We start from the raw sequence: 143,628 nt of genomic DNA, 5'->3' as shown, positions 1-143,628 counted from the left end.
GAAGATTTTTATCCAAATGGTGGTTTTTTACTTCTTTTTGGGAAGCTGATTTTCCGATATTGGATTCTTGTTTGATTGAAAAAAAGGTATTTGAGACAAGTGGAAGCTGAGCTGAAGTGAGTAAAGGATAAGGATTAAAGTAGCAAAAAATGTATTTAAGGATTAAGTAGCAACTAATAATTTAAAAGCACGTTGTCTATCAGTGCTAGGGTATCCTCCAATGTTTTTCTAATACAAATCTGCGATAATGATACCTGCTCAATTCGTCTCCAGATGGAGACTGAAACAGACTGTTTGGACTGTGGATCAAACAAAGAGAATTTTCACTAGATGCATAATAGTATCCTTTAAATTTAATTTATGTCTCAAACTCATCCTGTTCTAACTCTGGCCTCTATGAATATTACATGCTATAATGACGATCTAGAGACGAGGTAATGGATTGGCGTATGAGGATGCACACGTGCGGTATGATTTCTGGAGCAGGCTAAGAACGCGAGGTGGCAATAGCTCATGATAGCTAAGGAAGGAAGCAAGTAGTATCATCCTGCCAGAATCTTGAGGTTTGAAAGGATCTCTGCATCCTTGGAACGATCGGTACAGCAGAACAAGTGACCCGGCACTGTGAACTCCGGAGGCACATCGTCATGAAAATTGGTGCCTGTTTTTCAGAAATTTTCAGGCACTGAATGGACGATTTTTCTACATTGATACCGTCGATAGTCCATTACAGAAAAGGGGTCTTGTACTATGCTGGGTCAGTGGCTTATGTTAGTACTCCAAGCTTTATCCAAAAACTGGCAGCATCATCTAGGCACGCGAAAGAACAAACAGATTGAACCTCATACTAGCTGAGCTATGCTTGTAACTAAGGAGAAGCCATCTTGACGAATGTAGGATGGAGGATCACACCGGGTTCAAGGATTGGACCAAGTGGAGTCGTATATGTCGATCGGTCGTGGGTTGTAAGCAAACTTGGCAACTGAGCTTGTATAAAAATTCGTCAAGAACTACTGTTCGGGCCAGGTTATAGCACGATGAATGTTTCAAGAGATAGTTTGACTTTACTAAGCTAGATGAGATGAGAGCTTACGATTACAGCTTTATACTTCGTCGTTGCCCTTACGACCTCTTAGATGATGCCTGCCATTTTTGGCCTACTAGACTTAATAACACCACGTAGTTGAATAGTCAGTCCTCACTGCGTGACGGTGACAGTCCGGATGGGATTTGAAGCTCGGTCTCGGATATGATGACCACCGTTGTCGCCAGTACCACCGTATTGCTCCATATTCTTTTTTTACTTGGCTTGACGACCTGCTGAATCATACCATCCATTTAAGAAACCAAACGATAAGAAACTGTGATAGATTATTCTGACTTACGAGTGCAGAGGCATCCATCAGAAAGACCAGCAGTAATGTGCACATATTTATAATTTGATTCATTGAGTATCTCACTCAGGGAAAGGATATTTCGTAGTGAAAATTCCCGATAAAACTATCATATTTTCTTTCACCAAATAAAAATTTGTCTCGGGCTATGAGGCCGAGGTGTTTGTGCCGGCAGTTTTGATACGAATCCAGTCTGGAACGCTTCCCCATACAAAGGACTGACTATCAGCATTTGGCTAAAATAAAGTCATAGAAAGCAAGTAAAGGTAGGCCAGGTCCTTTGGAGGCTCTAGGACCAAAGAAGATTAAGTTAGGATATTAACGTGCAGGTATGTATAAATGTTTAAATTTAATAAAAAAATGTTGTGTGTTGTGGACTCTACACATAGTTCTTAAAATTTTTATTGGTATAAGTTACTTGAAAAAGGTTTCGCCGAAGGAACAGCTAGGCCCCTAGTTACCTACAGTACATACACATTTTTTAAATCGTTACCATGTGACTTACAAAATGTAACGGAGGCGACTAAGGGCTAAGAGGCCCAAAGCGCCTACAACTAAAAGAAAAAAAAGGAATGACAAGCTTGACAGTCTAGCTTCAAACCACGCCTAATTAAGAAGGTTACGGATTATAACGCTACAGGCTAATCCCCATGAAAACCCAAACTTATCATTGTAAAATTACGAAACCCATCAACTCAGATCTGGCCCGGTCCCTTGTTCGATAAAGCGCTTATAAAGGCCGGGTCGATTTTTGCCGCGTAATGCAATTATGACAACCGGAAGTACAGCAATAATTAATTGATTCGCAACCGGCGACATCCGCTGTCTTTACGACTTCCTTCCACCGCACCGACCCGGTCCGGAGGTCCAATTTTCTCGGAAGCGATTTACGCTCCCATCCACACCGATCGTTACCCACGTACGTGCCATCGATCATTCTCTCGGCGTTACCGATCCGCCCAGTTTAAACGAGTTCCAAATTATCCATTCTCGTTGACAAGCTGAGAATGCTCAAGCGAAGGCAGGATCGGTCAAGTTGTAAAACTCAAATGACTACGACTAATTATTGGACGTGGTGGAAGGTGAAGGAAAAGCTTCCCGCTTCTCTTCACCGCCATTCGCCGGTCCGATGATCTTATGGACCGAGAAATCCGTCCTAAAAGTGTACGACAAGAAAATTCAATAATCGAAATTAATGTCGCAGAACGCAATCGGAGGGGATTTTCTGGCAGATCAATAAAAATCAATAAGTCCCAGTTGTCGAATCTATTTTTTTGTCTTCCACAGTGTGTTCTTCGTTGCTTCCTTCCTGATGTGGAGGTTGGTTGGATGCTGTCTATTCTCCTGCTAAGCCGTCTGTGCTGGTGGTTTTGTTCTACGAGATGGATTCAGGGCAGGCAGGATCGTGGTTTTTCGGTCCTCTTCAGTCTGAATCTTCCGTTGTCTTTGCTCGAGGAATTGTGGAGGTGGAGACGGGATTAAAGACGACAGTTTGGTTTTTGTCTCTCTTCAAGCTTTATCTTTAGACGGTAGGGCATAGTGGGATAGTCAAGCACAATTACTGGGTATATTTCCAGTTCAGAAACTATTTTTTAATAAGAATATGTACTAATAAAGTTTCCTTGTCATTGTAGCCTTGAATATCCCAAAATGTCCTAAACTATTACAAGAGCAATTCTTCATGTCCATTATTGACACTTTCCGCTCCACTGTTTGTACCTGGATTTTCTCGCTAGAAAAGCCCGTTCAACTGTTTCCGGTTTTTATCTTCCATTTTACCTCCTTCACCTGCCTAACCCCCCACTTGCCTTTCTTCTCTCTGGCCTTATCGATTATCGTTACGATGTCACCGTTTCGGTTGTCTTGGTTTGAAAGAAGAAACGCCCTCCCAAGGGCCAGGGCCAGGGATAGAAAAGCCGACAATGCGAGTAAAATTAATGAATTCTACATTAATCGGAAATCGGAAATCAGCGCAAGCCGAGGGTGCGAATTGGTGCAGAAAATATTTTGACAACGGCAACGACCGGTACGACTGGCTCGATAGATGTGCAACACGTTCCAGTGGCTTCAGTTTCAATTTCTGACATTCGGGCAGGTTCGAAGTACTGGTCGGGAACATCATGGGGAAGTTCCAGGTTCAAGGGCATCTCCAGCTCCCGACAACAACTCCACGCTTGTTGAGCGAAACAGAACGAGCAAGAAATTGGGAAGCTGTAACGTTGGAAATATTGAGCCAGCAGAGCCGAGACTGGTTCCCCTAATCTGTGAACGTTCCGAGTATTGTTTCCCGACGCTGCACGCAGACATTGGGGCTGGAATAATGGAACTTGAGATTTTCCTTTCCCTAAGATGATTTGAGTTGGGGTAGAATGCCTATGGCAAGAGCAAGAACTTGCGGTAAGCGTGGAAAATCCACTCCAAACCCAACTTTGAAGATTCGACTATCAGCCCGCCCTCATCCCCGTCTGAATCCCGTGCTGAATGTTCACAGTCTGTACTTCAACCTGGTTGCAAGAACTCTTCCGCGCCCAAGGTGGTCATAAAATCAGACAGCTTTGGGTGTGGGATGCCACAAGACGAAATCTCTCCCATACTCGCCCACCTCATCAATATTAGGCGGAAATAGAAGCTTTAATAAGAAAACTTTACCAATGCTGATGTCGCTGCGGGATGCGGGAACTAGGGGTGAAAATTCGAGCATATCTGCACCTGACACATGTGCCGACACGTCGGATAATTGCACGTACAAAATGTGTAATCGGAAGGCACAGAGAGAGTGAGAGAAAAACACACGCACGAAACGCCGTTTTCCGCAGTGGAAAATCGTTTAAATGTTTTTGTTCATTAGACTGTGGAATATGACTTCCGACCATTGGGAGGGGACAATTGCTAAGAGGAGTCTGAGATGGGATAATACACGCGGGGATGTAGAGTACCATTTTTATAGCAGTTTTCATTTTAATAAAGCTTTTACTTGCAGAGACCTCGGCGGATGTGATGACATGACTAACGACAGCCATAAATGTTGCTCATAAAAGTTTTTAATATAGTTAATTAAGATGACTATTAAAATGTCATTGCTTGTTCCGAGTTGAGTCTGTAGATTTGCAGATTCTTTAGGAGTCGTAATATTCTTATACGAATTAATGATTTAAATTTATTGTATTTGTATCTATCTTCGAAGTTTGTCCACTCACTATAACTCAGTATTCCAGTATGATTCCATCATAGTGGCTCTTGGTCATAATGCAGGAAAACTCGTGGGTACATTGATACTATATTTAGATCATGATATTTCGGGTTCTCTACACGATGGAAAAGTTTTCCATGGTGCAAGATGAAAACGCTGGCAAGATGTTCCACTCCACTATGCAAGATGATGACGCATGAAAACTCCTGTCGATAGAAGAGACACCCACCGGTTTCTTGACTGGTTCCTGGATAGTTGAGAAGCTTATACGCATGTTTCAATAGTTGATAGCTATTTTTAGGGTAGGCCATTTACAAAAAGGACAAGCATATTCTACGGATGAATAAAAAAAATTGGTTGTGCAGCAATGTGGTCGATTGAGTGAGCTTGGAGTGCTTAAGCAACTTGTATTGGGTCACAAAGTCTTCTCTCAGACAGCGGACCGGTGTGATAACGACACCGCTCTTAACACGGCAGGATCGTCTTCCCCTACCAAGGAAGGACTAGGAATAATATCAATGAGGTAGGTTGTTATCCCTTTGCTTCTAGAACCATTGTCACTCTAGGACACGTCGTGTGACGCCAGCCATGTTTCAGTAGACATTTTAACCCGAGATGCTGTTAATTCGAGCATTATTAAATATTATATTCCATTGACCACCGATCTTCCTGCAGTAGGCAATTCGACAAGCTTCAGCATGAGTAGAACGTATCTTTATGGCTCAATCTTCAATCCGTTGACAGGAAGTTTGTTCTCTGGCAGGTTGTTCTAGTTGATCTAGTCAACGATCTTCTTGGCTTGGTGTTGGACTGCCTAACGACGAGCAATTTGCTGGAAATCCAGGATTGTAGCATCCAAATTCCGTTCCCTAGCCAGCTCTCACGCTGTGGTTGCTATTCGGATATCTGCTTCAGTAAACAGCTCAGCTAGCTAGTGATGTATTCCCTTTTGTCACATGCATTGCTTATAGACACCGAAAAATCTAAGGTGGATCCTCTATTGAAGTTCCAGTAAAAGCTGCAGCAAGGTAGGAAAGTTCATCGATCCCTTCGAAATATTCCCCATCAACTGCTACACTATCTGGTAAAAGAATATGCTTGGAGTGATCTTCAGCTCCTATTAAAGTAAAGAGAAAATGGAATACAGATTTCAATCTTTTCAGCTTCAATTAGCATTGGTGGCTAACAAACACGGCAGGACCGAGGTTCAAATCGCATCCGGACCGTTCCCCCCGAGGTGAGGACTGACTATCCAACTATGCAGTATCAATAAGTCTAGTAAGCCAGAAATGGCAGGTATGACCTGCGAGATCGGTTAAGCCTACAAAGAAGAAGCTAGGAAAGAATAGAGCTAATCATGAATAAGGAAGTGAGCTCAGTCCTACGAATGAATTGATTGATTGAAACATTAAAAATAAATTATTTGTCGCCAAAGCGACTTAAATCCCAAGCAAAGATTCAAGTTAATCTTGTGCACGTGACCTGTATGTCCAGTGCAATGATGCCTAACTTCCTTCCCTTCAGATTCTGATTCAAATCTTCATATCTAGATAGTTTTCCCATCTCCATAACCACCACTTTTTCATGGAAGATCACACGTCAAACCTGCTTCTTCTGTCTGTTTGACCAAGCCATGTCCACCGTATAGCAATTTTATGCTTATTTCGACCTTCATGAAATATCTCTATCGTATGCTATTTTAAGGACACTTTAGAGAATAATTGATGTTTCGATGCGAACTGTAAAGAAGTGAAAATTCTCCCCTGTTTCCCTGAGAAGTGTATCATAGCAGTAGCAGTTCTCTAAATGCCTTGCAATAATACTAAATAGAATTTTAAATGACAAATGCTGCAGAACAGAATGGCCATAATTTTCCGTAAGCTTCGTAACCTCGTTTACCTTGACTTCTTCACAATCCATTGTATTCTTACAATTTCTCTTGAAAGCTTTTGAATGGCTCCCTGAAATTGGTTGGAACAAACCATTTAAAAAGCACAATGTGTGATTTACCTCAAGTGCTTTCTCATTAGCAAGCTTTCTTTTTGTTTCGTTATGCAACTCCATACAAAACACATATCCCCATCCCAGGAGATTCAATGTGTGTTTTAATGGGGGGATTTTTTTCTTCTTTTTGCCCCTGTAAAACATGGCCTCCATCGGAAACCACCTGAAGCAACTAAAGACGAAAAGAAACCTGCAAAGCTTGTCCCATTTTGATGTTCTACTTTTCTACTATCACAATGTACGTGGCAATGTGGCAATGGTGGTTAGAGGTGAATAATGAGGCAGGAATCCATGGGTGGAAGTTTTCCACCCGGTTTGTATTTACCGCTCGGAGTAGGTTTTCCCTTAGGCTTAGTAGAGACCACCGGTTATTGATCGTTTGGACCGGCCTGCTTCAGCGAATAAAGGCCGCCAAGCGATAAGCTTCAAAGGGAGATGGGTCTCTCTCTCTCTCTCTCTCTCTCTCGTGCACTCTGGTTAGGTTGGTGGAAAAAGCCCTCAACTGCTCATGGAAACCAGAGCTCGCGTAGGAAAAGCGTTAGGCTACTTTGATAGCATTGTTGTTATGTACAACGGCTCAACATGGTGACGGAAATCCGTCAGAACGTGGTTGGTGGTTGCAGTTTTTGTTTTTCTTTCCACCACCTTGCGTGGACATGCACATCAGGTAGTTTTATTTAAGTTGACAGCGAGTGTAATTTTCTCTAACCTAGAAGTGATGGATTTTGTAGCAGCTTTGACAGCCATGTCGTTTGCGTTTAAATAATCACCCAATGCGATATCGAAGGCCAGGTCGGTTTCATAGCCGCATGAGCATATAGCATCCTAAATAGCAAGACGAGTTTTGTTATCATCCTCATACGTAACGACAAAACTTTCATCGCTCTAACACACCATCTTCAGCCTTTCGGACCATCGGAACTTTCGAAAGTTGTAATCCGTAAGTGGTTAGCGCTGTTGCCATCGTTTTAGCCACTCTCTAATCAATAAACCACACGAAACCGTTTTTTTTTTCGTGCCGTTTCTTCGCTCGTGGCCAACGAGGCGCAACTTCATCGAAGCCTTGCTATATCTGAAGCTGCCGGAAAGTTTTGTTCTGCCTTTGGACATTGTTGGAGTTACTCAAAGAAAAACGTTTCGCTAGATTTCACTTAATTTAAAATATTCTAGTAATATGGCTATATAATCCTACTCAGAAACAGAAAGAATCAAACATAGCAACAGGAGTGAGTCAAATGCAAGCGAGAGGACAGTTTTTGCTAGAGGACGGAAATAGGACGCGCAGGTAAAAGAAAGAAAGCATTAGCGAAAGAAAACATCCAAATGGCAAATCTGCACAGAAGAAATAAGGGCGCAAAATGTAAGGAAAAATGTGCACCCATACACACACACACACACACACACCCAGCTACCAGAAGGGAGGGTTCGATCCCATTTGTGTGGAATGCAAGCCATTGATTTGCACACACCAACACGAGGAGGAAACATCAAAATGCATCCCTCGGGCGGTTTTGGACGAAATACGTTTCTGGTGTAAAGGCAAAAGGGGTTTCCTTTCTGGAGATGGTTAATGGTCCTGTGTGGCACTTTATATTAAAAGTTGTACCTTTAGCTTGTCGATAAATAAGCAACTAAATTATTATTTACCACTGTTTTGACCGGCGCATCAAATCTCCCCAAAACGGAACTGGCGTTCAATGCCGATTTTTGTTACCCCCTTTCAAAATTGCTAAATCACGGCGCAAAGCAATGGCAGACGGTGATGGGAATGGGGTTTTTTTTTTTTTTTGTTCGTTTTGTTTGTTTGGGAGAAAATAAAACATGCTTGTATTATAATTTGCTCACTACCGGCTTGGCAGCGAGCTGTGCGACGTTGTACAAAAATCCAGCGGACGACACAGCACCGTACAACACCAGCAGTGAAGCGGGCGCGTCAGGGTCAATCGAAACGGAAACCGGGCAAAGCGGGCGGGTGGCGCACGCAAACGGAAGCGCAGGGGTAGTGCAGGAAAAGACGCAAAGAACGGCGTACGAGCCAAGCGAGGCAAGCAAGCGAGCGAGCGCACAACAAAACCCGAGCGAAACGTGGCCCGAGAGCACCAGCAACAGCAGCGCTCCTATGTATAGTAAAACCCGAAACAAAACGTCAGCGTCAACGTCAGCATCGTCGAACCGTTTGCCCCGTTCGCTTGTGGGACCGTGCCCGCCGGGGGCGGCGCAAAGGGGGTAGCATGACGGAACGGGGCGATGCGGACAAGTATATAAGCGTCGCATACCGGAGCGTTGGTGCGTTGGCCGGTGAGAGGCGCGTGGTCGGGACGGTGCCGAACGGCGTTGTACATAAGGCGAACAGATACGCGGTGCTGTCGTCGTTGTTGTTTTGGTCGTGGCGTTGCTGCGCTTATGTAGTTGGTGCGCTGCTGATGTCGCTGGCAAAAACCAACCGGGGCCGGCCAGGCAGCAGGCTGGCTAAGCGCGTCATCATTTTGCCACCGTATCGCCCGTTCGAGACCATCGAGGCGTCCTCACAGTCTTTTTCGAAGACGCGGGCTATTTTTGTTTGATAGCTATAATACAAAGAGAGAGAAAAAAAACCCGAAATGTTAATGATTGTCTCTAATGATCTCGCTTACACTAAACACCAAAAGGGGGTTTCTGTATCAAAGCTGTATGTATTAATGTGTTTAATGTCCCTAATGTCATAATAAGTCACATTCTCGGTGCCAAATTGTATTTGCGTGGTAGAGAAACACAATTATCAAAATCTCACGATCACCGCTCACGCCGATCGCGTCGGTTTTGCAAAGTGTGTAGTGTGGCGTGCTACACGGCGTGGCGTATGTGTGCGTTGCATGCACAGCCGCACACCGGGGGACGCACACAGGCAACGCAATCCGGTTCTCGGTCGTTTTCTTTTTTGCCTTCATTCCAAGCTCCATCGGAGCGTCATTAATTTTCACGCTCTCCTCCGGAAGGAAAATCGGCTAGCACGGTACGTCGTGTCCAATTCCGCACTGGATTGCGCTGGAAAATGGAAAAGCGATAATGCGAGAGTTATCTCGCGGATTCTTACGTAGTCAAAACGCGATCCCCAAGACGATTGATCGAACGGAAATAAAAAAATCCTTCGATCGAAAATGCGAAACGTCTTCCACGCGATCGAAAACGGCGAGTGCGTGCTGTTTTTACTGTTTGTTTGTTCTGCAAACGTCAAAACGTCACTCAGGCTTGACGAGGGTAATAAATACTACAGGAAGTGGACGCTAGTTTTTTTGCCTGTTCTACTAATACGTTTTGTGTGACTTCTTGTAACTTCCCAAGCTTCGTTCGAAATCGTTATCGTGTCATCAAGGACAAACATCAGGGTACGGGGAATCGAGTTGCACGAGAAGTTGTTTACAAGATTCCAAACCGGGCGACAATCGTTGATGGGTAAGCAAAAAAGTTATAAATAAGATCATAATATTCACTCTTCGGAGCGGAAACGATGCGTAGACATGTAAGCGAACTGGCAGGAGAGAGAGAGCGAGCGAGAGGAAGACAGCGATACGGAACGGCTAGAGATCGGAAAGGGAAGCGAGATCGCGCTCGGAATGATAGGCTTCAAAATCTGCCGAACAGCGGAAGACGCATGAGCGGAGGGCTTGGGCTACGGTGGGAATGATGGAGCGGACGGAAACGCTTTTATACATACAGATAAGCAATTTACTACTCACGAAGAAATCAACGGTTGCTGTGCAGTGGCGTCCACTGACAAACTGCCCCTGTCACGGGATCATATCGTGATCGTCCCACGGGAAGGCTTTCCGAACAATGCGAGGCGCAATACTACGTTTAGCTTCATTAGTTTCATTTTACGTTCGTCATTTTTACATTTGTGTAAGAAAATTTTCAATTCTTGCTCAACACCCCGAGCAACGTTCGTATCGCAGCCCGCTTCTCTCGATTGCCTTTTCATGTAAGGGGGTTGAAAGATGGAACCCTGAAAGCTGGAAACTTGTTCTTTGGCATTTTCCTACATTCTCCTTATCGTTCTCCTTCTATGCTCTCTTCGCTAAACCGTCTTGCCGACGGTAGCAGCTTCTCGTGCCTCGATTTCTTCTCGCTCCGGGTTCGTGTTAGATGGCGATAGATCCCTTATGTTCAATGCTTGCCCACACACACACACACACACTCGCACATTGCCAGCCCTCAATTTATGCACTTGGCATTTTTCATGAGATCGACCCTTGTGCGCGAGCTATTTATCACACACGTTTGTCCCTCATCACGATCATCTTCCACTTCCTGGGGTCTCCGGTTTTTGGGCCGCCGAAGGGTCTCGCCTATGTATTGGAAGCTCGCTTTGCGTTCGATTTTCTTCGAACGGCCGTTCCGGGGCTGGGAATGCATTCACGATCACCTTCGCTTACATCGGGTGCAGCATGTGTGTGTGTGTTTGTGCACACGAGTTTGGTGCATCTCCACCGTAAAGCGCATTGTGAGAGCGTGTGAATGAGAAATTATGCTACTACAATCTGTGGCGGGAGCTAATGCGCTTCAATGCGTGTCTGTGTGTGTTATATGGAGGAGAATTTCCGGATCAGATGGGGAGTCGACCCCTTAGGGGTGATTTCGATTAAGCACTTGATAACGTTGATGGTTAACTAAACTAATGGGTGATGGAATGTATATAAAGGCAAGGTTTACATGGCAGTATGTAATACTTTCTATTTGGAATTGCAGTATTGGGCATCGGGATTTGGCTTATCTCGTATGTTAATCCTTTTTTATTTTAAGACACATGTCGTATGATACTTGAAGTCACGGTAATCGTGTTGTTCCGATTAGATTTAGTGTCCGGGTTACGTTGTTCGTGTGTAAAATAATAGATCCATTTCCTTTCGTTTTCAAGATTATCCTAGTCTCATGTATCCCTTGGTTTACATGGGTTTGTTTTTTCAATGATAGGGCTTAATATGATTCCATACTACAACCTGTAAACTTGTTATAGTTTTTAAAATTTTCTTCTTCTTTGTGTTAATTATTTTTTTCTATTTAAAAGAAGAGATATTGTTGTCGAATATCTTGCTTAATGTCATTCCTTAATTTTAATGCTGGACAATTTTTTTTCATATGAGTTATAGACGAAGGAAACATCAATTCATCCACCGGCCATTTGAAACCAATTAGCATCGATTTGAGTCCGATACCACGCCAACATCTCATTGCGATGATTTGACTGTATGATTCAGGGAAATGTTCAGATTGCCAGCAATGATTCGACCCTCGACGAATCCTCGGTCCCGCCTGACCGAACCATTGTACAAAGTGCACCGATAAACTGCCCTATCCCCATGTGTTCTGTGTGCGCAAGGTGAAAAAAGCGAAAACCCTACACAGTGTGCTCATTCATCGACGCTTTGTTGCATCCCTGCAGTGGCGCGAGCACCGAGCGAGACTCGAGAAAAAGAACCGCGATCTGGTGCTTCGCATTCGACACGGCGTGAACTGCAGCTGGCTGCAACAGCGAACGCCAAGATTTGCAACCATTGCACAAAGAAGAACAAATTGCGCAGTAAGCACGCGGCAAGCTCGCCAACACACACAGGGACAGTGTGCATACCGGTGGTGGTCATACACACAGCCGCAGAGTGATGGCCAAGTGTTGCACGGAGAAAACCGAGAAGCTGAGACCACGAGAAGACTGCGTCATGATGCGTTAGGGTGGCGTGGTTGTATGTGCTGTCGCTGCTTCGGGGAAACAGGATTTTGGGCTGACTTTGGATGTGTATGTGTGTGTGTGTGTGTGTGGGGTGGAATGGTTGATTTAGCTCTCCCCTTTTTTGTGCTGACCGACCGAGGGAAGCTTCTCGCGATGATGCGAAATTCGCGAACAGGCTCAACTGGGTTTGTTTGTTTCGCTAAGGAGTGAACCACGGCCGAATGGAATGATTTGCTATTCTGGCGGTTTCTTTGCTGATTGCTTGGCATTTAGCATTTGTTTTCCCTTCAATTGGCTGGGGTCTGATGAGTTAATCATGTTGATAGTAAGAAGGCTTTGGGCGCAATTCTAGGTGTTTCGGGCCTGATCTGTCTGATTCTGAGGCTGTGGCTTGTTTTCAGGATGAGTTGGTTTGAGGTATCCAAGCCTATCTGATGCCTGTAAGCTATCGGATTCAGCTATCTACTTCAGTTTGGTGCTCTATGGCAATCTAAGGGATTTTACTTTTTTTTTCGACGAGACACGACTTTTAATTCATGCTCTAGTTAGCCACGCGCTTTATAATGTTGGTCCTAGGATGGATTTAATTAGATAGGTTGGCTGAATTGTAATGTTCATGCTTCTGTTTTTACTATTCCTACCTACCATTTAAAGATTTACTGATTTTTCAGGTTTTACGCGGATAATCGCATAGAATCTTCATCTTATTCCTAATTGGACAAATATCGTCAGAAGGTCTTTCGAGATAATTCGCAGATACTTGGCAAACGTAACGATCAGATCTGAAAATTATTCTACAGTTTGTTACGCTGGCTCAAAGTACTAATTTAGAAATGTAAAGTTAATTTTTTGATGCAAAATTGTATACAATGCTTTTCGTATCTCAAAACTTTTGTCTGCTACGTTCGATCTAGAGAGGACGAGTTGGACGATCCGTGTCAGTTTATTGCTCAGAGGCTTGTTATGTCCGTCGAAGTGACTGATATTCCTCAGACTCAATAAGAAGCTGCTACATGCGGTCGGTCGCCAATCCGTCGAATGGTATTTATTAGCTCGAACGCCAAAAAGGTGCTGATCGTTAAAGGATTGCGTCAGACGTCTTAACCAGTTTGCTTCAGTTTATTGCCGTACGTTATTTGGACATATTTATCGCTGTTGGTTGTCTTTGAACTGGAAGGAAGACAAATTTTTCAGCTACATACAATTCGTGGAATTTATTTCGCATTTCATTTTTTGGGCACAGTACTGGGACAGTTTCTCGGTTTCTATTCATTTGGCTGGTGAATTTTCTCTTGATAGCGTTCGAGGATCGTTGCTACATATCCACGAAGAGATAGTTGAATCATTATATAACCTCTTTAACACTGCTTCGGTTAGTATCGCATTTTGTTAACGTGTCTATCTATTAAGCGCGAACGTTGCGACATGATCGGAATGCACCACTAGCAAAGTCCCTATTGCGCTAGGACCGCACGATGGAACGTGATCTATTAGAGATTTTTAAACTTCGTTGACTTTTTCTCCCATCCGAGAGGAAATACACTCCTCCGAAGCATTGGTGCATGAGGAAGGAATAGATGAAACTCTAATTAAAAAACATCTTTACCGCCATCTTGCCACTTGCCCACCGTAAGAGAGATACAAAGTTTCAACAGGTTCTCGGACATAGCGGCCGAGTGAACACATCCCGTCGGTCAATACTTTCACGTCTTCCCGCGAAATGGGACGAAGAAGTGGAAAATAAAAACAATTTGAAAACTTCAACTCTAGTGTCACCTTCGCCAACTTGTGCCCAGGCCTCAGTGCACACCCCAACCGGCCGGCCCCAAGCGTTGCCTGTCGTCGACTTAATTCACTTCCCGTTTCCGGTGGAAGATCTTACCGATCCGGCACGAGGAATCGCACCGGCAAACGAAGCAAATAATTAAAATTTCCTGACCTTACCCGGGAAAACTCAATTAAAAGTGCCACTGGTGGTAACGCAGCAGCCCTTTTTTGTGCGTGCTTCCGACGGCGAACGGTTAGCAGCGAAGGGTTAGAGCTACCGAAAGGGTTGACGATGGGTTGTTGGGGGATAATTTTTAACGTTGACTCGATACTTCCGGAGCTCGGACTGTGGGTGTTTCGGTTTTCGGGATGACTCTATTCGGGGGGGAGCAGTGTTTGGGGAATTGATTTGGACGATTTGGAGGATGCATTTTGTACCTTAAATCGATATTATTGGAATTGGTTGAAGTATTTTAATAAGAGAGCTTTAACTTAATTTTAGCCATACGCACTACATCTCAGCTTCATCGATCGTCGTTGCGTTCCTCGCTCGCAAAGGAAATCATTACGTCGAAATCAATTTCCGATCACGCAAAGCTCTCCACCATACGCAACCGGAACGTTTGAGTGTTTAACGAGCACAAATCCAAAGGGTCATCGGTAGGGCGCGATTTACCCAACCGTTTCGGTACGCTTCAGCCCCTCAGCGCAAGGTTAAAGAAGTCCCGGGGACTTACCGTCCATCTCGAAGGGCAATCGTCGTGGGTCATCGAGATAACCAAGACACAGGTGGATTCCCAAAAAAAAAAAAACCCTCGTCCAGCATGTGTCCGGTCCTAGACAAATACATTTGACTTTCACCGTACGTGCTCCACACATTTGGGTGAGATTTTCAGCCACGCAAATCACGTATAATGTGACCATTACAGTGACCATGTTTGGCTTGGCAAAAGGATGCCCATTACATCGCCAATCCGACACCTTTTTTTCGTTCGAAGCCACCTTCCGGTCGACCGGCGCTTATAAATCAGAACCAGAGTGTTTGCGTACTGGGCACCCAAATCAAGCCCCCCGAGTTGGCTGAGGCTGAGTGTTGGAGTTGAGATGACCACCGATGACCGTGTCCAAAGCGTGGTGGTGGCGTGCGTGGGGTGTGAAAAGCCCTAACCCTCATCCGGGCCCGGGAGAGTCGTAACAAGTGGCGAATGAATTTGAAAGTCAACCAAGCGGAGATAATTTATGTGGGTTTATGATAACTTTATTTAACTTTGGACGCAAAACAAAACGAAGCTATTACATGTCTTCGGCTGGGAGAGAAGGGGACGAAAAATGGGATGAAAAAAAAAACAAACACGCAAACCGTGGGCGCTGGTCATCCGTGACATTATTTTTGAGCTGGAAGGACTCGCTCGCCGGTGAGATGCTTGCCAAGAGATGAAATTTTATGAGGCCTTTTCTCCGGATAAGCTTACATTTGCTTACATTTGCATACGATCCACATATGATGGTTTATGGTAAGCGGGAAAAATAATAGCTTCTTTCCCGTCGTTCGCCTTCTTCCTTGGCTGGGTTTAGCTGGGTCTCCCATTTTGTCTCCCCGTGGCGGCACCTATCCTACTTTATTTTACCTTCCACCAACCCAATGATCGGCTGAGAAACGGATGAGGCGAACGAAAATAGTATTATGCATGTGTTTGTGGCCGTACCGCCATTGTTCCGGTTGAATATGTTTTCTCGGGATAATCTAGCGACGACGAGGATATTGGAGGACTTCGAGGTCTATCTTTTTCGGACCGGCCCGGCAGCCGGGACATGTCGGGACATTTTTCTATCTCCAGTGGGACGTTAAATAGGTTGCTGGCAGGTTGTGATGATCTATGCATAAGCAAGGTTACGGCCGGTAAGGTCAGATCCGTTGGCACCATTTGGAAACTGTGTTGCGCCGATGTTGGGATGTGGTTGGCAGAAGAGCTTGCCATGCTTGAAGGTAAAATATTACATTAACATTTTTGTAAATCCACATGAGGTGGCAGAGCGGAGCTGCGGATGAGGAGTGGAATGTATAAGACGGATTATTTTGTATCATTCTATGATATATGATGCTGGCGGTTAAGTACAACGATAAAGCATATCTATCACTGTAATGCTAGTTACATTTCAGATCTGTTGATGTTTTAGTGCTTTACTGCTTTAGAGTTCAGAGAGACCATGCATTGAAAAATGTTATACACTAGAAAGATTGTGTGGTCTTCTAGAGAGAACGAAATTCCATCTGGGATCTGCCACATGGGTTAGTGATTAGCGAAAAGCGATGTATTATAGCTAGTATGGGTTGAAACTCCTCTGTTGATAGTGATAGATCATGCCAACTTCAAATTGACTCACTGACTTTTTCTTAGTTGACTTCAATCCTTAGCTGATACCAGCCAAACGATGGGGATGATCAATCCAAGGATGGAGTCTAAGAGAGCACCAGTAGTATCGACAAAATGACATTGACTCCCGGCTCTTTAGCTGTTTCTTCTGACAGGCCTATTCTGGAACTGATTCCCACTTGCCCACCTGCCAGTCGAGTCGAGTCGAGCTCCATCACGACGCTTTCCCTCAATCAAATTCTTAGAATCTCCCGTTGCAATCGAATCTTCGTCTCGCATTATATGTTTATCCAAAAAATTGGATAACGTTGATTAATCAGCCAGTTGGATGATAGGGCCAAGTCTCTCCAGACTCATCGTAAACAGATCTGTCATGCATTCTATGTACCTGTACGAGTAAGGATCAATCTAAGAGCGAAAGGAGTGGTCGCTCGGGGTCTTGTCGGTTAGGGGGGCTTCTTCGGCGAGGAAAATCCTGTTGCTTCCCTCTAATATCACAATTACAGGGGCCTCAACTGCCATTCCGCTCGGGACCTCCAAATAATTGGTCAAGTTATTGATGAGAATTGATCATCATCAAGTTATTGATGAGATTTTAGAATTGATTATTTCTCGTCATTCAGTCGCCGGGCAGTCTTTGCTCCCGCCTGAATATTTTTATTGAATTCAAAACCGATCCAGTAAAAACATTATGAGACAGCCATAAAGTTGTGTGTCAAAGGGAGGTCTTGCATCTCATGAGTCCTTAATAAGTTGGGAACAAGCAAAATAGACAACCAAAAATAGCAGAAGCAATAGCATTACTGTCCCATTTTTCACCAAGGAAAAGTTTTTTTTTCTCTTAACTATCGATAAGCTTCAATTAGCAGTTAGGGAAAATTATCGTTCTATGATACTTGTCAAACAAAGTCTATGATGCTGAAGCGAGAAAATAATTATCCTGCGTAACTAACACACTATCATTAGGAAAAGTTTTCCACAGCACACCGGTGTCGTAAAATCATATGCCTTGAGAGACACCGGAAGCAAACACCTGACGGAAGAAATCCGAAAGACGTTAATAAAATTCAACCCATTTATCAAAAACACCGGCGACAACAGGCAAAGTGTACCTCGGACGCGCCTTTTTTATGGCCAGCCCTCGCAGTCCAACCACGCAGCGAGCATCTGTTTGGCTGGTGATGAAATGAATTCGTACCGACCTAAACCCGTCACGTCGGCCCACCCCTAAACGGGTGGAAAATGGGAGGCAGTTGCTGATTTCATCATGTTCTGAAATTTTAATGATTATTTCACCAACTCCTCCGCCACTCACTCTTGACGAACCAGTGCGTCAGATAAGGCGTCCGCCTCGGATCGGCACATTGTGTCTTAAGGATGGCTTAAGAGACCTTGTGCAGTGGGTGTTTACGAAGAAGTTGAAATGGTCGAAGAAGAAAAAAAACAGGAAAACTGGCACGTTGCCTGACGAACTTAAGAAATTTGCACGTGGTTTTTCTGGCACGGCAATGAAATTTCAGACGTCTTCGTCGCTCCACAGCGCACGACCGGTAACGATTGTTCTAATTAGTCGCTTTATTTAAATTAACTTTTCATTACTTAATCTCGGCTCCGGTTAAATCGCGCACACCGGTACGTTGCAAAGGAAATGGAACCGGCAAGGGAGGATTAGAAGGGTGAGAGAGGGCAACCCCCGTGACGCTTCACCGGTTACCGGAAACGTTGTTGCCAAACTTCAAATCGAGCGGCAAAGATGTACACAACCGCGTACACAGCCACCCGGAAAGATATGCGAATGTGGCGAATGTTTGCGTAAATATTTGTTCCCTTCCATGGCACCCACTCTCTCCCCTCCCCCCACCCCCAAAACCCCCTACAGGTGGGGAGAAATGGAGATTGTGATTTTGATGCCACCACCACGATGCTGATTGTACTTCCCCCCACGTGTGCTTCGGCGAAGAACGTTGGAAGCTGACGGTCGAACAGCAGGCACGTGCACAAATGACTGTATGCTGAAATATTTATAACAGTTAATTAAATTAATTTAAATTACACCCCAAAAGCGGGTGGGCGCGAAAGGAAGCGAAGAATAGAGCACGGACAGCCCGGTGCAAAAGTGGGGCTTTTCTTATTATTTTTCCGACCAGTTCCAAAAAGGGAGGGCAATTTACGGGCAGGCTTAAGCAAGTGAGAAACGAGTGAGTCTAGAAAGAAAAGGGAAAAAATGGCACACTCCTTCGGGGGTTGTCTTCGTACGGCTTACGGGGACTCCAGCTAAAGGAATGCCACCTAACGACGTGTACGTGCGCTTTGGGTGAGGAGTGTTTGTGTCTTCTGTGTGTGTTTCCTTCCTGCATTGCGGGTAATGTCTAGGTTTGTAGCAAATTCTTTTCTTTGTGGGAGTTTTTGCCTTGAAGTGTGTGGTAATGACTGGTGAATGTTAACGGTGACCGAACTGCTTCATTGGTTATTGGCAAAGACAGTGACTAGAGGGGCTAATTTGAGGGAGGGACTGTTTGATAAAGTATTATTTATATTTAATTTGTTCTTGCAAAAATCATGTTACAATTTTATTAATCATCACAAGTAATGTCTCTCTTTAACCAAAGGAAAGGAAAGACTAAGTCCTTTTAGCAAGAGCTAATGATGTGGCAAATGGATCATTCGTTGAACGCGTTCAATTGTTGCTGACTTTTGGAGCTTTTGGTATAAATTCTTCTAAAGAATTGCTGACCAATATATGAATGTAAAGTTTTAGTACTATTGAAACGCTACAACGACGAGGTCTACGAGCTCTACGATGCTCTTACCATGTGCAGTGTATAAGTCTCGCCAGGCTCCGATGGGCTGGTCACGTCATGAGAATGACACCGGACGACTCAGTCCGTAAAGTCCTTGAAGGCCGTCCAAATGGACAGAGGAGGCGTGGTAGGCTCAAACTGAGATGTGATGACGTTGATGCGTCCGCTAGAATATTTGGGATAATCGATTGGCAGACGAAGGTGCTGGACCGTGAGCGGTATCGAGGACTGTTGAAGCAGGCCAAGACCGCGAAGCAGTTGTAGCGCCGCATAAGTAAGTAAATAAGTGCTACCGAAGAGACTAGGCGCCCAATCTAATAACTGAAAAACTTCAAAAATTCAGAAAATCAAAGCGGATGATTCTTGTTAACTAATGTCTTCATCGATTCATTGCAAGTCTGTCAAAATGTCAACAATCTTTGAATGTTCCACGATATTCATATTCTTAAGAATATTTGCATTGATCTGGCATATGAAATCAACGTGATTGTTAAGTCTTTCTTCTCGGATAATTCCCGGTATCTCACCAGAAGTCCTTGGGTTATATAAGGTGATAATATCGTCAATACTAAACGGAAGAACAGCTAATGCATAAGTCTCTAGAGAAAATGGAAAAAGCAGTTTTCTGTAGTAACATATGATGATGACGATTGCAACTTGAAGCTATATGTAGTTCCTAATAGTACTAGAGACTTGTGATAAAAAATTATTAAGGTTGAATTGATCAAGATAAACTATAAATAATGGGATGCTGTTATTAGTTAAAGCTTATTGCGTCAATTCAACCCATTGTACTTAGAACACTAGAAACACTGTTCATGACAGTTGAATCTCACAGCGTCAGATGATCTGTCATATCTGATCATTCAGCATGTCATCAGATTAATGTCATACCAGTTGTCCTAGTTTACCTCATTCCTCTTTTTTCTTGGCCTAACGACCGCTTAGGTCATGCCAGCCATTTTTGGAGTATTAGACTTATTGAGACCGCATAGCTGGAAAGTCAGTCCTCATTGGGATTTGAACCCCTGTCCTGCCGTGTGAGGACTGGCGCTGCTGTCGCATCTAATACCGGGCCTAGTTTACCTACCTTTCTAACAAATCTAAATATTTAATAAAGTCTTTATATATCAATGGTTAGTTCTTTTTTTATCAATTAGTCTTCCAGAAATCATCACTTATCCTATCACATTAGTTTATGTTTGACTTATTTTTAATCAAACTTACTTTCTCTTCTTTAAAACTCACACTAACATTTTCTAGTTCACGATGCGCCTCCATCGCCCATGAAATAATCCATACATAAACGATTTTGGCCGATGTGAAGGAAACTACCAACACTCACCCAGTTGCGCTGGTCGTGAAATTGAGGGTTCCAAACATGTTGGCAACATTAGGTATTCAAGGAATGTCGCGAGAATTCGGGCGAACTTTGGCGGTCGTAGTCGTACGGGATTGTAGCGTAATTGAAGCTATCCATCTTATCCGGTAATGCAAGCCGGAGAGCAAGAGAACCAGCCTAACGACCATCGGCGAAATGTCTACAGCGCAACCGGAACGCAGGTCTAGTGATGTAAAATAAACTCCTGCCGGAAAGTTTTACCGAGGTGTAGTTCCGCCGATGCCGGCCTAGCAAGCAAGGAACCAATCTCATCTTCTACCGTCTTAAGCGACTGCGATGCAGAACGTTGATCCGTGGAAAAGTAAAGCGTGTGTGTGTGTGTGTTGGGGAACATGGATTAGGTACCGCTTTCCAGCACGTTCGAAACAACTGTATTTTCACACCCGTGCATCTAAGAAGCAGAAATTTGAAGCTCCCCTTGCGTATCTTCACACAGGCACATCAGCGCGCGAACGTCAATGTTTTTGCCGGTGGAGTATGAGTTCATAATTTCAATATTGGAAGTTAGCTCCGGATTCTTCACTTCACACGGTACTCGCTGGAGTGTTGTTCGCCCGTTGCTCCCAAAAAGCTATTTGTCTTTGAATTATGAAATGCAACATGTGGTATCGATCGATTGTGGGATGCTTTTATATGGATGAGAAGGCAGCAAGGTTCGAAAATTCATATTGTTACTAATCCACTATGTAAATAAACCTAAACGCAAGCTTGTTTGTCTTTGGGGGTAAGAACGATTATGATGGCTTTGGATACTTCGGGGGATGAGTGTCGAGAGGGTGAAAGATTACTCAAATAGTGCAGCAAATTGTCTTAAAGTATGATGCATGGTGGTGGAATATTAATCCCAGTTGATTTTGGAGATGAGAGTGTTAGAACTTTGGGGATATTTATTTTATTTTTACTTAAGTAATGTTTCGGCTCAATTGCCGAGTTTTTGAGGATATGAGTGACAATTTTAGGATATAATTGAGAAGCATTTTATCTCTATTTTAGCCTACCACGCCTCCTCTGCCCATGTGAACGGCCCTCAAGGACTTTACGACTGGGTCGTCCAGTACTATTCTCATTACATGATCAGTCCATCGGATCCTAGCAAGTCTAGTTTGCTGCACGATGGTGAGATCATCTGAAGAATACTCTCAGGATATTACGGCTAGTTGGACAGTCTAACTTGCTACCAATAGACATATCTGGTGGACTGAAGAGCTCTTGAAGCTATTTTGTAGATATAGAAGGTCTTGTAGACTTAATGATGCTTGCAGATTTGCTGCCAGAATTTGCCAAAGTTCTAGGCATAGAAGTCGTGACATTTCTGTATCTTGTCGAGCTAAGGAAAATCATTCAGAGTTACAGATTGTTCTACGTTTCCGACCACCTAATCCTGTAGATTTTTCGCAGTCCTTCAAAACACTATCTTGTTTCACATCTTATATTGACTAATCAATCATTAGAGAAAGGCTTTGTGATATTCAATTCGAATGACGACAAGACCGTTACAGCGAAAATCAATCACATTCTGTACGGCATGGAGAAAACATTGAAGCTTCCGATGGCTCACTTACCCAGCATTGTTCATGAATATCGTTTCTAGTGTAATAAAATCAATATCAGCAACAATCAGCACCAGCGCCTGAAGTGAAGAAGAAAAAACAAACTGCTCTCCCATAATGAAGCTAGTAGCAACAGCTTCCACCAAACAGATCGAATCATAAAATTCATCTCCAACAATAAGGCACCATAAAACACTTCACCGTTCGGGCACCGGGAAGTGGGGCAGCATCTTCGGAGACGAAGATGCCATCCATTTGTCTTGGTCAATTGAAGTCAATCGGTTGGTGAGCACCCTCCCTCCCTTCCGGCATCCAATTTGACCACGACGATCATCAGTCGGCGACAGCTGGCGGTGCCATTTTGGGGAGGGCTAAATTCGAACAAAAACCATTCTGCCAAGCTGCTGTCAGTCAATTCGGCCGGCGCTGCTGGAAAGCGCCCTGAAACAACAACAACAGTTCCGCCGTTTGGCGCTCGTATTGAAATTGAATGTGAATAGTTCGCGTTGCTGTTTCGAACGATATAAAACGAGCTCCATTAGGCAGATAATCAAGCGGCTATTTATTAAAGCACATTGGCTTTGCGGGGTGAACAAAGTTCAGTGTGAAAGCTTTCACGCTTCGGCTCGGATGTCCTGGGACAGGGTGGGGTTCGGTGGCACAATCCGTGGAACAATTATGCTGCTGTGTTGATCCGAAAACAGGCTGCATTTTTAATGAACGGTCGGTCGGACGGTCGGAGGATTACACGTGCGCTTCTGGCCGGGCTTGTAATGAACTTGTTAGTGAGACCTTTCTTCTGTTGGATCTTTTTAATGTAAACAGAATGCCCACGCTGGTGAGCAGTAGGAGATAAAACAAACATCGCAGCGCTTTTTTAATGCGTGTTTGGAGACAAAACAAGGTTCTTCGGGGTTGTTTTTGGAATCTGGTCTTCTGGTTTAAAAGCCTTCTGGTTAGAAAAAGTATTTGCTCGCTTGTGTCGCTCAATTAGTCTGCAGTGAGAGGAAAACTGGTTATTTTAGAGAGCTTAACGTTTCGCGCTTCAGCTTAACGAATCTGGGGACTTGGGACGTATGATCAATGCCTAGTATTATCACTAGCCACATTTTAAACCTCTGGAAATGTGAGTCTTTTTACTCTTCCAGAAGGTGTCAAGTATGATTCTGCTGCCTTTGTCTACTTGGCCTAGACTTCTTTCGTGAGAACTGCATATTGATTCTGACGACCTACTGAAAGTATTAGACTCCACTTAAAATACCTGTCGTGACGGACGAAGCTAGTTCGCCTCTGATATATGGTCCTTGTTCAAAACTGACAAAGCCCTCTTAGCTGCGTTCGAAAGGGAGATCCACTGAAGGATTTTTGGGCTCGTATGTATGGAAGGATAGTGAGGATCTTTACGAGCTCGTTTACGGTGATCTTACCATCGTGCTAGTGATGGCGTTCATGCTTCCGGCAGAATGGGTTGGCTGCTCTATATATGGTTAAACAAATGCTATATACTGGTCTGATAAATCCTTACCAGCGTTGCTTAAGGCATCCCCATCCTTTGAAAATAATCATTGGAAGTTTCCCAGTGGCAACGCTATTGGAGTAGTATTTCTCATTACCAAGATGTCCTGTTAGCAACTGCGTCCCTTGAGTTTTACAATCCTGTTTGAAGGGTTGAAGTATGGACGTCAAGACTCGTTGTCTTTCATGTTATCGATGTTCGCTTAGGAGTAGTTTTCAGTTCTTGTAATCCTTACTTTCAGCGATCCATTAATTACCAGTTTCCTCTTTTTATTCCTTTTATTTTATGCATTTATGCACACTTATGCTTAGGATGTATCTTAGATCCAATGCTAGTGTAGTAGTATTTCTCATTACCAAGATGTCCTGACCGCCACTGCTTAAAGTCTTTTTAGAGTTACTATTCTGTTTGAAGAGATGGACATCATAAATTGTTTTCTTTCATGTTATCGATGTTCTCATTGGAGAAGACCTTGTCCTTTCGAGGTTTTAGTGCCAAGAAGGTCAGTTTTTATATACTTTGATTTAATTTCATTATGTTGGATATGATTTCAAATAATATGAGTCTTTTCTACGGCAATCGGCAAGCTTACGATCAGCCCTTTTTCTCCAGGTATTTTCCGGAATATTTGCTGCTGAGTCCTCCATTCTACAATAGTGTATTTGCTCAGAGGCGATTTAGAATGATTAAAAACATTGAACTTTGAAGTCTAGTCTAACTGTTGTAATATCTTTTTGCAGGACATCGATCATTGCTCTCTCTTGAAGATTAATTTTTGATTAATGATGTAGCAGCAATTGAAATCGTAATAGTCATCATACTATGTGCATTTCACATTCCTTTCTGTCGCAAAATTCAATAATAAAACAATCGATTTAAAAAGTGCCAAACAAGTTCATCATTGTAATCACCATTCGCTTCATTTGATTGCCATTTGTTACGGCTAGTTATCGGTCCGGTCTGGACGGTCGGTTGGTTGGCTGTCACTGTCACCGCTAATTTCCGCTGATCATCAGCTTGACGCCACTTGAGCTACAATTTTTTTTCTATCCTCATCCAGCCCCCAAAAGTGGCGCTGGTGTTGGGAAAAAATTTATAATTACTGTACCAGATGAGCAATTAAGATTTGGTTTGCTTTATCTGTCGCTACCAGATTTCGTGTTGTCTCGCAACCGTAACGAGCCTGGCCTAGCCACCGCGCCATGCCGGACCCTTCGGTGTGGAAGGAAAAATATAAATTGACCGAAAAAAATGATCCAGGGCACAAAGCGACCGATACCGGGTACAAAAACTCAAGCATATTCCATATCTCTCACTCTCTCTCTCTCCCTCACGGGGTTTGTGAGTAGGGACACAGGACCGCACACTCGTTTTTTGACACCGTCCCAGACACGGCCAAGGACACTCGGGCTCGGGATCGCTTGGCAGATAACCGGATCCAAGCGTCTTCTTAAAGCATTTTTCTCCCCAATGTCCTTGAGCGTCTTCTGCCGGCGGATGCAAAGACGCTTTTCCATTTCCCCCGGCGCAACCTGTTTACCCCGTCGAGGGTCTAAGGTTTTTTTTTTCTTTTTGTTGTCTCCTGTTGGCGAAGACTTCTTTCTTCGTTTCGGCCGACAATTCTACGCAATTTGCATAATATTATCTCGAGGAGAGTTTTTTCTTTGCTGCTATACAGTCGGCAAGCATTTGGTGGGGGGTAGGTTTCTTGTTTTTCTTTCGCCAGCTCCACATTTTCCACTTTTAAACCCACGGCGCGATCCTTCCAGCTTGCCCCCCAGCTGACCATTAGTCCTACCGTCGGTTAGTCGGCAAATGGTACACTTCGATGCCTTCTACCTACGCCCTTCGCGATGCTTTCGTCAAAATTTATTTACATTTTTATGCTGCTTACACTCTGACAGTCGGACCACGGCCACCGCCGTCATTGTGATTCGCTTTTCAATTTCCATTTGCTAGATGACATTTCCGTCGGCGAATGGGCCAGCTTTATGGTCCCGCTGCAGCAGCAAACCTTGCTGGAGGGGGCGGAAGACTTAAGCTGCTACTGCCCAAAATCTATTCCAGTACAAATTCTTTACTTTCGTGAAGCGAAAGACATTTTAAATCGTTCCGCTTTGCCGATGTTCCCAAGCAGTGCTTCTTTGTAGCACTCGGGAGAGCAGCATATCGTTCGAATTGATTGTTTTTAATGGTGCCATCGGCTGCGAACGTGACTGGCGCTGGGAGACATATTTTTTGCGTGCTTCCGTCGCGCAGAATGAATTAGTGCTTCGCGGGAGCCGACAATGAGACAAGCTTTGCGGACTGATCTGGTGCAAATCGACGTGGAAGTCATGTCGAAAAGGGAAAAAATGGGGAAGCAATTTCAATTATCGTGTAAAATGGGTGACTGAGGAGTAAATTGTGTCTTCCAATAAGATGTTGTAGCGCCCATCGCTTCATTGGGTTTAAAGCAGCATGTGATGGTATAGTCAAGGTTATGAGCCCTATTCCAATCCTGACCCAGCTCACCAAGCTTGAAGAAATGATATAGCATGCGTCAGGTGAAGTTAGATGTAAATCTTTAAGGCCTCTTTACTGGTTGGGCTTAGGATGTCTCCAAAACAAAGCTTTAAACGTTCTGAAGAGTCATAGAGGAAGCTTGCTCAGGAACCATCCAATCAATTGCTGGTATATGCAGAGGACATAAACGTAGTTTAGAATAGAAATCCTAGAATTCACGATTGGCAAGAGGATTGTCTACTCAGCTACGAGAAAATTGAAAGTCTTCAGATGACCCCAGATATCAGGAATCTTGGACCAATATTCGTTAATTTTTAGAGACTTTGAGACTTTCGACTTCCTTGTCTCCTAATAGTCTCTCAGCCCAGCCAATAAAGCCAATAAATAATCTAATAAAGCCAATGCGTGCTTCTTTAGTTCTTTTAAAAGTATATTTAGCAATATCCAGATAAAATTTGATAAGATTTGCTCCAAAAAATCCTTACTCTATCGACTGAATCTCAAACTCAATCTTATCTGAAGCTAATTTGAGTAATCAAATTAAACAGATGAATGGTCGCGCAATCAACCGACAATATTTCCTTCACATTCATTTATTCTGCCCGCCAGATGCTTCTGTTAGTTCAAAATCAGTATGGCATAACTTTCGCCATACCGGATCATTGTGTCAACAACAACAATCCAGTTAATTTGTTGCTCTTGTAAAGCCAAACTTGTAGAGCCTCCCCAATGAAAGGGGATTGTAACCCGTTAGAATAGAGAGAGATAGAGAGGAAAATCAGATAGTACTTGCTTGCCGCGCTGGTAGAATTTTAATGACACGATTTGCATTCCATCAGCTCACTCACTGACCGATGTACCGAGCGTCCGGCAGTGAAAAATGCTAATAGTTGGTTTACTGGAGCACAAAGCGGTTCGTTTGGCTGGGTTCTATTTTTTGCTTGGAGCTACAATAGAGCCCTGGTAAGCTGTCGATGTTTAGTGGAAAGTTGTGAACGAGTAAGCATGTGTTCAATTTCCAAACTATTTTCCAAACTTTTTATTACATACGAGTCTCCCATATTCACTCCCACAGAGCCTAAGTTCCATTGAAAACATGAGCCTGACTCTGGTTGACATTCAACAGCACCCACCGCTACGGCCGATTGGCTCCTAATTGTGGTCTCAGCTAAAGACATAACTCATCGAAGCTTCCCAACAATTTGCATCTGGCGCTTTCAGGACGATCTATCTGCTGGAGACCGTAGAACGAAAAAATAAATATCTCATATCAAATCAACCACATCAGCCCCAGGCAAACAACCCTATGAACGCGCTAAACCTTCCGCAAACTTCTCTATTGCCTGATGCGGCCCCCATCGCAAGGCAGTATCTCCCGGAAGTTTGCCGAGAAATTAACATATTGTCATCGTTACCATTACAGGTTCACAGAAGTCATCTGAATCTGAAATGAAGACCCCAGCTACCCAGCGCCAAACCACAACCGTCCGCCGTGGTGCTGGCCAGGTCGAACTTCTACCACAACGCTCCGTGTGATATGATGTACATCAACGTTGGACCAACGGGTGTTTTTTTGTGATGGTGGCCCAAGTACCAAACCAACTCCCCCGTACTGTCGCTTGCGAGGTTCAGAACCGTGGCGATAAATCAACCACCCGGAATGCTTCTCCCGTTGGAAAGCGACATTTGTTTCCCCCGGTCGGTGGTACGCCAGAGTGAAAAGCGGAGAGAATATTTTATGGGTTCCTAACCATGCCAACCATGATGCTGGTCGTGTGTCCACAGGATCTTCTCCATCCAACAAGGTGGCGTGCTGTTGGCGTAATTGCAAGGATTTGGTTCGTGCGCTCTGCTGTCCCTGTCCATAAAAGACTGTTTACCTGATCGCGGAAGGAAGGAGTTGTCCACAGATACTAAGGAAAAAAAGCCAGCCAAGCTCTTGCGTATCTCGCGAATGTCCTTGGCACGCACATCAGGATTAGGGTACGCTGATAAACAGCGTGCTTTGTGTTTGAGTACGAAAGCTTCACCGGTTCACTTGCTCGGGGATTTTTGCCAGAGTTTATCAGTGTGCGTAGGGTAGGGACCCACGAGGTGAAGCAGGACCCAGAAAAGAAGTTAGTAGTTCGCATCTTTGTAGCACCATTTTGTAAACCTTTTTTATATCCATTCTACCTGTCTTTGAAGTTGCTTTTGGCCGGATGTTTTTTTATGCGGTGAAAGATATAGCTTTCCTTATATTTATTATTTGTCCGGCGTTAAGGCAGAGATTCTCAACCCCTGAAGAACGGGAAGAGACTGAAGAGATAAGTTCCTTTAAATCTTTATGGCAAACGTTTTCCTCAAAATCAGATAAAAATTTGTGAGGAATTCTTGTCTGAAATTAGCTACATTAGCTGAAATAATTATTTTTGATCTCATTTAAAATAGTTCTATTGGTCCGATTTTCGTAGTTCATTCCTCTAGTGGAGATTATTTACTTCTTCTTGGTCTAGATCTGCTGTAACATTCCTCGCTCACAGTCCAGCGCCTTTGTCTGGCAATCGATTATTAGCCAGCCGTTCTGGCGGACGCATCAACGCCATCACTCCCTCTCAGTATGGGACTCCCTTCTTCTTCTTCTTTCCTTGGCACTACAACCTCGAGAGGTCTCGGCCTGCCATTTCTGTCTTTCTGTGACTTAATTTTACCCGTAGTAAAGTAGTCAGCGGTTTGGATGGGATTTGAACCCCTGCCCTGCCGTGTGAAGACCGGAGGGGCTGTCGCCTCGGCCACTGGACCACCCCTGCGGACTACCACGCCTGCTAAAAGTCCACACGGACAGGACGGCCTAAAAGCACTTAACGGGTTGGATCGTCAGATATTATTCTCATGACGTGACCACCCCACTGGAGCCTGGCGAGTCTGATTCGCTGGAGGATGGTGAGATCTTCGAGCTCGTCATTTTAGCGGCCCCTCCATTGAAACATGCGACCCCAAACATCCTTCTGAGCATCTCCCTCTCGAGCGCGGCTAAGAGAGTTTCGTCAGTTTTGGACAAAGTCCATGTCAAGTGGAGATTATAGGGACACAAATATTGGGCTAGAACTTGCCCTTTTGATGGAACGATTGAACGATTTGATCAAAATTGATAGCTAAGATAGCGCTTCAATTTTACTAGTCTTCAGGAATTGACCAGCCTTAAGGACTTGATACCTCATTGCTAGCCACCATACCTTCTAAAACGGCTTCTTTCTTGGCCTTACGACCTCTTAGGTCATGCCTGCCATGTCTGGGTTACTAGAATTATTGTTACCGCATAATTGGTTAGTAAGTCCTCACCTATGGGTGAACGGCCCAGATGAGATTTGAACCCCCGGTCCTGTCGTTTGAAGACCGGCGTCGCTGTCGCATCTGCAACGTCTCTTAACTTTAAAAGGCTCTTAAAATGGAATTTTTAAATAGAAATATTTTAGACCTTTTCGATAAGCTTTTCCAACTGACTACCGACCTTAAGAAACACTGTAATACCGTCTACTACATACACCATTCTACATCACGTGCTACTTTCGGGTTTACTTCCAGCAGACACACTTACCCGAGCTAATAGAATGTAGACAGAACCTTTTGCAGGCAGAGGCATTTTGCTCTCCGGCCGGCTTTTCTCCCCAATTTTCCGGCGCACGTAGAAGGAGTGGTGGTGGTGTGCGTGTATGTTTTTTGGTTATTTTGAAGTTTTTTTTTTCCATCACCACATGACTTTGTTCCCCCAGGTTGTCCGGAGGGAGTAAATTTATACTCGACGGGGCAATAAATTTAAAGTGCGCGCGAAGGGTTTTTTTTTGTCGTTTCGTTTTGTTTAGAAGGTACGCCAAAGGTACACTACATCGCACATTTTTTCGTCTGCTTGGTTGTTGAAAGTGAAAGTGTTCCCCGTCCGGGAATGGAACACGTTGCCTGCCGATGCTAGAGCACGGATGATTCATGGGTGACTTATTCGATACATGGACCGGTGAGTGTTGCGATGTGGTCGGCGAAGCTGCGGAAATCGTTTGAATGGTAAATGTTTTCGTTTTGTAGCGTTGGCTTTACCATCGTTTGCGCTGTTAAGTAAGATGGACAGAATGGATTTGCAGACGTGAGGTAATTCTATTCGGCGACAATCGACTGATTTTGAAAGGTATTGGACTGGCTATTTTAGTGTTGTGGCCTTGGTAGTTTACGATCGAAGATAACTCCCTGCATAACATATTTTATTGGAAGTTGTCTAGCTATGTCCTCTGACTACTCTAAAACGCTTTAATTACTATAAGTATTCAGTCGAGTCATCCAGAGAACTCACTCACGCTTAAAGCTTCTTCCCAAAGCTTTCCTATCGTCGTTGAACAAATAGTATTATTTTACAATAAAAAAGCACCAATCAGTTGTTGTGATATCAATCTCTAGACTAGCACTTCATCTCTAATTTCTATTTGCTTGATTATCTAGCAACAGATTCTTTTGAAGTTCTTCCATCTTGCTAGACCAATTTCGCTCACTAGAGCATATTGCTACCAGCGAACCTAAAGACATCTTGTCACGACCGAACAGAAAAAACACATTCCAAACTCTCCAAGCTTCGAGGGTACGATGACAACGGAAAACCGGAACGAAAATAAACAGCCCTCCTGATAAGTCGGCAATCAATGTTTGCAGTTCGTATTATTGCGTGGAACAGACCGAGAGAGAGAGAGAGAGAGAGAAAGGGAGTTCCCAAACTTCCCATCTTGCCCCTCGATGAATGGTCTCTCGGTCGGTCGCGTCAGTATCAGCTCGTCGGGCCGTTGCATATTGCTTTGCAGCTTTTGCCAAAGCCAATGCCGGGCCCGGTCGTGTGTTTACCTTTTTCAAGTGATCCGATCAAAAACCGTCGAGAAAAGTAAATGTTGTCGTTTTGTTTCGTCCGGGTTGTTGTTTGCTCTCTTCGTTCGCATGCTGACGATCGAAATTTAGATCGAATCTTCGAGCAGGAAGATGAGCTCAATCAAAAGAAGCACAAAGAGAATAGGAACATACACACCCACACACCGGGGAAGGAAAGTTTCCCAATCGCTGAAGATGATTTCCCGAGATTCATCAAAAATCATATTAAACCGAACCCCCTTACTGGAAGAAATCTATCGCATACTTTCGGCTTTCCGTAGGACCATCTCATCGAGAAAAAGTTTTGCCCGAGTGTTTGTGGGTTTTGCACCGGGAAAAAGGGGGGGGGGATTGAGTGCTTCGCAGCAATAATATTGACGGTGCGTAGCAGCGTACCGAAAGGAAATGTTCAAATTCATTGACTTGTGTGATGGTAGGCAGGATGTTGAAGTGGGAAACAAAGCACAGATTTTGCGGATTAGTATCGTCTATGTTATTATTTCGAGAAACATACGCACCATCGTTAGAAATGGAGGACGCAGGTGGAAAAGCACGAGAGAAAATTTTGGGGAAAAAAACTTTTCCGAACTAGGGTTCTTTTCTTTTGCCTGTTGAGTTTTGGGAACGTGTTGGAGCAAAGGCAAAGCGTATGTTGGCTTGCTGCAATGCACTGGAATGATCAGCAAGTTTGATGTTACCTTTTTCTACTTCAGTTTTTGTCAGTCTCCTGTAGCATTATCGAATGCCTAAGATCTACTTAGAATATAGGATTTCTTCTCCCTCTTCCTTGGCACTACATCCTCGACCTGCCATTTCTGGCTTTCTGTGACTTGATATTACCCGTAGCAAAGTAATCAGCACTGCGTACGATGAGGCGGTCTTTATGGGATTTGAACTCCAGTCCTGCAGTGTGAAGACCGGCGCCGCTGTCGCCTCGGCCACCGGACCGCCGGAGAGGATTTAATAGGGACTCATTTAACGGTTCTTAAGATACATCGAAAGCAAGTCTAATATGGTACTTGCAAACCTTGATTTTTCTTAATCAACATATGGACAACTAGTCAAGCTACAGTATAAGCTTTATAAGTTCTCGAAGTTGAGTTCTATCCCTCTGGGATAAAGCTGCAGATATTGAGGAGCATCTGTCGATAGAAGTTGGTAGGGCTTTAGAACACTCTCCACCTTCTCAATGCCGAGCCGAGAATGTCAACGCGTCAATTAGGAAAACCTAGAACTTTGCGGTATTGGCATCCCACAAGCACAAAAGCAGTGAAGGAATTTCTAAGGAGAAGACAGGACGACAGACAGAAAAAAATATTGAAGGTGAAGGTGTAACGGCTCTTGACAACTAAGCTAATCTTCGTGATCATCATGGATCTTGGACCATGGATCGTGATGTACGGGGACGGCCCAGTGGTAGTGACGTAAGCAGGGCCGGTCTTCACACGGCAGTAACGGGGCTCAGATCCCATCTGGACCGTCCTCCAATATGGGGGAATGACTACCCATCTACGTGGTATCAATAAGACTTGGCAGGCTTATGACCTAAGTAAAGGGGTCGCTAAGCCAAGAAGAGAAGTACGTGATGCCTCCAAGTACTTAGATGTGAACAGAAATCAGGAGATACGGATTAGAAAGACGGGGATCGGAAGATGACTGAAAAAAGTATGAAGCCAAGCTATTTTGAAGGCCGCAAAACTTCACTAAGAATTATGGAGAGAGATCATCATTCCTTCGTTATTAGGTGAAAAAAAAAACCCAGTTACCTTGTAGGCTACATAATGATCTAGTCTATAGATCAGAACTGCTGACATCCTTTGACATCTGAATAGGGATATTTAATTGCAGAAAAACCTGACCATATCAGCAACGATACCAGCCCATCACTTGGGGCGGCTCGCTGATAGAGGAGATGACAATGGCTTCAACCTTCACACGGCAGGAACAGAGTTCAAATTCCATCTAGATCGTCCCCTCGTAGTGACGATTGACTATCCAATTGCGTGATTTGATTAAGTAAAGTAAGCCTGAAATGGCAAGCATGACCTAAGAGGTCGATAGACAAAGAAGAGAAGCACACGATTCCTCCCAGCAATAAGCTCTCAAAAAGGTTGCTATTGTGCCGTCATTTCCTTTTAGATTTAGATTAGTTGAGGATCTAGTTTGGATATGAATTGCAAAAAGACTGGCAATATCAGCAACGATATTAGTCCATAACAAGGCACGACTGGTATCAAATCCAATCAGAATCATTTCTCTGTAGCAAAGGCTGATAATCCGGATTTGTTTTAGAAATATGTTCTTATGCGGATGACATTACTAATTCCTGCTTCAATGTTCCACATGTAAACATTCTGAAATATAAATTGTTCATATTACTTAATCCCTCCTTAACACTTGGTATGCCTTAAATGCTACAGAACTCTATTAAAGCCGAAACGTAGCAAATAGAAATGTGAGGTCTTCTAAATAGTAAATGAATTGCAATTTAAGTTGATATTAATCTGCAGTTATGATTCGTTGCTAATCTTTCCAGTATTGATCACAGATGTTCCTCAGTGACAAGTCCCTCACCACGAATGACATTACTGACGCATCTAGAACTTCCTCAGTACATTTCTATTGATCGGATATAGAACATAGTCTAAAATAGCACAACCCAAGTAAACCCGGACCAGGAAATTGGTACACAAAGTTTTCCCTGCCCAAGACGACACATTGTGGCTTTGCTACAAAACCACCTAAACGCAGTGACCATCGTGTGTCGGTCAGGAAGGCAAAACAACTACACGAAGCTAGCTACCCCAAAACTTTCATTCGAAGAAAACCAATCCGAATAGTTTTAATTGCTTCTTGAAGAGCTTTCAAGAAGGTGTTGAGGTTTTCAGCCATTTAATTAGCTCGTATCGTAGTATCCATGCATCCGTGGGAGGAGAAGGTTAATTGATAGCTTAAATTGACTGTAGAATAAAAAGCCAAGTGCTTCAACCTAGGAAGTCTAATTTATTCATCACTGCTACATGTACAGCCTTATATTACACATTCCAATAAGAGGCACACGATAGAAAGCGTTCTCATAAATGTTCTTCGATACTCAAATTTTGCCTGCATGCTTCGAGTGCAACGCTTGAGAAACGGGCACGAAATTCAATCCATGCTATCTCCACTCGAACTGGAAAAGGCGCTTGGTGGCAGACGGACGACGCCCGATGACACCCTAGCATAAAATTTATCCCAATACATTATGGGGTGAGATCTTACAGCAGCCCACCCACCCTCGAAGCTGTGCGTTTGTGCGCCGAGCCAACCCAACGGAAAAGGGGTGCGAGAAATTCATCCCGTCCCGTCTAGCGTCGATCTAGCCTATGTACGGCGTCGTGGCTGCGTGATGCGTTGTGTGCCGTTTCACTTTACATAAGCGGCGGATAGGTTATGTTTTACGGTGTCCATTGGCAGACAGGGGCAGTTACAAATGACGCAGTTCGAAGCTGTGCCGAATCCCTTTTTACCGGTAAAGATGGATTTCGTAGGCCGTGCGAACGCGTTTTCCCCGTACGGAGACGCAATGCGCCTATGTACTACCTAGAAGCAACAAGAAAGCAATTAAAGGATATTGCGCCGTATAGCGGGGGAAGTAAGGGAAGACTTTCCAAATAATATAAAAGGGAACACAGGAACGGCGTTCGGTTTTCGGATGGGATAACAGCAGATAAATTATCCACTCGCTAGGTGGCAAGGGATGGGGTTTTGGGTGCAGGACTAGCGAACGGACCTTGTTGCGTCGTCATTGTCTTTTTTTTTTTGGTGTTTGCAATCGGTTTCCATGAAAACTTCGATTTTGGGCGATGAAAATGGAAAGTTTTTGGTGATGAATTTGATGGAAAACCGAAAATTTTGTTTATTTAATTTGGTTAAACTTCCAACCCAATTAATACGGGCAGGGTTGTCAAACATTCAAAACATGCTCGGGAGAAAAAAAGACATTTCGTGATTCAATTCGCGAGGCGAAAAAATGCTCGCTTCAAATAAAAAACTTTGTGACAGATGTGCGTTTATGGCCGTAAGAAACTATCGGTGAGAGTTAACTTCACTTTACGATCGTCGATAGGAATAAAATATGAAACTGTTTTATGGACGGAATGGTAGTTGTAAGCTCGTTTGGAGGAAATTCAGCGTCCATATTATGGGTGGGAAACATAAGTTATGAAAATAGTTGTTTTAGCTCCTCTTCAACACTTTTAAAGCACAGTTTTTGCTTGGAATCTAGCCTTTTTTGTGCTTTTACATAAAGTTTTTTTTAATTGGAGAATGGATTCAGAAGTATCCTACTGTAAAAATATTTAATTAAAGTTAAAGATTCTTCAGATATCTACTGCTTTGGTGGGAAGCAAACCGCAAATCTGGAAGATAACCCTGCTAACAAGTGCCAAAATAGAAAAGGTTATAAAGCGACGAACTTGATTTGATGTATTTGCATAGCTTACACAAGATGAAGAACGATCTAGAGGAGACCGTTCGTCACTTACATTAGCTCCAGCTCATAATGAAACATCTTTATTGGGCATTTTCCTTTAAACAAAATATTAAATCAGGATGAGAAAATGAGGAAAAATATTAAGGAAGATATTTTTCCATTTATTTAAAAAATAAAAGGTAAGCTCTTGGATTTCTTTTTCGTTGAGAGCGTTTTCATTAAGTAAAACTGTTATTCAACGATAAATGGAACTCAGTACATATTGAAGTTTTGATAATAAGGGTTAAAAAAAACATCAAATTGCACCTATGGTCTCCTTTGGGGAGTAATTGGGAACGATCCGGTGGTCGCGGCAATAGCGGTATCGGTCTTCACATGGAAGACCGGGTATCAAATCCTAATCCTCCCCGTACGTTGGGCTGACTACTCTGCTACGGGTGAAATCAAGTTACAAGAAAGCCATAAATGCCAGGCCGAGACTTTGAGAGGTTATAGTGCCAAGGAAGAAGAAGATTCCCGGATAGATAGAACTCGGAATGACGATAATTGTTGCCCTTCACCAATTTTTAAAGCAATAAAAAGCACCTACATTTGTACAGATCATATGTTAAGTTACGCTCTCCAAAAACGATGAGACTGGTGTTTGTGCTAAAATTATCGAATAAAAGCTCTTTTATAACATTTGCTTGATTTGGCTTTTGGGAATTGGCTTGGACTCGCCGGTGAATTCTTTTGTTTACAACGATATAAGTCGTTAGTCCCAGAATATATTCAGGACATATTGATATTGGATTTGGAAATTGGGGTTTCGTGCTTCATACAGCAGGACAGAGGTTTAAATCCTACCCGAACCGTTCCCCAGTAATGGAAGACTAACTAACATTTATGGCTCTAACGTTAAGCCTAGTAAGCCAGAAATGGCAGACATGACCTAAGAAAGACATTGGGCCAAGCAGAGAGAGCCTTGGGATACCTGACAGCAGAGTGTCTTTATACTTCAACAGCTAAAAAGGTGCTTCAAGCTGATTGTATAATGTTCATAGTTTTACTCTTTCTCAAAATGGCTGTATGAGTATTATAGCTCAACAGAATAAGTATTATCTGTTGAAATGTAGTAGCTAGGACCAAAACACTGGAGAATTCTTAAGCGAAGCAGTTGAAAATGATTTGAAACTTCCTGACGACTGACTTATTCATTGATTATAGCGAAAATAGCGTCTGGATGCCAATTTTGAACCAAGGCAATCTTAGAGCAAAATTCAGACTGGAGTTGTTCAAATGGCGAAAAAGATCCTGGAAAAAATCGTCATTGTTAAATAAAATTCTCCATCCATCCTTGTCTGAGCTTTGGATAATCAGCAGCTGATGAGACTCGAAAAGATATTAAGTTTAATAGAAGGCACATCCTCAGATAGCAACATTTTAACCTGTTTGAAGTGGTTTTACTATCTTCCCGGTTCAAAGTTTCAAAGTCAGACTCAGCCAGTCGTGAAGAACATGCCAGTGAGACTAAAATTGGCACGCACTGTTATTTAGTTTCCTCCATCAAAAAATCGCCCAAGAACGTCGTTTCAATTTTATTGCGAAAAATGAAGAGCACGATACTCTAATATAACTATATAAAATCGTCATTCTCCAAATGGCGCGTCGAAGGAATTTTTTTATTCAAACAAGCAGATGCGTATCGCTTTTCTTTTATTTAGTTTGTCCCCCCATTTTCCCTCCCGATGGCTACGGGGGCCTTCAGTTTGGAGTGGATACTTTTGCGTATCGCTTTCCGTGTTTGGTTAGCTGTGTTAGCTCCTACACAAAGAGGGATCGAGTTACCGAGCGTTGCATTGCAAGAAAAGTATTCATAAAACGCAATTGAGTGGCGCAGTCGTAAAAATGGGGTGTCTCATACTCACGAATGCTTTGTTGCGTCTCCATTTTTCTTTTTTGCCTTTGATGGTTAATTTGGTTTCAAAAAATAGGAATGCACGAAATAGTTATTTAATTTAATAGGTGAATTTGAATCAGATTTCAAAGAATCAGAAACCAGGTTTCTCGCTTATTCAACTCATGCTCTTAATTATGAAAAACCTCCTAATTCCTACGGTACACATTCACCATGAATCTAATCAAACTCCCATCATAGCTGTGCTGAGTCAGCATTATCGATCTGGCTGTTTGAACTTTTGATTGCGTCTTGGTAAATAGATCGCTCTGGGAATGTGAAACAACACCAGCTCCACACCACCACAACAGCAGCTATAAAGCTGTCCTATTTACTGATAAGCTGTACAATCAGCTCGCAAAGAGAAACTCATACCGTGGGATGCTTAATTAGATAAGCACAGTTCACAAACTCAACTGTTCGATTCTCCTCGCCATTAGTGACGTCCGTTGTGGAATCGACATCTGATTGGAGAGCTTGATGGAGCTCGCGCAACCTACGCAAGTCTATTGATTTCAATTACAGTCGACCTAATGCTTGCGTGTTCCATTAGAAGCTCCAGCACGTCCGGTTCCATGTCACCGATCCTCGTTTTTACTGATTAATGATGAAGATAATAAAATAACTGATACATAAAGGGATTTGCCCCGTGACAGCACGTACACCGGCGGCTCTTCCACCGTACTCCGGTGGTGGTGGATGAAGGACGGGTCCCGTCTCTGTCAGGACTGCCCGTTAGGTCTCGGGTGTGCAACGTACGACGATTTACGATAAAAATCGATACACCTCGTTGGCCTCGTCGGCAAATGGAGAACCACGACAGTGAAGCTTTCGCCACGTTTGCTGGCTCGTGTAAAGGGAAAGCCGTTTTCGACCAGCGTTTTGAAGCTTGCTGCTGCTGCTTTTGCTCCACGACTCGTACATTATGTACAGATATTTTGGGCCATACGACGTCCTTGAAATAGCCGCTGTGCTGGGAGGGTTTGATGGGTCTCCTTGGGATGTATAATGTGTCAGAAAAAATAGAAACGTCCGATATGCACTCCTATAGCGCTATTCACGAGCAAAAGCTTGGTGTTTGTTTTCTTTTTCCACTGGATGGAAAACTGTGCCGGCCATTTCCCGTAAGCTCGAAACACATGCTGTCTTATTGTGTACTTTTTGGAGGCAGACAGTACATAATGCTTTATCTGCTCGCTGCGGACTGCAATCCAGTTGTTTAGGAATGAAGACACAATGAGATAGAAAAATCGGGCCCATCGGGCTGATGGTGTGGAAAACTTTGTCCTAAACTTTCCGCGAAGAGCGTGCCGAGCTGGTGGAGAAAGAGTGGAGTGGAGTGCCTTTCACGGTCCATCGTTGTCGATTGAAACCTCGACAACCGCATGATAATGGTGCTGATGGTTAGCGTCAAATCTATTGGAAAGATAAACGGCTAACTGGCAAATGTTGTTGTACTTGTTGTAAATTTGCATGCCCTTGTTACGATAGTGAGTTCCATTGGGAGGGGAAAAGTGTAATCAAGGGATGAAAAAAGAAAAATGTTTTAACCAGAAATTGTTGTTTGAATAACAAATGCTTTTTAAATGGTTGGAAACCTAGTGGAGATCTAACACTTTACATATTTCTTCTTGAAGACAGAAGTCTAATTATTTTTTTACGTTAACTAAGCAGCAAAAAGAGTTGTTCTTAATTATTTTAGTTTTTTTTTTACAAGAAACAAAAATTATGTCCTCAAAAGCAAGTGAAAAAAGGGTAATTAATTAATTTATAACGGTCCTTCGCTATCCCGCCTATGTAACGGACACTTTGAACAGCTGTCATTGTGCGGTGAAAAAACGGCTTTGTTTATCTTCCGACACAAACACTTTGACAGCCATCGCCTGTCTTCGTCTTTCCGACACGATCAAAGCGGTTTGTTTTCGTACGTAATCATGGCGCTTCGCATGTTGTGCAGCAAAACATTGAACCTAAACCGAATTGTTTCATTTAATGCTGTAACCCAACTCCCAAAACAGCTACAGGTAAACGTGGAATTGTTAGATCAACTATTTGAATGCATAATTAATGTGTTTTCCTTGTGCAGAATGTGACAGCTGGCTCCGTACGATGGTCATCTTTTCGCTCCTCGGAACCGGTCGGTGATTTGGAGCAGTATCCCGAGGTAGAAGTGGTACGGAATCCACCGGAATGGAAGTACGTCGAACGATTGCTAGCACCCCGGACCGTACCGAACCCAACGCCAAAGGAAAGCTACCCATCCGGCTGGAAACCGGCCAGTCCACAGCCCGACCTTAAGTATGTGGTGCAACGTACGAAAAATCACATGCTACCGGTGTACTTACGCCGTGCGTTCCGTGGCCAGCGTCGCATAACGGCGATCCGGCATGTGGAGGGTGACATTTGGCAGCTGGAAGCGGAATTGCGGTACCTCATCGAGAAGCAGCTGAACCGTCCCATCATCACGCGCGTGAACGAAATGAGCGGCCAGATCGAGCTGAAGGGCGATCATGTAGCTTTCGTGGAGAAGTTCTTGCTAGAAAAAGGAATGTAAGTGCATTTAGTCAGTATGTTTAATAAAACCACGCATCTTAGAGAGCAAACGCGATACGGTTTTTGAAGCTATTCTTTTGGGAGTTTCGGGATTTTCGGGACAAAGCAAACTAATCGACCGATGGTTTAATTTTTCATCCTAGTTTTAGTATTTTATCTTATATGAATACGTTTAGCGCAAATCGCTACGAGAAACGGTATTTAAAAAAATGAATGTACACCCAAAATCCGTACACAAGTCTTGGCGATTTCCAAACGCGAGATGTACTCTGGAATCAAATCCGCGCGAGGGAAGATTTGACACGATCCGACAAACCTGGCGTAAAAACTGTACAGCTGAGTAAGTGGTTACTGTAACGAATATCAGGTAGCGGCAGCGGTCGACCGTTTCAGTGCTTTTCGAATCGATGTCCAATCCTCGAGAATTTCCTCCTCGCGCAGCATGTACACGATGTACGGTCCGGACACGGTAACGGCCTTTTTGCGTCCCGGTCCGCGTACCTTGGCCGTGCGCGTGTTCGTGCCCCAGTCGGCCCACGATATGTCCACGTTGTGGCGATCCTCCTCCAACCGGCGCACCTTCTCCATCAGTTCGTCACAAATGACATCGTTGGCGAGATTTTGTTCACTCTATGTGGGAAGAAGTGGATTTCAAATTTAGTCTTCCGAAACACTCGCTAGACGGATGCAATATTTAACTTACATCGAAATGTTGGTAGCAAGCTTGCAGTTCCGATTCAAACTTGTTCTTAATGTTATTGACACGGTACTTCTTCATCACCTCCGCAACCTCTTTGCGGCTGTCCATGTTGGTTTGTAGCTGTTGCAGTGGTATAAAATAATCTTGCAACCGACCTCCGCGGATTTGTTGCAGCTTATAGTCCACCTGCACCATACGCTCCTTGTACAGCTGTTCCTTCAGGATACCAAACTGTTTTTCCAGGCTCGCTGCAATAACGATACGATTAGACTACGAACGCTCTCGGAATCGCGGGTGCGAACATACTTAGATTATCTTGGCAATTTGTACGGCGCCGTTCGCACTCTCCTTCGGACATTTCCGAGGAATCGTCCGAATCCGGTTCGTCCGCTTCCTCCGCGCTGGAATCGTGGTCCTGCCCCTGGCTGGATCCGGAATGCTCCGACTCCGCTCCGGACAGATCACCATCCCCATCGCTATCTCCGTCGGTTTTTACTGGAGGCATTATGGAAATGGTGCTTCCAAACTACTTAAACTAGAGATTTGTTCACACGGAACGGGTTTTTCGCGGAGAAATTTAGCTTGATTTCCAAGAAGCAGCTTTGTTTACAGACGACTTGCGCACTTTGACAACAAGCCAGCCAAACAAGTCGATGACGTCACTTTGACAGTTCGTCGTTGACAGATGGTGAAAATGACACGACCGTTGTTTGGGACATTTGGGCCACGATTGGGCTGTTTGTTATTTAAAAAATAACCGAAGTGCGTGCGGTGAACAGCTAAGAGACGATAATAATGCTGATTTATTCATAAAAAAAATTAACTGAAGTTGTTTTTTGTGTGTGTTTGCAGCTTAATTATAGCTTTGATGACTTGTTGTCGTTATTAAAATAGGAAATGGACCAACATTCAGCCAGAGGCACTGACCACGTGAACCTGACCTGGACTGGAGTGTTTTAGATGATTAATACGTTTTTGATGTTGTGTTTGGCTTGGATGAAATGTATGGCTATAGAGATCACATGAGAAGGACCTTCTTTATCCTTCAGCTCACGCATAGGCTCATCTACTGGCCAGACTTTTTTGCCCAAACCCGGAAAATGTCATCTCACCACCAGATATGCTCGAAAATTGAAACCGACCGCTTAAGATGCACATGCTTGGTACTACACACGTTTTCATTGCATTTATTTGTTCTGTCTAGAAGAAGGATTTCCCACGAATAATGTTCTGAGGAATCGAGCCGTCTAGGAGCGCGCGCGTCCCGCTTCCGCCGTAATCGTCGCTTGGTTTTTATAATTACTTTTTGATTTGTTTTCGTGTAAATTTTTCAATCACTATCCATGTGTACCCGTCTCTACAATCGTCCACTGCAGTAACTGCACTACTGACACAAGGTGGTGGGCGGGTTGTTTGCTTGCTGATTATTTAAGTTTCCATCGGGGCTTCCACCGAAATAGCTGTTTGCTCTCTACGAACATGGTGTGTGGTTGGGGTTTTTGTTTTGTATTTTTATTTCCGTAACTACCTTACATTGGGTTTTTTCGAGTGTGTGTTTATTCCTCGTCTTCTCCTGTTGTTTCTTATATTATCCGGGGGGTTTTTACTCTTTTTTTCTCATTTCTATTCCTCAGTTTCCTAATTTTCCCCAATTTCCCTCCACTACACCGTTGGCTGATAGTAGTATTGTTACGACATTTAGAAATTGCTTTTTTATTGTGTACTTTATCGGGTATCCTTCGTGCACTTGATGCATTCCTGCTGCGGCACATCCATCCTCCTCCACCCTCCTCCACTCTTTTCCTAAACGCATAAACTCTACATGTTTGCTTTCCTCTGCCACACGCACACACACATCGCCATATAAAACTCTAGATAAATAAAACATTCATTATTCTAAAACAAAACGTACGCTACTGTTAAGTGTTAGGGAAGGGCTAGTAGTAGTACCCGCGCGTCGACAGGTACCAATATATCTTCCCTAGCAAAAAAAAAAAAAATCACTACATTATAACAAAACACCCGCGCCAAAAGCCAAACCTCCCGGGCTCTTCTCAAAACGCAGATTCTTGTGTGTGTGTGTGAGTGTGTGTTTTTTTACAAACTTCCCCCGACCGCTATTACTTTCTTCCCGATTGCACACAACACGTACACGTAATTGGTTCCTAGGTAATAAGTAAAAATGTACGTAAAGTAGTCGACCCTACTCTCGGCCCTCATCCCGTGTGTGTGTGAACGTGTTTTGGATGTGCATTTACGAGCGCACAGTGAAAAAAAATAACGTAACAAGTTCGATAAAGTATAGTATGTAGTGTTTATCCAATACATGTATAATGTATCTATATATGCATATGTATAATAAGAATCTATTGAGTTTTGGGAGGGGGTTACAGGTCACGGCTACTCGCCCTATATGGGGTTTGATTCGCTCCGTCTACGACACCGTTAAATGTTGAGTTTTGTCCCGACAAATCTTTCTAAGAATACTGCCATCCCCATCTACGGCGATTGGAGCAACGGTTAGCTACTGCTAGCTTCTTAGTTGTGCAGCCAGCTGCTCGGAACCCACTGTGGTTCCCGCTCGAGCGAATTGATTTCCGCCAGCAGCTGATGGTACGCCCGCTCGGTATCGTTATTGATGATGATCATGTCGAACAGATGACCCCAGCGAGCCTCCATATCGCGTGCGGTGGCAATGATCTCTTTGAGTTCCTCTTCCTAGGTACAGAAAAACAGACAAAGAATAAGAAAATGGCCATCTCACGCACATCATGTCAGCTACTGACTTTGTAAGGTTCTCCAGTTCGTATCCGCTTTTGGCGCAGTTTCTCCAAGCTGGGCGGTGCCACTAGTACGGTGTACGGCTTCAAATCAGACGAGCGCAGCAACTTCAGGCTCTGGGGATGCAGATTTAGCACACATATCTTGCCGCTAGCAACGACCGCTCGGATAGCTTCAAGGGATGTTCCTGATGAGTGAAGAGTTAGGTAGTTAGTGTTCGTTCGGGTTGATCTTCTTGCCCAGTAAGAGCTACCTACCGTAGTATGCCTTCTCGTATTCACCGTGCTCGACAAACTTGCGCGCCAGGATGTCCGATTCGAACTGTTGCCGTGAGATGAAATGGTAATCCTGCCCGGGTACTTCACCTTCTCGCTGAGCTCGTGACGTGTCTGTCGGGATTGCGAACATTAACTTATTACTACTCCCTGCTTTCGAATCAAGAATCCTATCGACTTACGAGGAATAGCAGCCGCAAATCGCTCCGAGTCCGCCATCAACCGTTGCCGCAGCTCGTGCCGCCCAATGTTCGGCGGTCCGATCAGCACAATCGGTCGCTTGTGCGATGCCCTCGGGTAGTACAGCGCGACCTCCTCGTACGTGAGAATTTCCTCCGGATCGGGATCGTCCGCCGTCGCGGTCGCGTACAGCGGATACCCATGCTCACTGCTTGCCTTCTTCTTCTTCTTCCGGCCCTTCCGTGCGCACAGTAGCGTCGAGCCGCCACCCGCCTTACCGTTGATATCTTTGCGCGTCCGCAAACCGACCTCCCCGGCAATGGCAAGCTTCATCGATTCGCGCTGATGCTGGAACGATTGGCTCGGTATCAGTCCGGCCAGCGTTTGATCCTCCTCGCCCTCCCGGTACGCCTGCCACCAGTTTGGATCATCGCGGGAAATTACGTGCAGCACATCGCCCTTCTGGAAGCTGATGCCCAACTCCCGGCACGGTATGTACAGATCATCCTCCGGGTCGTAGTCGAAGTGGGCCCGTACGTGCAGCACCGGTGGATCACGCATCCCCAGGCCGGGCAGAATCTGTGGCACACCGGCCGGCACTACCAGGAACGTCAGCGTACCGGTCATCGAACCGAGCAACGCGCACACATCGTTCACCGACTTGCCGCGCATCTCGATACCGTTCACTTCGAGGATTTCGTCCCCTTCGTGCAGGAGGCCAGACTTTTCGGCGGCGCCACCACGAACCACCCGTCCGATGACGACCGCTTCGCCCTCGTTCCGGATGGTGGCACCGAGCGGTTCGGACGATTTCTCGATCTGGATGATTTTGATGTGATCCTGGCTACCGTCACGCAGCACACCGAGAGGCACACTCATTGGTTCCCTCTGGAAGAACAATGGAATTCGGATTAGCTACTCGCTCTCTCCCTCTCTCCGAGGAGTTGGATCGTGCGCCTCACCTTAGCGATATTGTTATTGTTATTGTTCACTAAACTAGCGTTATTTGGAATTGATGGCATGACAGTGGCCGGTTTCACCGCACTGGTCAAGGTGTTATTGTTGATGCTGTTGTTGCTGAGCGATGGCATGGTGACGGTGACCGGGCTACCGCCGTACGAAGCGATCGGCGAACGATCCGTGGTCGAGGCAATCCGATCGTGCGCCAGCAGCAAACCCTCCATCTCGTACGTGGACAGCAGATCACACAGTTCTATTGCGGTTGGCGAGCCGGACTGTGCCAGCGATTCGACGCACTGTATAAGAAGGGATTCCTTATTAAAAATGTCTGCCAACAGAGGCTTCCAATTTCCGCTACTTACGTCCTTTGCTAACGCTTGAGCATTTGGGCAGATCGGGTTGGGAACTTTCGGACGCCGCCGTTCGAGGACCGCCGTCCGGACGGCTAGTGCACGGGCGATCCCGGGACCGAGCAGTAGACTTTGCGTTGCCGTCACTCTGCCAGCGAGTGCCGCCAGACCGTGCTTGTTCAGGTGTCCCTGCAGTCGCTGCAATGCCGCCACCAGCTCACTGTACCCTGTTGGTTCAAGATTGAAATGCTAGATTAGGTTCGGTGCGCAAAGTCATGCGCGTCCCCCATACACACCGATAATCTTCTCCACAACTTCATCATCCGCGTACGCCTCATTGTCGACACCGACCGGTGGTTTCTCGATCGGATTGTCCTGCAGCGCACGGAGCCGCTGCGAACCGCGCAGACTGTTGCGCAGGAAGTCATTCTGGGCTGCTATCCGTTCCTCGTCCTCTCTTCGCCGTCGTAGTTGCTCCTGGAACGAAAACCAAGTGCGAGGAAACTATGAGCCTAGAGTATGGAGCGGGGTTTGTTGAAAAGTCTTTAAGCTGTCACACCGATTGAGCACGTAATGCTAGTGTAATGTGCCGAGAACTTGCCTGTCGTTGGGCGTAAATCGAGGGTGAAGACGCTAGGGGAACCCCATTCGTCGCCTTGACCCCGACTGTCGACTGCTGTTGAGCGCGGGCAATCATCTTCGAGCGAAAGATGCAACAACTTCACCAGACTAGCACACAACCGAGCACGATCGGTATCTACGATCGGCTGGTGAGTAGATAGGAGAAACACTAAACGTCACGCTAAGGTCTCGCAACTAACAACACCCACTGTGGACAAGGTCAGAACGTGTGTTACAACCTTGTGTGGCCGTTGCACATTCGCAATAGATGCAACACACCGTGAAACGGTCCTCGCGGCTAGAGTTGAAGTCTCGGTCACATTCACCCAGGGCAGCAAGCATGAATTCGGGAAAACACGGGCGACCTTATCGGGGAATTTCTCCAGCAAACTGGTTTGACGGTTTTACGACGCCGCTCTGGCGTGCTGTGTGTGGGTCGAAAGTCGCAAAACCGATCGGTTGTCCGAACGGTGACGGGATCTACAACTGGTGGGAGATCAGTCCGCCGCCATATTGTGACGGTGTTGGTGCCGAAATAGAAAGTCAATTATCCGGCATATCAGAGCAGCTGTGGCCCCACCAGTTGGCAAAATTCGTTCAAAACACACACGCGGACATCTACCAGGAGGTTCTCCAGCTCAAATCCACTTGGCTGTTTTAGAAGATGGTTTCGCGACGGCAAGTTCGCGATCGGTTGTCTTCATCGGGCAACTCTCGCACACGGACTAAGCGAGCTACGGAGCGCGTTCGGCCTGGCGACATTGCGAATCATAGACCAACAACAAAAAACCGGTGTCCGGTAATAGAATTACATCATCAGCTCACCACCACCGCGTCACTGCTTTTGCCAACGCTGTACACAACGCGGGTCACATGCAAATTGGTCAGCCCAAGAATATGACTTCGTCCAAATTCCTGCCCCTCGCACACAAATCGTTGCGGTGCCAATTTGTCTTATCAAACTTTGCCCAAGGGTACCTGAGCAGCTGACTTGCCGCTTGTTGGTGGACACACACGTACGAACCTGGAGATGACGGTTGCCGATGGGGTAATTTAATTATCTATTCTTTCGATCGATAGTCGATAGGCGACGTGACCGAGTGGCGCGTGTAATTGAAGGACTTAAGCTTATCGGGACACGGGGAAAGGGTTCTGCGGGAATTCTACCGCACCAGCTCAAGGGTAAGTCTTGGGCGATCTAAGACAACGTCCACACCACACTGGCGAACTACACTGAGCACTGTCCACTGTCTGCTCCATTACGCTTATCGCGTTCCGCAATTGGAAAACCGATTACGATCGTAAACCGCCGATATCATCCCACCTATCTCTTTCGATTGTTTTGCGGGGGTCGTTTATAAAATTCAATGCATGAATCAGCACACCACCACACTACTGTATAGTTGCAGTCTTATCAACCTCAACTCTAGAGCACTTTCCACACCGAGCACACGCGATCCAGATGTGGGCGAATCGCCATCACACACACGCGGGGAACACACGGACATGGGAGTTGGTGGCTGGCGTTGGGGTTGGTGCGGGCAATTCGCTTCCGATTTGAGCTACTCGCATTTCCACCGTAAATACATTGCGCATTCCGTGACTATTACTTTGGCTCGTGTGTGTGTGGGTGTGTGCGCGTGTTTAAATGAAGCTTTTTTTTTGTTCAGTCATCCCACACCGATCCAGTTTCCGCAGCTACTCCATGTCTTTACGCAAGCACTGTTGTGGTGATACTGTCGCGCATTTCCATCGCGGGGTTGGCCCGTTGCGTTTATTTTCCTCCCCACTAGGTTCTTTCCCACCCTGCACATTGGCACACACATACACACCTGCGAAAGGCCCGGGGGTGGGCCCGCGAGGTTTGTTTTGATGCATACTTGTGCGTTGTGTCGTCTGAAAAACCCGGTGAACCCGAAAATGGAATTGACCAACCATTCCGGGGGCCGGGTGGAGAATTGAATTTGAATTTTCATCCCCCTTTTTCGAGGCCCAGACCGACCGACAGGGGGATGTTGCTTTACCGTAACAACGAAATGTAGTTTAATGAACAAGCCGGAAACGCGTGCCGTGTGACACAAAAAAGAAGCGAAAAAAAAAACATAACAGGGAAGGGAAAACAATGTTTCCAAACAAAAACCCATAAACAAAACCAGCAAAGCCAGCTCGGTCGTTTGTTGTCACATAATGAAAGTAACAATTTCAAACACAACATTGTAATGGAGCAGTGGAGAGTTGCTAATGCAACACAAAAAAAGGAAGAGAGAGAGATGCTTAAATCATGCGATTACAGAAATGTAAACATGGAAACACCGTCGTGCATCTGACAGTTCGGTGAGCGTGAGCTTGTGTGTGTGTGAGTGGGACGAAGTAGGCTGATGATTGCATTCTCAGTTTTACACGTTGCGAAGGTGAATTATGCAGGTGCCTATTTGTATGCATCGGTGACATGGGAACGCGCTGCCTGCTGGTAGAAGTCACACGCACACCACGATAATGCATCCCCCACACACACGCGGGCATAACAGACCGTCAACAATTTCACCTGTCCGAAAAGGGTGAAACGGACAGGTATGTGCGTGCGTGCAGTAGTGTGCGTGCTGGCGAGACTGTCCATTCTAGCGCGTTAAATGGGGTGCGTTTTAGTAGGGCACGATATTTCTCGATAATGTTCCGAATATTGGGAAAAGACCCACCATCCCGATCGGGATGCCATTAGCTGACGGGCACCAGTGCTAATGAAGTCTTAATGGTGGCCGACGTTGCTCGACACCAAGTTGGAAAGGTGCTAAAAACATTCCCCCGTGTCCCCGGCAACGATCCTCACTCACCTGGAACTTCTTGATGCTATCTAACTGATCCGGTGTCGGTTCCAGGACCTGGCCGATATGCTGGTGCTGTGATGCGTTCGGCACAATCTTACGATCTGGCACTTGTGGAGCTGGTACTGGTGCGCGATTGGTGAGCCGGCCGTCCTTCTCTATCCGCAGATGATCCCGTGGCGGTGGCACCGGTTTCGTCGTCGAGCCATTAAGCTACACCGGGGGAGGAGGGAAAAATGAAATGGAAGATTTTGACGAGATTAAAACTAACGCACATTCATGTGATTCATGAGACCATCCGCTACATATTACAAAGAAGATTTGTGCTGCACACGCCACCACACTAAGAGGGGATGGGGTTTGATAGAGTGATACAGTTCTCGAAACTCGATCATGGAAAACTCCCACTCACTACTTTACACACCACCCAAAATCACTTCTGCTCGAGAGATGAATCCCGGTCTCGAGAGCTAGGAAGCAAAGAACTACACACAGGATTCTTTCGCGGCGATGAAGTACGGGAGAGCGACATGACAGTCGGGGTGATCGCTAATCGCATTATCCACGTCGCAAGAAATCCGGGCGAAACTTTTTGGGGAGGGATAGTGAGAAGAACCAGACGTAAAACAACAAAACGGGGGACATTGTGCGGGGTGTAATAGTGTTGTGATTGTTTGAATGTTGTCTGAAAATCGAAATGGACGATCAAAATGGACACTCTAAAGCAAGATGAAAGTAAGCAACAAATTAGGAAGCCTTTCTTGTCTGTATCGATATTCTTTTCGACAAAATATTGTGTATGAAGCCATGTAGAACTATATAGAAATTTGAGGATATAAATTAGACTATTCAATTACAGTTCAAACAAACTATGTATATACTAGTATCAACTATCTATTTGTATCAAATGTACTAAAATAATTAAGTAAGGTGATTTTGAGTGGCACTAAGTGTCTAAGGATGCAACTAAACCCTACTGTGATCTTCAACTTCAATTCCAGTACAGTACGGTTTGGACATTGAATACAATCAAGTACGATTGATCAAAAACTAAACGTGGTTTTGGTGCATGCCTGTGTGAATATGTGTGTGTGTGTGTTTATGCGTGCGTAAAAAGTTGGATAAAACAACAGTAAACTCGGTAACCGGCAAAGGTTAAACTCAAAATCTACCGGAAGAAAAGTGTGAAGGGAAAATCGGGAACGGAAAAACCAAAAAACGAAAAAAACCAAAATTATACCTCGTTTCGCGCCGGCGACTGTGATTGCGGTTTGGGCTTATCAATGGATTCGCTGGATGAGCATGATTCTTTCTTTCTGATAGCGTCTTTAATGATCAGGGGCTTGGGCGGCGGGTAGCGCGGCGGCCCCTTAACGATCTCGACAAAGCTGTCCGGCACGTCGACGGGCAGCTCCCGGTGCGGCCCGACATCATCGTACTCGGGCGGTCCGAGATCGCCCGACGACGATGGCGACGTGCTGCGGTTGGTGCTGAGCGAACCACGCAGATCAACACCGCCGGCGGTGTTGATGGTGGTGTTCGTGGCGGTGGCGATATGCTTCCCGAGCGGACCACCGTACCCGTTCAGGGACGTTTCGAACTCGCTCGTTACCGAACCGAGCGACGAGGGGCCCTTGCTGGAACCGCCGCCACCGACGCCCCCCTTTTTTACGTACTCCTGGCTACTGTCCAGCGAGGAAAGATGCCGATCACTGTACGAATCGAGCGGTTCCAGCTCGAGGGACACCCCACCGACGCCACCACCGTTCGCCGGGTGATGAAGCCCCGAGGACGGTGGAGGAGGATGATGATGATGAAGATGATGGTGGTTGTGGTGGTGGTGGTGGTGGTTGTGATGTTGCTGCTGTTGATGATGCTGGTGGTGCTTCGCAACCTGAGGCATTGCGTTGGAAACGTGATTTACCTGGGCGGACGCGGGTGTGGCGGGTGTTGCGGGAGCGGTCACCGCCGTCGTGCTGCGTGGCGGTGGATAGCGCGGAGGCGTTTTGTTTCTGGCTATGAATGATTCAGGTACATCGACAGCCATTTCCCGGTGTGGTCCTAAAAGAGAGAGAGACAAAGAGAGATCGTTAGAAACTAGATCCTTGACGAGAATCTTGGTGAGTGATCGTTGCCATCTACATACCATTGTCCTGGTTTGCCGCTAACATATTGTACATTTCCAAGTCCTCCTGATAGTCATCAATAGGTATGGAGGGCTTCAGGGTGTCATCACCGCCCAGCACCACGATGCTGGAGCCACTGCGTCTGCGAGGCCTGCGAGAGATCGGGAAGACAAAGAAAGAGATGTTAGTTTTTTAGCGTCAAAAAGGATGAGGATCACAGCATTGCCTTGAACCCACTATCATCAAAAGTTGTATTGTCCCCATAAACATCTGTCTACTTTCTGGAAGTCACATAAACATAACAAAAACCCCGAAAATTGGAAAAGTTCTCCTCTGGCACAGCTCTTCCCAGAACGATAACGACTCGTTGGGCATTCCTGCAAGCATTATTCATTGTACAGAGAGCTTTATTCACTTGCTGGCCGGATATGTAGCTACACGAGTTCCTTCTTGCACGACAAAAAAAAATGGCCACGACAAGCGAAAGAAAACAAAACTTGGAGGGATGATCATGCGATCGTCGAAATTATGAATGAAAGTTCTGTTACTTTCGGCACAGCAAAGACCCTCAGACGGGAGTCGTCCTATCCTGTGCAAGGTATGCATGACTCCATTCCTTCCTTTTTCCCCCGATCTTCAGATCGCTTTTTTTGTGAGTCAACGGAAAAAAGGGACTTCAGCTGGCGTGTTTTTTGTTTATCTCCGTGCTGTCGTTCCATCATATGCTCCCGCTCGATCTACATTTGCTCAGCAACGGAACGAGTGAGTAAGAAAAACGTAAAAAAAATACACACGACGCTACAACTCCACATAACAACCGCATTCTTGGTCAATGAGGCAATCTACTGCGCCTCGCGTAGGGAGGATAGATGCGCAAAGCAGACGCAAGACGCGCACGTCTTAGAACTCTCGTTGTCTGTTCTTACGCTCGAGGGTAGTACCTGTGTAGATCTGTGTGCAACATACCGAAGGGAATCGCACCAATACACACCGACGGTCCGGAGATGGCCGGGACGGGAAACGTGTCCGAAGGCAACGGAAAGGAAAAAAAAAGGTATCGTGCGCGAACGAGCGCCTCCTTCTGTGGTATAGGTCTGTGGAATACAAAATGAACCTGTCTCCTGCATTACCTGTCCCGCACACGGGGTACGGTGTGGGAATTTTAAATTATTCCTTACTCGACTTGCTCTCGACCTTACCGGGGAGTGTGCGCTGTCTCGCTCTGGTGGGCTTTGCCTCTGTCCGACTACTTGATTCCCATTTGTGCGCTTCTTCCCAGTCCGAAAGGCCCGAACGCGCTGGTAGCGGAAAGATCCCAGAGTGACATTAGAACTTCTTTGGGTTCGTTCGTTTGGTTCCAATGGGAACACATCATCCACCCGCTACCAGGGACCGCACCAGGGAACGCAGCTCGCCAGCGCGATGATTGTTTATTGTTTTATGGCGGTTTGGGTTTTCTGCGTCGAAATATTTCCCAAAACCAAGTTCTGTACGGTGGAGGAGCTTCTTCCCACTACCTTAAGCTTGCAGCTCAGCTGGAACTGGTGATTTCGCTGCCAGCTTTCGGCCCAACCGAAGTACAAGCAGACGATCGTGCTCAAGTTATTCAACCTGCTAGCGGGCGGACGTCTTCCATAATAAAGAAATACCTCCATTGTCTTGTACCGTTCTGCTTGACATGCACGATCGGTAGCGAATGGACCGCAAGGTCCCACAAGGGTGAGGATTAAGATCCGAGTGGGTCGGAACCCACTTTGATGATTACACTACGCGTTATCTGCGCTCGTTGATCGTGCGCCATCCAAGAAGCCAACTAATTCCGAAATGCCACACACCATGCGCGTCAGGGAGCTAGGCAAGAAGGTGGTGGTAGTGGTGACTGCTGGACAAAATTAATTTCACGGTTCACAAATAATTTATCGACTTCCCGTAGCCGCCATGCGAACGAGATTTTTTTTCGGAGTCCACCGAGACAGGTTGTGTTGCGTCCAATATGGCTAACCGGAGCATCCGGTTGGTAGCTCTCGTGAAGAGGGCAAGAATCGCGGCTGTGGCCCACCCCTTCAACATGTGGAAAGTCGAATCGAGTGCACACACCCGTCCGGGGACCGGAAGTAAGTTAAACAACAACCAGATACGAAGCAAAAGAGAGCGATGTGGCGGCGGGGTGACGGGGCTTTGGTCGCGGATGAATGCGAACCAGAAATGGCGACGATCGGAGGAAGCACAACGGCGGCCAAACACGCTCGCGCACACATTGGCGTTATATTGGAGGGAAACGGCACCATCATCATCACCGAACACTTCCTCCTATCGTGCCTATCGGGGGGGGAGAATATCTATTTTTGCAGTCATCGGGCTTGAAGTGGCGAGATCACGCGGAAATTTTGAACACGAGCGCCGCATCCGTGCAATCCGCTCATGATATCGTCGCCATTCGACCCCGGGGAGTGGTGGATTGCATTCAATCGGCCACGGGGAGGGCGTCGTCTGAAAGGAGATTGCAAACAGAGGAGGAAGTGAAGTCACCACGCAATGGGGACTGTCATTGGAGGGAGAGCAAAGGCAGCAACATCCACAATGGTCGTCCGAGGGCGCGGACGATTGGGACGTACTTCCGGTCCCGAGATCAATCATCAATCGATCGACATAATGGGCGACCTGAGGTTTTGTGTGTGTGGTGCTGCGAGTAATAGGCTTAGATCATGGTGAGTGAGAGACTCGACAAATCGCTCCCAGTTGACTTCAACGATACGGTAGGAGGGCAACTTGCAATTGGACACGCACACGAACACTGTCACAATCCCCGGTCCAATTGCTGATGTAAGAAGAAATGGAATAAAAGAGATTTTGTCCAAAAATTCCACAACACGATCGATTTCTCGACTCGACCAAAAACTCCAAACAATCGGCATCGGCCTTGCTTGTGTGCGTTTTCTGTTTGTTTGTTCAACCGATGGCAGGATCTTTAATCCTAGTGCAGGAAGAAAGACCGAACGGTGGCCATCGTAGTATAGAGTTACCTGTGCTATTCGCCCCTTTTTTTTGGCAGACATTATAAGGGACGAAACACCATGGGAATAATATTTACCTCCCCCATTAAGAGGATCGGTACGGTGTGTCTGTGTCCTGACATTCCTTTCCTGTGTGGCGGTACGCTTCTCGGTAGGATTTACCCATGAAGGACGATTGTTGGGATTTGGTTCGTCTTTGTGCTTGTTCGATGCAAGTCGGTACAAAAGCTGGCAAGTGAGATTGCACGTAACTGGCGTGAGATTTGAAGTTTTTAAAGACCAGTTCCATCAATTAGGATTAAGAGTTCTTTTACGTTGCGTAAGGTATTGAAGATGAGGTGCTCTACAATGTTTGTTAGGACTTCCAAATTCTGATCGTTGCTTCACTTGATTCAATCGCCTGGGAACGACTGCTGTTGTCTATATTGAACATTCGAATGCTCCAATAATAGGCGAAAGGTCTACCAGGTATTTCTGCTTTGTATGGGAGAAGTAGTGCTAGGCTTTCACGTACAAACCCTAGCGGGCGAACTTCAAACAATCCTCAACAACAACAAAATCACTAGACGATGAGATAGAGACATGAGCAAATTTAGTTGTGTGTATTAATTATTTGAACTATAACAAACTTTCTTGGTCCCGAGTTGATCAATTTGGAACGATCGTTCTTGAGCGATCAGCGTACAGCGTATACATAATCCTAGAAAATTGTTCCCTTTTCCAACAAATATTTTAATCCTTTCCCTGGGTTGACACCTTTCCGATTGTTTCCACTGTTCACCGGTAAGCCTGGGAGAGGATAACGACACCCAAGAACAATTGGAAGACTCTAAGAAGCTAATTTACGACGCTTAGCGCGATGATTCCGGACGCTCCATAGACCGTTTTGCTATGCAGCACTCCAGAACCACTCACTTTGTAGCATATTCCGAGACGGCACAGCATTCTAGCTCCCGGTAGCATTCGAAGGTCTTTGTCGGGCCTTGATCGCTTCATACGACGAGTCACGTCATCTCCATAACAATGGAGCTGAAGAAGAAAGGGCACAAGATGGCTGTCAAGGTATGTACGACGCCAAGGGAAGGGATAATAGGTCGCCCTCGTCTATCGATCGATCGAGATGATCATAAAGTCATCTTGGCGCTTTGTATGGTGAGAAGCAAACCCTTACGGAATGCTCGCACTAGAGATTGACTAATGCATTGCGAGAGGACTCTCTGGCAATCGGTGTGGAGTTTTTGGAGTGAAAAATGACACCACATTCGCTAGGCTGTGTGGCAGACGTCAGTTAATTACCAATGCTTGAGGATCCTCATTTTGTGCTGCCTGTCGGGGACCCGTCACACGATGTCGAACATGCAGCAGACGGGCGGCTATAACACTTGTGCTGCACTTGCATGCGTTCCACCACGCTGTCGTTGTCGTCGTTACAGTCGCCAGTGACGTGCATTAAGCGATGCCTGGATGCACTTCTCCGATTCCGTTCCTGCCACCGCCGATGCCACCGCCGATGCCACCGCCGGATAATATGCCTGCTTGACTATTTTGTGTACTTTTTTGCCTTCTTTTCCTTTTCACTGCTTTTATCTACCTCTTCTGGCGTGCAGTTTCACCGCGCGTTGTGTTATAATTATAATTTTTGTTTTGCTACTCTTCCACAACCTGGTCTCTGGTTGCACTTAGCCGCATATGCAACACGAATATGATGATTGCACATTCGCTTTGCATGTACGGACGGACACACACACACTCGCACACGTTCGCTCACTCGGGTCGCTTTCTTCGCCGGGGTAGGTTTTGATTGCAATTCGTTGCACTTTTTGTTGCTGTTGCTGTTCCACCCCCTACCAATCGGACCGTTTAGCGTAATTTGCTTCTTCTTGGCCAATTTCCTTACGCATTCCACGCCGTAAATGGACACACTTGTACGTACACACAGACACTGCTTTTAAAGGAGATACATAGGGAGAGAGAGAGTGAGTGGTGGGGCTGGTTGAGCTAGAAATTCCAATTCACAAAGCCACAAGAAGAATGGAGCATGGCCGCTCAATTCGATGGTAACGGAAGAACTGCTGATGATCACACCGGAGACGTGCTTCATGCGATTGATTTCTTATTTTGACGGAAAACCTCGAACGTAACGCACAACACAATTGAACGACGATCCGTTCCGAAGAGTGTGGTAAACCTTCACGACACTTGCGACCGCGAACGGAACGGAAACGATCACAATGTCAAAAGGTTTTCACCGTGGCTGTCAAACGAAAATGGACCAATTTCGCGCCGAGTTCCTCATCAAAGGTCCACTTACGGTTCACATCCGTGCCGACAGACTTTCACCTAGGCATGAGGTTCTCGGCCACCAAAGTTTGCATCAACACACGCCTCTATTGCTCGATTGCTAACTAGTTCACAGTCACAGCCAAGGGCAGTGGAGAACGACTAGGTACAAAGCTTGGGTGTTGTTGTTTTGAAGGGACACGATTTGTTTATGTTTGTATCGAGCTCGATTGGACCTGGCCCTGGTAGTGTTTTGATTGATCCAACAACCCCGTTCACCACCGGTCCGGTTGCCGTAGGAACCGAAGCCGCACGCGAATACCGTTGGTTTCTGCTGCGCCGTGGACAGGTCAGGGATAGGCACACACCTGGAGCGGAAATGCAGCGAAATTCCAACGTTTCCACACATGGAAAAAGGGCCTGCACAAACCGGTCTCGCCGAAGGAGCAGGTCAACTACCGGTATTCGCAGCGGTTCGTAAGTACACCGTACGGGCCCGCAAGCTCGCGGTTATTTATTTGTTTCCCGCCTTTGGTCCGAATGGTCCTTCTCTTGGCCGCGAACGACACAGCTGAGAAGCGTGTCTCCTGCGAATGGGGCGATCTAGTGGAGATAGTTCACTTGCTGCTAGACACACTAACCGCAGGACACAATGCACGACACGATGGACGAGAGCGCAACTGGCACGTTTGTGCAATGACCCCTTGTCCTACGGTCGACTACCCAACAGCACTTCCGTGGAGCTAATCTTCACTTTCGAAGCGAGACTTCACTTTACACACACACGCCATCGTTTCGTGGTTTTGACACTTGACCACCGCCAGTCGCCACTGAAGTTGGCAATCACCACTGGCTAACAGACTTCAAATGCATGGACACGTTTGATGGGCTCCCGTAACACCGACACCAACCTATAGACATCAGAAATCCTGCACCGTTTTCCCTACGCCGAAGACACGCTCGCACTACACAAACGTACAAACATACACGACCGTTCACTTTCGTTCCAAGCCGAAGAATGAGTGCCTGGTGCTGTGCGGTGAAACGCTACACCCGCTCGGTCGGAAGGCATGCGAAACGAAGAAGACGACGAGAAAAAGTGTGTGTGTGTGTGTGTGTATGTGGCTGTGTTCCGGCGGCGGGCAATCGGGGCGTTTGCTGAGCCTGCTTTTCCACCTTTCCCACCTGTGTCTTCCCCGCGGACGCAGTCATAGCCGCTTGGCCATCTTCACCCCCACAGACCAGGTATGCGTGCGTCCCGTGGTCGACATCCGTGCTGCAGGTGCGAAAGAGATGGAGCGAGAGCCCGTAAATGACGACGGGTGTCGGGGCCCCTGCTCCTCGGAAGCGCAGACAAAGTGCAGTAGAGACAAGACGAAGACACCGTGACCTGACCGTAAAATCATCCGCTAGTTATATTAGTGGCATAAACTTTATACATGTTCTTGCAGTGCGAGCGTTAGAAAAGTTTGTCGCTAGCTTATTGGATACAAAACGATCATAACTTTACGGTTCCAAGAAACGTACTCTGCATCTGTATCTGGGAAACATTTCTTGCAGGAAACGATTACAATATTTAAAAGGAAGTCTAAAGATAGAAGACCGAGCAGCGAGGACAGCAAAAGTTGATGACTTCCTCATTACAGTGCCGCTTACTCCTGATTGCTTTCCTATGTCAACATCCTTCTCCTGGGAGCGGCTTCTAATCTGTGCGACTTCGGCTTGGAATTTATTGTATGAAAGCCAACAACGCGTACGGCGTACTGTTTACCAACATTCAGTACGTCGATTCACATTCAAACGTTTAAACTCAACGGCAATTTGTAGCGTAATTGTATATCCTCCTGACGGGCCGTCGCATAGGCGAGAAAGGGAAGCAAAAAGGCAACTTTCTTCCATTCTCTTTTTGCCCGGTTTGCTGGGGCCTGTGGTCTCCTCATCTAGCTACCATATCTCTAGCCGTACGTACCGTGGACCGTGGCAGGAAGCCCCACACACAAACACACCTGTACTGTGTGGCCGGCACACGGAGGTCTCGGGTGCCGTCTGTTATGTTCGGCTCACACACACACACACACACACACCCGTCAATCGGTGTGGCCAAGGAATGGAAGAATTAGCCATGGGTAGCGCACTGCTGTAAAAGTCAAGGTGTCTAAAGGATGCTGTGGAGTTCTCGCGGAGAAAAGGTTTTACCCTTTGTTAGGACAGTTGTTAGGACTACATTTTCGTGGAAAATAGACTTGCTTCCGACATTAGCTGATATTAAAATAAAGCAAGATATGTAATTCGGATCAACTGCTACTGTCATTCCATTCAAATGGGGCGCATCACATCCTCTGTCCGCCGTCTCCAGAGATGCCGGGAGATTGTGCAATGTATTTCTATTTGGATGCCAATCTCCGGGGTTTTCGGCCCGGCCGGCAAACGCACGGAAGGATAATGTTTACCTTAGCCTCGTTGCACGGTCGGTCCAGAGCTCACTCGTGAGGCCTCTTATCGTTATCCTTAGTCACCTAGGATCTGCCCCAGCGGCTATTAAACATTCAAACAAACGACATCATCATCATCGCACAAGCCCAGCTTGGTCCAACCACGTTGGCGGCTCCTCGGCGGATTTGTGACAACAGTACAGAGAGAGGGAGAGTGAGAGCTCGGAAGGAAAGACCATCTAATCCACCTTGAGACGAACACTCTGTGTGGGAGGGGGAGAAATGGTTTTGGGCGGCAATAAACACATGCTGTTTGGTGAACTGTTAGAAGTGTGTGGGTTTGTTGCAGGTTTTCTTTTTGGGGGTAGTTTCGTTGCAGAGCCCGCACAGTAATTACGAGCCGTTGTGACCACCACTAGATTCAGCGCTAGAGATGCTAGCACGAGTTCACAATTATATGCGAACATCCTTTTTCGGAAGCGTCGCTGCTGGAAAGGTGCATGCCAACGCCAAACACACTCCATTTGCCCGGCTTGTAAAATTGGGTCGTCAGAGATGGTAAACCAGCGGAATTAATAGGAGTCTGACAGCGGTGTATGCAGTAGCCGGCCAGAGAGTGATGTTCGAGTCCACCGCTGGAATGACGATATGAATAAGAGATAACCTCCGGTAAACATCGTTTCGAACGCATGAATGGTACGAGTCAGAAATATGTGCACACGTACAAACACACACACACGTACATCAGCAAGGCCTTTGATACGCTTGGTTAGATGGGAATTTGTTTGCGAATGGTTTCACCGTAAAAGCGAACCGCATTAAAAATGTCACCCGGGCCAAGATGCCGGCTTTTACGGTCGACGGGGCTGGGGTGGTGGTTCGCCCGGGAAGAAGAAGAAGCGGGTTGAACGAGAACACGAGTCGTCGAGGTGAGTGATTATTTCCCAGCAAATGATTGATGCGCCTCCGACCGAGTGCGGCGAGCCAGTACTGTTGGCTGCCGACGATCGAGTAGTGGTGGCACCTATATAGCCACGCACACGCTGATGATGTATGACGTGACGTGTTCGAGATGTTCCCAGGTCTCCCGGGTGAAGGAGCACTCGAGACGGACGCATGAATCGGTTCCGCACCGACGTCAAGTATGTGAAGTGATCCATCCTCGGTGAAGAGGTTTGTTTCCTTGTACGTTGCGCCCGGTTCGCCGTTGTTGACTGGCTTTCAAGCCCCTCCAACACTTGCCCTCCCGGCAAGCATCCAACGACACCTTTCTGGCGTGTCGTTTCCCTTTCTCAGAGCCAAACCGGCCCGGGAGAAAGACGATGAAGCGTCTTTGGCCGGAGGACGTTTAATAAGATGTTGTGGATCATTGCTTTTACAGGCTAAACAATTACCGGCAGCGGGTATTCCTTCGCAAGGCAGCGTTCCCCGTGGTGGATGCAAGACAAGAATTCGATTCCCACGCAAAATAATCCACCAAAAACCTCAAACAGACACCCAACACACAGCGGTTACCGCATCGACACAATGGGGCGAGTTAATTTGGGTGCCTAGCCCGAGAATACGTCGTCGTCGTCGATCGGAAATAGACAGCACCGGAGGAGGACGACTGAAAGGAAATAGTTTTCCTCGTACATCTTCGTCTCTGATTCCCTCTGTTTTTTGTTTTGTTCGTTTGATTCCACAATATGTGTAAAGTCACATCAGCCCGGGATGCTTCAGTGCGGTAATCGGTTTTATATCCTTTTCACCCCAAGGAAAAAGGGTCGGAAATCGGTCAATGGAATCTTCTTCGGCAACCGCCTACGACCGAACGACAATGGCCGTGTGCGTTGTTCGCATTTAAATTTCCATTTAAGACAACAACGACCCACGGCGACGACGATGCCGGCGTTCGGAGGGAAGAATCAGGCATCGTAACTGTCTGAGAAATGAAGTGTACAAATAACTCCGGCACATCGGTTAAGTGGGTTCGGCCAGCCCACGAGGTTGGATGCTTTGAGTTGCTTCGAAGCAGACGGAAAAGGATTTCGCCATTAAAATTCACGATTATTGGGGCATTGTTTTGCAAGGATTGATGCATCACAATAAAGATGGCATTTGTCCCCGGGGAGTGGATACTGTCGGTCTGAATAGAAATTGACACTAATGTGTGGAGGATTGATGAAGGAACGCCAAATAGGGATGAACCTTTCTTTAAATCTAGATCTTCATCGATATTTTCTTTAACTTATAAAGAACAATATTGTTGGGAGTCTTGACAATCGCTGGATTATCTCAAGTGCTAAACACAAACTGCTAAATTACTCTTAACAATTGTACTAACTTCATTTAATGGCGAACATCTCGACTCCAAGCCCGGCAATAGTTTAATCAAACGAAAGCGCTATCAATTCCAATACAGCTGTCCAAGTGCAACAGTCCCAACAAAACAATTCCTCCCCCAAAATAGCCTCTAAATATAGGCGCAAAGATAAACAACGTCCCAGGAGAGAGAGAGAAAGAGTACGCGAACAAACTTACCGATTTTCCTGGCGAAGATTTTGATCTCCCAGCAGAACTTCGGTACCACCGCGCGATATGTTTCCGCTCGACTCGTACTGCGGTTCGTCCTGCGGCTCGAGCTCTCCCTCGGACAGTGTAGCCAGCTGGGAAAATTGCAATTGGGATAAAAATTAGGTCAATTGGCAGTCTATTGGGATCATCTAATCTATATATTTTAGTTGCTTGCTGGCCTAGAGTACTACTCCCAGTTCCTTCCCGTACTAGTGGCGTTTACCTCTCGCTTGGAACCATGACCGTTCGCTAGGAAGGTGTTAGTTAGATTACTATAGTAACTGTTGGCGGTTGAGTCAAGCCCCTGCGGCTTGCCAATATTGCTGGTGAGGTTGTTGTTATTTACAAGACTATGGTGCAGGTGGTAAGCGGACGCGGACCCGGACGCGGTGGCCGCACTAAGTGCTAGGGTGTTATTGTTGTTAGTGCCCGGGCCCAGCGCTGACGGTTGGCCGTCGGACGACGCGGTCGAAGGCTGTGGTCCCTTGAACGCACCGGACGGCGTCCCCGTGGGGCCGAGCGATTGTCGTACGTTCGCGTACCCGCCGGCACTGCCGGAACTGACCATCCCACCGTCCGTGCTGACGTTCACCTGCATGCCAGGTCTGCCGGTAGTGCCGCTAGCGGTGGCCACGACGCCTCCGCTACCGTTGTTGTTGGTGGCATTCTGCTGCGTCTGCACGCCTCCCGTACTGCTGCTGTTGTTGTTGATGGTATTGTTGTTGATGTTGTTGTTGGCCCCAGCGGTAAAAGTAGTTTTCACACCTGCCGTCACCGTCGTGCTGGTGTTGGTACCCGTAACACTGTTACTCGAGAGCGACGTCACGTAGATTGGGGACGCTTCCTTCAGGAAGCTCAAGTCTTGTGTCGCACCCCCCTTCGCTTGACTTTGCTGATTGAGCTGTAGGAAGGGGTGGGGGGAAACGAAGATGTGGGGGAGCAAGCAAAAGAAGACAAAAGAAACACCAGATTACAACCGGACGGAGGAAGATGACCCACTCTTGCAGGGGTCTTCGCCGGGAGATACTTGCTTTGATCGAAAGCTGTGACATGTCGACCGGTGTAATCCGCTTGAGCGCGGACAACCGTTGGAGGCGCTCCCGGGCCTGCTGCTCGACCGCGATGACAAACGCATCCTGTACGGCATTTCCCAGCTCACCCGCTATTGACGGCGCCACACAGTGGGACAGTTGGAAGAGACCAAAGACCAAAGACACATACGCTACTGGTCAATCCATCATATCTTCTGGACACCGGTTTGTGTCCGCGGAATGCATGTGCGGACGGCTGTACACGGGGAATTGTTCTTCCCGTTTATCATCAGTGTCGTATGGTGCTGCCTCGTGCTATCTCTGGCCCATATGATACGTCGACGCCCCTCGCTCTGACGCGTGTGGATGTTAAAACGACCCGGTCCCGGTGTGTGTGTGTGTGCCAAGGGTAACTGATTTATATGTGACACATTCCACTCGACTGCTTCTGCCTTTGTTCTGGACATCGGTCGGTGCCGGTGCCCGAGCACAAGCAAATGGCAGATGTGGTGGCATGCTTCTCTCCGATCCGATCGGATTCTATTTTAATACCCTAACGGGGCTCCCCCCCCCCCCCCCCCTATTGCAATTGGTGGGCCATTTTATCTAGTTTACGGGAGAGGTTGTGCGGGCACAGTAATATGTCCATTCAACCACGATGCTACGGATGGTGATGAATGCCTTGCCTGTCTGTCCCGTTCTTCCCCCCAAAGTCACCCTCTGATTGGAGCCACATTTTATTTATGTTTCAAGGTAAACCGTTCATCGGTTGTAAAACAAGCCGAGAAATTACATCCATCCACACCACCGAGGCAGCCCTGCAACTCTATGCAACTATCGATCGCCGGGTAGCATCAGTGCTTTGATTCACACATTGGCTTTTGGGAACACGAAGAGATTATAGTGTAAGCTTGAACAGTAAAACGCGTGGCGGACGCATTTTCTCCTCAGTTGTTTTTTTTTTTGGGGTGGCATGTTGTACTACCCTCAGCCACGTGTGTATGGTCAGTGGATAGGGAAATCCAATTAACAACATCCGGCGAAAAGAAGGTGTCACCGTGGTGGACGGAGGCTTTTTTTCGGGACGATCAGCTTAACCGTCTGTCGGACAGTGACCATGGTATCGTTTGTATCGAATACTGTGAAGCGTTCAGCTAACCTCTTTCGCCCAACCACAACAGTTCGTTGCCATCTGTTGTAACGCTAGCTATTTCGGTTGTAGCAAATCTGTGCACCGACTCTTCGTTGGGTCGATCTAACCTACAATTCTTTTGCGCTACAATTTGTACTATTAATAGCGGCAAAAAGGTGTTCAGCTGGAGCGGATGTTTTGGGATGTGCAATCGAATTTTTCCGCCATTTTTGTAGCTACATAGGGCCGAGAATGGGCCAGAAAAGGGGAGATGTTGCGTGAGTCGGTGTAGTTGCAGAATAGGCTTTGTCTGGTACCTAGTCTTGGTAAAGCGTTGGAAGTCTATTGCATTGAAGCTGGAGCAATAGTGGTTCGTGCGGTGCTTCCAAGGTGCTAAATCGTTACGCGTTACTGCATAACGCTTCATGAGGATTCATCAAGGTTTACAGAAATGTTTATCGATTATAAACAGAGACACAGAGAGAGAGAGAGAGGGAGATTAGTCGTGTTAATGGTTAATGTAATCATTATCCTCATCTTCCCCGAAACTGCCCCGAAACCGGATAGAACTTTCCAATTAATGCATCTAAAGGTGGTGTTAAAATGAGGGTAAAATTATCATACCTATCCGACGCAGTAGTACCGGGGTGGTTTTGAGATTGGCAGAGTTTAATCGACCCGTGCCGGGTACACGGGTGCCATCACTTTTCGGCACAAGGTAAACGCATAAAATCGAACGATCGTAATTAAATGACACCTTTCACTAGTGTGACAGCCCAGACACGGTGGAGCATCAGTACACTCTCAGACCTCGACTTGCGCGACCGGCATTGAAGGTGAGGGTGGTCGGGAAAAACAATATTTCATCTATTTCATAACATTTTCACTTTCCATGCAACCGTGATGATGATCATAACAACACCGAGCGCGCACAAACACACACAGACACTCATTCACCGCACAGTCGTTAAACATTAAGTGCTGCCGATCGGTACTCAAACTGAGCCACCCTTTTGCTTTTCGTTTCGTTCGACCCGGGAGAGGGAGGTTCACAGTGGTACGTAATGATGAATTTTGTACACGTTTCACGGCACGTCACGTTCGCAATTGGCCTCCGTCTGCAACGCTTTTAAGAAGTTGTGGGCTAGAAGACACGTTGGGAAAGAAATTTGGAGCTCGTAAGCGCACAGCAGGATCAAAGAGTGACACCCAGCACTGATCGGACGGCTTGAACGATGCGTACTGCAACGACACGATGGCAAGAAAGTGCACTGCTAACAACACAACACACGCAGCGCCTGGGGTCTCGTGATACACTCGCGCGCACACACCAGCGCACTACCCTGGCAGGGTTGGGGATTAATCATGCAACAGATATTCGAAATGCGAGTCGTCGCAATGTGCCACACAGCTGCACTGCTTTGTAAGTAAGCATTCTTTGCATGCTGACTCACCCCCGATCGCAAAGACTTTGTGTGTGTGTGTGGCTTGTGCTCGCTAGCTGTTTTTCTTTTTTCCAGTGCACCCTGCCTGTTGGTCGTTGAAGTCTTCCTGCACGACTTCCGAGATCCGAGTCCTCTGATCGTCGCTTGCTGCTGGAAAAATAACACTACACTACCATACGTGGAACGGATTTCCCTCACTATTTTGCCCTCGCCTGTTTAGCGGAGACATGTGTGACGTCGACACATTTTTAGCTCCACTCGAGATACGAGCCACCCCGTTTTGTTTGCGGCCCACCACACTCTGTAGCCCAATATCGATGAGGCTCTCCCAGCCCAGCTTCTCTATCTACCCTTGAAAGGGAGATACATACTCTCTCTCTCTCTCTGTCTATCGCTCTCTTACCGTACGGACAGATGATGGCAGCATCAGCAGCAACCACAACAAGCGGTACAACTTGACCCGCAACCGACGACCGAGACAGCAACAACATCGATCCCGACATTGATGACTCGACACGGTGCGCGAGAGAGTGGCGCGATCTCACCCCACGACCAGGGCTCGAGATGTGTGTGAGTTGCAGCCCGGAAAAGGGAGGATAGGCTGGACCTAAAAGATCTTCCAAGATCACAGCCCAAGATAGGACTAGTCCGGAGCCAAGACTGGAGGTTCAGCGCACTGTGACGTTTGCACTTGTTTTTGGGTGGACGCAGTGGTTCTACTGGGGGACCTCCCAGTAGGTTTCTAGCCGATCGTATCCAAACCCATCAAACCCGAGACATGAGCCGGAATGAAGGAATTTGCATACGAAGTAGAGCTGTCGCTGGAGCTCGCTTTTCTCGACTGATTAGAGCCTCGGTTGGAAGTTTCTACAGGTGACCCACATAGACCCCTCTCTCTCTTGCTCTTTATCTTTCATTCTGACAAGGGTTGTGGGTGTGTGTGTGTGTGTAGTGTAGCAATTATCGCACAAGTGAAGAGGTGATAAAAATGGCATATGATCGAGACAAACAAACTGTTGCACACTTGGAGCAAAACTACACAGCTCAAGAACCACCAAACACACGCATCTGGATTAAGCATAGGCACGTAGCAGTGCGTGTTGATTGCGCACTTCACGTTGAAACGGCAGAATTGCCTAATAACCGCTACACTGTGCAAGGAACCACACACTATTCTCACAACTTGCGGACACGTTCCAGGCACGTTCGCTGCACGGTTTGGCTAAAGGGATACGATTCGATGCTTACTCTGAGATTTGAGGATCAGTTTCGTAAGCTGATATGCCACGGATTGACCGTGTCGCACGGGTTTCCGTCGGTTTTCGCGACCTTTACCCGTATGGGGTGCGCGCGCGTTACAACTCGAGAGGGCGACACGTCGTCCACTACGGCATTCGACTGCGGCTACGATTGGACTGGCGTAGCGGTGTGTGCGCGCTGAGGTTACGCGTTCGCGTTCCGCGTACGTTCAGCTCTTTTCGTTGTGTCTCTCTCGCTCTGTCTCGTTTACCTGAGCCTAAATCACATAGACACCCCTTCCGTTCGCTTTGCCGCTTTGGGCTCTGTGCCTATTTTGACGTTCGAAAATGTTTGTGGAGTCGCGCAGGCTTAGTTGCCTACTGGGCCTACCGACCCCACCAGTAAGGTGGTTGGTCAATTCTACCCCATCCTCCTCCTCCCGTTCAACCCTTCCCATGTCGTGGAGGTGTGTGTGTGTGTGTGTTGGACCATTTTTCCGTACCCCCCGGGATGGAGTGGTCAGCAGCGGATGATGACGATCAAACAGTGATCGTGTGGATCCGCGTGCCGCACGAGTGTGCGTGGTGGAAAACCTGTTGTAGGGCCACAACCACCAGCACACGATGCGCGATATGCTCGAAAACCCGTTTTCGACGTACGTATGGAAGACTCCCCAATCGTGTGGATGTGCGTATAGGTGGAGTCTACCCGTTTTCTCCACATACTGCTTCATCTCCAGCGCGCTATCTCTTTCTCCCACTGTCTGTCATGGTCTCGTTTGCTTCAGCGATACTGTTGCGTTCGGCTAGATCTCAAACTGATAGGCAGAACGGTTGTTTACGAGCATATCTTTGAGCTCTACGCGTTATTATCCCACACCTCGCAAACAAAATTCTACTATCTACTTCATATGTGGTAACAGTGAATTCTAACTCAATTTAAACATCCCAAAGCCTCAAAAAAGCACCACTGAAAATTGAACGAAGATCGCGATCGTCTAGTAGCAGCGCCCTCTGTTGAGGGCTAGCGAAAGCACCCGATTTGAAATCGTTATTAAACGAAGCAGCGTGGTCGTTCCATGCGTTGCACGAAGCACCCTCATACGACACTGATGTTATTTCGCGCACAGCACAGAAACGCCTTTCAGATTAGAATTTACCTAAACGAGAATCACTTCGCCGCTTGACGCGCAGCTTTATCATGCACGACTGGATGCACTGCAATGGGGGAGGTAGAGATTGAAATATTAATGTACTCCCGTGTCGTGTCGGGGAAACGTTCCTTCACCATATGAAAGTTCTCTGTTCTGTACTGTACTGTTTTCAGGTTTTTCTCCGCGACTTCTCACCTCGTGTATGTGCTTGATAACCTCGGCTCGGGGCGAGTCCTCCAGCTTGCGCTCGTTAACGTCCAAAATCTCGTCCGCCACCTCCAGGTTGTCCTTGTCGGCCGGACTGCCGTAGAGTTTGATTTTGCCATCGCGACTTTCGACGAGAATGATCACGTACCCATTGAGCTCCACCACTTGCTGAAAGTTTGGAAAGTGGAAGATTTATGGGGTTGAGCGGCCGAGTTTTCCGAGCAATGAAGAAAGATTGCGTTTTGTTCTTCGTACGAATTTTGTGTTCGGAAGAAGAGAATTCGGAAAATTGCCGTCCAAATTGTCACCTACCTTCCCGGAGGATGAAGCGGCCGGTGGACCAGCAGCTGGCGTGGTCGTCCTTTGTTGCATTCTTAGTTACGGGATTTGCATGTGCCTCCGTATCAGCTCGTCGGTTTGAATGCTTTATCGATTTTCTCACATGGATGTAAAATGCAATCTCCCGGAATGCATTCGAACATTGGCCGAGACGACGGAAAACGAGGCGGAACACAAAATCAACAAATCATTTCCACTGCACTGATATTTTTCTTCTCCCTTTTTCCGCTTTTCACTCGCTGCTCGCTCCTCGCTCACACGCTCTGGTTACGCGCGTACACACTCACGCATGCACACACATGCACACATGAACACTGCTGATAATACCACCACTGCCGTACGCCACCTATACACAGAAGTTGAAAGATTTTGTTTGCAGGAATGAAGATTTGCACTTGTTGGAAAATGGGAAGCTGTGCAGGATTTTTCGTACGATTTTTCACGGTTCGAGAAGGCGTTTCGCAAGACACACTTGGCTGTACTTGGTACCCGGGGTTGATGTGATGCGTGGTTCTTGTGAAACTAGCATTAAATGTGAGGGGATTTTTTGTACCTTCCACACAAGATCCTTGCCCAATTGGGGGGTGCTGTTTTCTGAGGAAATCAATTGTCCGCGAGGACCACTTTCTAGCTCAAACTTGCGGATTTCTTACCTCGCTAAAGGGCTGGGTAAAACAACTAACTTTAAAGCGAAACGGATAGGTGCCCTGGTAGCACCAGTGATGCGAATCTTATTCCTACTGACCTTGTTACTATTTGGATCAGCTTTCTGGACACTACAACGTGGTTAACGATGTAATTTTATCACCCAACCCCGTTACTAGCTACAAAAAACTTTAGGAAAACCTTCACCACAGATCACCGCTGGTAGGAAAAACTCGAACGGGAAAACTGTATTTCGACACTTCCTTTCCGCCCGACGGAAGGTACGCGAGAAAACTTATCAACCTCGAAGGATGTTGTGCCCGAAAGCTCAGCAGATCAATACTCTACAATCTCTCGGCGGAGACGGTGATACCTCGACCGTGCAGTCCCAAAGAGAGGAACCATATTGGTTGATTTTCCACAGCTCGCGAGAGCGGCCATCTACGTTGGTGTGGTTCTCTTGCTTAGCATTCGACCGACGAACAGGACACGCGAGATACACCGCTGGGATGCTGCTATTCTTGGATGCTGGGGAGTTCTCCTGTCAGTGTGGGCAAGTATGCGTGAAGCACACTCACACACACGCGCACAGGTAAAGGTTGGGGCAGTGGAAAATCCACCTAAACGAATGGTTTCGATGCGGCTTTTAATTATTTGCGGTTCGGTTGGTGGTCAATAAGAACAAAAGACCAAGGAATCGCTAAATTTCGTTAATTACCATAGAAAAATAGGAAAAGTTTATACTTCGTTTAGGAAAGAACAACAAAAGATTTAGCCAGCATACATAGCGTATCGAAACACCCTGTGCGAGGCGATGTCAAACGTCATCAACATAAGCAGACGACCCACAGCATAGCAGTGCTGCCAAAGAAAGTAAACAGAAATATTCGCATTATTTTGTGAAATTTATATCCTTAAAAATCACTTATAAATTGAAAAGGAACTTGTATGTCTTTTTTTAATAGACATTTTGTGCATTGTTTTATTGTTGAATTATTTCAGCAGACCGATCAATGGAATTGCAAAAAAGTCCATCCAGCACGGGTTGTGAAAATGTCGCGGTTTGGCAACACGGACGCGCTGTCAAACATGGTTGCTGAAAACATGAAAATTGTCTGCAAGTGTTGCATTTGTTCCCCGAGAAAATGAACAATTTTACAACTTCTGCATGGTAAACGGAACGAATTTGCGGTGCAGTATCGTCAACTAGTGCACAAGGGCCCGGCGGTAGTGTTATTCGTGACGGAACAGTGCGGTGTGCAGTGGCGCGACGGGATCGATGTAAAATCTTTTGTTTTGAAAACGGTGGCGGAGTATGTGTATAGGGCCGAAAGAATGTTGATACGGTCGGGGATTGAGTCGAGCAGCCAGCGGGACCAGCAGGACTGGGTGGCCATGTCGCCCCTGTGGACGGCCCGGTACGACTACCAGGCGCAGGGCGACGACGAGCTGTCGCTCCGGGTGGGCCAAATCGTGTACGTGCTGTCCACCGACAGCAGCATCTCGGGCGACGAGGGTTGGTGGACGGGCAAGATCGGGGACCGTGTGGGCATCTTCCCGTCGAACTTCGTCACGAACGAGGATCCGGCCGTGCTGAAGGTGCAGCCCGTCGAGATACAGTTCCACGAGCTGGAGCTGAAGGAGGTGATCGGTGTCGGGGGCTTCAGCAAGGTCCACCGTGCCTATCTGAACGGGGAGGAGGTTGCGGTGAAAGCGTCCCGCCAGGAGGAAGAATTCGAGGTGGCGCGACAGAATGTGCTGCAGGAGGCGAAGCTGTTCTGGTCGCTAAAGCACCCGAACATAGTGTCCCTGAAGGGCGTTTGTTTGGATCCGAAAAACCTCTGCCTGGTGATGGAGTTCGCTCGGGGCGGCTCGCTGAACAAGATACTGGCCGGCAGGAAAATTCCACCGAACGTGCTGGTGGACTGGGCGATCCAGATAGCGCGCGGCATGAAGTATTTGCACTGCGAAGCACCAATCTCCGTCATTCACCGTGATTTGAAGAGTTCCAATGGTAAGTGGTGGGTGGTGGATGGGGCGAAGCGCCCACACACTCAGCGGGGTTTCAATCTTCCTGTCTTTTTGTCCTCTTGCAGTGCTAATTAGTGAATCGAATCAAAACGGGCATCTGCACAACAAAACACTCAAAATAACAGATTTCGGGCTGGCCCGAGAAGCGTACCGCACTACGCGAATGTCTGCGGCCGGCACATTCGCCTGGATGCCACCGGAAGTGATCAAATCGGGCACCTACTCCAAGTAATGCACGGGCAACCATGACATAAAGTTGTGCTTGTCTCTAACCCTTTCGATATTTCTCGTTTTCTTTCCCATTGCAGAGCGTCCGATGTGTGGAGCTACGGTGTGTTGCTGTGGGAATTGCTCACCGGAGAAACACCCTACAAGGGCTTCGATTCGCTGTCCGTCGCATATGGTGTGGCGGTGAATACACTCGCCTTACCAATCCCAAAAACCTGCCCAGAATCATGGGGAAAGCTAATGAAATGTTAGATTTGTTTTCTATTCGCGAGCTAAATTTACACACAACCGATTGTCTCTCTTACTGTTCACTGTTTTTTTTTGGTCCTCTTCTTTAGCCTGCTGGGAAATCGATCCGCATCGGAGGCCTTCGTTTAAGGAGATTGAAAAGGATCTTGACATTATCGCAAGGTCCGGTTTTGCTCAAACGCCCCACGAATCATTCCATACGATGCAAGACGGCTGGAAGAAGGAAATCGCGGAAGTGCTGCAAGAGTTGCGTAAAAAAGAAAAGGTAAGCGCTCGCGCAATCGTTTTTCTGCTATCCTTTGCCGTGTCCTTATTTGGTTCCCTTTATCGGTATACTGTGCAATGTTTGATAATTTTCCAATTGCTGCAGTTGTGCGGTTTTAGTTGAGAATTACGTTTTGGTTAGAAGTTTAGTACTGTTGATTCTTCTTTTATCGGTTTTCTATAATCGCCTTTCTTCGTTTGTTTTTCTTTCCTTTCGTTTCGATTCCGAACGTTATGCGTTACCGATCTGTGCGTATTACTTGTATCTCTTTTTGATTTCGATGTCTTCCAAACTGCTGCCCTTTCTTTCTGCATTAGGCATTTAAATCTTTCGAGGAGGTAAGCCGTTTTCCCGGACATTTTCCCGTGCAGCATATCTTTGCTCTAGTTTACTCTCACTGAATGATTATGGTTTTCTGCTTTGTGCTTGTTTCTTTTTCTCGAGTGATGCGTTTGATGCTTCTGTTTTTCTTCCGGCCACACTTTTGTTTGTTTTTTGTATTTGTATGTGTACGTGTTCCGATTGAACTGAATGATAGATTGCGTTGCGTGTCTTGGCCGTTTGTTGGCGTGAACTTGTGCTTCTTTTCTTTCTTGTGAAACAAAACACAACTTTTCACAGCAATCGTGGAAAAGATTTCCACGTAATGTAATGTGTTTTGCTTCGGTTTAATGTGTTTTACATTACCACGTCACTAGTCACTGCTAACAAAAACGACGTACCGATGATATAGAACTGTCGATGCTTGTGTACATGCAGATACAAAAGAACAACGGCAGATAAGTAGGGTGAAAGTTTTGTTTGGTAAATAGTTTTTGTCTGCCCATAATCTTTGTTGATTTTGTATTGCCTAGTAGATAAAACCACATTTTACCGTGCCATCTTCTAATGGAATGCCTACTCTAGCAAAATGCTCTCAGAGGCTCAGCTTTCGACGGGGTAGTTCACTGTCGGATTGTATTAATTCGTATAAAATCGATTCTTTTGCCCCCCAACGCAGGAACTACGCAGCAAAGAGGAAGAGCTGTCGCGTGTCCAGCAGCAGCAGCGCTGCAAGGAGGAAACGTTAGCGAAGCGCGAGCAAGAGCTGCACGCCCGCGAGATCGATCTGCTGGGCCGGGAGCTAAAAATTATTATCAATCAAAACACTCCTACGCCGAAGAAGCGCAAGGGGAAATTTAGCAAAAGTAGAATCAAGGTGAGTTGTCGGGGGGTTTTTTGTTTTTGGATTAAACATTACGACCCCAGAATTGTCAATAATAATTTGGTGTATGTACACTTTTAGCTGATTAAAAAAGCACCGGGACAAATTTCGTTGCCATCGGACTTTCGTCACACCATTACGATCCAGCATACGGCCATACGGGATGAGAATCGTCAGCGGCTGGATACGCCGCCCGGGTCACCCGCGACTCGCCTCCGGACGATTGTGTGTAAGTAAATAGCTGTGACTGCAACCTAATATGACTAACCTTACCTTCGCCTTAGCTTGGTCGAGTTTTTTCTTTCTTACGCGCCACAAAACGAAAGTGGAAAGTGGAACATTATTCTTGCTTTCTCCTGTCGCTTGTTTGCGTTATGAATGTGCTTTAATATTGGAAACAAATCAGGAGAAGGCAAGAACACTGATGTACCAAAAGCGGACCGAAGTTTTAGACCTTCTTTTTTGGCCTGTTTTTCATTCTCTTGTAAAGCTTTTCCTTTCCATGTACCCCACATTTTCGTCTTTGGTGGGGCATTTTTTTGCCATGCTCCTTAACGTAACGTTGGTTGAAATAACTCCGATAGTGGAACGCTCAACTACCTTACAACGTTTACACCTCGAAGGCTTCGATTTGTTAACAATCTCTCTCTCTCTCTCGCTCGCCCTCTTTCCCCTTTTCGTTATCTTGTTGCGTTCCGGATTAGTTAGGTTAATTCACCAGTTTGTTTTTCCTGCCTACTCACGACGCTTTCGTCATAGATTAGCCCGTTTTTAGTTTGTTGATTTGTTCGTACACAAACCGAACCCACAGCAGCGGCGAGCGTGTTGCGTGTTGTGTGTGGCGACGTGTGTGTGTGGGAAGTACAATATTGACTTGTACCGATATCGATAGGACAATATGTTTTTTTTTTGTCTATCTTCTGTAGTCAGTCGCGTTTTCATTTGCATGTTTGATACCGAAGTGCGTTATTTAGTTGTGCAAACTATCGTTCGTTTCACTTTTGTGTTAGGAGCAGCGTGTTTTGCGCGTGTGTGTGTGCGTGTATCATTTTCGTGTTTCAGTTGCTTTTATTGAGTTTTAAGTTTTCGTTTACTGCCTGCTATCAGCAGATTTATTCGCTGTCTATGTCATTGCCGATAAGATTGTCCATGATTAGCATATGGATACGGCTTCATATGCTAGTGCCGTGAAGGCGCCATGCGTGAGATTAGGGCATTGCTGATCTGTACGAACTACTTATCTCAGATTAATATTTCGAATTACTGGAAACGCATTATAATGTGTTTTACGGAAGGAGTTTTTTTTTCCCTTTCCAACATGCCTGAAAACAATTTACTAACCCTTTCCGAAAGCGGGACACTTGGCGTTAGTGCGATTGTGCGTGCATTGCTAACCACTAACCTCTCTCTAACCTCATTGTTCGGTTGGTGCGTGTGCCAAGCGAACGACTCTCTTTCTGTGACGAACTGTATTCTCATGCGAAATAATGTTTGATCAATCAATATGTCACGACCGTCATCCGTACCGTGGTGGGGGTGGCGATCTTACCGTTTGCCTCCGCGTGAAGCAGTTCCGGGCGATGCAATCAAGGGTAAGACCTGGGGCCCATCGACGCTGCACCAGCGGGAGCGGAGCCACTTGCCGACGATGCGACCAACCACCCGACCGCAACAGTTCAGCAAGAGTGCCCCGAACCTGGACAAATCGCGGGCGACGGCGATGTCCGCCGGCTCGTCGCGGCACGAAATCCTAGGTAAAAGTCACGACGATGGGCTGCACGCCCTCGAGGCGAACCGTAACTATAGCCGTACCAATACTACTACTACTTGTTCTAGTAATGATAATAATAATAGCAATATTAATCGTAATCGTATGCATCATACCTTCCAACACTACCACATCACCGTACCCCGTACTGTCGATAGCAACAACGGTGTCTGTAGTAGCAATAGACGTAATCATGCTCAACCTAGTAATCCTCACCATCCCCATCATATTCACACGGACAACAGCGGTAGGGCACAGTCGGAGGCCTCGGTGCTGGGTGTCGGCTGCTGCGACGGCGGCTGTGACGCTTGGTCCGGCCGTGGGACCAGTGCCGGCCCCATCCCGGCGCAGGGCGTTGTGGTGGAGTACGATCGGGTGTTCTACAACACGCTGCAGCAGAGCATAGAGAACATTTTCTCGCGCAAGGAAAGCGACGCGAACGAGTTCGATTATGCGCACTCGTCGGCCGGGTCGCAGTGCGATACGGTGGACTCGTACCGGATGTCCGGTTCCCGATCGAGCGACAACTTGACGTCGTGCTGGGCGGGACAGGAGTGGACCCGGTCGAAGTTTAAGCGTGAAAACTATCTGGTGGGCAGGGCACAGGACACGAATGGGGTCGGTACCGACGGGGATAGTGCGGGGGAAAGCCGAAGCAGCACGGTCAGCACGGCGGATACGCGCAGTGTCGGGCAGTTGCAGGAATCGTTCGGTAACTTAGAGCTGAGCGGTAGAGATGGCGGAGGTCTCGTTGCTGAACGGCCGGACGAGGAATCCGCCGGCACTCCGGCACAGAGCGAGCAGCAGAAGCCGTCGTCACGCAAAAGCTCGGTCGTTACGTTCCGGCCCGATGTGGCCGTGCACGGGCCGGACTATGAGTCGATCGCGGGCCCCTACCCGCTGTGGTCTCGCAGTTCGGGTCCGGGTGCGATTGAGGCGGGTGAAGATTCGTCCACCAACGATGGCCGGTCGCACGACAGTTTGCGCCGTAAGTTTGGTCGTACGAAGAAGAAACTGAAGCTAAGCAATCTGCTCCCGTTCAAGCGCACCCGAGCCAGCGGAACGGATCGAAACGATGCGGGCAACAAGGCGAGCGTCAAGCGTCGGCTTGTGCACCGTAATAACAGTATTTATCTGCGGCGGCCGACGGCTGTTAACAGCAGCACGACAACCGAACAGGACCAGCTGCTGCTGATCGATGGCGAAACGGGTGGCGTCGAGCATGAGTCTCCGTACGCCATGATCCGGCGCACCGATAACTATCTGATCGTGCAAAGCAACGAAAACTATCTGGGCTCGATTCGTCCTCCCAGTGGTTCGCAAAACTGATCGGCGTGGAGTGCCAACTGCCAACGTGTAGCATTTAGCGGTTCGGATAGCGGATTGTACTGTTCGATCGCGAGCAGAACAGATTGGTAATTTGTAATATATGCGAAGGATATCGACCAGACCCAGACCATTGGGGTGTCGGGTCCTTTTTACCGATTGATCTTCGGATGTTTTAACGTGTGTGTTGACTGCATTTTCATCTCTTTTCGATGAACGCGATCGATCGATCGCTTTTGGACTAAGGCGGAATAAATATTGATATTCTATGCTATTCTAAGTTCCCTTTTCTTAGTACAGATATAGAAGTTTTAGTTAACCCTAAACGAGAATACTTTGGGCAAATCAAAAGCAACGGCAGTGGAATGAAGTCACGTCATGCGAATGATGTATACCTGCACGATCTTACCCCGCAAACGACTTTTATTCCTGTATCTGTATTGCTAGGTTTTTTTTTTCCTGCTTGCTGCTTTAAGGTTTTGCTAGGTTTAATCGACTTCCATCATATTATTGGGCATATTAAAAATAAGCATCTAATGTTTGGGTAATCCCGTGCTGCCGAACGGTAAACCTGTTTTTAATATGGTCCTGGTGTCTTCTGTGAACCTGGTCCTTGTGATACTCATTTTAATACAGCTTGCATAGCTGTTGCCGAACGGTGGGAAACGAATTGTGAATGCGCTGATTTGGAAAACTCCTTTTGGGTAATGTACTATCCCGAGCGTCTACTCTCGACCTGCTGCTATCGTTGTCTAATTTGTAAAGCGCGTCTAAGCGCGTGCAAATAAAATCTAATACAAAATTACATCCATTCCTAAAACAACCCCGAAACAAACAAAACTCCAGGAGAACGTTATTCTCCACCCACTTATACCCCGCTTTTGTTTGCGGGCGGTTTATTTGCGCCAAGATGGTTAGGTCTGACCTGGGATGGGACCGATGAAACCTCCGCGAAGGTGTAGTGTGTTAAGAACGTGTCACTGTCATTAATCAATTTTAACCCAGAAACCGTGGTGAATGGAGGAGAATGGATTAATAAGGGAATAAGTGATGGCGTTGGCGAGCATCCAAAAAGAAAACCCCTTTAACAGAGCTTTAAAATCTGGACGATCTTCCCGGTGATGGTGAACCATTCGATTCCGCGTTTGCAAGCTTTTACTACAATCAAAACAGAAACAGTAGCGACAAAATAGTGAATCCAAATCGACTCTGTGCCGCGGACCAGAGTGACACCCCAAAATTATTGTAAAACTGGAACGACGAGTACCGGAGTAATCGAATCGAACTTCTGCCTCTTTTCCGAAGCGAATTGTGTTCTAAAATGAGAGCGAAACGTGCGATAAGTAGAATGAACCTTAGAAGTTAGTGAAGCTACTAGAACTTGTGACGTTTCGAAGTGACGTGCGCAGTTGGAAGGCGCCGCCATGTTCCAATAAAGACACTCTTTACACAACCTCACTCATACTCACAAATACGTACACGAACCATTGCCGCGTAGGGAACCGTTAAATGTGTTTGACTCTTTGTCTTGTGTTTCGTTTTTGTCACTTAAGTTATACAATGAAATTGTAAGCTTTGGAAGTATCTGGAACTAGGAGTAAATCTTGGTCTTACTGTATGTGTACTGGTAGTCTGTTGATCGATAAACGAAATTGTGCGTCATGTTCATTACACATTACTTTTCTTTTCGGTAAGCAACTGAGTACAGTAAGTTTTTTTTTTGTTTGTGTAGCAGAATCACAAGTTTATGATTATAATTTTAACTATTTTTATTTGGACAAATAAACCATAAGTTTTACTGGATATCCTATGAATGAACGTTTTAGTTGTGTTTTTTTTTCTTTATTCTGTTTTTTTGGTTATATATTTTCTTTGCTTGTCGATTGTTTTGTGTTTTAGGTTCGTTTTTTATTTATTTTGTCGTTGCTTGATGTTATTTTTCTAATGCAGAAAATTAGTTAAAGTAGTGAACAGCTTCCCTTTATTATTTTTTTTCCAAATTTTGTAGCTTTGCTTGCTTAACCCAACAGGTTTTTGGGTATGTGTATCCTTCGTTTATAATTGTAAATAAAAATATTCCTTTTGGCTTATTGGATACTAATTAGAGTGAAGGAATTATGTGGATTAGATTCCTAAAAAAAAAACGTTAGAGTAGCTATTTTGTTATTATTCCCTTTAACGCTATTAAAATAAAATTGAAAATGCTTTTTATATTTTTGAAAGAAAGTCGATATTCGATAAACTGCCCACTAAATTACTAATTAGCATAAATTGGGAAGTTTCAGTTACCTTAAGCTTGGTGTTCGTCCTTAGAAAAGTAGTGTTGGTTTAACTCTTCCCAAATTAGTGTTAGTGCTTGGTTGGAACTAGCTTTGGACGTGAATCCGGTTGATGAAGTCCAGTACATCTTCGTGTACCTTCCTGTCATAGAATGTGTCCTCGTTGTCTCGTCGATGTTTAGCGGGATTAAAGAGTAGTGACGTCTTCCTGCGTCACATATCCCAGTAGGGTTCGTCACGGTTTTAGTAACATTCGGTGTGCTACACTCACCTTGTCTTAAATCCAGATTACGATTCCGAGGATGCGTGGTATGCTACGACGGCAAACTTGGGCGCCGGACACGGTACAGATATGTCGACGTTGAGTGTAACGCCTCTCTGCTCTAGTCTTAATCGGTTCGGTTCCCTACCGAGCACCGTACCGATGCCAACGCTGTACGCTTCCGAAGGTCAACGAAAACCGAAACCGTCGATCATCGAGATGGTGCTGTACAATATGGCGTCGATGTTGGCCAGCGTTGCGTCCGGGTATGATGTGCGTGTGTCGAACGTTACTCCGGTCCATCCGAAGCTTCATCCGGGTCCGCTCCAACAGTACGAATCGTACTCACAGCCTGCTAGTCCTTATCATTATCAGCTGCAGGCGGTGCACGATCCTCACTCGCTGCACACGGAAGGTATGCATAGGTTAGAGTCGATGCCCCCATTAACGACGGTGCCCACGCTGGACAATGCGCTGGGTCAGGAATTGTACGAAGAGGAGCTTGCTCAAGCACAAGACGATAGACTGTATGCACAAAACAGCGGTACACCGTTTCATGAACCAGTGAGACAGCAGACTAGGTAAGTGGAGGAATGCTTCACAAGAATTGCAGCTCTTGAATGTCATCGGATGTGCTGTTTTGTTGTTAAATAGGAAGCTGACGACTCAATCGACCAGCCCACGGCAGGATGAGCGTGCTCTCAAGTACACCGACTCACCACAACACTATCTACCTTCGACAATGTCAACGACGAGCGGGCTCGGCTCTAACTACACCCCATCGGGACCAAGCTCCTCCTTCAGTGTGGGAGCCGGCACGCAACCTCCGACGCCGTCGCCTCGGCGAAAGTCCAGCGCCACATCGTTCATGGACTACGGTGAGCTGCCGGAAGAGCGTGAAAGTAGAGCGGGACTGTACATTCCGGGCGAGTACGACGGGTATACGCAGCATAATCCAATCTTTAACACAGGCAATCGAGCCGCTACTGGAAGCTACATTGGTAAGAGAGTTTTATTTTGTTTTCTGTAGTTCACCTCATCCCTTAATTTAATGATCATTCTCCACGAAATCAGGATCACATTACTTCCCATATCGACCAGCGATCAACTTTGCGTTCGAGCGTGAAACGAAATCGTACGGCGGAGAACCGGTGTACGAGGATCACCATTACGACAGTGCCTCGTACCACGATTATGCGTACGAAGGGTCGACAGGGACGGCGGGAGCCGGTAGTTTAAGAGCAACCGGCACACGAGTACCAACGATGGGCATCAGTGCTACGGGTCATCGTAGGACACACTCGAACGTTTCCAGCACTATGCTAAGCAGCAACGTTAACCAAGGGTTTCACATGGAGGGAGAGGACATGAGCACAAGGCTGTTAGACGATGCGACCTACAAATTTGGAGGCCTATATCTATCGAGCGGCGGAACAGATACTCCAACGCCCAGTCGCTTACCGTTGGCAGGCACGTCGAAAATGCACGAACCACCCGTAGCCTTTCAAGCAACGAGCCGCATGCATCAGTACGAGAACATACCGAACTTCTTCCGCAGGCAGTCGAGCCTGCAGGCGCACTACCCTTCTAGCAGCCACGGTGGACACCTGTCCGGGGAGTTTATGAGTGGGATCGAACAGGAGGAGCGCCCGTACACGGTGCTGGGATTGGACCATGGTGACGGTGGTGGATCGTTGGCGGCTAGCTTAACAAGACCACAGACGAAGCTACGGTCCAGTATGAAGAAGTACACTCATTCTCATCCGACGCCTGCAGGAGCTGCTAGTTCCCAGGGGAAGTACGGTGGAGCTGGTTACGGTGCTCACGGTGGCACATCTAGTACAACCAATCCAACGCCTCCCGATAGCCTCACCAGCGATGACAGTTCGTACCTGAGCGCGAAGGACAATTCGTCCTCGATATCCTCCCAGAGTCGTGTGCGCTTCACACCGGAAATTGTGCTCGACGTTGATTCGCCGCTACAATCACCAACGGGCTTTGGCGGTGCAGCTACATCCTCCTCCGGACATGGTACGAAGGATAGACGCAGCTCATCGTCCGGCAGTACGATGCTGACAGCCACACCCGGTTCCGGAGCGTCCTCGACGTCGATGTCGGGACGACGATCGAATGCTTGCGACACGAGCCAATCCTAGCAGTACGTGAAAACGTACATGGTGTAGTGGGCACTACAGTGCCGACCATGCCATGCTTCTCACACTCTATCTCTCTCTCTCGGTCGAGCTTGACTACGTTTGTTTGGAAGCTAATGCTTTTGTGACGGGATAACTCTCACTCAAAACTCAATATTGATGAGTGGTGATGAGACCCTTGCAATCATTCCACAACATCATTCCAGATATATATTTTTAGTTATTTTGCTAGCGAAGTGACAGTCGAGTAACAAAGAGTTTCAAAGTGTTTTCTTAGAAACGGTTCTAGTATAACCCGTTCTATCCAGCAGCGTGGATACTATACACACAAGCAAAGAAAGGCGATACCGTGCACTTGTTCGCTGTAGGGTTACCCATAAAATTGGCTGTGATACACTGATAATTTGTAAAGTAGGACTTATGTTTTCTAATTGATCTAACAAAAAAACGAAAAAACGAAATGATTCTAAGACAACAGACAGTACGTCGGTACCCATGTGGCAGAATGCAGTAATGCTCCTCAGTAACTTCTTGTTGGATGAGATTGGCAGGACTAGATATTAATATGTTTTCGACTTTGATGGATTCATCGCTGAGTATCTAGATCGTTTGCGCCTGAAGGTATGCAAAGCTTCCCTTTATGTTCGAACGCATTGCATACTTTCAGGTGCGGCGATATAGCATAATCCAATAACGATGAGAGGAGCATCCTTTCACCTTAAATAGTGTGAGTTTATATTAGTTTCGAAACGAGTCAGGTAGATTTAGGGATTTAATTAAACGTTTTTTTTGGTTAGGATTATGTTCAATAGAAGTGTGACAAAATTACGAAACATTCCAAGAGTAAAAGATATAATTTAACTCATTTCCATTGCACTAGTATTATTACTAATCCTATAACTTATCTAGCCTATTCGAACGCGCACAAAGAAATCGTTTATTGCAAGAGCGCATGCCTACAGTCTGTTAGACAACAGAGAAGAAGAAAAAAAAAGCAGCAGAAAAGAACATATAATCTCCAATGCAAACTTTAGCAATCACATGTTATCGAAGGCACCGTTCGGAAATCGGATAATCACCGGAACATTAACAGTATAACCATTTACTCGACGCAGCGCAGGCTTTCGTCCGCGGCCATGGAACTGAACGAAACAAACGTATTAATCCTGCAGTTAGTATGAGAATTTAAATTTGAGCCAAGTATAGTTTGTGCTTAGTATAACTGCGTTGTTCTGAAGCAATTGTTGTGGGGTGCATAAAGCGAATGATTGCGCGCTTAACTTGAAGCAAATAGAATTTAAATGGAAAAGGTGAGATCAAGTGAGGGATGGGGGGTTTTGGCGAAAATTCTTAAAAAAAACATCCAATCAAGGAGCAGGTTAGGTGGTGAGCTGCCAAAAAGAGAAGATAAGAGCGCATGAATGGTTTGACCAATTTTTGTGCGAGATGCAGGAACGGAATTGGAGGTTTGAGTGCGTATTAAACCGTATTAAACACAAGTCTAGTCGTTAAACTTACACACTACATTGCGTGTATATAATCGTAGGAATTGTATAAGGCGTGTATGATATGACCAGAGTATAAAACCGCTACTAACAAGTGCGTTTGGTATAGAATCGACTGTATTTAATTTGTTTTTTTGCCTCTCAAAGAAATTAGTTCTCAGTTCTAACCCCTGTGGACATCGTAGTATCGAATTTCCGGAACAAAGTTAAAGGAAAATGCATAAAAGAAACCTTCCGAAACACACGAGACGTGAATAGAGCGAACGCGAGATACGAATCATACAGATTGCATACTTTACGGCGTAATTTCTGAAAAGACGCCTAAAGCTATGCAATTGTGGATTGGAAGATCGTCTCTCGTTGCGAACAGTTCAGTTACTTGAGACGTCAACATGAATCAACGAAAAATGATGCTGAAAAATCGCTTTTCATTTGGCCTGAGCTGTAAAGGGAACATAAATCGTATATGTACATTTAATTAACCAGCTTTACATGCATTACCTAGCTTACATTTGTATGTTGAGTGGTGTAAATCATCCCTCGTCGTTTTTCTTCTTCTTCTTCTCCCGAATGCCTCGACACAATATAAATCGTTGTCAGGGAAAACGTAATGAGACAAGCTATGAGATGCGTGTAATTTATTTCTCGCAGTTCCGGCAACGCAGCGTCCCAAGGAGTAGATAAAGCGATCAATTAAAGCAAACAAATTACCTCATAAATAATCATTTTTCTGATCTCATTTCCATAACTGCAACACTGCCCTGCGCTTGTCGATAATTGAGAACGGGGTACATTGTTTGGGAGTGTGTACAGTTTGCTTTTTTTTTTCAATCTATGACATTATTGAGGACATACTGGTGGACAAAAAACACCCTGGGTTGTACCATTATTTCAGCCTCAGGTTTTATATCATTAGTCACGATACGATAGAGCACACAATCCGCCAGTGTTGCTCCCGCCCATTTCAATGCTGACAGGCAAGATCGATGTTTAAACAAAAACCCGGAAGCCTCGCTGGCAACTTGCACCCGTACGACCATCCACAGGCCACAATTAAACCGAGCGTGCGGACCATTTTTGTGTGACTTTTATTTGCGATGGGTTCGAATTTGCATACGTGGTGCTGCGCAGCACGGTGACGTGGAGCCATTTTTTAATGAAGTGTAAACGAGCGAAATTAATTAACGCACCGAAATTATGACGACGGTCCACAGTGACAACCGCGGACCCGTGGGCCGTGCAGTGCGTCGTCCTGCGATTTTTTTTTCACTCTCATTTCTGCCACCGTTTCGGGTGTCTTGTTGCGTCGTTGTAAGCGTCCACATCCGACAGCGTTTTGGGCGCTGGGAGTTGTAGTGGCTGAAACAAAATAGAATAAAAATAAAATTGGAAAATTGTGGAAATGGTTTCCGTCGACCGAAAAGTGTCACTTTGCGAACGAGTTTAAATTACACATTCGGTCGTCGCCCGAAACGGAAGCGGGCACCAACAACAAAATGAATAAATAAAATGAGCAAAAGTGGGCGCAAAAAAAAAAACGATTTGATACCACATCCGGACATGTTAATTATTACTCTCGTCAAACAATTTCCTCATCGGTCGGTGGGTGCGATAAGTATTTTTTAGTTAATTAGTTGAGAAGCAGCGGGAGAAGCTGGGCACGAGGGCTTAGGGAAAGTTCAACCGAATTGCAGTTACAATGGCAAATAAATTAGCATTGCCCCCCTTTTTTTGCTGCGTAACGTTACAAAAAGCGTCGAATTAAGTTCAACTGAATGCTACAAAATACGTTGAGGTTTCAGGAGGGCTATTACAAAAAAATCCAGGGATTTTGGTGACTCCTGTTCGGTTCTGCGGGATAATCCATATTCGCTTGTAAAGGAACGTGATTGAATGATGATGATAACCCTGCTCGGATTACGCTGGCGTGTGATGAGTTGGGCCTGTATAATTGCTTTTCTATTGGTCCCTTTCGAATGGACTCAATTACACAGTTGTAATACTTCGCTGCGAACGCTTAGCTGAATCGGAACGTTTCACAAAACTATGTGTGCGCCTAGATGTATGCAATTTCCTGTTCAAGGGAAAATGGAGTGTCAAAATTAGCACAAAATAGCCATTTCATCGAATTGCATACATTCAGGCGAAAATAGAAGCGATTGAATAAAGTGCTCTTTATCCAAAAGATTGCTTGTTCGACTATGAGTAATTCCAGCCTTGGACAGTTGTCAAATAGATAAAGTCTATCTACAAGGTACCAAGCCGTCTTTCAAGGGCTTGCCAGACTTTCCTAGAGTTGAGAGTGTTGGCTGCGTATGAGATTAATTCCGAATGGATTGAATTCCAAGCTCCAAGGAAGAATTGCCTAGACTATAGTACGACAGTGATATTCGTTTGAAACTAGTTTATTCTTCTGCAAGAAATCTCTTTCTATGTAAAACATTCCTGCATCCCATAAGTAAAAGATTGTGTAGGGATTGCATACTTTTAGGTGCTGTGAATATAAATTCAGTTCCAGCAAGCAATACGACTAAGCCGTTTTTCTGGGTAAAAAATGTCATTAAATAATTTAAAGTGTGTCAGAGGAAACAGTTACGCTTTATTTGAGAGCTGTAGAGCCTGAAGGTATGCAAATTGATGTATTTTTTGCAAAATATTGCTCCATTTGCGATGAAAAAACCATTTGAATGGTTAATTAATGAGCTGTCATAACATCACACAGGTTTTGACTGGTCTCGGTAGACTGACTCGATGTCATTTGAATTAGTAAATAAAGGCTTGAATAAATTCATTCAATTAAATTAAATTACCAATACCCGTAGTCCGCGTCTGGCAATGAAATAAATATTATAGTGTAATTTTAAAGAGCTTAGCATGTAGCACTGGAACGCCCCAATGCCAAATTCCCAGACATCGACGGAGCCCCGTGGTTCAAAATCTCAACCGGTTTACACAAGTGGACCCCCCCCCCACGTGCAGGTAACTGCCATCACCCACCCCACAGAGAAGGGTAGCTCCCGAAACATTATCATTTCGGAATGGGCTGTGCCGCCTGTGTCCTTCCTTGAATTTGAATTTCGTGACTCGAGACTCTACGGGTGGGATTCGGTAATTTGTGTCGTTTTGGCTTCGCTTTCGATTTCGGCTAATCAAATTTTACTTTACCTTTACCGAAGGCGAGCCTTCCGATGCAACGGTAGCAACTTCCATGGCCGAAAGGTAAAAGGGACTTCCACAAAATCGGGATCGGATCGAAAGGGGGCACGGGTTCGGGATAGAGTTGGGGGTTTTAAATGAATTTGGCAACTTTGGTTTTCGAACGTTTGCAGGGCGAGCAATGTGGAGGCCAATGTGGGTTAAATGAATTAATCAGGCTCACTGTTTGCGTTTTGGCGACGGTTGGCGAGTTGCTGCGCTGCGGTAACGAACTGTGCCAGGCCAGGGTTTCGTTCGGGGCGCTTTTTCCGGGTTGCTGATGATGTTTGAATAATTGAGCATGTCCGGTCCGGCCAGGCGGACTGGCAGGCGAAGTTCGCCCCGGAGTAACCTGGACTGGTCGTGACAGCAGCTCTCCGCTATTGCCGGAGTGCGTTTCCGTAGTTCCGTAGCTAATTACGAACAGAGAAATACGATTGGGTTTGGAATATTTTGGTGGGTGCTTGCCTGGAAGAATTTATTTGGATGAGTAATTGAAGCCGAATAGCTTTTCCCTGTAATCGTTTTGCTCTTTCGATAGAAATTGAAAATAACAATAGGGATAATCCTCACCAGAATGATACAGTGGTAAGCGAGGAGTGAATTCTGGTGAAGCGACTTGGGTGATTGAAGTGATACCTGACACCGTCTGTTTGCCAATTACGCTTCCGTGGAACTGTTTCAACAATAGGCCGATTTTTTTTCACAAAACACTTTTTAACGGAATCAATTAACGAGAGCCAAAGTCATATTTTCCTCAGTACGGATAAACAGCATTACACTAGAGATTTCTGTTTTCATCTCAACGGGTAGGATTATGCAGTCTTTCCACGTTTTTGTTGGCAGAATTAAAAGAAAGTTTTGAGAATTGATTGAATTGCTTTGTAACGGTGATGACAGCAGCCACATTAATTAGCCGCCCATCCCTGTGAATTTTTGTGGCACTTTTTTGAAAGCCGATCTGTTTCGAGAAAATTAAAGTCAGGAGCGAAAGAAACCTTGCTTTTTGTGTATTACGTTGTAACAAAAAGTTTTCCGAGCGGTTCAATATTGTAACAAACTTCTCCCGGGTCGTGAAACAAAGTATTTAAATGTCTTCAAAAAAATGGGAAAAGCGTTCGTTTCCCCCCCAAAAAAACGAGCCACAAATCAGACATTGGGAAGATCGGCATCTGTTGAGGAAACTGCTGTGCCAGCGAACCGTGGCGTTTTTCCTGAACACCCGAACAGCGGCGGCGACGGTGAACTCTCGTTTTTCATCATTCAAAGCACGTCCGGCCATTGTTGCGTTTGGCCCCGTTGTCTGCCGGGAAAAGGGGTCGAAGAGACTTTTCACCGGGAAGCGACTTCACCACCAGCAACAACAACGGCAACAACTCGTCGCCACCGTCGCCGAAAGCTTCCCTCGTTCGTCACGATCGCACCGAAACAACGCTCACGAATCAATTCCAGTAGTATCGCTTTCGCCGGCTTTTGGCTTTTGCCGTTTTGGCTGATGGTGGTTCTATTGGAAATCAATTTGTACCCAGCCGTGATTCGTCCTGATTGGCGTGTATGTTGTTGTGCGGTGTGTTTCCACTCTCTCTCACCTCTTTTATGGCTGGGTTTCGTTCGGGTTCCGAATTTATTTTTCTCGCGGAGGAAAAAAATTGGCATTTTGGCCTGGCGAATCCGTGGAACGTTTGAAGGGTTGATACATATACATATATACACCGTGGAGGACTGTTGTCGTTTGCTGTGCACGATTGCTATTATATTGTGCATTTGATGCACACAATTCGTTTGTGAATGTGATTCAAGTAAAACTTGATTTCGGGGACATTCGATTGCTGTCATTCGATCGCAGATAGGAACAATGGGGTACTTTTGTATGGTTTTTTAGGTTGCTTTTGTAGAGAGTCCTTTTGTTCTTTTAGTGTAACAGTTTCCGTTTAATTAATTCGATTTTTATCACTGTTTTCCTGTATCCTTTGGCACTACAGCTCCGAAAGGTTTAGCTTACCATTGCTGGCTTCGTTATTTTAATTTGACCCCAATGTGCAGCGTGTTGGGAGTAAAAAAAATATCTGGAAAATATAGTAAAATTGCACAAATTTAGGAGTTTTGAAATACAGCTTCAATTTTACACAATTTTTACAATTTAAATTAAGCAACTTTTACTATAAAAGGTACAATATTTATTAGGTTAATGTGTTTTACTTCATAAAAAACCTTGAAGAATTTACGTCATTTGCAACGACACTCAATTTATGTTATTCGCACATGACAAAGTGAACGATCTATTGCTTTTTTATGTCCTTCACGTTTAATTTTATTTATTGTTGCTTACACTTATATGTTATTTTTTATATTATTTTGTTTTCCACTTTTATACACTATTTTTCAGAGCAACTTTTTTCCAAAGACTCCACAATTTTTTCTTCTTCTTCCTCTTCTTCTTTTTCTGCTTCATCTTATTTCATTATTTCTACGTTTTATTTTCCTTCCTTCTCCTCTTCTTATCTCTTCTTTTTTTCTTTCACGTCTACTGTTTCTTCTTATTTTTCTTTTTGTTTCTTTTCTTCTTCTTTTTCCTAGTTTTATTCTACTCCTTCTACCTTTCTCTTTTTCTCTTCTTTTACTTCTCCTTCTTTCTCTTCTTCTTGGGGTTTCCCATCTCATACATTTATTTTTCTCTTCTTTATTGTCTTCATTTTCATTTTCATTTCATTTATTGTCTTCTTTTTTTTGAGTGGTCGTATAACCACAGAACATCGGAAGGTTATAACTGCTTCTGTCTAATTTATCTGCATTCAATCGTGCTAAAATATTACATAAATCTAGGCGGTTTTTTTAATGTCAGAAAGTACAGATCTCGCTTTGATGAACTAACGGTGCAAGCTGCCATCCGATGTGCAATGAGTTTTCAAATATTTTAATATTTATACTAAGCAATGAGGGCAGCACCTTTGCAAACTAACAACTTTGCATCCCAGAAAGCACAGCAGATATTTTTACATGGACATTACAAGCTTCATTCGTTGTGTAGATCCATTTGCCTGAAAGTATGCAATGCGCAGCACAAATTTTACTTAATTTAAGTTTTTTATTACCATGGCCCGCATGGTTAGCTTGGCTATTTATCTTGCTAATATTTACCCATGCACACTCACCCATTCATCACCCAGGCACACAATAAATATTCATGTTCAATATGCACCTGTAAGCATTCCCTGTACGGCATAAGAACACGGCACGGAATCATCGTGCCAACCAAAACCCAATCGAAAGCATAACTATTTTCGTAAAGTTGAACGCAAAAAGTTGTTAGCGCCGGTAACGGGCACAATACACGTCTGTTGCCACGTACGTATTAGCAACACCGATGCAAAACGAGCTGCCAAAAGCTCCATTTATGCTTGTAGCACACACACACCGAGCCGCCCGAAGTGGTCCGTGGTAACGAAGGAGCATATGGTAATTATTCGGGTGACAATTTGCTGTTCCATGCGAAACGCGTCAAACTTTACCCATGTGAGGCAAGTTTTGCGCCACTCTGTTTGCACTGTTGCTGATTGACTCACACGGAACTTTCTCCACCGAATCTCCACGATCAGTCCCGTGTGCCGCCACCTCACCTACGACGCGTCATCATGTTCGGCAACACATTATTAACTGTTTGAGAAAACATTGAGGTGTGGCTTTGGGGTGGAACGGGCGAGCAGTTGACGAGAAGTTAAATTTTCGATAGCTGCTACTGGTAATGGGAAATTGAGAGAAACTTAATTATAGGGTGTTGTTGCACAAAGGAGTTTGCGGTTGCTGTACTGGCCAAAAGTGGGGCTTGGTTCTAGATGTGTGGTGATTTACTTGGCATAAAAAGCGTAATAAAAAGGGCGGTTAATCCAGCTGGCAATTTGATAGAAGCTTTTGCGAAACACTGTGCAGCGGGTTAGCAGATTATAGGGCTTGAAGTTAAAGTTGTTATCTGGAACGCTTCATTCAAACCCGCATTAAATGCTCAACCGTAGAGAAGCTCATCCAACTATGCGTGGCAGACTGTTATTAATTGTCCGTATAATGTAGCTTATATTTAGACATGCAGCGCGAAGCATTCCTACCGCCACATCGAATCAGCGTCAAGCGTGGGTTTATTTTCCTAACCCACGGTACTCACTATCCAGAGAGAAGCCCTGTGAAGAAATGTAGCCAAAGGGCAGGGCAAGCAGACGGACAACAACAAATGGCGCGAACCGCCAGCCGTCCACCAGAAGCATCTGGATGGAAAGATAACAAACGAGCTAGATTAATTTATGAAATGCCTAAAACGCTATGAATTATGAGTCCATGCTCGGTCGCGGGCACGGTAGCTGGCCAATGTGGCGAGTGTTGAAAAGTCTGACTTATCTGTGGATGAAGGTAAACCGGGGCGAGGATATGCTGATGATGAGCTATTTGTATTAGTTTCGTGGCCGGCCTTGGTTTGTAATAAATAATGGAGCGGGAAAACAGACTGATAAAGGTCATGATGGCGAGGTACAAAAAGGGAAAATAACTGAAAAACTAGCATTATTACACGAATGGGTTACAATTTTCTTTTCATTAGGACAAACACAAGTTTCACTTCCAAGAATTTGACATCAAATGAAGCAAACAAATTGATGTTATTTAGTTGAACTTTAACGTGTTGTGAGATATCCGCAGTTACCTATGAAAATTGCAGGCTTTTTAGAGGAGTTCACTTAAGCTGATTAGTATCCTCAAATTCCACTGAATCCAACTACTGTTTGCTAAAAGGTTTGTTGTTTTTTACACAAATCATATAGAATTTCCAGTTGATCCATGTTGTTGATTGTTTTCATAATGTGAAAGGCTTTTAACATTAATCAATTTATTACTGGTAGTGAATTTATAATACACCACAGAATGTGTAAAATAGATTGGATTCTGTTCTGAGAGAAAAATGGGAGAGAAATGAATAATAACCAACATGAGGGAGAATCGATAGAAAAATCAGAACAGATTAAGATAGAATTGAGAGAAAATTGGGAGCGATTCGAAAGAAAAATGAGAGAGAATCAAGAAAAAACTTGAAGGAAACTAAGCAAGAAATGAAGGAGAATCTAAAGAGAAATGAAAGAAGAATAACAGAGAATCGAAAGCAAAATGAGAGAGAAATGAGTGCGAAATAAGAGACAATCGAGAGAGAAATCAGAGCAGATTGAGAGAGAATCTAGCGAGAAATGTGAAAGAATTGGGAGAGATCTGAGAGAGAATTGAAAGATAATCGAGAGAGAAATGAAATAGAGAAATTTGAGAGAAAATCTAGAGAGCAATGCGAAAGAAATAAGAGAGAATCGAGAAAAAAATGACAGAGAATATCTCTCTTTTTTCTCTCAATCTGCTCTCATTCCTCACGCATTTCTCGTCCTAATTATCTTTCAATTGTTTCTCATACCTCTCTCAATTCTCTCTCATTTCTACCTGTTTGCTCTCACAATTATATCTTGATTCTTTTTCGATTCTCTCTCATTTCTCTCTCGATTCTTTTTAGTTTCTCTCTCGATTCGTTCACATTTTCTCGTGCATTTATCTCTCGGTTCTCTATTGATTAATGTTTGTTTCTTTCTCGGTTCTCTCTCATTTCTCTCTTAATTTTCTCTCATTTTTCTCTAGATTCTTCCCTATTCCTTTCTCGATTCTCTCTCAATTTTTGTCTACTCCTCTCTCAGTTTTCTCTTTCTTCCTTCTTGATTCTTTCTTAATTATCTCGCATTGTTCTCTCGATTCTCTCTTACTTATATCTCATTTCTCTCTCGATTATTTCTCATTGTTTCTCTATTCTTCCTAGTGTCTCCCTCGATTATCTTGAAATTTGTTTAATTTCTCTCTAACTTCTCACGCGACTCGCTCTCATTTTTCGCTCGATTCTGTCTTCTCCTTATTTTTCTCTCATTTCTCTCTCGATTCTCTATCATTTCGCTCCCATTTCTCCTCTCCAAGGAGTATGTGATATCAAATCATTTAAAGAGCTAACGTTCCAAATCTATCTTTAGTTATCCTTCTTTTCAAATTCCAATTCATGCAGTTTTTTGGATCAATTTTTGGAGGTTTTTCTGTACATGAGAATACTCCAGCACAGCCCAATAGCTAACCTATCGTCCAGCGTTCTTAGGCAAGTGGCTCCTAAAATGGACGTGACACCAGATTGAAACAGCCAGATGATGGTGCCCAATTTTAAACCGTTTGCAATGTAACTAATCAAAACGTCCCATTCGGCTATCGTAACCGATGGGTTATAATTAAAGTTGAACCAAAGGCTTCTTTTTTTCTGTGAGCGTTTCCGAAATTTCCCAGCCGAACCAGGAATGTGACCGTTTGAACAAAAAAAGAAGAACAGAAGGAAAATGTATTCAATAAAGCGTTTCAAAACTGCAACTCGTTACGGTACGTTACGGCCGGGCGGTCTAATTTACAAAGCGACGATTCCGAAACTTGTTCGGCGTACAAAAAGTGCATACAAAGTTCAATCTTTTTCACCGGTGTTTGGAACCGTTCGTTCACGCCACTCACTCCATCGGTGGCCCATGCATTTCACTTCAATCGCAGATGTGTTCATTTAGTGGGTCGCCCACCCCGCCACCGAGAAGGAGCGGGAGTACATTTTACCAATTCTGACCTGCGCTTCACAAAAATTCGAACGTTTGACGGTGGGTATGGTGCACAAGAAAAAGCTGGGAAAACCCACTCACAAAATGGTAAATGTTCATTTGGAATACTAATCGACTCAATTTGGAACCCCCGGAGAGGGTGAGTTCGATTGGAATTGGATCGAGCATCGGAAAATGGGCAGCTAAAAAAGGCCCCAAAATCCGAGGATAGGGCCGGTGTGGGTTTAGAGTTTTTTTTTGGGGGAAGGATTTTTACGACGCACCTGTGATATGGAAAGTCAATGTTGAGTCGCGGTGAAAGGATTTTCCCGGGTCATGTTTGATTTGGCAAATGGTTGGCAACGGGGCAAGTTTCGCACCAGGGGAATCCGTGTGTCCGTGTTTGATTTATTTGATGTGGATTTAATAATTTCGACCACACCAAATCGGTTAAAGGCGTGTGTGTGTTAGATGCATCAAGTGAGAAGAATTGCTGAAACACATTACCCATTCTTTATCCATTTTTTCCCACGATCGCGCGTGTGTGTGTAAGAAAGCAAACGATTGTACACGAGAATGCAATGCAAACCCATCACCGAAGCTTTAATTCAATTTCATGAATTTTCATCGAAATGAATGCAAATGCTGGATTTGGCAGGCATCCTGCCACCGGTAAGTCGCTACAGTTACCTTTTCCGGGCAACGGACCGGATCGGATCGCGTTCGTTCACCGGAATTGGCTGTAAACATTGTGAAGCGTTTCGTGGAACGGTTCGAAATAATGGACCAACAATTTTCGTTATGAGAGTGGAATGTTTTATACCATCCTATCCGAAAGTATCTAGAGCGGCAGTGTCAAAATGCTGGGGGCATATTTTGCTTGCATATAGTCGCGGGCAAAATGCGCCCGATGATGATGCTACGGGATGCACTGTTTGTTGTGTTTTGCTTTACGATTCATCGGAAATGGAAATAACTACAACTGCGCCGTGTGACAGTACGCGGGAACATTCCTGGAAATGGTAACTACTTCCCATGAAATGATGTTGCTCCATACACTAACTGCAGACTCAGTTCTTCTGTTCGTGCTCTCCCATACTTCGCATCGTTAGAGCTGATGGTTTAAACACTAATCTGTTTGGATTAGATGGTGCAGTAACATCTGCTTTAAAACATCTGCTGTCAATCGAGCCATAATCATGATGAGCGTGTGATGCCGTTTTGCCGTTGTTGGGTATCGAAAGCAGCACATGAAGGATTACGTTTAGATCGAGTGCAAAACAGACTGATTAAACGCTGCCATGTTTACTCGGGGACCAGAACGGGTCGTAAAGCGGTGCCTCTGGTGGTTCTTCTCCGCAAAGGTCACAGACACCGGTCCTCGCCGTGCGAAGGTGATGGATGGATGGCTTATGTTGTGACTGTTTTGGGATTTTCCTCAGTTTTCTCTCAGTTACTTGCTTTATCTTGTGCACTAGACTGTATCCCATAAAACTCGTAACCTCCAAACGCATGGCCTGTGTCTTGCGATGCTTCGGGTCGTGCCTGGCTTTAGTGGTGGAAATATATATATCTGACGGTGAAATTCAGGACTTGTGAAGGATTTGAATCGCTGCTCAACCTCTTTAGCGCTCGCTCGTCGCCTTAGCTCATAGGGCAGCGTTTATCGGGCAGCTATAAATCGGAAGCAGAAATTGCGTTGCGTTCCCCCGTCGTCGGTTGTTTTTTACGGTTCCCTTCGATAAGCGACGCCCCCAAAACAAAAAGGCCGAAGAATATTTGGACGACACAGCGAACGATGGTGTTGACATTTGATGACAGAAAGTAGCAATCGCTTCATGATCGCAAACACGACGGGCATATTGGAAAGGCATAAAATGGGGGCCGGCAACCGAGCACGATAAAGCCGCGTGTCTGCGAGACGGCGTTGCTATCGCAGTTACAGCAGCTGCTGCAACCGTGCAGAAATTATGGCATTAGAGTGCTTAATCAGAACATAAATAGTTGCGAACTGGCACGTTAGCCTGAGTTTTTGTTTTCGTTCGGTGGGTAGCAACATATGGCGTTCTGTTGTGGCAGATGTGTGGTTAGATGTGGCTACTGATTTTTATAGATAGCAAGTGAAAACTATTGCGGTTAGAAAGAAGGCACATATAATGACAGCTGTTTATGGGAGAAGAAGGTTTATGGTGAAATAAATGGCGTTTGAAGAAAATAGGGAAAGATGTACTATAAGGGTGAATTATTGGTATTTATGGGCATGAAGTTATCGGTAGACGATAGAGACTCCAATCCAGTAAAGAATTTGTGGTGATGTAGCGCGACACGTATTTGGCGGTACGTTTACGCCATTCCCGATGGTGGATGCAACGGTGCCGATCTTCACACGGCAGGACCGGAGTTCAAATCCCATCTCGGCCGATCTCACATAGTGAGGATGGACTATCCAACTGTTTGGTATCAATAAGTCTATCAAGGTCGTTAGGACAAGAAAGAAGATGCTCCATGCTAAAGTGAACTAGATTCGCCAGGTTTCGATAGGCTGGTCACGTCATGAGAATGGTCACGTCATGAGAATGGTATCCATGTGCACGTCATGAAACTATGATCTAAAATTGGCTGGTTTGTTGTGCGTTTTTGAGTTTCACACATCACTTGAGCAGACGTTAACTGTGGCGTTAAAATGAGTAGTGATCAAATCCTCCGATGAGCAACCAGTACACATGCCACTTTTGACATCAACCACCATTGCCATCAGAGTTAATGGTTTTGCCTAATCAACAGACAAAACCTCTTTGAAGCTATTTCAAAATAAAAACGCAACAATAAGAAATGGATAAAGGTACAGCAATTATTTTTATAAAAGCACTCAATTAAACAGTAAATAACCGACGGAATCGATGCAAACGTGCATGCTGAAGGGTGCATAATGTTGTGTCATGCTGCCAATGCAATTATGAACGTGTGCTGCTGCTCTAATGATCTTCGGATAGGTATGCTGCCAGCCTGCAACCGGAAAGCAGACATAGATACATTCCGATGAAATGCATTCCGATTCGGAATCGACACACGGCTGTGGAGTTATGGTGCTGCCAACAGGGCTCTCTGCCCTAGTCGCCTTCACCATCGTTAATGATAGTGTCCACAGGGGAGACAGGCAGATGACTCGGCTAGTTCACACATAAAACAATACATCTCGTGGACCCATATTCCCAGCATACGGTGACACACGCGCGCACGTGTTTGGTGATCGGTATCCTCAGCATCCTTCGACAACAGTCCCCGAGCCCGACTGCTTATTGCTCGACTTCATTACCCAGCTGGCCCGGCTGGTGCAAATGAATCAGTATTCATGGCTTAGTTCACACCCGATCGATTCCGCAGGTGCACAATTGCACATGCTGACTGAACGGATTCACGGAGGGCCATCCGGCGTGTGAGTGTGGGGCCGGTGGTGAGCCGACAGATAATAGAAAATGTTTATCACCGTATAATATTTTATGACGAAGCACACGTGTTTGGCAGGATAATAAATTCGCACAAAAACAGGGTTGATGCTGTTCCGGCCACCAGATCCGGTTGCTGCTGGTATGCTGAAATTGTACGTAAACAAACGCCGTACGGTTGTTTGGTTGTAAGTTTTGGGGCTAGCGATTTGTGGTGCTCGGCTGCAATATTAATGATAATATTGACGTTGAACTCTTCCGACAGCTGTCGTTTTGTGGTTTTTATTTAATGGAAATAGGGCTCAACTGGCTTGTTTTTTTTTGTTGCTACACCCCAAACCCGACCTGTCGAACGGATGATGGTGGCCATATTTAACGAGCTCGATACAGCGGGTTGTGCATATTGTTAAACACTGTCAGGTGCAGCAGCTTTCATTTCATTTCACGACCGTGGTTTCGGGAAGCCGGCGAAATGATTGATAGTAAATGATTTGCAGTGTGCGAAGGTACCGTGCTCAGTCCAAACTGACCTTCCTGACTGACTGGTGCTGACAGTTGAAGTTTCTTAGAACTTCGAATCCCGTATCATCCTATTGTGGTTTTAAGGTGGTTGTTTTATTTCTTTGTGACGATTGATCGAGCGAAATCCGGCACAAAAAGAAGGTTCGATTGAACTGCACACCCTGATTTTCGGGGTGTACTGCGTCGTGAAAATCCAGAGCCTCGACTATGTCTCATAATCGAATGCGAAGAGCTGACCGGAAAATGTCAAAATCCCTCGATGTCGGATCTCTCCCTCCCGCAAATCCGGTTACCTAGCTCCTTCACTGTAGCACAGACGGACGGCACAGAACGAATGTTGCATTATGTGTTTAACCACCACCGCCACGACCACCAGGACCACCGCCTTCAATCAATTTAAACCGAGCGATGGTCAAGCTCGGAGAGGTAAAAGTTGCGCCCTCAATCTACGAATGGAACCACCGCTTGTACCAGCATCGTTCGGTACCGAAATAATAAAAGAACGACAGAATAAAACGATTCGTAGCCGGGAAACGATTCGACCAATTCTAGCGACCGAAGGACCTCACGTCCGTTTTTCGTTTGACCGTGGAACTGGCAAGAGAATATCCGGTTGCTATATATTTTCGTTTTTTGTTCGCCAGGTCAGAGAGCCAGGCAAACATTGAGATCGGCAAAAGAACTTGAGCACAAAGAACAGAGCGTGTGGGGGAGTGCAGAATGTCATGTGGTCAATGGCATTATGCTGGCAATGTCAACATGATCCCGAACATTGCATCTTCCTCGCAGGACAACGTTTTAAATCGCTCACCTGAACAAAGCCAGTTTCAGAAGGAGTAGTTAACCGACAAAGAAAACGGGGTAAAGATTTAAACTACAATCCAAACCCTAGCCGCCCAGGTGACGCGCCTTGTTAAGCGGAGTTATTAAGCTACTAAGAAGAGCCGTATGAAAATCGGATCTCGTACTCTATGGCGTTTCTGCTGCCAATTTACATCGTTCGCCTAAAGGTATGCAATTCGCCATGGTAAATCTCTTAAACAGGTAATTCAATGCTTCAAAACGTCTTTTGGGCATCCATATTCCCTGTAATCGAACGATGCCAACGTTCATTCCGGAGTTCAATATTCATCCTGTGCCAGAAATACAAACAGGCGCAAGCACACTCCTGTGCATTGGTTTAGCTTTGCACTCAACATCCGCCGTTCGATCCACACAAGCGGGAAGACGATTTCTCTGAATGCTAATAAATCAAGCCCACGTGTACGCCAGGGACCATTGTCCGGAGAGCTTGCAGTGCTTCACGCAAGTGTTTCCTGCTTCTCAGAACGGCAAGCCGTGCTGCAGCGAATCCGTGGCCAGCGAGGCTGAATTGAAAAGGATAAGGCTTTGCGCGAGCCACGACAGATAAGAGGTCCGAAGGCTTCGAACGGCAGGCATCGGTTGAGCTTCGCAGCTTTTGAAGGTGGTTGGATTAGGTGTTTGAAATTTTCCATTAAAAGAGTCTTAATTTTTGCGAAGACATTAATTTATGGGATTACCGGGCTTAGGACGATTGGGTCTGCTTGAGAAAGATTGTTTTTGACACTAGACGAGCCTGGGCAAACTTTCGTCCAGTCCAGATCGGCTTAGGCTTCCCGTGCATAGACTATCAATCGGCACTGAAGACCGTGTTCCATTTCCAATTGGCCGTTTTGGTGATTCTGTTCACCATTCGCCAGTTGAAAATCCGTTGACAGTTAATGCAATTACATGCCGGGACAAACCTGTCCATGCGTGTTGTCTTCGTCGCAAGTTAGTTAAAGAAGGATAGAGCAGAACCAAAAAAAAAAAAAAAAATCCAAACCTTGGCACGTTAACGTCGGTAACGCGCATCCATTTTCCGAACGGATCACACCAGCGGCTATCACACCGCACCCGGAAAACCGCACAAAACCCACACGATAGTGTGCTGTCGAAAGTTTTAATGGAATAATGAAAACCGGGTCGAAGGATTTGTTTTGCCACCCGCAGGCAATGGTGGCGAATGCTCGCTTTGCACGGAAGAAGAAGTACCGCCACCACGTCGGTGTGTTGTGTGTTGTGCTTCGCGCGGCTGATGTGATGGAAGGGTTTGGTAGTTTTGTTCGACGAAGTTGGCCAGATGTCTTGCGGGGGAAACAGGATCGGAGATACAGGACGGGGGGTTTTCCCTGCTCGGGATGTCGATGATATGTGCGACACTATTCGCCCGACCGTAAATGTGATTACCGTGTGATGGAAATGTTTAAACTCGTTACAGGTAATTGAGTTCGAGAAAATTAATCAGCTCAAAGCCGTAACCTGGTGATGATGGCGGTGGTTGGTGGATTGGAGCGTCCGGGCCGACGAACCGTGTAGTGGTGGTGTTGGGTTCTTTCGCCCTTTAAAGTAGCTTTCGGCAACCGCGATTTGGTGGTGTGATTATGTGGTATTCCATTAGACAATTACTGTTACCGGGGTAGAATGGGTGTTTCACTTGTGGCATTTAAAGATTAGAGGCAATTCGTTTAGCACAGCCAAGGGAAGGTGATTAGTTATCGGTTGTGGTAGAAGTTTTACTCCAGGTGGGTGTCTGAGTGATTGATGAGCTGGTATAGTGTTTACTCTATGGGAAGCCATGACAGTTATTAACAATAGTGTAGTTTTGATAGTGCATAACTCTTTTTGTATTGTGTAAATGCTATTTTGTTGGAAAAAATTGCACAAATAAGGATGTGTTTAGGAATTATAATGTTTTTGGAATATCTTAAAGTTTAAGACTATAATCGCCTAAAACTATGCAATGCAAAGGTAAGAAGAATGGATAATTAAAGAAAAAGCTGACTCACTTCTACAGCCTTCAACAAGTTCAACGTTTATCTTAATTGCCCGTAGCCCAAAGAGGTGTGCTTCAATTTGCATACTTTCAGGCGTTACTTATCCATATGGGTGCATACAATTCATTTTATAATTTACTAGATTACAGGACTTTATTTATGCATCTCGTATATTTGAAACCATTTGACGAAAAATTCTGAAATTTTCCTGGAATGTCAATATTGATTGTGTTTACTTGATACTGTTTTGTTTATTCGACTCAGAATATTCGATGGTTCGACGATCATCGATGGTTAACGATCACGGAAATCGGCCATCGATAGTTAACGATCACAATCGAAAGCTTGAAATACATTCCTAGCAATCTTTGAGCTATCGGAAATATTCATCTTATGTCTTCCTCAGCAATAACTGTGATGGCATTTAATATAATTTGACGAAATAATTACCCCTAGTGCGTGTTTGAACGTTCGGAGCTTTCGCCCATCATATTGCCTCGCGGTCTTTACGGTCGTAAAATTTAATTTGATTAACTCATCATTTCACACAGGTTTCCAAGCGATACGCACGTGTCGCCAGGCAGTAAAAGAGCAAATGTGACCGAGAGCCGGAGCTGTAATTTGCATCCGGAACAAAAGAAAATCCCCACGTACGGGTGCGTGAGGCAGATCGGACGGCATTCCCAAAAAGGGCAGCTTTCAACTCATTGCGAAATTCATGAATTTGAAATGCATTTAATAGTCGGAGCAATTTCAACCATTTGTTCCACCGAAAAACAATAGTTGATGAGTTTGGTGGAAGTCTCTGGGGGCCCCTCGGGTGGGAGAGAGTCTGACGTTTGACGTGAGTCGTGCTGGCAGCGTGCCAAAACGATGGAAGCGTTTTCAAAATGATTTAAATTCCCGTTGAAGATGGTGTTGTTGATGGTGGTGGTGGAAAGTACCATTTTGCAGCCGTTTTACACTGAGTGGCCCCATCCAAAGCAGGCTCTCGAGTGCTTGGAAAATGTGTGTTATTTTTAAAATAATTTCCAGCTCAATGGTATGTTTGGGTACCGAGAGTAGCTTTCTATAAATGAGCCCGATAAGCAATCGTTGACATCAGAAGTTTGATGAACTTTGAATAATTGAACTGTTTTTGAATGAAGTTTATCGTTAAATGAATGAATTCTTGTTAAAAGTAAACTTTTCATCGAACGTGAGGCTGGTGTAGGGTGAACGTTACCTTGTTTGGGTGTCAAAATTTCATCTCACCGGCTATCGAGTTTCGGGAACCGATGCACGTGCAACAGTTCTCAGGACAACGCCAACAATGAGATGGATTGTATGGAGTTTATGCAGGTGGTGTGTTTGAAAAGGTTCAACCGATTTCTTGCAATTGATACAACGCTTCGTTGGGTCAATATTGGGAAAGCGAAAAGCGAAGAATGATCGTGATAATATTAGTGAAAGGTTAATTAAATTGATATCATTCATGTACAATAAACTACGAAAATAAGCCCCTAAAAATATGCAATCCGTACTGCAAATTTCCCTTGAATCGCTTTATCCATTACAGAGCATTTTTATGAACTTATAAGCCTATTAATGTAACGAAAAAATTCCAAAAATTCGTTCTTCTCTAGTTAAATTACACAATAACAAAGGAATTATGTTTTGAAGACCGTTTTAGCACTATCCAATCGATGCACAGCAGGAATGGAAGATTCTGACGAACCGTAGTGAATATATTTACATCTATTGACTGTAAATGCAAAACTGGCTTACAGGAGATGGCCACTAGCGAAGCTTTTTCGACAAATAGACAGCAGCTGCTGGTGGTTCGGCCTACGTCCAATCGATCGATGGGTTCGAATGAACTTTAAACCATTTTCCCCTGCGTCTGAAGTGGACTGTCACAAAAAGCAGGGCTGAAACCTTTTTCTAAACTTAGATTGCTTATTCAATATTGATTTTGTAAGCTTTAGCGCGAGATTTGCACAAGATTCAATTGAAACGTTAGAGCTGGAAAGATAATCGTTAAAAATGGTGTCGGAAAAAAACAGAGTCGTACGAGCTTTATTGTGTTTTATTTTCTTGCAAATGGAATTATTTCGCTTCGCAAATCTTTTGCACACTTCTCGCCCAGCTTGAAGGTATTTTCTGTAGAGTTTTGCAACGTTTTATAACGCTCTCTCTCGCTCTCCCTTCCCAGCAAATGCATTCCAAACCAGCGTTGCAAGAAAAAACTACTACTACTACTGTACCGCGGAACGCATTTCTTTATGCTGGAGGGGGAAAATATGTTTGCTAAACTATGTTATTCATTCTTTCAGTTCAAAGTTGGTCTCAGCACCACAAAACAGTGGGATCTGCTTCCTCGGGTCGGTGCTTTGTACTCTTCTCCTTTTGGTCCTGTGATATCGTCTCGCTACTGTGCTGATATAAAAATTAAGATGGAAATTGTTGCCCCCGCGAATGGGGCCCATCATTGTCAGCATAAATTAGTGCGTTAAAGCCACCTTAAGAACTATCATTTAATTGAAATTAAGAGCAATGCAAATGATCAAATTCCACCACGAGGAACATCGAGGCTGGCTGGGACGAGGTGCTAGGAAGCGAAACCGAAAAATGCCGCACATCCTGCCCGAGACATTTTGAATTATCCTGCAGCGAAGCTGCACGGTGGCCACGGGCTTGGGTTACGTTTCGTTTGCTTATCTTCATACGAGGGAGGTGAATTTTTTCTTCAATTCTTTTTTCTCATTCCCATGCCTTAACGCAGACGCAAGCAGGATAGTGTGGCTACGGTACCGCTGTGTTGTGAAAAGAAATGTGAAATAATATGCTTTGGTAAATCAGAACCGTGCGCTAACAAAGAAAAAGGCACACCGGAGCGAGTGCAAAACTCGCCGGAAACAAAAACAAACACATACCAAAGAAGAAACTTTCCAGTTTACACGCCAGCCAGTGCGATGGAAACTGGAAAGTTTTGCCTCACCGAAACCCTCTACGGCGGGCTCCAATTTCTCCTGCTCGGATGCTCGCTTTAAAACTTAAACCCCTTGGATGGGCAAGATTTTGGGTTGAAAGTTTCGGCATGCATAGATTGTAAATGTAAGATACGTAAGAAGACGAGCAGTGTGGCGGGCATCCTCTGCTCATTTTCAGTGGCAAACTCCGACCGAACTGGTTGCCTTCGGTTCTTCGGTTGTGCCGTTTGATGCGGTGTTTTGTGGCGAAAAGTGGAAGATCAAATGCGATGTTAAGCTTTCATGTTCATCCTACGACGGTGAAATAGATGGAGGAGTGAAAAATAAAAAAGTGGCGAAAGGTTTATTTAGAGATATGCGAGCTGTATGGCTAATTGAACAGCTGCGTGAGATGATTGGGCGGGTTAAATGATCGTTGCAGGTAGACGGGCTGCCTACGCCTGAAAGATATGCAGTACAATGTATTTGCTTTCAAAAGTCACTCGCCTTAAACTTCCAACTGCCAGGCGACAGTGAAGCGTTCGCCGAAGAACATTCATTGCATATTTTCAGGCGTTAGCTAATCAAAGACAAACAGCCCACTGATTTAGCGTCGTGCGAAGTAACACAATGATGTTACAAGCTTTTAGCTTCAGGTTATTCGGTTCTTCGCAGCACGACGGCGCCAAACAAACGGCTTTTCATCATACTTAATCAAACCAATTACAAACACAAGCAATAATAGATGTCTTTTTTCCTGCCTGTAAGTGTTTTCTTGTAGCTGTTGCCGCTGCTGGAACCATTACAGGTGCATGTTTCTCGCTTATGATTCCCCCTGGCCACGGAGCAAGCACTTGCCCGCAGGCGGCACTTTGCCTGATCGCGTTTCTTGCACGTTGTAGCGCCACCGTTCCATCCATCCGGTGCAATTGTTCTGGTTGTTTTCTTTGGGTTTCGGTGCGGTGCGGTTCAAACCCCATATCAACAAATGGAAACAAAACAACACTCGAAATCTGCACGATGCGTCCTGTCGTGTAGCTCAATAGCTCCCGGGTTGATGATGATTGTGCTTGTTTCGAGGGTTGAGAGCGAGTTTTTTTTTTATTCTTCGCTTACCGCTTACCACGGTGTTACAGTACGCAACCAACCAAGACACTGAACTAAGAAGTAAATGCTGCGAGAAAGCACGCAAAACCACACGGCTTGTGGTATCATCGGAAGCACGAGCGAGCAGCATCAAAACCATCCTGTGCCCGTGGACTTCAAGCAGTAAAAGATGAAGAATTTGTTGAGCAAAAAAAAAAGAGAGGAACTGCAGAAAGCTTCCGGGGCGCAGAATAAAAACAGATTGTTGCAGCAAAGTTTTGCGGAGCCGAGCCGAGAGAGGGAAAGCTCAAGGGGTGACACAATTTTCCAATGTGCCAAGGAAAACATCCTAGCGCTTTGGGGCGTTAGCGAGACATGCAACTTTTAACCGTTTTTTGTTGTTGGTGCCATGTTTTAAAGCGCGTGGTGCTGGTGCGATCCGGCACCGGGCAGGTATGCCCGGATGGGAGATTTTATACATTTGCGCGTCAGGTTTGTTAAGCAGAAGCAAAGGCAAGCTTTCGTTGAATTGATTACTTTCCACGTTTCCTTCAATAGCAGATGTAACTTCCCGCGACAGCACGTGCCTGATGACGTGCGGCAGGAAGTTAAGTAGGTATTAAGGAATGCTTATTGTTATTAAATTTTGTAACATACTTCGTACGGTGCATGCTCAGGCTGCGATGATTGAACGAGTTCGCGTGTAAGTTTCGTTCGTTTTCCATCTGTATGAGTTTCGAATTATAGCGCAACTATCGTTGGATGTTGAAGAAGAGAAATTCGCACGAAACGGAGGCGGTTGGCGAGAGCTTGGAGCCATATTGAACATTGATTGGATGCTTTGAATGCTTTTCCATAAATAGGGTGCATGAATTGGTGCCATCCTCTTAGTACCACGTAAGACTTTCAGAGTTCGCAATTCTAGTTATTGATTTCATCTAGTTGAGTAAGAGGCTATGTTACGCCTGAAAGTATGCTATTAAGGTAACGTTACGAGTTTAACAATTAAGCTTTTAAGTTATAATATTATTTGTTGAAACGGACTCTGGCATTGAATAGGACGAGTTGATGGACTAGAAAGAAATGTTATTTATTTTTAAAATAAACCCGCAAAAATTTAAAGATAAAAAAAATTAAGTGGAAAACATGCAAAAAACAACTTTACAAATAATATTAGTTGCATACTTTAAGGTGTCAATAATTTTTCATACATTTCGATTGAAGCCAAAGCAAAGAAGCTTTGAATTTAAGTATTCACAGACTTTTGTAGCGTCTAACGCTTAATCACAAAAACCACAAGAAGCATTTAAACAAATGATGATCAAGCTTTCCACCGTCTTCAAACCCATCTTGCTGATGCAAATCAGGTAATTACGGCGCTGAGCAATATTATTAATGCCAAATGCATTCTATGCAATTTCAAGGGTTTCATAGTGTCCAGGACGCTGTGGGAAAGCTTTCGAACCTTTACATTCAAACGCACACCAACACAAAGACTGTGCACTGTCAAGTCATTAATAATAAATTACCTACGTAAACCGTCTGTCCTGCAATCCGCATCCGAAAACGCGACCATGACCAATTGCGGTGTTTGGTGATGCATGTTCAGCAATAAACTAGGTAACCGCAGCGTTGACGGCAACACTGGTGAAACAGTGTGCACACTGGCCGTGTGAACATGCTGCAGATGGTGGGCATGTTTAGGTGACCGAAATTCCGTACGCCACACGTCCACACGGAATGGCATCACTTAGTGTAACGTTATTGTGTGATAATTATCCTCTTACACTCGGCCGTCCGAAGCAAGATTTGCTGAGAGAGAGAGAGCTACCCGATCCCCTCCGGCAGTGGCGCACAGGCACGCACGTTTGAAGGCCCCCCAAAGGTTGTTCCGGAAATGCGTCCGATGCAAGTCCGCGCAGTGTGTCTTTGCCGGTTTATAGCTCGTGTCTGGCTGAAGCATCTTCGGTGTGAACTACTCGGAGGTTAACGGGAGATCTTGTAATCCGTTTAGAGTGCTCGTGTTTCAAGACGCTATTACCGTTGCCGTAAAACATGCCTAGTGCGGTTTCTGGCCCGGCATGGTGTTGGTGGCCTAGGAGCCGTTCTCGCCTTTAGTTTGATCCGGGCAGATTAGACACGTCCTTCAATCCATTTGAAGTCATCGCTTCAATTTACTTCAATCATTTGCTGGTTACTGGCCGGGGGTCCGGTTGCGTCACACTTGTACTTCATCTGCCACTGGCAGGATTCGGCGTGCGAAGGCTTGTGATGATGACTGTTGCACTGTTATTTTTATTGCCCGCTCAAGTTATCCACCAACGGCAAAGGCAAAGTTGAATCGGGCGAAGATTTCAATGGAGTATTTCTTGAGGGCGTTGAGGCCTTCAGGCCGGACTAACTGCCGGCAGGAGAAATCATTAGCAAGTGTTGGATGTAAATAATAGAAGCGTGCAGCTCGTTCGTCTTCCAACGTTCTCAAAGCAAGCAGCCCGAGCCGGCAGAAACGCAAGCCGGCAGGCGAGCAAGCAGGCCGGCAAGGTTGATTATTTCGTTTGAAATAAAATGATGTGCAAACGTTCCTGTGCGAGCGTTCGGACCGATCCGCTTCTTCACCCGGGCAGGTTCTTCTGGCACGGACATTGGCATTTCGGATGTAATTGAAATCGGCAGCTGAGTTGTTTGAATGTGTGTATGTGTGTGTGTGTGCGAAGGCGCGTTTGGGTGTGTTTGTGTGCGTGGTATCGTCTGTGGAGCAATTTGACGCTCGGCGAGGAAATATTCATTATCGAAAGGAAGCGAAGGTTGATTGCTTCCCCGGGAGGGTTTTGAGAATGCGTGTCCAGATGCTCGTGGGCGCGACCGTTTGAAGTGGAAGAGATTTATTCAAGCCATTCACGGCCTTGACGGTCGTGGGGCAAGAGACGCTGTTTACTCAAGGGTTTTCGCGAAGAGAAATTGGCGGGTAAAATGCGAAGGATGGCGAAGGAATAGGGCGTCATTATTTATTTGTTGCCTGCGAGAGCTTTGCACGTTTGATTTGATACCATTTGGTGTGTAATAAGGTGGATGAGATCTACAAACAGCGGCGCACGCTGTAGCAGAAGAGATTTGACATTACTCCCCTCGGTGCAATTTCGTTGTATTACGCCTTGTGGTTGTTAAGCCTGGCAGTATGCTATAAATATTTTCCGGAATCATTTTCGATCGTCTGTTGGGCGCTTGGAGACGGATCCGACAATTGTTTGCTCGAGGCAGAAATTGAGACGAACTCCCCGAGCAATAATTGGATAATGTGTTAAATTATGTAAAACATTGCATACTTGTAGGCGCGTTGTTACATTAATAGATCAAGATGATCTGACGAAAAGATAAAACTCTTAAAATGGTTTAAGAAATACGTTACTTTTAAAATATTGCATTAAGCTTCAATTTCCAGCAAGAAACACATGTGTAAGGATTGAATTTCATAATTAAATTATCACCGACATGTTGATACTTCACACATCTGTCCCACGAGTAAACAACAGCGCCACACAAAAAAGGTACTTGATGTAAGCCTCACTTTACTGTAACGCGTACCAGCATGGTGGCACAAGCTGGCAAAATGGCGCTCGTTTAAGAAAATCGCACCGTGTGCATACGAAGGCCACTATGAGCGCGACACGTATTTCGGAACGCTCCGGGGATGCTAATGTTTCGGCTCACGCTGCATCGGTTCATTGCTGGCAACAATTAAACAACAGCGGCCATTATTTACTGTGCGCGTGTTTGTGTATGTATCTGCACGTGATAGTAGCGGACAGCAAACGGGTCGCAGCGGGACAATTGCCGAATTGCCGATGTTGCAGCAGACGAGAAAGTGGCGTCCCACTAACGCGCGCGCTGGTGAAGCAAAAGTTACCCGCTCCGATTATTTCACATTCATATTCAATGAGCTGAAGGCAAACGGAACGAAAACTACTGCACACATACATACCGAGAGTGAGAGAGACCGTGCAGTAGTCACATCCGAACCGGAGGCAGAAGAAGTACTTGCAGCACAGTACACAGTACAAAAACGTGTACGCTACAGAAGCACGAAATTGCTCTGAACGCGAGAATTCCCCGTCGAGGAATATTGAACCGATTTGCACAGTTTATTCAAATCATTCATTCATGTGTTATTTTTAAAGTGGCTGTGGAAAGATTTGGGCTATGAAAATAAATTGCCCGAACAGCCAACGGTGGAGTGTGGCGTTGGTCCGATGCGGTGCAAAAAGTGCAATGCTATAAATATTGTAGCGCTGTAAAACTTTTTCTCAAGAAGCGTCGGGGCCTGCACTTGTTGCAGTTTACTGAAGTGACTTTAATGCTTCGTGGCAAACAATTGTGCAACATGATGCAGCGTTTGGAGATTGGCGATGGTACAAAGGCGATGCATATTGCAGTATGTTCAAAGGATAATGGGTTAAGTTAGGTAAAGTGGTTGATGGCTAGGGAAGAAGTTTTGTAATGGCATAATTGTTGCGTAGTCAAGAGTGATTGGATTTAAAGTTTCGTTTATCCTTCAGCTGACGAAAAGGTTTTTTAATGTTGGGGGGTTTTTATTTACTTGAAGTATTAGATCAACTAAATTAATAGAAGAATTGCATTAAAAATGGGTCAAGTAACTAGTCACAAAAATGTAGAATATGGACGGACGCAGAAGTAAAATACGTCATGCAAATTGCATACTTTCAGGCTGAAAAGTTCCCTGTTGTATGTAAGTCATCATCCGCTTTTTGTATCGCATCTGATCCTTTTTCTCTCTCTATATATATGTATCTCTCGCTTTCTCTTCTCTTCTCTTTCTCTTTTCGTTCCTCTCTATCTCTCACGCGTTTTCTTTTTCTCATTTTATTTCTTTTATGTTTTTTTCTTTTAACAGGTTATGCTCACTAAGTCTGCCAGATATGGCTTTGAAGACTAGGTTATTCTTAAAGGCTAAAAACGGTATTGAGAAGTGTTTTATTCTTTGGTTCTTAAACCTAAGAGGTCTTGACCTGCCTATCGTAGATTCTTCTACTTGCTTTATCTTAAGCTGCAGAGCCTAAGTTTAGGCAATCTGCATGATTCCTGTCTTAAAACATAATTTAAACAGTTCTTCATCGTGTGCCTTTCTAAATGTTTTTACTCAATTGTAAGTATAATAATTTAGTAGTCCATTGAAATACAGAAAAATATCTCTAAGCCATCTCTACAACCGAATGAACAGTCCGTTTGCATTTCTCGAAATTATCTCTGAGCCAAACGCACGATCGCTTCATCTTCTGAGAAGGTATCTGCTTTCCAGAATTATTTACGCCACTCATACGGTGCACATTTCTTCAAGAACTGTCCGTCACACTCTTGTGACGGAGTGCGATAAATATTTAACGACCACATATGCCCGAAGCAGCAAACCATCTCATCACGGTCCATCATTTCGTTCGCAAACGATGTCCACCGTGGTTAGTGGTGGAATTTATAGAGTGAATTTAAATTAACCTTAGTGTGCCCCGGGAATCGCTTTCACTCCCGATCGTATCACGCTCTGGCTGGCCGTGTCCGGATGCTGAACACCGGAATGATCCCGTCGCTCGTGGGTGTCTTGTGACGACTCCGACCGACACGCTCTCCGCGTCCTGGGAGCATAAATTATTTACGATTTAAACTTATTTTAGACAGCGGGACCAAACCACGCGTGCTCATCATTTTCGGATTTTGCATTTCGCGAAACGTTCGCCGTCAAAGCTTATCCATCGTTAGGCTTTGGTGCGTGCGTTACGGGCTGGCGTGCGTGTCGTGGAATTTATCCTTGTGCAAATGATGCCTCGTGGCTGCCCGTGACTTCCCACGGCGACAGTGACGTCCGGATCGCGTTTGACGATCAGGGGGATAGGAAAGAGAGAAAGAGAGCTGGGTGAAACGCACTGGACCGGAATAGAAAACAACATTCCCATGCAACAACTGTCATAACGCGGGCGAAAACGCGTAGGCTTAGCATTGGAGGTTTGGGAAAGTCGCCAAACGTCAAAGCCTTTCGGTGCGTGTGCGACTCGTCCAGGAGGTTCATATTCCGAGGAAAATGTAAGCACGCTTTGTTTGCCTTTTTGCGCTTTGTTTGCATGCAAATTTAAACTGTCACACAGCGGCCACTGGAAGCTGGCGAGTGTGTGTGTGGGAGGTGTCCACAAGCAGGAACAGCGTGGAAGTAAAAGTATACTTTCGGGCGCTTGGATCGCTATCGCACGATCTTTATGGTGCATGAGATTGTACTGGCTGGCTTACTGGTTTACTGGAACTGTGAACCGATGGATGTGCGGGTAAAACGCGCACGAAAGCGAACGATACATACGGAAAGGAATAGAAAAAAAAACAGAGGCAGAGAGGAACACAAATAGTACAAACGCGATGTAAGCATTTTTGCCACGACAAAACGAACGACTAGCGAGTGTCGCCGTGCTGCACAGAAACAGATGGCTCACGGAGCAGAGCGCATAGGAATATTTTTAAAAACGAATTGCAACACCGCCAAAATTGAGGTTAGGTTACGGTTACCGGCTTGGTGTTTGTTTTTGCAGATGCTGTCCCGAGCTCGAGCCCTGGCCGGTTGTCTGGTCAGTTGTGACTTTTGCTTCATTTAAAGCATAGTATCAATTTATATGACAATGCGGCCGCTTTTCGCTGTCTGTGTCTGTTCCGGCTAGTTGTTCCGCACGTTCTGCCAGTCGGTGGTTTTTTTTCTTCATTCGCTTCATTCGAAGCAACTTTTGGTATGCAACGAAATAAATGGAACGGAAAAGATATAAACGTAATGGAAAGGCACGCAAACAAAAACTGGATCAAACGAGTGTTTGCATTCTGGTTTGCGGTAAGGATGATACGATCTTTGTGGTTTTAGGATTATGAGCAGAAAAAAACGGGAGTGGTTGATTTAATGAAGAAGCGCTTGGAGAAGGGACCGTTTGTTTTGGTAAGCGTACAACTAAAAATATTTTCATATGATTGGTGCTGCTAATGGAATAGAATTCTTACTTGTGTTGTTTGCTGATGAGGCATTACGACCGCATAGTGGTTTGTTGATCATTTAAACTGGGTGGACGGCACATTATCATTTTCTTGGAATTTGCTGCGGTAAAGGCTTGTGAGGGCTTATAAAGGCCATCCGTAGGTGACATTGTAGGTTCAAGAAGGACTCTGGATAGATTGAATCATAGGGCTAACGGTAAATGGTTTAATTTTAAAAAATGGTGTAATGCGGCTTGCATAACTTTAGGCACAATCACCTGTGCTTCAGAGAAGCTCATTAATTTGATTGAAAAGTCATCCGATTCTAGTGCAATAATATTTCAATAACGATTATAGTTTGTTTTTACTTTTGACACGTTTATAGACGATATTATAAATACGCGGAAAAAAAACAAAAGTTGATTTTAATTCTCGTTTGTTCGTCGCTAGCAAGCAATCGGCAACATTCTGCTAAATCTCATGTAAGCATAATTCGTAAACATTGCACGCAGGTAGTTTGTGATGGTATCAAAAAATAAAAAATATATTCTGGTTCTGTGATTCTAGAGAATGTATTTTTTAGTTTTGTTTTTCCCTTGGTGTTCATTTTCCAGGTCTCGCGATAGCTAGTGTACCGTTTTCCTGCCTATAGCCGAAACTGTTGTGCTTGTGTCGTGCCAAGCTCTAATCGGATAAGCGAAATGGGTATTATATTGAAGCAGGTGTTCATCCTTGTTTGGTGGCGTTTTACTCCTTGTTGGTTACTTGCTTTCTTTCTGCTTTGTACGAGGATTGAACTGTTATCAAGCGTTATTTTTAGAGTTGTGATAAGAGGAAATTTATTTAAATCATTGTTCTTATCTAGTTTGCATGCCGCTTAAAGTAGTAGGACGGAAAATCCTCATCAGAAGACAATTATTACATGCGATCGGCACAGCACAAACCTTCCTCGAACGGAAGCCAATAATTTTTCACGGTACTTTGCCGCTCTTAATACCATGTCGAACATCGTTTAAGACTCACCATAAACAAGCAAATAGTAAAATCGGTAATCAATGTTAGCTTTGCTCAGCACGCAGAGCAACTGCCGGACGCTTGAGTTGCCGTTGCTTGCGCGCCTTACTGCACTGTCGGCCTCAAAGCGAAGGCGTAAGACCTGGGGGCCAGATTCGCATCGGACCGTGGTTGGTTGTGCCAATGGTTGGGTTGGTCGCAACCAAGCCAGTGGATGTACACCGCTCGTGCCAGGATCCATAATTATCGTCCTCATATGGTGCGCCAAATGGGAAAGTAATGGTTATTTCGCTCTCGTTAAAGCGTTTATGAGCATTATAAAGATTACAGGGCGAAGAATAATTGAATCAGTGTGAACGTCTACAGTCCAGCAGTCGTGTAGCTGTGGCCTTGCCGTTACCCCGTCGGTTTTCGGTACCACAGCTGAGCTTGCCACACGTTGCACACCGTAAAGTATTATTCGCCGGTTGTTTGTCAGACTTACGGTTGAGAAAGTGTTACCTGTATTAGAAGTTTACCCCACCGGGCACCGTGGGGTATGGATGGACGAAAGTGGCTAATAATAAGGTAGCAATGAAATGTGAAATGTGGTGTAAAACCGGCACGTTGTGTGTGGGTGTTTGGTAACACTTGGTCTAGAGTTTTCCAATGAAAATAAATTTGCATTGTAGGTCTTGGGAGTGAAGTGGATCGTAAGAGCGTTTTGATTTTCAGCTAGGAAGTAACTACCCCGAAAAGTATAATTTAGGCTCAAACTAGTACGCTAGATTCAATAAGAAAAATAAATCATGTGGTCACGCCTAAAAGCATGCAATTCGGATTACGTTCTTTCTTGGTAATCACAAGATGCTGTGTGAACATATGTACATTGCATATCTTTAGGCTACGATTTTGATTCAATAATTTTAAGAACTAGACTTCAATAGTGCTTTCATACGGACTTGAAATCCTCCACCAAAAAATCCCTCAAATTCTGCGTAAAATCGAAGTCACTAACGTATTAGGTAACATCCGAGCAACGCATAAACAACCATAAATCATGCAATAAATGAGCAACGGCCGTCCGGCGGGAGGAAACAATCGGCTGTACAGATGTCTAAGCTGCGCCCTTCCGACTGATTGACAGCTCTAACAGCATTTTGAAGCAACTAGTACCAGGTGTTTTTAATCCGATGATTGTGGCGTCGACGAGATTGGCATAGTTTCTTCTACCCGGGGCGGACGCATCCGATGTTAGACAATCTGTGCAAGAGCTCAGATTAATGGGTTTCCGTCATCTACGGCATCGCAATGTGCTCGAAACTGGGCGCTAGCGCTACTGTAGGATATCGCTTGCCAGCTTGCTTGCATGTCGTCGCTAGTACGCTGAGACGGTACTCGTGTTCGTTTGGCCAACCATCAGCTGCATGCGCCGTTGACTGACAGCATCCGGACGACGAATGACGAGCATTCTTCCTGCACCGAGATAGTAAGCTCCGATGTTGTCGAATAACTTTTCGAACTCGTATAATCAGTTATGATGAGCCAGTAGAGTGTACCGCCGGTGGATGGCACAATGTGGGAGATTGACAAACGTCGTTCGGGCTGGAAAGACATGCCGCTAGTCGCTCGGCTGGATGGTCTTGTGTAGGGTGCTCGCTGATGACCGTAAGCGTAGGTTGCGTATGTTGCGATGGCAATGGTTGACCGGGAGCGTACTTTAATTATTAACATGAACGACTTTTGGACATTCGCTGCGATGGAGTGTGTAGCGACAAATGAAGCAGCTGTGGGACTTCGTTCACATAGGCGAATGATAAGGTACTGTTAAAGATGGAGCTTTAATGTGGCATGGCAATTCATATTTAATACTTTTCTTGGCACTTACGGATTTCGAAAAAAAGGACATGTAGGCGCTTCAAAATTGGAGCGGTTAAGGAGGATTGCCTTTTCGTTGTGAACGTGCGCTTCAGGGAGTTTGGCCTTTTCTGTTCGCGAAAGTGAAAGTGTAATCAGGTCTTATAATTATTCCTACAGTATGCTAATAGGAGAATTCTTTGAATGGTGCGTTTGAAATAAATTATCTTTTGCGCCTAAATGTAGGCAATGTACTTTGTACTGGCTCGTTCACTTTTAATGTTCGCCGAAAAGGTTGTTAATAGGATACAGTTGAATTAAGGTACTCTTTTTATTATGTTTTAGGTGTAGATAAAAGCTTCAGCATCGTGATCATGAATATGCAAACAATATCTGAACAAAAAAACACATTCGGAAGATTTTCATAGCTTCTATACGCAGTAGTAAGAAAAACAAGATTGGTTAACTGGTTGATTGATAATATTGCACAACATGTATCATTGTCAGTGCAGTAAAACGCAAACAAACCAAACCCCCATGTGCACTTGCAGACAGTAAAACACAGCAGCACTCGTTCCTCCATTTCAATCCGTACACATTTTCCAGCAATAGTGTTACTAATAAAAATGTAAAAGAGCGCCATGGTATGGAATTGAATCTATTCTTCCGTTTTGCCGGTTGAATTGTTATTTCACTGCACCGTACAACAATGTGCCAGTGTTTGGAACATTTTCCCCTCCGATACACCCATGTTCGATGGCTGCATAATTTATTGTACCACCCGGCTTACGGATGGATGTACTGGCTCGTCCCCTGCGCAGCAAGTCCGGTTTGCTGTCGTTGGTGCCGTGCGATCGTTACAACTTCAACAAGCTCGAATGGATGATCTGCAGTCAGTCAGTCAGGCCATCTGTCACTTATTTATTGCATTCGGTGATTGGTCGGTGTACGGGCGGGAGCTTCGGGCTTCGCCAGTCTGTGTGACTTGATGCTTCTAATCTCACTGCAGACACGAAATCGCTCCATTCAATCGCTCACCACCAGCAAGATTGAATATTCAAATGTTGTTTTGCAATATTTTATCCAGCTGTGCGGGAAAGAAGATTGGAAGACACCAAAACACACAATCGACACAGTGGATTTAATCAACGTAAGAATGCTTTCTCGTACGGAGAGTGATGTAAAGCGATTAGTTCATGCGTTAAATTGAATGTACTCGAGAAGTTGATTTTTTGTAAGATTATTACCTATTAAAAATGCTTCAAATAAAACTTAAGGTGATTTAGCCTCTTGTGTAAAAAAACGCCGTAATCTATGCAATCTCGTGTAACAAGACAGTTGACTTGCCCTTATACTGTCATCTGCCTGGTGATTGCAGGAAAAAAGCCGATAGTGACACGTATTTAAATATTGCTACGAACGAGAAACAATGTTCCATATTAAAGCGGACACTTACCTGACAGCTCATTACTGTCGGGTTTTGTTTGCATTGATTTTATTGCTATCGATAAAATTAAAAGCTCTCCGCTGCTGTGGACATGGAGTTTCCCGGTTTGTTTTTCTCCTCCCCAAATGTTCCCGTGAGAACAATCCGCACCGCATAGCAACGGGTCAGTATATACCGGGATCAGCGAAATTGAACATGAAAGCCGTGGGCAATTTCTTGTCATTATTTGTCATCGGATGCCAGCGGAACAGGCGGCGAACTGTTCAAATGGGAAAATGAGAACGAACGGTTGTAATCATGATGCGAGCGGCGAGATGAGCTTTTAGCGGGAGGGGTGGAACAGTTGACACGATAAAAACGAGTTCCACCCCCTAGTGAGTGTGAGGATCTCATGAGTGTGTTTGTCCGGCTTGGACGGCTGGATGCTTCAGTTCGGATGAACTGTTGAGCTGTTGATGAGTGCGACCAGGCGCATACTCAACGAAATCTCTCCTGTACTGGGTGGTAAACAATTTTCCTTCTGCGTTTTTATCACGTTTCCGGTTGGTATTCGAGTGCCTTTCTCGACTCTCGGTTTTTGATGCTGTGGGATGAAGGTGATACAATTTATGATTGGATGCACTTTCTTAAACGCGTTGACAAGAGAAGCTGGCTTGTATTTTCCGGAAGCAACGCAGTTATTCAAGGAAATAGAATGAAAGCTTACACTACAATTCGTTAGAATTAATGATTTGTACCGTTTGATATTGAAATCAAATTAGAAAATTGAAATCTCACCGATCTAAAACAGATTACGACATTTTCCATCTAATCACGCTCTGCTTATGGAATACAATACGTGCTCGTTCTTGGATTTCAATTCGATCTGCTATATTGAATAGAAGGACTCGAAGCAAAGATTTGACCTACAATAGCTCACTCTTCTCACGAGTCTTGGCACGTATCGGATTGCACATGCAACTGATTTTCCATCGCTATTATGGCACAGGAAACATGTGATCGTATGTGTTTCTAGCTTATTTCAATTTGGTGGTGACAAGTCGCCTAACAGCGTCACGAGAAAAGCAACAATGTGACATTTAATCAGTGCTACTGAAATATCCCACCGTAGCCGATATAGCATGCATCTGCCATAAAAACCCACTTACAAGACTTCTCCACGAAAAACACTCCAAACGTTCGTGAAACGTTCGTTAGTCTTAGGCTAGCGTTTTATGCCTCTCTCCCAACAGATAACACGTCTCGCAATTGATCTTTAGGATTTCGCACAATTCAATTACCTCAAAACTAATTGTTATTGCGCCATAAACACATTTACGGCACACGGAGTACGATTAGCGGCACAGAAGGTCATAAATAAAATGCTCATTTCCCGCAACCGAACCTCAACACCATCCAAGTTACGATCGAAAGAAATGGCTTCAGTACTTCAGTACGTACACCGTTTGGGGGGGGCAAATATTGCCGTCCAAAGAAAAATCAGATCCTAGCACAATGGAAGGAAAGGAAAAAAATATCATGGCCAATGATTATCGATGCCGTAAAGTATGGTATGTCCCGATTACGACAAACAATAAAAACTTTCCAAAACAGCCAAACCCAGCACAGAAAGCATATGTGCTCGCCACCGTTTTTGCTTTACGACGATAAGACGTGAGTGTGAGCATGAGTTTGGTCGGTGTTTGTTCGTTTTTTTGTTGTCATCCACCAATTGGTACTAAACAAATCGGGCCCGAAAGCTGGAGACGGGCAGTGAAAACGCAAGAAAAAGGGCTAGGAAGTGAGGGCACATAACGCAGGTTGGTCTTAACTGTGACAGGGCTCTGTCGGTTTAGGGGGGTTTCCCTCTAAAACTGGAACAGGTTTTGTGACGAGACGATTTGTAAAGGAACAAACCCCCTCATTGCAGGCCTTTTGTGTGTAGGTTTTATATGGTTTGTGAAAAATGCTTCCATCGGTCGGGATTAACGATTGTGTCTCGATGCGAGTGCACGGCTGCCTGGAATGCTTCATAAAACTGATCGAGACTTGTGTGCGGAATGGTAATGAACGGATTACGAAAATTTATTGCTTTTATTTGGTCTTAAAAAAGTATTTGTACTTTACGACGATTTTTTTTAAATCGGAACATAGTTTTTACTTTATTTTAGCGAGCAAACAAAATAAATATAATATAATAAAGTATTGCCTAACTGAAGGAGTGTTTAGAAATTGAAAGAAACGCCTGATAGGTATGCAATCCTCACGACTAATTGTTGCTTTATGATGTTTATATGGTTTTATTTACGAGCATGAAGTGAATAACTGATATGATATGGTTTGATTTTTTTAAAAATATTATCAAATGCTCACAATTCTTCAAATTCTTCAGGACACCTTCCGAAACACTTCCACAAAGAAAAAAGCGATGATCAAACATTGCAACGCATCCGTTACTAATCCGTGCTACCTCCTTTCGCAATGATATATGATGAGGAGGGACAGAAATTACTTCCCTTGAATCATTCCCGTTTTATCCTGCTCCAAGATGGCGCTCGGTTAATCCTGTTGAAAATTTCTTGTTGCATGAAATAATCGGACTAAAGCTCATTTCAAACATATTGTACGATTCGATTCGCTCGAGCACAGCCACTTCAAACCAGCACAGTACCGAGACAAATTGCTAAGAGCTGTTATGCTTTGAAGCGCACGACATTTTTCACCGAACAAGTTTGAAGATTTATGCCATCCAGATCCGTGTCGTGTCGGCTGGGCCATCCGCCCCTTGAGAGCGAGAGATAGAAAACAAAAGTAAAACAATGTTGTGAAGGCAAAGCGAAGGCTCTCGAGAATTCTGCCGATCCTACAGAGCTGGGAACCCGATGTGCGAAGCAATTGAAACAGGTCGATGCATCTTTACTTACCATCTCGAATTGAAAGCCAAACTCGGGGACGGCGCCCCGGAAGGCGAATGCAAACACTTACCCGTGCAGTGTAGCGTGTCGGTATGCATGAGCTGTGTGCCGTATTGACTGCACCAGGAACAAATCAGTGGTCCTCCCGTATGCATGCCGCTTATCATTACACTTGACTGCAGCCTTGGGAGAGTAAGCCAACCTGGAGTACGGTGGATGGGTTGGTTGGCTTGTGGTTTGGGCTTGTGAGTCATTTCGACTAACTTTGCAGGCAGGCTCTATGGCTCTGCCCATCGAACAACGAGGCGTGCCGGATCGTTTGGTACATCCCGGTGCATCCGGGTGCTGTTGTGTTCGCTTGACAGAACGCACCAAATCGAAAGCGTGTCGTCGACGTGCTGGTCAAGACCGCAGTGTAATGGAATAGTGCAAGAGGCTAGTCTTTCCTGCCCACCGAAGGCTGTGATCGTTATCACGGACGTCTTCTGTCATCGTTCGGTTTTCGGGGTAAAAGATGTACGGGGGCGTGTGTGTGTGTGTGTGTGTGTGTGTGTGTGTGTGTGTGTGTGTTGTTGGTTGTGTTTGACTTTTGGGAAGCTGCATTGTAGTTTGCTTATTTGACCAGCTCAAACAATGATACGTGCTTTAAGGGAAACGGATACCATTACAGGACGTGGCATACTAATGTAATTGCTGGCAAGGGTAACAAAACAGGTCATTGTGTTTGTATGAACATTTTTGAGCAATGGTTTTTTAGATATTCAGATGGATTTGAACGTCATTTTGGACGAAAACGAATAATAAAATTTAGAAAGAATAGAGAAGTGATTTTAGTTGCATACTTTAAGGCGTAATCGTCAGTAAAAGAGTAGGAATGTAATAAATGGATGTTTCAAAATCGAAAATGTTCCGTCTCACCTTACAATGTCAAACCAATTCCCATTGTTGCGTTGCAACATCTGACAAAAATGAAAGGATTGTATCGGTTCAAAATATCCGTTGCTCTCTGTTTGGCTGCGAACGGGTAGCTGCACGATTATCTGACTGTACCGCTTGTGGTAAATGAATAACTCCCGAATAACTTTCTTAATTAATTCGTTCGAACACACCACGCCTGACAGTAGCGCCATCGAGCAACAGAGCAACGCCAAACCTTTTTTGGCAGCGTACAACTGGTGGCAAAAGTTTAGGAATTTCCTGCCAAAAGCACAACAATTTATGCCCGATGGTAATTAAGTGAATGTAATGAATTACAGCCCGCGCTGGTGTGTTTGGTGAGGCCTCGATTCCGGGTTTGCGGGAATCGGTGGCAAATTAAAACATTGAGTAAAGCGATTGCACACTCTCTGGCGATGGTATCGAAATAATAACGACATTTGCATAATATTTCCGTTCCAGTATTCACGATATCGGGGCGAACGCGTTGTAAATCATGCTGAAAATTTTGAATAATTATTTATTAATCGTCTCACAACAGTTCGAGGAAGCGAAAGCGAAATGCTTTTTCACCTTTTGAAACTGGAACGGTATTCAGTGCGCCGCGACGACTGTACAGCACGTGCATAAGGTTTTCGAATGCATTAGCAAAATGAATACAGTTCCCTTCGGATGTTTCCAACAGCTCCCGTGACAATAGCAATCAAGCTGATTGTATGCTTAGCTTTCAGGCCTTACAGAAGAAGGATGGGACAAAATTAATAAGCGAAAAGTCTATTTGCTTCCGGCGAAACCAAAAATTCAACACGACAGGCACAAGCTCAAAACCTCCGGAGAGATGATTGTCAACTCCGTGTCAAAATCCTATTAGCAGCAGCTTTAAATGCAAAGCATCTGCTCACTGTCTCTCTCTCTGCTCTGGTTGATATTTCAATTAAACTTATCACGATGAGCCCGCTTGGTTTCGGCCCGCGGGGCGTATGATGCTGCGGTATTTGGGGACTTTGCCTGTTGATGTTTGTACAGGTTCTAAGTCAATCAGTAGTCAAAGCTTCGGAAAGCGATAGATGGATGGGCGGTATGTTCCCAGGCGACAACCTTGACAAAGGGAGTCAAACGAGCTGGTAGATGGTAGATATCGTGCTTTCGATTGCATACCTTAGGGCGTAGTAAATAAATATTTCTGGTCGCTAAATAGCTGGCATCATTATTAGCTTAATTGGTTATATTTGCAGCAAGTTTTAAGCAGATCCGTCGCCTGGGTCCAGCCGGAAGAAAGCGAAACTTCATCAAGCATAAAATAAACTTGATCGCGAACCACAAGGCAGCGATAGAAGCAATAGTTTGGGCCGACATTGATTGAGTGGTGAGCGTTGCTAATTTGGTGGTTAAAGCAATCGTTCGGCCTCGTTGATAGGTGTCCGCAGTGTGAAGTGGTGCCGAGCAAAATGTTTCATTTGCGTCGCACGGGCAAAATGAAGCCTGTCGAACAACTTTGTTTGTTTGTATTAAGTATATTTTGTCAACGTTTCTTCGCTCGCTGTCCTGCACGTGCACGTCTCCCAAGGCTCGTATTTTTTTTTTCTTCTTTTCCGACTGTATAAGCCTTCGCTGCGGTCCAAATTTATTCATCCCTCCCACTCGCTGACCTGTTGTTGATTTCCCCGCTTGGTCCCGGGAGCGATATTGTCCGCCGTCCAATATTTGTCCGGTTCGCATATTTATGGCTCTCGCTGGTTAGATGTTACTCTCCTTCTCTCTGCTGGGAGTTTTGGTCGTTCCGTTGTCGGCCAAACGTCGCAAAACAGTCGCACACAGACTTCATTGGCACCGAGCGGCAGCGAATCGTTTTCGGGGCGCTGTCGTTTCATAATTAAGAAATTATGCGACCCCGAGGCATAGGGTCTCGTATGAGCTATCGATGCCACGTGCTGTTGCGTAGCATGGGGCACGGCGCACTTAATGGCAACACAAGCAACAACCGTAGATGGGCGAGAGTTGGCAAAAAAAGAACCTCCCCGACTAGACTATAAAACATGAAGATAAAGCCAAACAGTGCAATGATTCCTGCTCGGACAAAGACGCAAGCTAGCGATGGTGCCGATGGGTGGTAGCGTACTGCGAAACTTTGATGATAGTTTTCTCGTAACATAAATCTGTGGTTATGCAAAGGGAGCTCGGGAATGTAGGCCTACCTGGTTTGGGCCTTCGACAATCGAATCACTCCCTGAGGCGTCTATGCAAATGGTGTCAGGCACGGAACGAATTGGATGATTTGTTTGACGGAAGAGGTTTGCTACATTTGTTGAGTTTTGAGCATGATATCGTTTTATATTAACATATTCAACTAGTGTTGCATTGTATTGAAGGATACAGACGAAAAACGGCAGATTCTTGAAACGAATTGCATAGCTTTAGGCGCATAATTTCTCGTCGCGAGGGTTGCGATGCCGTGAACAATATTTTCAAATCAGTTTCCCTCTCCACTCATCAAGACTACAATTAGCAAACGTTTCACTGAAAATGAGTTAATTGACTGACTCTCCAGCATCTTTGCAAACGATCTTGAATGTGTTTGAAGCTTTTATCTAACGATTTGCTTTGTGTTTGCTTCCGAAAAACCCGCCCCAAACAGACGTCCATTGTTATTCCGTTGACATAAATTCGAATTTGTTACGCATTTTAAACAATACCCATCAGTCACCGGAAGCAGCTTACTGGGTGTGTGTTTGTGTGTGTGTGCCTGTTATCATGATATCACAGCATGTCCGGTTTGCGTGCTTTCAAAGTTTTCACTTCAATTTCGTTTCGCTGTGATTGGTTCGGTTCGCTTCTTCGTGGGCAAGCTACGCCGGGGTGGAACAAACCCCCACTGTGGACACAAATTTAATTTGATGTGTTTCTTGACATTGTTATCATATTACGGTGGAGACGTCTGGACGGGTGCAAACAAACAGCTCGGTGGGAAAAAACAAACCCCAATAACACACTGATGTAGCGAAGGGAAGCAGATTGCGCCAAGGCCGGCCGGAGTAAGTTTCTCATTGAAAAATTAATAACAAATGAAAACTGAGTAAGAAAACTGATACTTTCGATTATTATTCTTTGATTGTTTTGGAAGGTTAATTATGGAACAAAAATGTGATACGTTGATTGCATACTTTCAGGCGGCTGGTTCGCAATGTTAGCGTTATTCTAGTTGAATCGTTTAAATTTACACCATTTACCCATCTAATATTGACCTTTTTGATGTACTTAAATGGTTATTATTTTTCTTTGTTTACTGTTCTGATCGATCAACTTATGGGGTTAGTTTAAAAGCTTTTTATCATCGTTTAAACGGTTGACATTACATGCTCTTCCTGAAACATTTCGACGTGAAGTGAAAATTCTTCTGCGAAAACAAAAAGGAAAATAAAGAATCACTCTTAATATCCCACGCAAGCGGCAAAGGTTCGTCGAAAGTGTAGGTGGTAAAATGTTTTGTCGTAAAGTTTGTGGATTTCTTATCATTCCATTCAGTCCCGGACGCAACCGGCAACGACTCTGCCCGACGTCAAAGTCAAATACCAAAAACGTCCTGCCACCGTGTGTGTGAGAGTCTGTGTCGTTGCCCAGGCTTGCTGGTGAATAAAACTGTGAACATTATGTAGCCGCAGTCAGTTTGGTGCGCACTTGTGTGCAGGGTGTAGCTGCTGAATAATTTATATTTGTTTAAATGTGTGTGCGTGTGTGTATATGTAGTAGAGTAGTGCCCGGGGGCCAAGTCTGATACCATTTATGGATTGCGTTTCGAGTGGCAAGCGGCGAACTTTATTGTTTAGAAGAAATATGAACGTTTTCCCTAGCAGGCGTGGTTTAATAGGAGGCCAGAACGAAAGTCAAATCTCGTCTGATGCAGTGGATGTGAGGCGCAGAATTTGGGTTGTTTTCTTCCCCTAGATTTGTATTTCCTTCATCGATGATCCTCATCTATCTTGGCGAAAATTGCGTTTTGCCTTAATGATGGTCTCGAAAAAGATTTGTCTACAATTGTGCCTCAACTATCCGGAGACTGGCCGGGCTTATATGAGCTAAATGAATTGAACATTCAAATTGAGGTATTTACCAAGAGAATGACTTTAAAAAAGTCAACATATGGCAAGTTTATGCAAATAATTCGTTAAGTGCTTACTGAAACGCTGACGCAAATGGGAGCAATTGATGGGAAGAATGCCTAAATCGGTAGAAGCAAAAGAACTCTGTGTTCAAGAGCTATTAACGAAAAACACTGAAAGGGTTTGGTGCGCTGGAAAATGAAATCACCATCGTTTAACTGTGTTTTATTACCTTTCGGTGAAGTCTTCAATGGAGGCCACAAAATATTCTTCGTATCATTTGTTTTCTGTTTCGTCGTTCATCCTTGCTTGTTTAGGAGAAAGTGAGTGAACAGTGATTTGATGAGCATCTAAGCATTTGTTTACGCGTCAAGGACTTTTGGTTATGCAGGCAATTAGAGTCACTCATCCATTTAGCAGAAGTATTAGCTTTTATTACATTTTGATGACTTTAAAATGGAGCCTTGAAGCAATACGGGCAGGCCGTTCTTATGAAATAAAAATTAATGGAATCTTGTGTAAGCGAAACCGCCAGAGCAGGATGGGGACAGAAGGTGTTGTAAGGTTAGGTAAATGATGATGCATAAAAGTATCAAGCAGTGCTAGAGAAGGAGTGCTTGCTCAGATAAGTGTAATTGATTTTATGAGACCCTCTTGAAGCATATCAATAAAGAAAGCACTTAACTTAGTGCCGGCTGAAACCTTGCTCTCAGTTCATTGTTTTTCTGTTTTTTTAGTTCAACGGTATTTTAGTTTTAGTTAAGTTCAACGAAAAGGCAAGTTAATCATTTCATACAGAGAACCGACTTTAGACTATTTCCTCAGTGGTCTCGCCTGAAGGTATGCAGAACTATTAACGGTAAGATTATGTTTTTTGAATCTAAAAATAGCATACCTTCAGGCGATTCACTAGACTTGATTATAACAAGGAATGCCCTCAAAACAATAACTTTATTACAAAATGTCCTACTCATTCGTGCACGAAAGACTGAACAAATTCATTAAAATGTACGGAAAAAGTGCCCCAAAAAACTGAAAAGACGAGTTTTCGACAGCTACTTCCAAGAAGCGGAAGGGCACCAAATTTTGCCACCGAATATGCTCATCATCTTATCATGCAATCGCAATATTGTAGCAGTTGTTTCCCAATCTTGCCACTCGATTCTCGTGCCCGCTTCTCCGATTTGCGTTATCATATCCTCGGGTTATTTGTTTTGCATGGTCATTCATTTCACGATTCTGTTCCGCGCGCACTGTTAGTTTAAGGTTCCTCCTTCCCGCATCAACACACTTACGGGCTTCACTGCCGGCACAGACTTGCGAAATCGCTGTAAAAGTAAACCGTGCAGAAAAGATATCATGCTAGAGGTTTCGGGTTGTACGAGCGAAGTAGCAAAAAGAGACGAAACAAAAGCAGAAAGAAAACCCTTGCGATTTTTGATCAGCCAACACAATGACAAGCGATAAAGATTGCAACGGACGGATGAAAAATGAATCCAGCGAGCAAACACTTTATCCGTTGTGCTGTTGCCGGCGCGAAAAACAAACGGCATGATGCTGGTGATAGACCCAAGGGTGTGTGTGTGTGTGTGTATGTGTCTTTGCGAGTCTCCATAGAATGTCCGGCAGAATGTACGAGAATTGGAATACATTTTGTCGCATTCCTTCACCATCGAGTCTTTACCGGCCAGATAAAAAACGCGTCGGCTAACAATGATACAGTGATATTACATTTCAGAGCTCCCCGAAAGCATTACGGAAGATAGTTTCAAAGAATTTGTAATAAAAATAAGCGAAAAAGTGATGCTTAACCTGTGGACGACGGTGGGGATATTTAAAGCTCGAAAGGTATTCAAATTAAAAATGAAAATATTAACCATAATTTAATTACAATAGTCGTATGGTATTCTTTCCTCGATCGCAAGGACCAGAGGACAAAATTAACTTAAGAGAAAGTTCTCCAGCTCGATCGTTCCGTTCTTTGCTGCACATTAGCGCGATAAATCAAATGCAATGCAAATTTCCTTACCGTGCATGACAACGGATTTCAGGGGCTCAGCATTTTCTGCTTCTTCTTCCGTCTTTCGGCCAGATTATCCTTTGGGTCAAGTGTCTGTCTTCTGGGGCGCGGAACCGGATGATCTTCCGGACCACCTCTTGCCAAACCGCCCGATTACTCACCGAAATATCGTACCGAGCACAGGAGTGCAGGACCAAGTAAGCGGATGGAGCCGAAAAAAAGGGAAACGATTATCATCGAGCTATTCGTAAAAGTGTAAGAGTCATTATAATTAAAAACTTTCCCAAGGGCTTGCCCAACCCAACTTGGTTGAAAAAGCGAGCGACGGTCAGCTGGTAAGGGGAAAACCATCACCACCCCTCCCCATTCGTCGAGATCCTGGGTTTTGGGGCTTCGTTTTACTGTGCCGAGCTGCTCGACCTCGAATATGGCGAATCATCTTCTCCGAGTCGGGCGCGGAAGCACAAGTGGACCATGAATAGCCCGGTTTCAAGGTCCGGAAACGGATGCGTCCTCTTGCAAACTTCTCACCGACTGGTGACGATTAATTTCGTTAGCGGCGAGCAATTAAACCGGGTCGAAAGGGCGTGAAAGCAGAAAGCGTTCTGAGGGAAATGAGAAAGCAGGTCCTTTCTTTCTCAAGGAGAAGATGCTAGGAGAAGCTAGACGATATAGGAATGTAGACGCTCGAAGGTCTGCCTTGCAGTGCACACAGAGCGAGAAAGGATTAAGTTTTCCGATAATTGTGAAGAGCTGGGAGAAACTATTTGCATTTTTTATCCTTTGCAAGATGAATATCATGCGGGCGAACAAATTGAGATGAATGCAATGAAGAGCGGTGGCTGCATGAGGTACGTAACCTAAATATTTCCTGAGCAGGTTAATAAAGCATAGTTCTGTAACGGTAGTGAGTTGTCGTGGAAAACATAAGACTGACGCGCTGAAGTATAACTTTTCGGGGTGCAGAAAATGTTGAAACAATATTTTTACTTTATTTTTCCCCCAGCCTTCCATTCGCTACTCCGCCTGGTATAAAAATCCCAAATATAAATGAAAACATGACTCCTGTCTTCTGTGCTTTCTACACTCCCTGCTGCCTTGCTCGTCACCTTTCACCATGGTAATAACTTTCAATTTCCAGCTACACTTACCCACGACAAGCATAAAACCGAAAACTTTTCTCATGGATTTCATTGCAAACACAGTGATAACGGGTGGGAAACCACCCCTTTTGCACACCGACCACATAACCAGCCGCACACACACATGTAAAGCTTTAGTGTGCTGTTTGCAGGGCAAAAGCGAAACTAAGCTTCCGTGCTCCAAAAGTCGTGATGATGGTGCAAAATAATTCTACCCGTCACATCAATTCGCAAAGAAGCGGCAAAAAAGGAAAGCAAATTTCCTCTTTATGCTGCACTACAAAAATGGCTGCATTGCAATGGATGCGGGAGTGCTGGGTGCAAAAACATTACAGAAATATTTTGCGACTCGGTTGTGGGGTTTGTGTTTGCATGTGTGTGAGTGTGTGTTTGTGATAAACAAGCGCCCAGGATGGATCGGTGAACTTGTTAATTAATTTTCGTTATCTTCAAGTGCAACCTCCGCTGGCATGCGTGCTGACTGTAAGGGCACTGAGAAGCTGCAGAAAATAAACTTGCTGAGGTATGTGGAATTGAGATAATTGTTTTGTAATAGTGTTTGTGGAGCTTGTTTTGTTTATTTTGTTCCGATTTATGGAGCTGCGAAGGACACAGAAGGACTGCTTCTCATAGAACCTCATCAAAACGGGTAATTGCCTCCATCAATAAATACATACAGACAATCGAATGGTGCACACGCTCACGACAATAGCCCTCGATAGACCTTCCGACCGGATATCAGCAATAGAATCGATCCCTCTCCAAACATTAGCCCCATTTGATATCGATGAACAGTGGGGTGGTATTTATTTTCGGCGTGATGACGCTTAGGAGAATTAATTGAAGGATAATATCTCGATGTTTGCGCTTATTCATGGGGGCCATTATTGGAGGAATCATTTTTTTTTCGGGCGAAGAAAAACAAATGGAAGAATAAGCTCAACGACACACCACATCAAGTGTGCAGAAATCAATTAAACGTCGTCGGAAGCAGGCAAGTAGCAAGGCATAACGAGCAGGAGATGAGTGATGTGAGACTCGCCACCGAACGGACACGAAACGTCCCAAAGGGGGTTTTGATAAGAGTAAGCAGAGATCATTACTAATGGAGAAGCTATAATTTATGTGGCTTCAATTATGAGGCATCGTTTGCTTGTAGGAGAGTAATTTGTGGGACTTTTACCACGATACAAACCTTGAAACGGGTTTTATGGAGCGTTCTCATGAAGTACCAGGCGTCTCCATTAAGTGAGCGACCGAAAGATTTTCTTTTCAATTATTTTTCCCTTGATTTTAATTGCAATAAATGTGAAAAATGTAAATAATGGAAAAATATCATCACATTTTTTACCATGCTTAATTTATTTCACGTAATTTCCAACGTTTCAGAACATTTCAAGCATAACTACTATAATTTAAAGATGATGGAATAAGCATCTCTGACGGCTTCATAAACACATACGCACATGACTGAACTGAGCACTTTCGCAGTAAATTAAGAGCAGCGAGATAGAGCGGTTGCCGACCGTGCAATAAATCATAACGTCAAGCCATAGCACGCAGGGGCTGATTTTGAGTGATAAGCGCGCAGCTGGTCAAGCAGGGCACGGTGAAACACGCTCATAATTTTTCCAACAGAACCGAAACGTCCGACTCTCCAACGGGTTGCGGCAAACATCTTTTTCAATTAGCACAAATATGATTTGGTCCACTTGGTCCGCAGAAGTCGACCGAACGCGTCATGATTTGAGATGAAATGATGTGTGCAGCACATTCCACCACGAGAAAGAGACGAGAAAATTCGTAATAGATATGAAGTACGTACACATTACGGTTCCACGAACGAACCACGAGAACGTTTTTTCTGCTATTGAAAGGCCCTGAACACATTCATCACCTATATGGTATGTGAGATGGGACTGGGCAGCTCAGAGTGTCCCGGTGCGCCCCCGGGGTCGGTGCCGACTGCTCGGAAAATATGTGTGGAATGCAGAAATGGATGACCTTCGGGTAGGAGGGAATGCTTCGATGAAAATATACACAACCTTGCAAGATGCTGCATTCACTGAAGGGCGCACACATCAACGGGTAGAATGTATGAGAATAGAGGAGATACCAAATTCACTTCCTTTTGTGATGTTTGATGGAAGAGCTCGAGACGAGACTTTATTTTCGTACCTGCCGCCATACAAAGGATTGTGACTGGCAGTTGGATTTTCCCAAAAGTGGTTTTTGTGCTTCCGGGTCGTAAATTATAAAATAACTTTCACTTGAAGGTATGCCTGATCTGGGTGTCTTTAAAAAGCTCGCTAGATCGTTGAGTTAGCCGAATATGTTTAAAAGGAATCGTTTGGGTTGGCTACACTTTTAAAGAGCCATGGATTAATTTACTGAAAAAGGATTATTAAAACAAAAGCATGCTATAATAAATTATAAGAAAACAAATGAAACACTGATTGCCTAACTTTAGGCGCTCAGTTAGACAGTTGTGTTTTACTGATAAGAATTCTTTAAATTTAAATTCAAAGCTCAAATGCATGTTTTAAAATCCATCGCAAGGGAACAAATTGGGGATTCCCACCCCTTCGGACATCACCTCGAGGAAGGATCTTGGATATGGGATTGTCATAATGGGAAATAAATCATGCAAATGTAAAACAAGACAACAAACATGCTAGCTGGCCACCTTTCCCGGGTGAGAACACCTTCGTGTGTGAGGTGACGATGTCAAGGGGTTTTGTTACTGGTTACGAATTGTTACGGGCAGCCTTGTTCGCCCACCCGGGGGTCCACTGCCCGGACAGGGGGATCGTTATGATGAGAGAAGATGGACAAGGGTATGAATAATTCATACGAGATCAGAGTATCACTCTTGTGGGAGCGGACAAGTAAATGTAAATTTTTGAAATCTTCCATAAAATGTATAACATTATCCGGCATCTCTTTCCTAACCTTACTTTCGCCGTGTGTATCGCCTGGTTTTTGTTCCCACATTCCGAGAAAGATGTGTTTCTTTTAGTGTTTTAAAAGGTATTTTGTGGAACAGAGCTTCACTTTCTTTTGTAGAATTTTATTGACCTTTGTAGCTGGGAAAGTCCGCGCTTGCAGGAAGAAATCCTGGCCGAATGGAGGAAGTGTTTAATAATGCACCAACCGAACTGTATTTCATTAATGTGACGCTTACTTTGCTGACTCAAAACGGCTTGATTAAGGCAAAGTTGAAAGGCAATCTTCACTGGAGAACGAGTCAATCATGGTGAACTGTACTCGCCAGCAGCATTGGCCTGACACTGGTGATCAGGCCACCACCAGCCAACCAGTCTTCCGGAGCAGAAGAATGCTAAATCTATCATATTAAAAAGTTGGACAATAAAGCCGAGATGGTTAAGCAATAACGGAGCACGATGTGGTCTGCAGGCGAAGGTGCTGGCTCATGGGTACACAAAATCACACACACACACACACGCGCCCAAGGAAGAGTGTACGATAATGGAGGCTTTAATAAAGGGCGAGCTGGCGATGGATTCCAAACTTCCCAGGCAACCAGCACATTCCAACGGCGAGCAATCCTCATTTTCAGCATGGCCACCATAAGTTATCTATCAGCTTGATAAATTTAGCTCGTTCCGCGTCTTGCCAACCCGGTGCCGTTTCACTCCCGAGGAAGCCAACAATGTTTTTTTTTCGTTTCGTTTTCGTTGCTCCATTCGTCTAAGAGATTTTTCTTTTCATCTTTACGGTTCGGTTGTCGGTGGCGTGATTTTTTGTTGTTGTTCACCTTCTTCTTTTGCTTCGGATTTGGTGGGTTTTCACTTGCTTATTATCAGATATCCACACCACACGGTGGAAGCATTTCTGGACGGGATCCGGGGGGTTGCGTTGAGGGATGGGTCTGGGTTTCCTTCTTCCGGTCCACCACGGTGATCCCACGCCAGCAGTCTTTTGAAAGTTTGCTTGGAAAATTAATCACGATAAGGATAACAAAATCACACACACATACCCGGGCATACACACACACACACTCACACACACTTCAATAACGTTGGGTACTGGAAAATCCGGGGCAGAAAAGATAATGTACCTTCCACACATTTCAAAGCTCTCGTAGGTTCATGCTCTATTGAGAGAAAAATGAACCGCGTAGAGCTGTGCCGTGCGGAAGTGTGATTGCCTCTTTTTTTGTGCTTTCGCTTTTCGTTCCGTGCTACGTTTTTTTCCCGAGCGTTGGCACTTGATCGCGATTGAGAGTGTGTATGTGTGTGTGTTAGTGTCTGGGAGGTTTTTTTTTGTGCTCAAAAAGCTCCTTCATAACGCTGACAAAAAGCTTAAAAAAAAAACAAACGCTGAGCACGACGGGTAGGGTGATTGCAAAGAAAAGAAACACTTCTGGTAAAATTATGGCAAACTGATTCGGAGGCAAAAACTAAACGCTTACGGTGTTCGAGCATTTCCTCTTTGTTGGGTTTACGATAACACAAGAGAAAGGACCCGCAGCAGACGATAGCTACAGCCCCGGGGATTGAGTGTGCCGACGCGAATGCTCATCGAGGATGTGTTAATGGGGCGAGTAGTGGTCCGTCGGCGCTGTTGAATCCACTTGAAGATGACGCAATGCAAGACGCATCGATTTTTGCCTCAATGCTGATTAATTTTGATTGGAGCGTTTGGTTTTCTTTTTTGGGAAGATTTTCATTCAATTAGGTACACGGCGTGGAAAGTGCTGATGAGATTGAAACTGGAATTAGGAGCCAAATTTGGGAAGCGAATGTACGCTGCGCTGGTAAATTTGATAAAGGAAATGGATGAGATTGAGAAAAAAAGTTTCTTTGTTTTAAGAAATATTTCTAACAAGCAACATAAACTACTTTAAATTGATTGAATTGATTGATTGATTGAATTGATATTTTAAATGCTACTTGCTTCGATTGCTTGTTACTCGGAAGAGTGTTTCAGTTTTTAGCGCCTAAAAGTATGCAATTTTGATTTTTTTCTTTGTGAGCATACTCATTTCGGTGAACTAAGGTAAGGAATTTTATGAGAAATAACAACTAAATTTATTAAATAATTTTAATTCATTCATTCATTTATTTTTAACATATTTAATTCATTAATAATATAAGATTGCATACATTTAGGTGTTATGCAGTAAGAGTGACAATAGCCAAATCGTAGTTATAGTAACTTTTTTCGCATTGAGAATTATTTCAACGACGCAATTCAAAGTCAAGCTTGCAGTGTGTGTATAACTTAATCCTTTATTTAGTTACCAGTTCCTAGTTCAAGGTCCCACACATACACACTAACATTGCTCCAGTACAACGTAAAAGGCGCAACTTCACACGTCCTGTACAAATATTATGCCGCGAGTTTTACAAATTGAAACTCCAGCCGAAATGGTTTTCCCAAAGCCCAACGTAAGCGGATTTTCTGCAGGAAGGAATAAACAAACCTCTGCCCAGCAAACCGTGGGCAGCCACTTGGTTTTTATGCGTTTTGTGTCGCGATTCGGTCAGCGGAGCTTCGGATGCTGCATTGCCACCAATGCTTCTAAATGTGCTTGTTTAAGGATTCCGTTTGTCTATGCGTGTGTGTACGTGTGTTTGACTTTGACTTGCACCATAAATCATTAGATTGCAGCAGTCGCGAACTAAAGTGCAATCGAACACTGCGATTCCACCATTTAAGGTTCCTTCCGCAAGCCGAGAAGCTGAAGCCGTGCATAAAGCGTCGAAAGTACACCGGACGGGTACGGCGCACACGATTGATTGGCCGGTGTAGTGGCTGGTTTCGAGGCGGCTTCTCTGCAAACCACTCGGCTGGCGCATTTCGCATTCCCTGGGACACACAATGACACATAATCTGCTGCTTGATTGAAGCACATTTCATGCACGACGGTGCGGCTCGCAGGTAGTTAAGCGGTATGCAAATTAAGCACTTAGCAAGTGATTAACGTTCTCGAATAATGCCGTTTTGGCGTTGGTGTGGTAAGGCAATACCGGTTGGTTGAGGGGGAGTGAAAGCGCAGGTGTCAAGAGTTCCGAGGAATTTGAGCAATTGTGCGATTAATGTAGCATCACCAGGACGGGATTGCATCGGTCGGTTCGGAAGCGAAAGCAACATTATCTGATGAAGGTGAGCATACGCGAGCGCGAGCGTGAGGCTTGTTTAATGGTAATGCTTGAAAAGAGCATGTTATCACCAAATGACAAACCTCATTACAATGGGATTTTTGAGTGTGTTGGTGCAGTGATGCTCCTTTGGCTGGCGAGCTTTCAATCGAACTACGCCTAAAGGTATGCAATGGTATGTGTGTTTCGTGCGGTTCGGCCGGTACAAACGCTAACCGGAGCTGGAAAGGAAAAACTTATGACACCGGGGCAACCTTACACTCGGCCCGAACACAAAACCCATGAATCAGTGCAAACCTGCCGAGACAAACCTCCCCAAAAGCTCCACACTATCTGCAGTACGACGTGCTTGACCAGCTGGCCGGAAACAACTGTGCCCGTGCTTGTGCGGATGTGGATTTAGTTGGGGCTGGGTTTTAGTTGAACCGCCTGGCCCTCGGAGGGGAGTTGGGTCGCTTTTTCGCGACCTGCGGGTAACGATGCCGCAGCACCAATCTATCGCTTGCATCGGTGCACGTGCACTGGATGAATTATGCCTGCGGTTACGGTGAATTATCCATGTTGCACCGGGGCTGGCCGGCAGCACCCTTAATCCGGGGCTGCCGTAGGGCAAAACCGGTGAATTTGGCTCGGGCCGGCCATTGGGTGAAAGTTTTAACGGACGCAATTTAACGCTTACGGGCGTATCTCAAAATGGGGTTATCGCATGATGGCGATTAAATAGTTACGTGTTTAGCGGTTGCGGCCAGTTTGGCGTTAAACGCGCCGCGAGGCAAGAGTTTTCGATAGGTAATCCTTAAAGTGGGCTTATGCGATCAGAAAGTGTCTCTGACTGCTCTGGATAGATCCCATAAGGATTATTGATAAAAAATTTGAATTTTCAAAACCGTTATAGAACTTAAATCGTTTCAAAGTGTGTTTGTAGAGTCAGCAACCGGTAATATCCTCGAGCTTCAAATTTTTACCAATAACTGGCGAGATGATTTATCTCAATAAGGACGATGCTTCTCAAGACGTGGTTAATCTCAAAGACTTTAAAGGGTTGCTTGTCTGGTTTTATGTGAATAACGTGACCCATGCGAGCACCTAGATGCTGAAGGTCTGGCAGTTGGCGAGTCATTGTACAAGTCAAGTAGCAACTAGGCTTGTTTGATTTTTAAATTCTGACACTTGACTATCCCTGATCTTAAGCTACAGAGTACTTCTTAGGAACACTTTGGATGTTACCTCCCGCTACTTTGACTGCTAACTTATTTTCCGTCCAAGTTCCAAGTCTTATCTGCGTGTCCCCAAAAAATCGTTAAAAGAGTTGAGAATGGGCTACAAACTAAAGTCGGGGTATGAGCAAGAAGACGTGAAACGTAGGCGTGAAAAATTGAGGTTCTGCAAGAGATCCCATGAGAGCTTCATTCAAAAAAAAAAAAAAAAACTGTAGTGATGTTAATTGTGTGAGCTACAAAAACCAATTCATCTAAGATCCTGCTGAGTAAGATAAGAAAGAATGCAACAAAAAATTGACAATAGCCGAATGGCCCTTTGTACTTCAATATATAGTTCCTCACAAGGTTCTAACTGGTACTGTAGACATTCCATGAATATAAAGAACATAAACAGCATCAGTTCCTAAATCAACATTCTTCTGCCCCATAATAGCGAGTAACAATCAAGTCTCGATGCTTTAGAACCGCTCAAGAATATTATCGCATCCATTTTCTCCGATTCTCGGAAAGGATTCCAATACCACCGTAGCTGCACTATTTTTCCGACCCTTCAATCAATCATATTTACAAGCTAAACGACAATTGTAAGTAAAAGATTTTATCCAATCACCCCACACTGCGGGGCAGGGATGAATGCTTTGGATATTTATGTCTGTATCTCGATCACTGTCAACACCATGACGGGGAAACGGGAGAGAGAAAGAGAGAGAGAAAAAACACTTCTTTACTGCTGTGGAAGTAGTTACATGGCCTGCTGAAATGGGGAATGGAAGAAAAACAAGCGAAAGGAAAACGAAATAATCAATATTTTTCTTCCATTCGAACAATCAGCACCCAACGGAGAGAAAAAGTTTGCTTGATATAATTTTTCATCCATTTCATCCAGCTTCTGGTTCGATCGGTGTTTTGTGGCGAGGAAATCTATCGTTTGAGGAAAACGGGGTAAAAACTTTGTCCTTCTCTCACTCGTTCTCTCTCTCTCTCTCTCTATCGCCCCAGTCACGCAACTCACCTGACAATAATATCAGTGCAGAAAGAAAAAGCAGCTTTCTTTTCCCGTTCTTCACTCGGTGTGACATTCAACTGTGGTCGCATTTGCGGGTGGTAAACGGTCACGTGCCAGTCATTCGTGGGGGTTCTCACCGCCATTGACAACCCTTGTGCATTGGGCGGGAAGAAAGCGAAAGGAAAAATGGCGAACAGTAATGGAGCGCTGATGAGGCATGACATCGATGAAAAATTATGCAAAACAAAGTGCGATGGCGATCAAGGTGACAGATAAAAGCTTGATTTTATCCCCCCCTCCGCAACGATACAACCGAGCGCAACGTAAAGCGTAGCACAAAAACAGAAGAAAATTGAATTGGAAAAGAAATGAGCTGAGCAAACTTTCCCCACTTTCCTTATCGCTGCTTACACCGCGGGGATAAAATCATCCGAGAGTTGCGTCTTGGAATGGCAAAATATTCATTTGCAAATCCAGTTTTTGCCCCCGTTCGTCCGTTGCTTGGAAGAGTGAAGATGCTTACGACTATCGGCTTCGTTGCTGATTCCAATTTCCGAGCAAAAGAGCAATTCATCCGTTTACCTTTCCGGGAAGCGTTGCACGGTGCACGAATGCTGAATTTAATGATGCAAACCCACTCAACCGATTTGCTCGAAAATCGATCGCAAATGAAATGTGCGCGAAACCACTTCGCCCAAGGTAGAGTACGGTTGTTTCATTCTTTACGCTCTACCCATGCTTGACTACAGGGTGGCTCGAGTCGAGTCGATAAATGCGCTTCTGTAAGCGAAACCGTGCTCCGGTGGTTTGGCCGATGGTGGTGCTGGTGGTCGGGAGAGCGTGACGTGCGGAAGCAAATGAAGAAACTTAAGCTATTAAGAAAAGTCGTCGCTAGATTGCATATATCAATTTTGAACGAAAGAAAGAGCTCGGCGGAAAAAGTTTCAGAACACTAGAAACATTGCAGCAGCAGCAGCAGCATGGCAATACCACAAAACCAGTGAGAACAGTTGCATTTAGTTAAAGCTTGGGATTGGACGTTTTGTTCTGGTTGGATTCCACGTCTTCGTTCCTTTCGTGTGCTCTATTTTCTATTTCAATTATTCCACAAAGTAACTTGCTTGGTTGAATGGTACGGTGTCTTACAAAAAAAAACCCACCCAGTGAAAGAAAAGCCATCCATCTGTCGTCGAACGTTCGCACGCTCGCTGCGAAAACCCGTATTCCCGGAACTGTGGGTAGGTGAAGGATTTATCTGTTTGAATCTGGAATAGATTGAACGTGGAAAATCTGTGGAAAGAAAATTCAGTCGAACGATTGTATGGGAAGGACAGGACAGAATAGTGTGAAGAGAGCCGGAATCGAATGTTTGAATGAGACAGTCAATATGTTTTACTAGAATTGTAAATGGATGATAATTTCATAGACTTCCTAGAGATTGGGACAAAAATCCCATGAAATTGGAAGTATTGAATTTATTGCAAGAAACATGAAATATGGATGTAACTAGTACGTTCCAAGAAGTAATTCCAGAGCTAAGAATATGTGAAAATGGCTAATTCAAGGCGTTATTTACCCTGCATTCCCGTAGACCCGAAATTACTCAGCCTAAAGTTATGCAATCCTTGATTTGTTATGTTTCGGATACAAATATAAATTCCAAATAGCAAAAAGGTTATTCTTGATGTTCTATATTTTCTGTGAAAGAAATATTCTTCTTTGTTTTTTACTTTTAATTTCTTTTTTACTTATTCCAATAAGCCTTGTTGATCACTGAGTCGGTAACGATTTATTAAACACAAACCAGTGAACCGCTTAGCCACAACCAGCTCAGCTTCAGCAGTGCGCACCAGCTTATTGCCACCAGCGTGGAACGGACGCCCAACAGACCCGATGCCTCTTTGCGATGCCCAAAATTATGCTGAACAGCGGCCGGAGTTTCACCTGTGATTGAAAAAGTCCGCACCGTTCCGCAAGATTCGAAGACAATAAAATTTTCATTATCGCAACGACCGAACCCGGGCGAGAGCGGCTAGAGACAGTGAGAGTAATCCTATTACGCATACGTACCGTTCAGAACCTGCACCTGGGCGGATCGACTCTGCTTGCCGGCTACGGTGCAGTTGTAGACGCCATTGTGGACACGATTTGCCTGCAGAATCGATATCCGGCTGATGAGCCACTGCTTGGTGCCACTGTGGACGAAGCGGAACAGAACGAAAGCAGGGTTTTGTTAGAAGGGCACAGGTCCTGAAAGAACACGTCCAAACGGTCCCGTAATGGTGGAGCGAACGCGTGATGGGTCCGTTTTGAGTCTCCGCCAAACGCTTTGATGGTGACCTCGTCATACTGCTTCCGACGAACGGTGGACAAATTTTCATTTGAAGCTGCTACCGACGATAAATTATACGCAATTGAATGGAGCGGAAGTGAATGCTGCGTTGCTGCACGACGCAGATATTGCCAGCGTGGTTGAAATGGTCTGCTTTTGGAGTTGCGAAGGGACCCACCGACGATGAGGACATTTATCAATAGTAGCAAATTGTGTGGCCATGCAATGGATGCAATGTATGGTGCTTTGGTTTGGAGTAACGGTCCATACATCCGGTGGAACACGCAATAAGTCGTTGTACTTTAAATAAAGCCCGTCGTGAATCTTGCTTAATCCCCTTTCAGAATAATCCATATCAAAATGGACGACATTTAAGTGTGATTTCGCTTGATGGTACGACTTTCATCAGAACACATTATCGGAAAATCGATAGCACGGGTATTATGATAAGACATTCAAATTATCGATAAACGGTGGCAAGACGCTAGAGCGTGTGTGTGAACCTATTATTACTCCAACTCACACAAACTCACCCACAATCGGTCCCAACTCACCTAAAACTCATCTTGACATTCTTCGGCAGCTCGGCGCCATCCTTGGTCCAGCTAATCAACCCTCTTTCCGTCGAATCCGACAGTTTGCTATCGTCCTTGGTGGTTTTGGTGCCTTGTTTCGATGCCTCGTCGAATGCGTTCGCTTGAGGACCGACGGAAGCCTTCGAGCGTTGCTTGGAGTTGGGCGGAAGACTCGCCAGATACGACGTCGACACTTGGCACGATATCTCGATCGTGCTGCCCAGCTTGTAGTAACGGTCGAAGAACTCGTAGCCCATCTCATCCACTATTCTTACGGCGGGTTCTGTGGTGAGTGGGGAAAGAAAGTTGGCCAAACGGAATGATATCGTTTAAAGCGAGCTGTCTGAAGGAGTTCATAAAACTGTGAATTGTTTATTGTTCGCAGGTGATTTATTGATGTTGTTTACTAGTGTCTAGAAGAGCCTTCTGGATTGTTGTGATGCATTTTTGATGTTTTAATTTGGAAGCTTCGAGCACAACAATCGCACGGCCATTAGAAGGTAATCTGGGCGAATGATGAGTGAGCCTGATTCCACTTACCCAAGACGGTCAGATTCGTTGCAAACACCCGCGGAGGGTGCGTCGACACCTGGCACATGTACAGGCCAGCGTCGTCGGACTTGATCGGGTTGATATGTAGCCTCCAATTGTTGGGATATTGAAATTTGACCTTTATCCTCGGGTCCCCGCTGTATGTATTGTTGCCCACGGTGAGTAACGACACCTTATCGGTGATTCTTCGGATCCACATCACCTGCAGCCGGTGGAATGAAATGGCGACGATGGGCGATACATGCCACAAACAATGTCCGAAAAAAAAAAGGAAAGAGATAAAACACACCATCACTGGTCGGCCGATCGTGCAGACGATTGAGAAGGGTAAGAGCGAATGGGATAAGATTAATTTTAGCCAGTCCACCCGGGTCGTCCGTTCGAAGGATTCTTTGGTCGGAACTGATTCGTTCGCATAAATCCCACCATCGGATCCCAAAAAGGTGACGCCGAACCGAGCAAATGGGTCAGGTGCTGAGAAACAGAATATTGCCAAGATTTCATATGGTAAGATGTAGGCACGTAGGCCGGGGCGATATCATTTTGGTTCCTTTCGCTGGGATTGGGATCCCGATCAGACAGGCGGACAGTGGACGGAGGGATGAATAATGAGTGGTAGACGCAGCGATGGCGATGATGCTTACCGTTTTATCTTTAAGCATTCCTACCCTACAGTTGAGGATGGCCTCCGTTGATAAATGATATCCAACCTGCAAGGCCGCCCCGGAAGTCACGTTGACCGGTTCCTCGAAAAAAGGACCCCAACGACGCTCGTGATAATGCTTGCTTTGATAAGGCATCGAATGGACAATTCGACTACACCGCACGTCAGGTAGGGTAGGTATTAGAACTGTAGAGTAAAAGTGTTTGAAATGATAATGGGAGGGCTTATTAACTTGAGTTTAGTACATCTGTTTCTGATTAGATTGTACGAATCATATCAGCAGCTGTTTCTGGGAAGGATAACAGTTTATTGTGCTTCTGATAACCTTGTTTGGTGATGTTTTGAGGTTTTGTTTTGTTGTTGAGTCGGAATGGCATACTTAAAGAATTATTTTGATTTACTCTTATCGTTCGTTTGTCCCCCATTTAAAATTCGATGGTTTAAGTTTGTTGATCAACCTTACCTGCTTTAAAAGATGTTGTCCTGTGTTGACAAATGTCTGGCCCAAACGCCTTCAACCCGGTTTATCAGGTGTTAACCGGGAAGAATCGGGGATTCTATAAGACATGATCAGCTTGTTCTGGGCTAATGAATGCCGCCTTTTTAAAATGTGAACCATAATATTCTTTGATGCACATTTCATTAATAAGGACGGAAGAAGCGTTGCTTGCATATCCCGAGTTGTGCACAAATGGCCAGTAGTTGAGATTTGGGTCCGCATCAGATTATTAATATTTTACTTAATGATACGTCCGTTATTGAGATCCTGAAAAAAAGCGAGCACAAAGACCTTCATCAGAAAGCTTGTTGGAAGGATAAGAATGTCATTACTTTACAGCTTTATAAGCGTCTTTAAAACACATCAAAAGCTCGCTCAATGTCTAGTAAAAGCATCTTTAACCGGTACTATTTGCCCAAAGCATGAGTAGAGAATTTCCCGGGGTTCAGGTTGTTTGCGAACCCTTATGACTGGCGGTCATAAAAATGGTAGTTGACCGTACGTAATGAATTCACGTGCCTGTTTCACGATCCCGGAGATTAACTTTTATCACGAGTCTAGCAAGCGAAGCTTAGGAAACGGTTTTTACCGACTGGCGTTTCTCGGAAGGAAGGTCGTTGGCAACTCGTTTGAAGTCTTGGTGCATTATTGAATCGTAGCAAGGGTTATGCTTACTCCGGAATCCATTGTTTAGATGAAGCAGATGAGTAAAACATTTAAAACAAAGAGCTGCAAGATCAAAAGCGACTCACCCTCTGTTTGATATGTGGATGTACGAGAATTATGTTTCGGTACTAAACTCCGCCATACCGAAGCGTGACATGATTTATCTAACAACATGGACTCATTTGCTCGTTACTGTCACACAATCCGAAGGCTCGTCTCTAAACGCATGAGATAAAGATCGTCGTTTCGTTCAAAAAACTTTCTAAATGGCTTATGTGGGGATTTGAACACAAGGAACCCCAAAACTTGCCTCACCCATTCGCCCATTAAAACTCTCCCACCAGGACTGTAGCTGAAGATGCTCGCAAGGTACGATGAAAAGACACGATTAGCTGCCGCTTCCGAGCAGCACAGAACAGCCTCCAGGATCTTGTGCACATGGCGCAGGCTGCGGCTGGTGAGCGTGCGTTCCGTGCGGTACAAGCCTTTCCAAACACGACTTGCCAACCATTGAAACCCAATTAGTTTTCTCGATGAACATGTCAGATAATCCCGGGTTTGCTACCGACCTTCCGATCCTTGTTACTCGTGCTCGAAATTGAAACGATGCAGGGCGCCTAGATTTTGATTTACCGCTGCGTTGTACGTTGACATATCTAGGCATATCAAGTTCGTGTGCTCGTGTGCGAAAGTTAAGGGACACGGCTTTAGGTTTCCCCTAAACGATGCGTATGGGATTGGTGCCACTTATAAAGCATATCCACTCATAAGTCTAAGACCCCCATCCCCTACCACTTCCGAATGGTGGAGAGGAAAATCCCGGCGAACAAATTAAACTTAGTTTTCCTACAACTCGATAACCGGTTTTGAGTTACAACCGCACCGAGAGTGTTTTGGTTTAGGGGCGAAATGTTCGTGTAGCAAAGTTTTCGCACTATTCTAGTGAAAATTACACGACAGAATGTTTCAAACGGGTTTTGTAGAGTTGGTGTAGACAGTTTGCATACATTTAGGAGTATTTGAAGCAACGACGTCCTAGGGTATGCAATAAGCAATGGACACACTGATGGATTTTGTTCTGAGCTTTAAGCAAACTGTCACATGCAGCAAATTTCTACTAAAACTGCTTATTTATCGTTTATTAGACAATCACAAATGCTCATTAACGTTTGTATAAAAAAACCCTGCAAGAAATATCATCACTCAACACGAAACAAAGTGTTTCTCATTTCATTGGAGAAAGTTTTCCAATCTTCACTGATGGATCCTACCAGCAGCAGCTAATGGAACAAATCTTCCAGCCATTCCGTCTGTCCCATGCGGCCGACCGGCAACCATGATCCATTTTTATTGGAGCCTGCTGACCGGTGGTAGCATGTGATGACCTTCGCCGAGATTATTATTTCATCAATGGAAAACAATACATTACGGGCGCATGGGAAAGGTTAAACGAAACCGGAAATGAGCTCGTTCTGGAGTTGGACGGGAGTTTGCTTCTTGTGCAAGAGCTGGCGGAAACGCCACTCGATACCACTCGGACAATCAGTTGCTAATGCTCAGGAAGCAATTTTAAGCCTTGTTGAAAATTTCTTCATTTCCTTGGTGGCTTTCAAGCAGCCCGGCTGGAGTATGGAGTTTAGATGTTGGAAGAATTTTACCATGAGAAAGCTCCAACACACAGCACAGGAAAGTAATGGAGGAAAAAGGGAAAACTTTTCCACCCATGGGTTTGGTTGTTTCTTTACCAGCAAAGGAAGAATATATTCCCCCACGCTTGCTATCTGTTTATCTGTTACACCTTGTTACGTCCGAACGAATATTCAGCGAATGGTTTGGCCGTGGGTCGAGGCAACTGAATGTTAATTTTGGGGTGTATTTGCGCTATAAAAGCATTATTGCTTTCGACTTTGCAGTGGGAAATTTTACGCGTAACAAGGTCAGCAAAATGTTTCGGATACATTTATATGACCCTTAGGAGGAGAGGTTTGGTAAAATAGCCTTCGCAGTGCAGGATCGCTTTGTATCGACCAATTATCATTGTGGGAAATAATAAAATGGTGTCGATGCCGTTGTCTAGATAGGCTGGCAGCAATTCAACGATTACATTACAAAGCAGTTTTGCAGAACGCATAAAACAACTCATTCGAAAGCGAAAAAAGAAACAAAAAAAGCTGCCCTTCTAAAGAAGATGTTACTTTAACTCGAAGCTTGCAAAACACCTTGTTTAACTGAAACTTTTCTTCTCTTGTGCATGAACCTCAGTGAGAAGATTTTTTCTTTCTCGTAAGTCTGCTTCAAAACCCTGCCTGCGGATATTGCCTCTTTTTTGCTCAGCTTCGTCTGCTTAACCGATAAACAAGTGTGGTAACTTTTATCCGCTGGCAAAAGCATTGCGATAGGGTGTGTTTTTTTCTGCCGAGTCTCATACTTCGACTACATTGTTCGAAACGTCGGAGCTGTAGTTTACAAGTTTTAGTCACAGGATGAGATCATTTATTTTAACCGGTTTTGCTGGTTGCGTTCCTTTCTGTTCCCATCGTTGTTGTGGTCGCGTTTTTCCTCACAATTTTGGAAGGTTGCCCTTTCCTTGGGCGGTTCGCGTGCAGGTTCGTTGGTTATGTCGCGGAAGCTGTGGGAGGTTCACAATGTAGGTCATCGTGTCGTTGTTTTATTGGCCAGCATTAGTGTTACTTATGCCACAAGAAATGGTACACATTAAAATGATAAAAGAGTTACACTCTGCCCGGTAACGTGGTGTACACTTACACAAACCCACACTCACATGCACACACTGGCGGAAGTGTGAATAAAATGTGAACTTTTGTGAGCAAAGGTTGAGCGACTGTAGCGTGTAACGCTTTGCTGAAAAGTTTCGTAAAATAGCGGAAGCAAGCAAGCATGATACAGTCAATGTTTCTAGAATTTAAGTTTTCATCTTTTCACCCGGCTTCCTGGGTCCTGGGTTTGGCCTCCCCTCCCATGCATTGATTGGCACAAAAGAGGTACCATAGCCATAAATAAATCGCCCTCATAAATTCTTGTTATCCACAATGGCGTGAATTTTGTGCGGTGCGCGGTTAGTGCTCTGTCCCGCTGGTTCGATTATTCCACCCCGAAATGCGGGCCATTCTATCGGAAAAGCATGAGCGGCAGTGCAGCGTGAAAGAAAATGTGAAACAACCTTGGCGAAATATTTAATGTCCGTGTAAGGAGTAGAAACGGGCAGAGCAGCAGCAAAAGCATCCTGTACATCGAAGGGATGCTTTTTTGTTGGTTGGCTGCTCGCATGGATGTCGCCGTTGACCGGCAGGCCAGTTTGGAATCTCTGCATCCACACGTCGGATGCTGATAATGATAAATGATCAACGCCAAACGATGCGACCCGATGGGGGGTCACACCGGTTATATATGTCTTTGGCTTAGGTATGGTGGTGTTTAGCAAAGGAGCGAATGAAATGATGAAGAATGAACAGAAATAAGCGTTGGTAAAGTATATAACACAAAAATAAATCTCCACGTACAGTCTTGTTTAACTATGTGTGCAATTCAACACTCGATTGCATACTTTAGGGCGGTGATCTGGAGAAATTTTTATTTTCAATTTTACTTTTAATTTCAATTTTTCAATTTCAATTATTTGAAGTAAACCTGTTTGGTTCTTCAAATATTTCAAGCATTTTTGTACAGCAGAAACTTCATAATATTAAATAAAGATATTAAGCTACAAGCAGATCAGCCCGGTTCGTTTCCATGTACCGTCTTATTAAGCTAAATATTTCACCTCATGTGTATGTGTGCGTGTTTTAACAACACCTCCATAAGAAAACATTTCCTCTCACATGGCTGTGAAGCAAACTTCCGAACATGCAAGCAAACAGTTTGTGTTTCAGCCAAAGCAAACATACGACCCCGGTGGTCTGTGCACCGTGCGTCGTACCAGTGAAATCGGTGAAACTTCTCGGAAAACTTTCGAGGCTTTAATGGTTTAGGCACAGGCTATCCGGTTTATGGGTTTACAGTGTGCGTCAAGGTGAGAGCGTTATAAAATAAAAGAACACAATGAAGTGTCGAATGAACTGCACGCAATCGTTGGTAAGGGGCTGTATGATGGGTTACGAGCAGACAGAAGTGAGATATTGTGGCGGTTGGCAAGGTAAATTGAATTTGATGAAGATTACAAGCAATTTGTCGTGCAAGAACGATTTTGAGGCGCATATAGTTGAGAAATTGAACTGCACGACAAAAGTATAACGCTCGTTTGGGGTTGAAGAACAAAGAATTTTCTTTAAAAACTCTTCAAAGATGAATTTTTGCTTGAGATGTTTAACTTAAATTTTAACAAAACCCTTGAAGTAGTCAATGAATAAGTTTTTCATTACTGTCGGAAGGAATCTTTTGTCATAAGGGACTTAAGGGATATCTTTAATATTCTTACCATTTTTTAACGCACCTGTGGAACAAATGGATGTACCTCCTAGGATATGTGAAACCCAAAGGCAAAAGGTCGCTGGATCACATACAGCCCATACACATACAGGCAGACCACAAAACGGTTTTGATGGTTCCCTGTGGAGAGTTACCTGACTGTTCATTTGCATGAGGTGTGAAAGTATTCTATTCCACGGGTTTACAAACGAATGGGGATGAATCATGTTGCCCCGAGAGGTCAAGAGGGCTTTCACGTCGCTGCTGGTACGTCATGACGATGAGATCACGAGCTAACACACCGGTACAGAACTGCAATCCCAACTCCCGCTTCAGAGCCCTGCCACTAAGCACGACCTGCCAGTCGATAAACATACGATCCATCCCCGTCCACAGTCATACCGATCGGTCAACTCACTGAGCTAAAAACACCACTGTAACGACTCATCAAACACACTGGCAAATGTCGCGAACGTTGACCCACTGTGTAAACGGCACGTGAACGGCCACTCTCAGTAACGATTCAATCGTAACTGACCTTCCAGCGTTGCCTGCTGTAGACCATGCCGATCCGAGTCCAAACAATCGTGCTCAGAGCCAGATGACTTCTCCAGCATCCGTTGGAACTCACCGGAGCACTAAAGCCGGAGCACTCACTCACGAGGGAGTGACGTCGTGGAGTCTGCGCGATCTTCAGCAAGAAGCGCCTGATGAACAACCAGTGAGTGTTTCTCCTGCAAGAACTCAAACCCATCCCAAGAGGGCGAAGCCATGCCATTCCTCCAGACGCATTTTTGTGGGAAGCTGAGTAACTGAAGACACCTTGTTGTTGTTGGGTTCCATCGCTCCTTGGCCTTCGTCTTCTTCCTGGTCTTCGCTCCATCATAA

The 143,628-nt window shown here is 44.9% G+C and overlaps 5 protein-coding genes across 16 annotated transcripts; 2 read left to right on the top strand and 3 right to left on the bottom strand.

The window, feature by feature from the left end:
* The first annotated feature begins 39,365 nt into the window (after positions 1-39,365).
* Positions 39,366-40,107, top strand: LOC118505026 (probable 39S ribosomal protein L49, mitochondrial). The gene is made up of 2 exons (XM_036040237.1): positions 39,366-39,523; positions 39,586-40,107. The coding sequence occupies exons 1-2, from the start codon at positions 39,434-39,436 to the stop codon at positions 40,051-40,053; spliced, it is 558 nt and encodes a 185-aa protein (XP_035896130.1). The 5' UTR covers positions 39,366-39,433; the 3' UTR covers positions 40,054-40,107.
* Positions 40,108-40,177: 70 nt separating this feature from the next.
* LOC118505025 (breast cancer metastasis-suppressor 1-like protein) lies at positions 40,178-41,400 on the bottom strand. Its single transcript, XM_036040236.1, has 3 exons — positions 41,059-41,400; positions 40,756-41,000; positions 40,178-40,682 (listed from the first exon to the last, which is right to left on the bottom strand). The coding sequence occupies exons 1-3, from the start codon at positions 41,255-41,257 to the stop codon at positions 40,416-40,418; spliced, it is 711 nt and encodes a 236-aa protein (XP_035896129.1). The 5' UTR covers positions 41,258-41,400; the 3' UTR covers positions 40,178-40,415.
* Positions 41,401-41,897: 497 nt separating this feature from the next.
* Positions 41,898-68,616, bottom strand: LOC118505024 (MAGUK p55 subfamily member 5-A). Of its 8 annotated transcripts, none has more exons than XM_036040227.1 (17): positions 68,441-68,616; positions 67,669-68,041; positions 67,345-67,524; positions 67,156-67,213; positions 62,181-62,311; positions 61,373-62,050; positions 61,117-61,241; positions 50,888-51,018; positions 49,982-50,802; positions 48,751-48,954; positions 45,595-45,775; positions 45,311-45,525; positions 44,951-45,244; positions 43,991-44,876; positions 43,791-43,922; positions 43,539-43,720; positions 41,898-43,470 (listed from the first exon to the last, which is right to left on the bottom strand). In XM_036040227.1, exons 2-17 carry the CDS (start codon positions 67,726-67,728, stop codon positions 43,291-43,293), a joined length of 4,458 nt encoding a protein of 1,485 aa, XP_035896120.1. In that variant the 5' UTR covers positions 67,729-68,041; positions 68,441-68,616; the 3' UTR covers positions 41,898-43,290. The 8 variants fall into 8 exon arrangements, with proteins under 8 accessions (XP_035896120.1, XP_035896121.1, XP_035896122.1 ...); XM_036040228.1 differs by having other exon boundaries at positions 61,742-62,050; positions 68,441-68,612; XM_036040229.1 differs by having other exon boundaries at positions 50,666-50,802; positions 68,441-68,608.
* Positions 68,617-69,412: 796 nt separating this feature from the next.
* LOC118505023 (mitogen-activated protein kinase kinase kinase 11-like) lies at positions 69,413-81,721 on the top strand. Of its 2 annotated transcripts, XM_036040225.1 has the most exons (10): positions 69,413-70,354; positions 70,437-70,599; positions 70,680-70,846; positions 70,938-71,113; positions 72,114-72,311; positions 72,399-72,546; positions 73,889-74,071; positions 77,978-78,533; positions 78,607-78,953; positions 79,027-81,721. In XM_036040225.1, exons 1-10 carry the CDS (start codon positions 69,676-69,678, stop codon positions 80,106-80,108), a joined length of 3,699 nt encoding a protein of 1,232 aa, XP_035896118.1. In that variant the 5' UTR covers positions 69,413-69,675; the 3' UTR covers positions 80,109-81,721. The 2 variants fall into 2 exon arrangements, with proteins under 2 accessions (XP_035896118.1, XP_035896119.1); XM_036040226.1 differs by lacking the exon at positions 73,889-74,071.
* Positions 81,722-134,767: 53,046 nt separating this feature from the next.
* On the bottom strand, positions 134,768-143,303 carry LOC118505022. Of its 4 annotated transcripts, none has more exons than XM_036040222.1 (7): positions 142,751-143,303; positions 137,614-137,916; positions 137,131-137,336; positions 136,475-136,688; positions 135,914-136,217; positions 135,098-135,222; positions 134,768-134,971 (listed from the first exon to the last, which is right to left on the bottom strand). In XM_036040222.1, the coding sequence occupies exons 3-7, from the start codon at positions 137,284-137,286 to the stop codon at positions 134,820-134,822; spliced, it is 951 nt and encodes a 316-aa protein (XP_035896115.1). In that variant the 5' UTR covers positions 137,287-137,336; positions 137,614-137,916; positions 142,751-143,303; the 3' UTR covers positions 134,768-134,819. The 4 variants fall into 4 exon arrangements, with proteins under 4 accessions (XP_035896115.1, XP_035896114.1, XP_035896117.1 ...); XM_036040221.1 differs by having other exon boundaries at positions 142,766-143,303; XM_036040224.1 differs by having other exon boundaries at positions 142,896-143,303.
* Between the last annotated feature and the right edge of the window lie 325 nt (positions 143,304-143,628).

The sequence above is a fragment of the Anopheles stephensi genome, chromosome 2 (genome assembly GCF_013141755.1).
Source record: "Anopheles stephensi strain Indian chromosome 2, UCI_ANSTEP_V1.0, whole genome shotgun sequence".
NCBI classification, from domain to species: Eukaryota; Metazoa; Arthropoda; class Insecta; order Diptera; family Culicidae; genus Anopheles; species Anopheles stephensi.
This window is presented reverse-complemented; position numbering and strand designations above follow the sequence as displayed.

What these genes read in the sequence shown, in the direction of transcription:
- LOC118505026 (XM_036040237.1), top strand. Translation starts at nt 39,434, where the DNA reads ATGGCGCTTCGCATGTTGTGCAGCAAAACATTGAACCTAAACCGAATT. An exon ending in AACTCCCAAAACAGCTACAG is followed by an intron (nt 39,524 to 39,585) that starts GTAAACGTGGAA and finishes TTCCTTGTGCAG; the next exon opens with AATGTGACAGCTGGCTCCGT.
- LOC118505025 (XM_036040236.1), bottom strand. Translation starts at nt 41,257, where the DNA reads ATGCCTCCAGTAAAAACCGACGGAGATAGCGATGGGGATGGTGATCTG. An exon ending in AAATTGCCAAGATAATCTAA is followed by an intron (nt 41,001 to 41,058) that starts GTATGTTCGCAC and finishes TCGTTATTGCAG; the next exon opens with CGAGCCTGGAAAAACAGTTT. An exon ending in CTTGCTACCAACATTTCGAT is followed by an intron (nt 40,683 to 40,755) that starts GTAAGTTAAATA and finishes CTTCCCACATAG; the next exon opens with AGTGAACAAAATCTCGCCAA.
- LOC118505024 (XM_036040227.1), bottom strand. Translation starts at nt 67,728, where the DNA reads ATGCAACAAAGGACGACCACGCCAGCTGCTGGTCCACCGGCCGCTTCA. An exon ending in GCGAAGTGATTCTCGTTTAG is followed by an intron (nt 62,312 to 67,155) that starts GTAAATTCTAAT and finishes CGCCGTCAATAG; the next exon opens with CGGGTGAGCTGGGAAATGCC. An exon ending in AGTCGCCGGCGCGAAACGAG is followed by an intron (nt 48,955 to 49,981) that starts GTATAATTTTGG and finishes CCCCCGGTGTAG; the next exon opens with CTTAATGGCTCGACGACGAA.
- LOC118505023 (XM_036040225.1), top strand. Translation starts at nt 69,676, where the DNA reads ATGTTGATACGGTCGGGGATTGAGTCGAGCAGCCAGCGGGACCAGCAG. An exon ending in ATGGGGAAAGCTAATGAAAT is followed by an intron (nt 70,847 to 70,937) that starts GTTAGATTTGTT and finishes CCTCTTCTTTAG; the next exon opens with CCTGCTGGGAAATCGATCCG. An exon ending in TTAGCAAAAGTAGAATCAAG is followed by an intron (nt 72,312 to 72,398) that starts GTGAGTTGTCGG and finishes GTACACTTTTAG; the next exon opens with CTGATTAAAAAAGCACCGGG.
- LOC118505022 (XM_036040220.1), bottom strand. Translation starts at nt 137,286, where the DNA reads ATGCCTTATCAAAGCAAGCATTATCACGAGCGTCGTTGGGGTCCTTTT. An exon ending in GAATGCTTAAAGATAAAACG is followed by an intron (nt 136,689 to 137,130) that starts GTAAGCATCATC and finishes CACCGGCTGCAG; the next exon opens with GTGATGTGGATCCGAAGAAT. An exon ending in AACGAATCTGACCGTCTTGG is followed by an intron (nt 136,218 to 136,474) that starts GTAAGTGGAATC and finishes CACTCACCACAG; the next exon opens with AACCCGCCGTAAGAATAGTG.